We start from the raw sequence: 144,179 nt of genomic DNA on the forward strand, positions 1-144,179 counted from the left end.
TAGCAGGCACAGAGACTGTGGGTGTGGGACGCGTGCCTGTGACACTGGCACTGGGCGGTTGAGGTAGTAGAATGGGGAGTGTGAGACCAGCTTGGGCGACAGAGATTCTCCTGTGTGCTTGCGCATGTTCGTGTGTGTGTGTGTGTGTGTGTGTGTGTGTGTGTGTGTGTGTGTGTATGTGTGTGTGTGTTTGCATGTGGAAGTCAGAGGGCAACCTCAAGTGTCCATTCTTAGATGTTTTCTTTCTTTCTTTCTTTCTTTCTTTCTTTATTTCTTTCTTTCTTCCATCCTTTCTTTCTTTCTTTCTTTCTTTCTTTCTTTCTTTCTTTCTTTCTTTCTTTCTTTCTTTCTTTCTTTCTTTCTTTCTTTCTTTCTTTCTTTCTTTCTTTCTTTCTTTCTTTCTTCTTCTTCTTCTTCTTCTTCTTCTTCTTCTTCTTCTTCTTCTTCTTCTTCTTCTTTTAAATAATACAAGGTCTCTCATTGGCCTGGAACCACACCAAGTAGGCGACCTCACATTGTGGATTTCACACTTCATGTAAAGTCCCTAAAACAGTGGTTCTCAACATGGGGGGTCACAACCCCTACAGGGGTCACGTACCAGACATCCTGCATATCAGATATTTACATGATGATTCATAATGGTATCAAAATTACAGTCATGCTGTAGCAATGGAATAATTTTGTGGTTGGAGAGATGGCCCAGTGGCTAGTATGCCTGGTAACTCATGACTGCCTGTTATCTTCATCATCAGTGGTACCTGATACCTTCTTCTGACCACTGGGCACTGGGCACTGAACACATGTGCCCATAACACTCCCTCTCAAATCCCATACACTTAAAATAATAGAAAAACCTATTTATTTATTTATTTATTTATTTATTTATTTATTTATTTATTCACTCTTATTTATTCATTCATTCACCTGGTTGATACCCTCCCTCTTGGTCTTCCCCTCACTCAATCTCTCCCCCCTGTCACCCATCTCCTTCTCCTCTTAGAGGACCTCCCTCAGGTATCCCCTACCCTTGTGAATCAAGTCTTTGCAGGGTTACGCATATCCTCTTTCACTGAGACCAGACAAGGTAACCAAGTTAGGGAAACATATTTCACAGCTTTAGGGATGCACGCCACTCCACCTGTTGGAAGACCCACATGAAGACCTAATTACACATTTGCTACATATGCATGGGGAGGCCTAGGTCCAGCCCATTCAAACATCTTTGGTTGGTGATTGAGTCTCTGAGAGCCCACAGGGGTCCAGGTTAGTTTACCCTGTTGGTTTTCCTGTGAGTTCCTATCCCCTTCCAAGCCCTCAATACTTCCCCCAACTCTTCCATAAGATTCTCGTAATGGCTGTTCCTGGTTGTCGGCTTGACTCATGTGGAATTAACTAGAATTCAGAATTGTGGGGCATACTTGTGATCCAGATCTTGAGGCTGGAAGATACAAGTTTCTGATTTGGATCTTGGCATAGAGATCTTGAAGCATAGTGGCCATGAACAGCTTAGGCCCAGGAAAGGTGGTACATGCCTTTAATCCCAGGGGACTGAGGCAAGGAGATCTCTGAGTTCCAGGTCAGCCTAGGACAAAGCAAGTTCCAGATTCAGGTGTGGTGGCATACTCCTTGAATCTGGGCCACATCTTCTGCTGGAGACCTACATAAGGACATTGAAGGAGGACTATTCGCTCTTCTTTGCCCACTTGCACTTACTTGCCAGCACATCTGTTGGAAAGTACTTCTACAGAAAATCAACTGAAACAAAAAGCCTCGTGGGGACTGAGCAACTATTAGATTCTTGGACTTCCCATCCACAGCTGACCATTGTTGGGTTAGTTGGAATACAGACTGTAAGTCATCACAATAAATTCCCTCAATATAGAGAGACATTCCATAAGTTCTGTGACTCTAGAGAACCCTGACTAATACAAGTCCTCCAGTTCCATCCCATGTTTGGATGGTTCAATCAGCTTCTGAGTGGACTCTTTCAGAGGACAGTTATGCTTGGCTCCCGTTTGGAATCATAACAGAGTATCATCGTAGTGTCATGGACTGGTGCTTGCCCATGGGATGTGTCTCAAGTTGGGCTAGTTATTGGTTGGCCAATCACTTAATCTCTGCTCCATCTTTTACCCCTCAATTTCTTGTAGACAGGATAAATTTTGGGTCAGAAGTTTTGTGGGTGGGTTGGTGTCCCTATCACTTCACTGGGGTTCCTGTATGGCTACTGGAGGTGGCCTTTTCAGGCTTCATATCTCCACTGCTGTGAGTGTCACCTAAGGTCTTCCCCATTGGTTTCCTGGGGCCTCCCCCATCCCAGGTTTTTGGCATGTCCTTCTGATGCCTCAGCCCCCAACCCTGCGAGGTGTAGATTTCCGTTGATTCTCCTGGCCTTCTGGGCCTTTCTGTCTCCCCACCTGATCCTGAACCCTCTATCACCTCATTCACCTCCCTATCCAATCTCTCACCCAGTTCCCTCCCTCTGTCTATCTCCTATGCCTGTTTTATTCCATCTTCTAAGTGCAATTCAAGCATCCTCACTTGAACCTTCTTCTTGGGTTACCTTCCTTGGGTCTGTGGTGTGTAGCATTTGTATCCTTTGTTTTATGGCTAATATACAAAATGAAAACAGCACTTAGAGGAACACCCATAGCTATGAATCATTTCCCTGTCCCCCAAAGAAAGAAAAAAATGGAGAGAGCATACACTATCAGCTTAACAGCATACCTGAAAGCTCTAGAACAAAAAGAAGAAAATACATCCAAGTGGAGTACCCAGAAGGAAATAATCAAACTTAGAACTGAAATTATCCAAGTAGAAACAAAAAGAACTACATGAAAACCAACAAAACCAGGGGTTGGTTCTTTGAGAAAATCAAAAGGGAGACATAAGAGTGGAAACTGAGGAAATGCAAAAATATTATTAGATCTTACTACAGAACCCTATACTCAACAAAACTAGAAAATCTGGATGATATGGACAATTTTATAGACAGATACCAGGTACCAAAATTAAATCCCGATCAGACAAACTATTTAAATATTCCCATAAGCCATTAAAAGTCTCCCAACAAAAAAATAACACAAGACCAGATGGTTTTATACCAATATTCTTCAAAGTATTCCATAAAAGAGAAACAGAAGAAACACTATCCAAGCTGTATTAAGAAGCCATAATTATGCTTATACCTAAACCACACGAAGACACAACATTGAAAGAAAATTTCAGACTAATTTTCCTTATGAATATTGATGCAAAATACTCAATAAAATTCTCACAAAAAATTAAAGAACACATCAAAACAATCATTCACCATGATCAAGTAGGCTTCATCCAGGAATGCAGGGATGGGTCAATATATAAAATGTTCACCAACACAATAACTCATTATAGGAACAAATCAAAGAGAAAAACCACACAATCATTTATTTCATTAGATGCTGAAAAGTCATTTGACAAAATCTAGCACCCCTTCATTGTAAACATCTTGGAAAAGTCAGGAATTCAAGGCCCATACATAAATATAGTTAAAGCAATGCAGAGCAAATCAGTATCCAACCTCAAACTAAATAAAGAGAAACTTGAAGCAATCCCACTAAAATCAGGGACTAGACAAGGCTGTCTACTCTCCTTACCTATTCAATATAGTACTCGAAATCCTAGGCAGAGCAATTAGACAACAAAAGGAGGTCAAAGAGATACAAATTGGAAAGGAAGAAGTCAAAATATCACTATTTGCAGATGATATGACAGTATATATAATTGACACCAAAAGTTCCAACAGAGAGCTCCTACAGTTGAAATACGACTTCAGCAAGTGGCTGAATATAAAATTAAGTCAAACAAATCAGTAGCATTTCTCTACTCAAAGGATAAACAGTCTGAGAAAAAATTAGGAAAACAACATGTTTCACAATAGTCACAAATAATATAAAAACCTTGTGATTCTAACCAAGCAAGTGAAAGATCTCTATTACAAGAACTTCAAGTTCCTGAAGAAAGAAATTGAAGATGATTTCAGAAGATGGAAAGATCTCCCATCCTCATTGATTGACAGGATTGATATAGTAAAAATGGCCATCTTGCCAAAACCAATCTACAGATTAAATGCAACCCCTATCAAAATTGCAACTCAGTTCTTCATAGAGTTCGAAAGGGCAATAAGCAAATTTATTTAGAATAACCAAAGCTTCAGGATATCCAAAACTGTTCTCAACAATAAAAGAAATTCTCTGGGAATTATAACCATCCCTGACCCCAGGCTGTGTTACAGAGCAATAGTCATAAAAAACACATGGTAGGGGAACAAAGACAGGCAGGTAGATCACTGGAATAGAACTGAAGACACAGAAATGAACCCACACACCTATGGTCACTTGATCTGTGACAGAGGAGCTTAAACCACCCAGTGGAAAAGAACATTTTCAACAAGTGGTGCTAGTTCAATTGGAGGTCAGCATGTAGAAGAATGCAAATGGATCCACTCTTATCTTCTCGTACAAAGCTCAAGTCCAAGTTGATCAAGGACCTCCACATAATACCAGATACACTGAAACCAATAGAAGAGAAAGTGGGGGAGAGCCTCGAGCACATGGGCACAGTGGAAAATTTCCTGAACAGAACACCAATGACTTGTGCTCTAAAATCAGTAATTGACAAATGGGACCTCATATAATTGCAAAGCTTCTGTAAGGCAAAGGACATTGTCAAGAGGGCAAAACTGCCATCAACAGATTGGGAAAAGATCTTTACCAACCCTCCATACAACAGAGGGCTAATACCCAATAAATACAAACAGCTCAAAAGGTTAGACTCCAGAGAAACATGTAGCCCTAGGAAAAGCAGTGTACAGAGGTAAACAAATAAATCTCAACTGAGAAATATCAAATGACCGAGAAGCACCTAAAGAAATGTTCACCATCATATGATCAGTGGAGCAGCTGGGACAGGAGCCCTCCTGTCACCATTTGCACCAGGGAGCCCAGCAGCTCCACTTCTCTCTGTGCACTGCCCACCAGGAGAGTGGGATCTCCCAGCAGAGCCTTCACTTCTGGGCGTGGAGGTGAGATCCACACTTTGTCTCCAATAACTGTCTGGAGGGGAAAGGTTAGGAATGCACAGGGCATCCAGTGGAGCAGCTGGGACAGGAGCAGTCCAATCACCTTCTGCACCATGGAGCTGAGAGGCTCCACAGCCATCTGCACACAGATCCTGTCAGAAGAGAGTTGGTCTCTAAAGAGTGCTGACACAGGCTTACAGGCCCACAGGAGGGACAAACTCCACCCAAAAAAAGGAAGAACAATGAACACCAGAGATAACCAGATGGCAAAGGGAAGCACAAGTCCATAAGCAACAGAAACAAATGCTACTTGGCACATCAGAAACCAGTTCTCCCGCTATAGCAATCCTGGATACCCCAACACACGAGAAAAGCAAGAGCTGGATTTAAAATCACATCTCATGATGCTGATAGAGGTCTTGAAGAATAACATTAGTAACTTCCTTAAAGAAATACAGGAGAACACAGGTAAACAGATAGAAGCACTTAAAGAATTACAGAAAAACACACTCAAACAGGTGAAGGAACTGAACAAAACCATCCAGGATCTAAAAATGGAAGTTGAAAATTTAAGAAATCACAAAGAGAGACAACACTGGAGATAGAAAACCTAGGAAAGAAATCAGGAGTAATAGATGCAAGCATCACCAACAGAATACAAGAGAAAGAAGAGAGAATCTCGGGTGCAGAAGATAGAAAACATTGACACAGCAGTGAAAGAAATGCAAAATGCAAAAAGCTCCTGACTGAAAACATCCAGTGTAGAGAGCCTTATTGGGGTGCCATGCCACCTGGCAGGAACTTGACATTGACCAAGATGAAGTTCTTCTCCCAGCCTCTGAGTGGAAATTCCTGTGTTAGCCATAATCCTCTCCACCTAGGGTAGAGCACTCAGACCAAGGTTAAGTTCTTTGTTCCTCCAGATTTACAAATTCCTGAATTAAGCAGGTGACCCACCCAGCTGCCTGAGCAGTGGAGCCAATGCCAAGTGAACAGCCAGACCAGTTCCCCAGAACACACCCTGGAATTTAGGGGGAGAGTCTTGCCTGAAACCTTAAAATTTTGAGTCCTCCATTAAACCTTGAGGCATTGAGCAGGTGCTGTTGTCTTGGTCTCCATCTCTTTCCCCCAACTTTCCATGCATCCCCAGCTTCCATTCTAGGGAACCTATTCCATGTAACTGCGGGCAATTACAGGTTGGCGCCCAACAAGTGTCCAGGCACAGGAAGGTCTCCTGAGGCGACCCTGTCTTGGGGAAGCTTTGCAGAAAATAGAAAAAGACAGTATCCTGCATGGGGAGAAAATACAGGAGCTAAATACTAAATCACTAAACTTCTAACCTGGAAAGATGAAGAAGGCAATTCAGGACAAATTCAGCCTTATGCCAAATTTGCCTACTACCTTTTGGGGGAAGAGATCTCTTGTCACAGGTGGATCTTATAATGTGTCTTCACTATGTCAGACCCAAAGTCCCTAAGTGCTTCTGGTTCTCAAATGCTCTGAGTGCAGCTGATTCTCTAGAATGTATCAGAAAATGGTGTTTTCACTATGGCAGACCTGGGAAGAGTCTGCCCCAGCAGAAATGACATGCAGCAGCGGCGCATATTATCCTTTTATCAGATGTAGGGTTGGTTAAGATCTTTTCCCATTCTGAAGGTTGTTGCTTTGTCCTATTGACAGTGTCCTTTGCCTTACAGATAACAGGAATGTCCTGAAGTAGGAATATCAATCTGCAGATGCTTCACTTCTAATTAGAAAAGAGAACAAAATAATCACAAGAGGTAGAGGGTGGGAGGGACTTTGAAGGAAGAGAGGAGGGAGAGAAAAAAAGATGGAGCAGGATCAGGAGTGGGAGGAGACTGGGGATGTGTACAGAGGGTCAGGAAATTGAACAGAGGTCTGTAGCAATGGCGGATGGGAACTGGGGGTAGCCAACAGGAAGTCCCAGAGCAAGGAAAGAAAGAGTCTCCCAAGACCCAATGGGGTTGTCTTTAGCTGAAATATCTAACAAAACGGGGAGAGAGAAACTACAGAGACCATATCCAGAGGTTAGGCACAGCCCCTGGTTGAGGGATGGGGTCACTCACCCTTCCTAAAATTTTAATGTACATTTACCCCTGTCTAAAGGAAATACAGGGACAAAGAATGGTACAGAGACTGAAGGAGAGGCCATCCATAGACTGCCCCACCAGGGATTCCATCCCATATGCAGCAAACAAACCCATTCACTATTGTTGATGCCAACAAGTACTTGCTGATGGGAGCCTGATATGGCTATCTCCTGAGAGGCTCTGCCAGAACCTTACTGATACAGGCGTGGATGCTTGCAGCCAACCATCAGACTGAACATGGGGATCCCAGTGGAGGAGTTAGGAGAAGGATGAATAAGATGATGAGGTTTGCAATCCCATTGGAAGGACAACAATATCAACAAACCAGACCCCCCAGAGCTCTGAGGAATTAAACCACCAACCAAAGAATACACATGGAGGGACCAAGGCTCCAGCTGCATTGGTATCAGAGGATGGGATTATCTGGCAACAATGGGAAGGGAGGAACTTGGTCCTATTAAGGTTTGATGCCCCAATATAGGAGAATGGTAGGGCATAGAGGCAGGAATGAGTGGGTGAGTAGGGGAGAATCCGCATAGAAGCAGGGGGAGGGAGGGTGGGATAGGGTTTTTTTTAGTTTAAACTGTGAAGGGGGATAGCATATGAGATTTAAATAAATAAAATAACCAATTAAAAATTTTAAAAAAACCAACAAGAAGAAAGAAATACCAAAGTAGACAGGGAAAGACAAGGGTACATCCACCCATCAAAATGAAATGTTTACTTTTTGAAACTTTTTTGTCTCCAAACTCAACTAAAAAATAATCCACCCACTAGAAATGCCATACCAATTTTTTGGCTAATAAAAAAGATTGAGCCATGAAATGCACATGCAAACAATGTGAATACATTACTTAGACTAAACTGTTTCTATTTGCAATATATTTTATATACCTATATGCATACGAGTGTAACAAAAATTCATGAAAAGTAGCCTGTAAAAGTAAAAGAAAGCAAGGATTGTATATTAGAAATTTCGGAAGAAAGTAAGAAAAAGAGAATGCAGAAAAATATATTTATTGCATAATAATCACACACTATAAAAGTACAATTTAAATGGAAAAAGCAATTTTCAATAAATGTAAGTTTTACAAACACTGTAGAGTCAGCCATATTATCTCTCCTCACACAGAAACTAAAGCATTTCATTCAATGTATTAGCCATGGTTTTGGTTACTATATATGTTATTGAATTGTATTCACACCTGTGTCCACCAAAATGATGTTATCCTAATTTGACTACATGAACATAAAACAAATTTCTAGATAGAAACTAACAGATATCAATTCCCAAATACTTCATTAGCCACTGAGAAGAAACAAGTCAAAGAATTCATGTAATTTATCTCTATGTAGTTCATGGGCTTTGTGTACCAGTTGATAAGGATGCTAGTATGTACGAGTTTTATTCCTGAGACTTGGTGTTAGATAATGTGTAGAGGCTTCCTCCTTAGTGAATACAGATTCATCTTTTTAGCAGTCCTTGCATGCCTGTATCTATTTACCTTGGGCTGGATCTTGTGAGGTTAACTCTTACAATTTGTGATATCAACCAGTGTTGTCATTATAAAGATTTTGTTTAGGCACCACTCTGGAAATAAGTTTGGCAGTTCTTCAGAAAATTGTACATAGTACTGAGGACCCAGCTATACTACTTCTGTGCACATACACAGAAGATGCTCCGACATGTATTAAGGTCACATGCTCCACTATGTTCATAGAAGCCTTATTTGTAATAGCCAAAAGCTGGAAAGAACCCAGATGTCCCTCAACAGAGAAATGGATGCAGAAATTGTGGTATATATATACAATGGAGTACTACTCAGCTATTAAAAACAAAGAGTTCATGAAATTCTAGGGCAAATGGATGGAACTAGAAAGTATCATCCTGTGTGAGGTAATCCAATCACAATAGAACACAGATGTGCACTTGCTAATAAGTGGATATTAGCCCAAAAGGTTGGAATACCCAAGATACCATTCACAGACCACATGAAGCTCAAGAAGAATGAAAACCAAAGTGTGGATACTTTGGCCCTTATTAGAAGGGCATCAAAATACTCCTAGCTCACAGTCAACTAATGGACTAGGGTTCCTAATGGAGGAAATGGAGAAAGGACACAGGGAGCTGAAGAGGTTTGCAGCCCCATAGGAGGAACAATAATATGTACCAACCAGTAACCCCAGAGCTCCCAGGGACTAAACTACCAACCAAACGTTATACGTGGAGGGACCCTTGGCTCCAGCTACATATGTAGCAGATGATGATATTTTAAGACAGCAATGAGAGGAGAGGCCATTGGCCCTTTGAAGGATTAATGCCCCAGTGTAGGAGAATGCCAGGTCAGGAATGTGTGGGGTTGGTAAGCACGTAGAAGGGTGATGGAATAGGGTGTTTTCAGATGGGTATGAGGAAAGGGGCTAACATTAGAAATGTAAATAAACCAATCGAATAAAAAAAAATCCTACCTTAAAAAATAAAACATTTTAGAAGGGCAAAACAAATTTTCAATAAATAGAAGTTTTAATAACAATGTATTGTTATCCATATTAGCCATCCTCACACTGCATCTGCAGCAGGCCATTCAATGTCTCAGCCACGTTTTGGATTACTATATATATTACAGAGATCTATTAATATTTTTCAGCCAAAATGACATTATCATAGCTTGATTGCATCAACAACAAAAGATTCCCAGAAAAAATATACCAGATATCAATGCCTAAAGAATTCATAAACAATTTAGAAGACGTGCTTCTTTAATTTTGCCCAATGAAGTTCTATGTACCAGTTCATAAATTTACTGGTATGTATCTGTTTTTTCCTGACCTCTATGGGTTAGATAATAAATATGGCTTCATCTCCATGAATTGTGATTTGCTTTCTTTACAGAAGTTCTTGCTTATCTGTATCATTCACCTACACGTGGGGATTTAGCCACTATACATTGTTTTTATTGTTAAGGAATTATTTAATATATTTACACTCCAAATTTTGACCCTATCCCAAGTTCCCCTCCCAGAGTCTTCAAGCCACATCCCCTCCAGTTTTATTCTAAGAGATTATTCCCCACACACCCTACCCACAACCAACACCTCACCCTGGTCATCACCCTTCCTTGAGGTCAAGTCACTGCAGATCTTGGCACATCACTCCCACTGACCGCAGACAAGGCCTCTGACATTTAAGCACTAAGCAAGATGGACCAGTTGATGTTCTCCTTGGTTGGTGGCTTAGTCACTGGAAGCTCCCAGGGATTTTTGACACTGTTGGCCTTCATATTGGGATGCAATCAATCCCCTGCAGCTTCTTCAATCCTTCCCCTAACTCTTCCATAGGAGGCCCTGATCTCAGTTCATTGGTAGTCTCTAAGTATCTGCATCTGCCTCAGTCAGCTGCTGGTAGAGTCTCTCAGAGGACAGCCATGCTAGGTTTCAATCTGCAAGTACAACATAGAATCAGTAATAGTGTCAAGGTTGGATACGTGTGCATGGGTCTGATCCCAGATTCGGCTGGTTCCTGAATGGCCTTTCCCTTAGTCTTTGCTCCAGCTTTGTCCCTGCATTTCTTTAAGACAGGAACGATTCTGTGTCAATTTTTTGAATGCTGATTGGTGACCCATTTCCTCCTCTGAAGGCCCTGTCTAACTACAGGAAGTGGTCTCCTCAGGTTTGATTGCCCCACTGTTGGTCCTTGTTAGCTAAGATCACCCATATTGACACCTATGAGCCTTTCACCTCCCAGGTCTATAGGATTTTCTAGAGAAACACCTTGATCCCTGAAACCCCCAGCAACTGCACATCTCTATTCCTTCTTCTGACCCTCTGGGCTTCTCTTTTGTCTCTCCCTATACCTGATCCTGCCCCATTTTCCACACCCCACTCCTATTAAACAAATAAAAATAAAACCTTGGGTCTAGCACTGGGGTTATTTGAGCATTTAAGTGTTCATGCTGCTGTTGTAGAGAACCTGATGAAGAGCCTCTAGAATATATTTAAGTAAACTCAAAGACATCTTAAACTATAGATCAGAGGATCATGATCCTCTGTCCATAAGACATTCCTGAAGTTATGCATGCATGAGCACACATGCACACATACATACTTACAAATAAAGTATTATTTACAATTAGCCATAGATGCTTATCATGGAACAAATAAAAATGTATGATTTATGTAGTAACCATGTGTATTCCTGGAAAATGAGACAAATAACTAATAGTTTCTGCTTAGCACATTGCCTCTTTAGAACAGATACATTGTAACTATTCACTACACACATGGTATTGGTGCACTCATGATGGCAATGGAGTTGACTCTAAAATTCAACAGGTATGTTCTTATGTCACAGTCAGAATTAAAGAAAATGTGGAGAGAAAACACAGTAATATGCTCATATTAACAAAACTTCCATTACTATATTACCTGTGTTCCTTTCTTGTATTACAGGTGCAGGAGACAACATAATTTATCAAAATTCATTGAAGAAAGTCATTGCCTATACATTCTTTTAGTTATTATGTTGTACATCCTTCATGGCAATCAAAGTAACAGGAAAATGCAAGCATGTCTACCCTACAGAACAATGTGTTTATTCTGCCTTAAAATTGTTTTATTGATTGAAATTAGTCCCTGCTTATGATACATTTGTTGAGTAACTCCATGAAAGAAACATAGAGACCCCCTCAGCATATGATATGTTCTTTGGAGAAATGGGGGGAATTTCTCTAATACCCTCATGTCCAAAAAAAGGGGGGAATGAGTGGTTAAGAGTGGAATGAAATATATATATATTCAGTGTTCTAGAATGGATAAAGATCGAATTATTAACCTGATTTCTACCTTGAAATTAAGTTATGCATCTGAAGTAATAACTTCACCTTGGTAGTAGGTTACACAAGAATGTGACACAAATGTGACACAAAGGGCATGCAGGAGAAAACTTGCCAAGTATTGGTATGTAGACATGCATGTATGAAAGATAGAATTGTCTCAGAACCCTAGGAACCATAGGGGAGTAAAAAGTGAACTTAAGTCCAATACTATTAAGTTTTGTGGAGCATGGTGCACCTTTAATTAAGTTCATCAGTTCTTGGTATGAGTCTGTAATGTGTATTTATATTTTTCCAACGATGATTTCCTTTGATGTGATATGTGGGCATTATCTTGAAGGGCTCTCGAATAAATTCTTTCTTGGTAAACATTTTAGGCCATAAACACAGAGGCAGAAAGCAACACTGGGGTGTTTCAGTCTTGGAATAATTATTGTTATTCCTAGTGGAAATGAAAGTATATCCTTGATGCTGTAACCTGTTTGTCACTGAGTGAGGTGACTCATATGAATATCCTGAAGGATAAAGTGCCATAGAACTCTCACAGGGTGAATGGAAGGATCCTTGCACATATCTCTGGCTGATTAGAGTGAAATATTCTGTCATCATGTCAACAAAAACAGTGCAAACACACTCACACACTCACAGGCACGGACATGCAAACACATATGAGCACTGAATATATATATGTAAGACCCCATAGGTTGTACCATCCCACGACTTAGATCTTGGCAGAAACATCTCTTAATATGCTCCTCCCTTGGCTTTTTATCTTCTGGTTTTTACAGATGCGAACACCCATCTGGATCATTGCAGCCCCTTCCGGCCTAACAGAATCAGAACATGTACTGCACCACGATGGGTCTGTGGTCATTGGTGGATTTTTTCCTCTCTTAAGTGACTCTGCTTCAAGTTTAAAAATAGATTGGAAAACATTACCTTTGGGCACATCTAATGATTTATGGTAAGTGATTTGTATCAACTCATTTTTAAATATTCATTTGTCCTACTTTAAGTGTGGATTTGAACCTTATTCCAAAAATTTCATCTCATGAGGTTTCCTTCATATATTCCCTTCCAAGATCCTCTGTTTAATTTTCTTTCCTTGGTGACTCCTTATGTCCTCTCAAGTGAGAAGAGAAATATGTCATTACAGAGTTTTGTGTTTCATATTTGGTCATTGCAGTTTGATCACCTTTCACCATGCTGTCTGTAATTCCTCAGACTGTGAAGACATATCATGCCAGTCATGTCCTACAAGGGATATTGGCAGTAGCCTGACACAACAATTCAGAGAATTGGGGAGTTTCATTTGTGATTGTATTAGAGCAGGTAATACCATTGAAATCTGTGACATTGTAATACCTCCTCAGGTTCTAGAGTGATCAGTGTTGCTTGTGTCAGCTGACACAGATTTGAATGCAGTGATGGCAGAATTAGAAATTTATCTCTTTACTTTTATTTTCTATCCTTAACATTTTGCAGAGTATTGAAAGCTAATATTTTTTAATTCATATGATTTCAGATTTTTATCCATTACAACCTATTTAATTTATAAATTTCCACTATGCAATACTTGATTTCATGAATTTATTCATACAGTAATATTCTGAGATTTTGTCACCGAAGGCCCTTTCCTAGACAGTTTAAAATCTGCAGGAACAGCAGATCTAGACAAAGTTTGCTTCAACTTCCTTGGTAATCTCAGACATAAATAGCAATGTACAATAATTTTTCAAGGAAATAAAGTGTATATAGTAGCATGCTTAAATTTCTATCAGGGTATATATAAACTAAAGAGCTGAAATAGAGAAACAAAGTACACACTCAACTCTGAATTCAACCTGGGGAAGGAAAACTGTGCAATGAATGTCCTGCTTCTGGTTAGTTGCTGGAAAATTGCTGAATGTCTAAGTGGATTTAGTCTAAGTAGAAACATTGCTAAAACTTTGCTAGCAAATTGGTATGGTGATAAATTGTTAGGTCAAGGCAGTGTAGAAGGGAAATGATTCAGAAATAAAACATCATTAGGTGAAGAAGACATCTTTTCATATTTTGAAATAAATTTTAATATTAAAGATGATCAGAGTAATCCAAAAGTTCACAACTAGCTGAAATATTTCATGTGGCTCTCTAAATGACCCAGGTATATATCTTTTTTAACTTTGCAAGAACCATGGATGCACTTGATAAATCTTTTACACTGTTGTGCAGTTACACCACGTCAGAAAACACTTTGCACTATGCCCCATGTCTATCCAGAGAGTGTAGTTGGAGCAATCTCACTGCAAAAGCACATTTGCTAGAACAGCTCATCAAATACTAACAAGTGGAAAATGACTTGTCAGATGATTTAACAATATATGAAATAAGACAACAGAATTTAGGAAGTGATTTCTTTTTTCATGTATGATAAATATATTTATATATAAAAGTATAAATATATTAAATATATTTATATTCGCCTTATTTAATTTAATTTAAAAATATCTACTTTTCTACAAGAAAGGGTATCTGAATATAAAGTATTCATATAAAGTAAATATAGAGTAAGATCTTTTAAATTTCATTCATGCTTCTGATTAAATCTTTTATAATAGATTGATGCGGTGCACAGTCATTTTGAAAAAAGGATCTTTCTGATATTCTTCCTTTTCCGTTTCTATGTGCACAAGTGCAAGTGTCATGGTCACAATGAACACAATGATCATGTGCTTTAGAGTGGCTAGAATTATGAACCTTAACACTGGAGTTTCAATTTACGCGTGTGTAATTGAACTCATTTTCTGATTTTTTATTATTAATCCATTTTGCAATAGTTTAATGGAAGGTATTTTTTTAATCAAAAAATATTTTGGAATCATAAACAGCAGGCAAGCATGAAAACCCCAAGCTGAAGTGTTTCCCAATAAAATGAAGTCTGCATGTTTGATCCATTTTACATACTGGTGTTTATAAAACTATAACTTTTTTCAGCAAAAATATTGCTAGTGATGCCTTCAGTTACAAGGATATTTGGTGGATATCAAACCACCCAGAACATCCTAATCATTTAACCGTAGAATTTTTGATGTAAGGTGATTTAAATTAACAAAATAACATGACAGTAGTACTATGGAAGTGAAAGTATATGGTAATAAACAAAAGAACAAGTTATTTTTTTTCATTTTTTATTTTATTTTATTTTATTTTACTTGGATTTTTGGAGACAGGATTTCTCTGTATAACCCTGGCTGTCCTGCACCTCACTCAGTAGACCAGGCTGGTGTCGAACTCAGAAATCCGCCTGCGTCTGCCTCCCAGAGTGCTGGGATTACATGTGTGTGCAACCACCGCCTGGCAAAGAACAAGTGCTTTATACACACATGACACTAATATTTGTTACATTGTGAATATTCTTGCATTGTCCCTTAAGCCCTATTTCTTACTTGCTCTCTCCAAACCTGTACCTCAGAGCTAATCCACTTGTCAGTGAGAACATGCCATGTTCATCTTCCTGGGTCTAGGTAAGCTTGCTCCGGAGAAATTTTTCTAGTTCCAAATTCCATGATGCCCTATTAAAGAGTTGTGTACTATGGCAGTATGTAAACTTAACACATTTTTGTCTATTCTTTGACTGAGGGATATCTAGATTGCTTCTGGTTTCTGGCTGTTATGCAGTAAGTTGCAAAGAACATGGTTGAGCAAATGTCCTTGGGCACAACTGTAGAATATTTTGATGTAAACTCAGCAGTGGTATGGCTGGCTATTGAGTTGCTGATGGACAAGGTCACTGTAGAAGTTTGCCATGAATGTAGGAGCAAGCAGACCCTTTCCTTGAGGTCCTCACCAGCGTCAACTGTCACTTTTGTTTCTGATCTTAGCCAAGCAGACATGTGTAAGATGAAATCACGGAATCATTTTGATTTACATTTTTCTGTTGAATTTTGAACATTTATTTAAATGTTTCCCAGACACTTAAGATTTTTCTGTTGAAAATTCTGTTTAGATAAGTACTGCATTTTAATTGAAATATTTGATTTGTTGTTTTCTAGTCTCTTGAGTACTCTAAATATTTTGGATAAAAGCTATCTGCAAGAAGTGGAATTGGTGAAAATCTTTCTGCATTCTGAAGACTGCTGTTTTGAACAACTGGTCTTTCCATGGCCTTACCAAATCTTTTTTATTATCATTTTATTAGCTGTGATAATGTACAGTAACTGCATGATTGTTGTTCTGTTCAGAAAGTCTTTCCTCTTCAATGCGTGCAACGGTTTGCCCTAATTTCTCTAGGATTAGATTCAGTATTTCTGGTCTAATGTTAATATCTTTGATCTATTTGGAATTTAGGTTTGTGCAAAAAGCTAGATGTGCATCTAATTGCATTCTATAATCATTGGCATCTAGTGAGACCACAACAATTCATGGAAAATACTTTCTTATTTACAATTGTATAATTTTTGGATTTTTATCTGAGATCAAGTGTCCATAGGTGTATGGATTCCAATAAGGGTTTTTTGTTTAATTCTATTAATACACCTGTTTGTTTTAAGCTAAAACAATGATGGTTTTATTACTATTGCTCTGTAGCACAGTTTGAAATCAGGGAAAGTAATACCTTGGGATTTTCTTTATTGTACATAATTGTTTTATCTACAGTGGGATTTTATTTCTACGTATGAAGTTACATATTCTTTTAAGTTTTGAAAAGTATTCTGTTGTAATTTTGATAATGATTAAGTTGAAACAGGAGATTTCTTTTTATTGGAAGGCCATTTTCATTATGTTGATCCTACTATTACATCAGCTCTTGAGATCTTTCTGTCTTCTGACATCTTCAATTTATTTTCAATGACTGAACATTTTTATTATACATGTTTTTTAACTTGCTTGGTGTTTGCTACCACAAGATTTTTTTATATAATTTGGGGCTGTTGTAAAGGGTGGTTCAGTAGCAATTTCGTCCTTGGTCTTTTTATTGATTCCATATAGGATGGTTATTGATAATTTTTAGTTAGTTTAGTATATGCGACTTTGGACTCACTTATTTATATTATCATATCATCTGTGAATAGTGGTATTTTGATAGCTTCCTTTTCAATTTGAATTCCCATAAACTGCTTTTCTGTTTTATTGTTCAATCTACAACTTCAAGTACTATATTAAATAGTTCTGGAGATAGTGGACAGCTTTGTCTTGTTCCTGATGTTTGAAGAATTGCTTTCTTGGATTTAGGCTTGGTATAAACTGGCTTTCTTAAGTGTATGTCCCTTATACCACAGATCAGTAGAAAACTATTTATCTTTAAAGGTTTCTCCAGATTTTCAAATGCTGTTTCAGCATTTAATGACATGATCATGCACTTTTTTTCAGGTTTTTCATACTGTGGATTACATTGAAAGATTTGTATATATTTAACCATTGCCTCATCTCAGAGATGAAACCCGGTTGATCATAGTAGATGATGTTGTCAATGCCCTTTCAGTTCTTTGCAAGTCCTTTATTCAGTAGTTTCACCTACTTTCAGTAGAAATTTTTCTACAACAGGCTTTCTTATACTCTGTGGTGTTTGGTCATTAGGGTGTCAGTGGCATCATAAAAGGAATTGGGCAATGTTCCTTTTGAATATATTTCTAGGAAGATTAGCATTAGTCTTTCTTTGAGACTCTTGTTGAATTCTCCTCTAAAACCATCTGACCTTCAGTTTTTGTTTTTGTTGTTGCTTTGCTTTAATTGAATGATTTTACTGACTTCTTCTATATCCTTTGGGGCTACAGGTCAATTTATACTGCTTATCTGATTTTCATTTAACTGTGGTAAGTAGTATTTATGAAGAAAACTGTCCCTTTCTTTTACCAATTGTTTGGAAGAAGGGTCTTTAAAGGAGGAACTAATGATTATTTGAATTTCTTTGTTATCTTTGGTTGTTTGCCTCTTTTTCTTTCTGAATTTGTTAATTTGGGTACAGCTTTCGTGTCTTTTAGGCAGTTTGGATAAACAATTTTTCATCTTGTTTTGTTTTAGAGAATCAACTCTTGTTTAACTGATTGTTTTGTTCTTTCTGTTTCAGTTTTAATAATTTCAGCCATGTGTTTGACTATTTCCTACCATGCACTTATCTTGCATGTGTTTGCTTCTTTTTATTGTAGAATATTCTGGTGTGCTATTAAGTTGAATGTAGAAGATCTCTCCAATTACTTTATGAAAGTACATACTGCTTTAACATTTCCTCTTAGCACAACTTCATTGAGTCCCACAACTTTGAGTATGATCTGTATTCATTTTCATTGAATGGCAACGAAGTTTTGAATTTCTTCCTTTATTTATACCTTGATCCAGTAGTCATTCTGAAGAGATACCTTCAGTTTCCATGAGTTACTATGCTATTTGTTGTTCTGTCATTCATGATAGCTTACAAATGATGTCATTGTTGATAGCCTGTTAATTAGTATTTGCCTGATCAAATATAAAGGTTTATTTCAATGTTTTTTATGAGTTTAAACATACTTTGTGAATAAATATGTGGTCATTTTCTAAGAGTATTAGAGGAGGTGCTCAGAAGAAAGTATTTTCTTTTGTGTTTGGGTGAAATACTTTTTAGTTATCTGCTATGTCCATTTGGTTCATATTGTCTATTACATCTAAAATTTCTATGTTTAGTTTTTGTCTGGTATGTCCAGACTATTGGTGAGAGTGGAATATTGAAATCTTGCACTACAAGGGTTTGAAGGATGATGGGATTTGAGCTTTAGTAATGTTTCTTTTCAAATATTGGTGCCCTTGAATTTGAGGCATAGTTGTTGAGAATTGAAGTATAATATTGATAGATGTTTCCTTGGTAGGTATGAAGTCCACTTCCCCATCTCCTTTTGGCAATTTTAGCTGGAAGTCTATCTTGTTAAATGGTACCTTACTGATCTTCGTGGATATTGGTTGGGAAACTCCTTCCAGGCTTTTATTCTGAGATAATTTTTTTTTATCTTTGATGTTGAGGAGTTTTGTATTATAAAAATAACATAGTAACATCTTGATTTTGTAGTCATTTTATTTGGTTGTGTTGTTTTTCAGAGAATTATTTCCATTGTTAATGAGAGACAATGATTAATGATTATTAACCCTTGTTAGTTTATTTTAGGTATTGATGTTGGTGGTAGTGGTGGAGTGTATGTTTGCTTTGCTTCTTTTGTAATGTTGGTATGAGATTATTTATTGTCTAAATTTTCAGGGCTACATTTGACTTCCTTTAGTTTGAATTTTTCTACAAGTCCATTGTGTACTTTGTCTTTCTCATGGACTATCTCGTTTTCTTCATCTATTGTTAGTGAAGGTTTCACTGGGTAAAATACTATCCATGGATATCTGTGGTCTCTTGGAGTCTATATGAAATCTGCCTTGTCCCACATGGATTTTAGAGTCTCTCTTAAGAATTCTGATTTAGCCTGCACGGAAGCCACTTCAGAACTCTGCCTCCCACCAGTCAGGAGATGTTCATCCATCTTGGTTTCGGACTCCAGAGATCGGACAGACTGAGGTACACAAACATAATCTGAGGCCAACACTGCGGTGGTCTGAGCCCGACTGGCGTTGGCCTGCACCCAGGCCCTGGGCTGGTCGGGGGGCCATCGGGGTGCCAACCCAGCCTGGAGGTTTTTGCCCAGGCCTGCGCGCGCACCGCCATTTTGCCTGTAGGACGACAGAGAGCTCTGGCGGGCAGACCTGTAACAGGCATAGCCTGAGGCTAACAAAGCGGGGGTCTAGGCCCCAAAAGGCACAAGACTGACCCCAAGAACTGGGCGGCTTGGTGGGCCATCTGTGAGTCAACCCACCCAGGAGGTTGTTAGCACAGCAGACTCTCCTGGCGCTTTCAGGGAGCGCGGGCGCACACGCCCGCCATCCTAGTCACCTGGCGGACCCAATTAACAGTCATAGACCTAGGGGACCTTTGCTCGGACCTTGGCCTCCCAGGCTTTTGCCTGGACTCAGGGACTGGGCAGCCAGGCTAACCTTGTGTGCGCCAGCCCAGTTGGGGGATCGGCTGCCCAGTGGAGTGAGCGGAACACAGGGGAGGTCACAGCAGCATACACCGTCGGCACTCCCTGGGGGTGCACACGGGCTCCATCTGGTCCACAGACACAATCTGGGGAAAGGACTCAGGCGGAAGCCCTCAGCTCAACTCTCTCTGATTCCAGAGCCAGATCAGCCTGGGCGGCCGCACGACATCTCCAGGTCCTGCAAGAGGCTAGCTGGGCTTCCGGGCGGCCAGCTGGGAGAGGTCAGTGTGCTCCAGTGAATCCAGCCGGCCCCAGCGGGAGCCTTCGGGTGCCTGCTTTGGGATCTGAACAGCCTGGGCAGCAGCACCCTGTCTACAGGCAGTGCAGGGGGTAAGCTGTGCACCAGAGGCCAACGGGGAAGGGGCAGCTTGCACTGGTGAGTCCAGCACTGACACGACAAACTAACACTAGTGAGAACTAGATGGCAAAAGGCAAACGCAGGAACGTCACTAACAGAAATCAAGGCAATATGGTGGCATCTAAACCCAATTCTCCTCTACAAGCATGTCCTGGATACCCCATCACACCAGTAAAACAAGATTTGGATTTAAAATCACTGGTCATGATGCTGGTACAGGAACACAGGAAGGACATACTTAAAGAAATTCAGGAGAAAATGGATCAAAAGTTAGAAGCCCTTGCAAGGGATACACAAAAATCATTGAAAGAAATCCAGGAGAATACAAAAGCCAACAAGGAGGAAATGCAAAAAACACTTAAAGAAATACAGGAGAACTTTGGTCAACAGGCTGAGGTCATGAAAGAGGAAACACAAAAATCTCTTAAAGAAATACAGGAGAACTTTGGTCAACAGGCTGAGGTCATGAAAGAGGAAACACAAAAATCTCTTAAAGAATTACAGGAAAGCACAAACAAGCAAGTGAAGGAGCTAAGCAAAACCATCCAGGATCTAAAATCAGAAGTAGAAACAACTAAGAAAACTCAAAGGGAGACAACTTTGGAGATAGAAAACCTTGGGAAGAAATCAGGGGACAGAGATGCAAATATCAACAACAGAATACAAGAGATAGAAGAAATAATCTCAGATGCTGAAGATTCCATAGAAACCACGGACTCAACAGTTAAAGAAAATGCAAAATGCAAAAAGCTTGTAACCCAAAATATCCAGGAAATCCAGGACACAATGAGAAGACCAAACGTAAGGATTATAGGCATAGATGAGAGTGAAGATTTACAACTTAAAGGGCCAGCAAATATCTTCAATAAAATTATGGAAGAAAACTTCCCTAACCTAAAGAGAGAGATGCCCATGAATATACAAGAAGCCTACAGAACTCCAAACAGACTGGACCATAACAGAAATACTTCCTGTCACATAATAATCAAAACACCAAATGTTCTAAACAAAGAAAGAATACTAAAGGCAGTAGGAGATAAAGGCCAAGTAACATATAAAGGAAGACCTATCAGAATCACAGCAGACTTTTCACCTGAGACTATGAAGGCTAGAAGGTCCTGGGCAGATCTCATGCAGACTCTAAGAGAACACAAATGCCAACCAAAACTACTATATCCAGCAAAACTCTCAATAACCATAGATGGAGAAACTAAGATATTTCATGACAAAACCAAGTTTACACAATATCTAGCCACAAACCCAGCCCTAAAAAGGATAATAGGAGGACAACACCAATACAAGGAGGGAAACTTCACCCTGGAAAAAGCAAGATAGTAACCTTTCATCAAACCCAAAAAAGTTAAGCATTCAAATTTAAAACATAACGTCAAAAATGATAGGAAGTAACAATCACTATTCCTTAATATCTCTTAACATCAATGGACTTAATGCCCCAATAAAAAGACACAGACTAACTGACTGGATACGTAAACAGGACCCTACATTTTGCTGCTTACAGGAAACACACCTCAGGGTCGAAGACAATCACTATCTTAGAGAAAAAGGTTGGAAGACAATTTTACAAGCAAATGGTCTCAGGAAACAAGCTGGAGTGGCCATTTTAATATCAGATAAAATTGACTTTCAAACCAAAGTCATCAAAAGAGACCCTGAGGGACACTTCTTGCTGGTCAAAGGAAAAATACATAAAGAAGAACTGTCAATCCTGAACATCTATGCCCCAAATGCAAGGGCACCCTCTTTCGTAAAAGAAACTTTATTAAAACTAAAAGCACACATTGCACCTAACACAATAATTGTGGGTGACTTCAACAGTGCACTTTCCTCAATGGACAGATCAGGAAAACAGAAACTAAACAGGGACACAATGAAACTAATTGAAGCTTTGGACCAATTAGATTTAACAGATATATATAGAACATTCTATCCTAAAACAAAAGAATATACCTTTTTCTCAGCACCTCATGGTACCTTCTCCAAAATCGACCATATAATTGGTCACAAGACAGACCTCAACAAATATAAGAAGATCGAACTAATCCCATGCCTCCTATCTGATCACTATGGAGTAAAAGTGGTCTTCAATAGCAACAGAAACAACAGAAAACCCACATACACGTGGAAACTGAACAATACTCTACTCAATGATACCTTGGTCAAGGAAGAAATAAAGAAAGAAATTAAAGACTTTTTAGAACACAATGAAAATGAAAACACAACATACCCAAATCTATGGGACACAATGAAAGCAGTGCTAAGAGGAAAACTCATAGCCCTGAGTGCCTCCAAAGAGAAAATGGAGAGAGCATACATTACCAGCTTAATGACACCCCTGAAAGCCCTAGAACAAAAAGAAGCTATTTCGACCAGGAGGAGTAGAAGGCAGGAAATCATCAAACTCAGGGCCGAAATCAATCAAGTAGAAACAATGAGAAGCATACAAAAAATCAACAAAACCAGGAGCTGGTTCTTTGAGAAAATCAACAAGATAGATAAACCCTTAGCCAGACTGACCAAATGGCACCTTTATCATGAAGGGGTGTTTTATTTTCTCAAAAGTTTTTCAGGATCGAATGAGAAGATCATGTAGGGTTTTTTTTTTTTGTTTGACATTGTTTATATAATGGATTAAGTTGATGGATTTCCATGTATTGAAACATCTCTGCAACCCTGAGATGAAACACAATTGATGATGGTGACTAATCATTTTGATGTGTTTTGGATTCATTTTGCTAGAATTCTATTGAATATTTTTACAGCAATATTCATAAGGGAAATTGCTAACTGTTCTGAAGTTCTCTTTCTTTGTTGGGTCTTTGTGTGGTTTAGCATAAATGAGGCTTTACAAAGCATAAATGAGGCTTTGTAAAATGTATTGGGTAGTGTTCCTTCTGTTTTTGTTTTGTGAAAGAGTTTGAGATTATTGGTATTAGGACATCTTTTTTTAAATTTTTTTATTCGATATAATTTATTTACATTTCAAGTGATTTCCCCTTTCCTATCCCCCCCACTCCCCGAAAGTCTCGTAAGCCCCCTTCTCTTCACCTGTCCTCCCACCCACCCCTTCCCACTTCCCCGTTCTGGTTTTGGCAAATACTATTTCACTGACTCTTTCCAGAACAAGGGGCCACTCCTCCTTTCTTCTTGTACCTCATTTGATGTGTGGATTATGTTTTGGGTATTCCAGTTTTCTAGATTAATAACCACTTATTAGTGATTGCATACCATGATTCACCTTTTGAGTCACCTTTTATATAATGGATTAAGTTGATGGATTTCCATGTATTGAAACATCTCTGCAACCCTGAGATGAAACACAATTGATCATGGTGACTAATCATTTTGATGTGTTTTGGATTCATTTTGCTAGAATTCTATTGAATATTTTTACAGCACTTAGTATGATGTTCTCTAGCTCCATCCATTTGCCTAAGAATTTCATGAATTCATTGTTTCTAATGGCTGAATAGTACTCCATTGTGTAGATATACCACATTTTTTGCATCCACTCTTCTGTTGAGGGATACCTGGGTTCTTTCCAGCATGTGGCAATTATAAATAGGGCTGCTATGAACATAGTAGAGCATGTATCCTTATTACATGGTGGGGAATTCTCTGGGGATATGCCCAGGAGTGGTATAGCAGGATCTTCTGGAAGTGAGGTGCCCAGTTTTCAGAGGAACCGCCAGACTGCTTTCCAGAGTGGTTGTACCAATTTGCAACCCCACCAGCAGTGGAGGAGTGTTCCTCTTTCTCCACACCCTCTCCAACACCTGCTGTCTCCTGAATTTTTAATCTTAGCCATTCTGACTGGTGTAAGATGAAATCTTAAGGTTGTTTTGATTTACATTTCCGTAATGACTAATGAAGTTGAGCATTTTTAAGATGCTTCTCCGCCATCCGAAGTTCTTCAGGTGAGAATTCTTTGTTTAACTCTGTACCCCATTTTTTAATAAGGTTGTTCGGTTTTCTGGAGTCTAACTTCTTGAGTTCTTTATATATATTGGATATTAGCCCTCTATCTGATGTAGGATTGGTGAAGATCTTTTCCCAATTTGTTGGTTGCCGATTTGTCCATTTGATGGTGTCCTTTGCCTTACAGAAACTTTGGTATTAGGAAATCTTTAATTCTGATAGAAATCTACCCTCAAATCTTCTGGCCCTGTGATTTTTTTTAATTTTTTTTTTATTTTTCTCTCTTTTTTTTTATTGAGTATCTTCTTCATTTACATTGCCAATGGTAAACCTTTCCCAATTTACCCCCTCCCGAAGGCCCCCTTCCAAAAGATTCCCTACACCTCCTCCCACCCCCTGCCTCCATGTATATGCCCCTCTACCGGACACAGTCCCAACTTCCCCCCAACATTTCCCCTGTTCGTTTCCCTTTGTTGCGGCCTCTATTGAGCCTTTACATGACCAAAGACAACTCCTGTCACTGATGCCTAACAAGGCCTTCCTCTGACACATTTTTGGCTAGAACCATGTGTACCCCTTTGTTGAGAGTTCAGTCCCTGGGAGTCTTGGGGTGTCTGCGTGTCCGAAGTCATTGTTCTTTCCAGGGGACTATATACTCCTTCAGTCCTCCGGACCACCCTCCATATCCTCCGTGGGGACCACAAGCTCAGTCCAATAGTTGGTTGCTAGTTTCTGCCTCTATTTATAAGGCTCTGGCAGGGCCCCTCTGGAGACAGCCATGGCATGCTCCTTTTGGTACATGCTTCTTGTCATATTATCAGGGTTTGGTGACTGTTTATAGGATGAATCTCCACGTAGGGCAGTCACTGTGTGGCCTTTACTTCAGACTCTGCTCCACACATTACCTCCCTTATTGCTCCTGAGAGTATTATGGATACAGAAACTGTGGTATATATACACAATGGAATACTATTCAGCTATTAAAAACAATGACTTCATGAAATTTTTAGGCAAATGGATGGAACTGGAAAGTGTCATCCAGAGTGAGGTAACCGAGTCACAAATGAATGCACATGGTATGCACTCACTAATAAGCAGATGCTAGTCCAAAAGCTCAAAATAAACAATTTACAATTCACCCATAACAGGAAGCTCAAGAAGAAGGAGGACTTAAGTGAGGGTGCTATGGTTCCTCTGAGAAAGGGGCTTCCAGTTTTGTTGAGTACAGGCTATGGTATTAGGACCTGATAATTTCTTTAAATTTCCTCCATCTCTGTTGCTATGTCTCCCTTTTCATCTATGACATTGTTAATTTGGATACTGTCTCTGTGTTGTCTAAATAGTTTGGCTAAGTCTTTCCACTATCCTGTTGATAAAGAAACATCAACTGCTTTTGCTGATTCTTTATATAGTTCTTTTTGTTTCTACTTGGTTGATTTCATCCTCGAGTTTGATTATTTCCAGCTGTCTACTCCTCTTTGGTGTATTTACTTATTTCTGTAAGCGAGCTTTCAGGTGTGCTGTTAAACTGCTAGTGTATGCTCCCTCCAGCTACTTTTTGGAGGCACTCAGAGCTATGAGTTTTCCTCTTAGCACTGCTTTCACTGTGCCCCATAAGTTTGGGTATGTTGTGTCTTTCATTTTCATTGAATTCTAAAAGTCTTTCATTTGCTTCTTTATTTCTTCCCTGACCAAGTTACCATTGAGGAGATAGATGTTCACCTTCCATGTGTACATGGTCTTCCCATTTTTGTAGTTATCGAAGATCAGCCTCATTCTGTGGTGGCCTGGTAGAATACATGGGATTAACTCAAAATTCTTGGATCTGTTGATGTTTATTTTGTGTCCAAATTATATGGTAGATTTTTGAGAAGGTACCATGGTGAGAAGAAGGTTTATTATTTTGCTTTAGGGTTAAATCATCTCTAGTTATCAGTTAAATCCATTTGTTTCATAACTTCTGTTAGTTTCACTGTGTCTCTCTCTTTAGTTTCTGTATCCATGATCTGACCATTGATTAGATTGAAGTATTAAAGTGCCCCACTATTATTGTGAGATTCACTGTGTGCTTTGAGCTTTAATAAAATTTCTATTATGAATGTGGGTGCCCTTGCATTTGTAGCACAGATGTTCAGAATTGAGAGCTTTCCTTGGCAGATTTTTCATCTGATGAGTATGAAGTGTCCTTCCTTATCTTTTTTGAAATCTTTTGGTTGTAAGTAGATTTTATACAGTATTGGAATCGCTACTCCAGCTTCTTTCCTGAGACCATTTGCTTTGAAAATTGTTTTCCAGCCCTTTACCCTGAAGTAGTTTCTGTTTATGTCTGTGAGGTACGCTTCCTGTATGCAGCAAAATGCTGTATCCTGTTCACATATCCATTCTGTTAGTCTATATCTTTTTATTGGGGAATTGAGTCTATTGATATTAAGAGATGTTAGGAAATAGTGATTGTTGTTTCCTGTTATTTTTGTTGATAGAGATGAAATTATGTTCTTTTCTTTTGGGTATCTTCTTTGGGGTTCCTTGAAAGAAGATTACTTTCTTCTGTTTCTAGGGTGTAGTTTCCCTCCTCCTCTTGGAATTTTCCATCTGTTACCTTTTGCAGGGCTGAATTTGTAGAAAGATAGTAGCCTGGGCTGGCATTTGTCTTCTCTTAGGGTTTGTATGATATCTGCTGAGGATCTTCTAGCTCTCATAGTTTCTGTTGAGAAGTCTTGTGTAATCCTGATAGGTCTGCCTTTATATGTTACCTAACCTTTTAAACTTACTGCTTTTAATATTCTTTATTTGTTTTGTGCATTTTGTGATTTGTCTATTATGTAATGGGAGGAATTTGTGTTCTGGTTCAGTCTGTTTGGAGTTCTGTAGGCTTATGGGCATCTCTTTCTTGAGGTTATGGAAGTTTTCTTCTATAATTTTATTGAAGATATTTAATCGCTCTCTCTGTCGGGAATCTTTGTTCTATTCTATACCTATTATCCTTAGGTTTAGTCTTCTCATTATGTCTTGGATTCACAGGATGTTTTGAGTTAGGAACTTTTCTTCATTTTGTGGTTTCTTTGATTGTTGTGTCAATATTTTCTATGGTGTCTTCTTCATCTTAGATTCTCTGTTCTATTTTTTGTATTCTCTTAGTGACGCTTGCATCTATGAGTCCTGATCTCTTTCCTAGTTTTTCTATCTTCAGTGTTGTCTCCCTTTGTTTCCTTTGTTGTTTCTATTTCCATTTTTAATCATGGATGGTTTTGTTCAGTTCCTTAACCTATTTGGTTGTGTTTTCCTGTAATTCTTTAAGGCATTTTCATGTTTCCTCTTTAACACATTCTACCTGTTTTCCTGTATTCTCCTGTATTTCTTTAAGGGGGTTATTTATGTCCTTACAGTCCTCTATCATTATCATGAGATTTGATTTTAAATGAGAGCCTTGATTTTCTGGCATATAGAAAGTAGATGTTTGGCATATCCAGGGCTTGCTGTGGTGGGAGATCTGGGTTCTGCTGATGACAAGTAGCCTTGGTTTCTGTTGTTTGTGTTCTTGCCCTTGGCTCTTGCCATCTAGTTATCTCTGGTGTTAGTTGGTATTCCTGTCCCTGATTGTGGCTTGTCCCTTCTGCAAGTCTGGGTATCAGCACTCCTTCGATATCAGTTCTTTCTGGAAGGAGTTCTCTCTGTGGCCCAGGGTCAACTCTGGGCACAGACAGAAACCCAAGGGATCCTATCTCACACTTCTCATTGGTTCCTGTGATCTGAGGGCTCTAGTCAGGTCACTCAGAGCAGATTGTTAGTCTTATCTGTGCTCAGAGGTTTGTCATCACTACTTGGAGACTAACTCTCTATTGGCAGTATTTTGGAATAGAGAGCTGGTGCACAGGTTCAGCTCTGGGATGGAAACCAGAAGTGAAACTAGATGTTGTTTTTGGGCAGGGAAAATATCCTGTCAATGTTGCAGCTTCAGAGCTTACGTGGGCTTCCATGAGTGCTCATCAGTGGGGAAAAGCAGAAATCTCCGAATCACTTGAGGCTAGACGTTCATATGTTATTCTGACCTTCAGACCTGACTGTCCTCTTTAGCAGTGAAGTTCTACTATGTTGACTCCTTTCTTTCTCCTGTATTTTAGAATCATTTAGTGGAGAGCATCTAACTTAGCCAAAACGTCAAGAAACGATAACTTAGATACTTTTTAACAATATTTGTGACTTCACAGTGAAATTTTTCTACTTTTTCATTTTATTTGAGATAGGATTAATGTATATCCAGGGTTGTCTGGAAGCAAGATATAGACAGACTCATTTGGAATTTACAGATAGGCCTGCTTCTGCATGTTTAATAAGGTTGTATGTAGTAGACTCATGCACCCACCAGTGGTATAGATAATGACAGATGCTTTTCAATATTTTAAGGCATAGGAGTTTTAGGTGGGCAGATTACCAGAAAGCTTTGAAACTCTCCACTGAAATACCTGCTACTATGTCCTGGATGTGGTCAACTCTACTTCTTTGCTCAACTTCAGGTCCATCCAGAAACCACAGTGTCCTGCTAGCAAGACTCCCACCTTTGATTTCTGCTTTGAAATATCCCTATATCTCCTGGAAGTTTTGCTATTCACTTTCTTTCCAGCTATTGGTAGTCAGATATATCTTACATCCAAAAGGAAAGTGAGGAAGGATGTATGGTCACAAAATATCAGGCCAGTGATGGTCTGCAGAAATAGCAAAACCAAGAAGTGACAACTAAGCTAGCACTTTACTCCCTGAAGGATTAGAATTCAGCAATCCAATAATAGTGACAAAACATCACACAATGAGCCCCAGCATAGAAACTTACCACCAATCTTGATCCTCTTCCTGGTTTTCTTTCTTTCTTTCTTTCTTTCTTTCTTTCTTTCTTTCTTTCTTTCTTTCTTTCTTTCTTTCTTTCTTTCTTTCTTTTTTTTTTTTTTGTTTTTTTGGATTTGTTTTTTTTTTTTTTTTTTTTTTTTTTTTTTTTTTTTTTTTTGAGACAGGGTTTCTCTGTTCCCTGAGACAGAGTTCCCTGGCTTTCCTGGAACTCACCCTGTAGACCAGGCTGGCCTTGAACTCAGAAATCCGCCTGCCTCTGCCTCCCAGAGTGATGGGATTACTGGCGTGTGCCACCACCACCCAGTTTTCTTAAGGAAATGAATCTGGGATAGTATAGAAAGTAGACAAAACCAGAAACCTAGTAAGCTTGAATATATCTGAGACCCTGGCACCCTGGTACCCAGGCACCCACCAGATATTGTAGGCAGCTGCTAACAACCTACTACATTCCTGAATTGGATATTTGCCATATTTTCCACATAAGGACATAAGACATGTGATCACATACCACAAAACATAGTTTTCCATGCAAATGAGGTACCTAGTGGCTCTGAGGGTTTACACACTATGATTCGCTTTCTAGCTATTCCATCTTGCAAAAGGTATTTCATCTCTGGCCCACACAGAGAACGTTGCATCCATCTATTTTCCAGGGTAAACCAAAAATGAACAGTTTGTTCAAAAGCCAAATCTTGCCACAGATAGACTGGAAGCACAAAGCTAGCCCTATCATAACAGTAAATCACACGAATCTGGTGACTTCATGAAAAATAAACTATTTTACATAGTTTGGCATACTGGAAGATAAGAAGAGTGGATAATTTGTGAAGAAATATATTTTATTCTACGATGGAATTATGTTATATTTCCACATCTGGAAGTCAGAGAAAGCAAACTCCCTTGGATATATAATTAACAAGTTTTGCTCTTCAGTATATCATTTGAAATGAAGAATTTGTTGAAGGACTGTGTGTTCTAAGCAAACACAAGCTTTCAGAATATAAAAGCCATTGTTCTAAAGTTATAGGTATAATAGTTATAAGTTCCCAATATGAATGCTGTGATACTTCTAAGCAGGATGAATATACAAAACTACCAACTTGTTTTGGCAATGTTATTTGCCATCAATGAAATCAACTTGAACCCTCATGTTTTACCAAACACGTCTCTGGGACTTGAGATATATAATCTCCCAGATGCTGAAAGGAACATTCTGAAGAGTGTATTCTATTGGCTCACAGGTTTGAGCATATTTATCCCTAATTACAATTGTAGAAAAAAGTGGAAATCGGCTGCTACACTTACTGGAATATCATCGAAATCATCTGAAATCATTGGGACATTGTTGGGTCTTTACAAATTTCCTCAGGTAAGTGCACATGATGTGAGTGGTGGGAAGCCAGCTATTTTTTCCCTCAGAATTAGCTGTTTGCAAAATGAAAAGGAGAGATTTTGATTAATTGGCATTAAAGAGCAAATACAAAGAGAAGTACGGACACAGTCTGTTATTTTTTACTTTGATGTAGAGTAAGGAGGGGGGAACAGTACACAAGGCAATTTAAAACTTTAATACTTTTCAATAATTTTTCTGGAAACACTCAGGAGATGAGATGTGACATTAAGAACTATTGAGCAGAGTATCAACTTTATAACTTAAACCGGGTTTTTAAGACTAAGACTATTTACATGGCATTTATTGTTCTACTTTTTAAAATACTGATTTCCTTTCAGCTTACTGTTGGGCCTTTTGATCATGCAAAGATTGACACAAATCAGTTTACATCTCTGTACCAGGTAGCCCCCAAAGACACAGCTCTGTTCTGTGGTATTGCCTCTTTGATGCTTCATTTCAGCTGGACCTGGGTGGGACTGCTCATCACAGATGACGACAAAGGTTCTCAGTTTGCATCAGATTTTAGAATGGAGATGGAAAAGAACAAAGCCTGCATAGCTTTTGTGGAAACAGTATCGTTTGTGGGAGAATCAATATATCATTCGCTAACCTATGATCAGATGCGTACTCTAGAGTCATCAGCAGATGTGATTGTAATTTATGGACCCATTAATTTACTATTAACTGTAATAGTAAATATCCATAGAAAGTACACAATGAATAAAATCTGGGTTATGAATAAAAACTGGATTAGCCCAAGTATTCATCCATATACAGTGTTACATTTATCCCATGGGGCTCTCACTTTTTCACTCCATCATGGGGAGATTGTTGGTTTCACAAAATTTATGTGGGAAGCCAATCCTGTTAAGTACCCAGAAGATACTTTTCTTCTTATCTTGTGGATGATTTTTTTCAATTGCTCAAGATTGCCTTCTGTACCTAAAATCATCGAAAAATGTCTGTCCAATGCATCTTTGGGATTGTTGCCAAGGAGTCTTTTTGAAATGGTCATGACTGAAGAGAGGTACAATGTGTACAATGCTGTGTATGCAGTGGCCCACAGTCTCCATGAGAAGAATCTTGATCAAATACAAGTTCAACCACAGGCAAAAAATGATAGAACTCTGTTATCCCCCTGGCAGGTAATGTGCCTTTCTTTGTATTTTAAATTCACCAACATGACACAGTTGCTTTAAAAGCTCTCAAACTAGTAAAGCTATATTATTTTTCCATTCAATAACCTATAAGACATAGTGCATATTTCAGTGCTTAGATATCAATATAGTTCAATGTCTATGTAAATGATGAATGGCCTGTAGAAGATTCTGTTCAACACACTAATTTTTCTTTTTGTAGAAATAGCCAAGATAGCTGGGCATGGTGGCACATGCCTGTAATCCCAGCACTTGGGAGGCAGAAGTAGGCAGATTTCTGAGTTCGAGGCCAGCCTTGTGTACAGAGTGAGTTCCAGGACAGCTAGGACTACACAGAGAAACCCTGTCTTGAAAAAGAACCCAAAACCCCCAAGCAAACAAAATAAGAAGTAGCAGAGATATTTGTCTTGATAATTTCTCAGTAAAAAAACCAAGATTTTCATTAATGTGCCGATCCCTGAAGAATCTTCATGTCTTAGAGTTGGGAATACCCAGGGGATGCTCCACCATCTCAGAGAAGTTGATGGGGGTTGGGTGGTGAGATGGATTAGTCTAAAAAGAGGAACTGCAATCAGGATGGAACTGAATAATTACATTGAAAAGCATACAAAAACTATAAAAAAGGAAATGTAGATCCAAATTCTAGAGTAGATTTAGAAAGTAGAATGGGAATTGCCAAGAAAAGGTGATTAGAGGGTAAAGGCAATGAAAATGTTGTTTAGAGGATACCACACTTTAGATAAGTAAGAATAATTTGTTGTTTCACAGCATGACATATAGTTAGTTGTGATGGGTAGTCATAGTTGTCAATGTGACTGCATCTGCAATCCAAATCCAAGTGCCAAGCTGCTGGGTCTCCTGGAGTTACCCTGGTTAAGCTGTCTTGAGAGGCATGTGTCAGGCGACTTTGGGGCTTTAGGCCATTGGATCTAGGGAAATTTTGTGTGTCTTTGTATTCATAGGAACAATAAGCACTCTCTAAGTCAGTGAAGCATACAGGACAACTGTGTACCTCTGGGTTTCAGAGAAGTCAACATACATATAAATCATGGCTACCAATTCATGTTAGGCTATGCTTTCTAGTTTGAAAACTGCCATTGTATTCTATGTTGCTAAGTTTATAAAACATTTGATTGTTTGAAATGCATGTTCCCATTCTAGCAAATAAACCAGAACAAAAAGAAAAAAGGAAAAAAAATCCAGGTTTTCAAGTTCATTTTACACAAAATATATACAAACTCCTGTATGCCATTAGAATAAGTATGTACTCTAAATCAGCCAACTCCTGATTATCCACCAAACTCAAATAACCTCATCTTAAGCATTGAGGCTGTGAAAATGTCAGGAAATATAAGGATATACCTAGTTTTTCAAAGAAGTTGAGATCTGTTCACTCCATAGTCCTTGAACATTTGGTAGTACTTGGAAGAGTAATAAGATCATTTCTTTAAACCATGGCAAAGTAATAGGCTCTTTTGTAGCATTTTATAGATTCTTGGAATTATATTGTATTCTATTAGATAATAGTGATAGAAATGAAGTAGTTTCAATCTTTTGAAAAGGGATAAAAAGTTGTGACTTGTTTGCTGTATTATCTTTGATCATTTGGCTCTTCTTGGCCTGGCATATTCTATGCAAACTGATATTTAAGAAAAAAATTATATTTATTTTCTCCTAAGCTTTCTTTTGTTGTGTTCAATCCCATAGATAATTAATTAAAACAGTGTTAACATCATACATTATTGTCAGGAAATAACTCCTTATTCATAATTAAATTATAAATCCATAACTTCAACTTCATCATAAGATTTCTCATATCTTTTAGCTTCACCCTTTTCTGAAGAATATTCAATTCAAAAACTCTGTTGGTGACCCTGTGGTTCTGGACTGGAAAAGGAAGGCTGATCCAGAGTATGATATTAACAACGTTTGGAACTTTCCATCAGGTCTTTCACTATTGGTGAAAGTGGGTGCATTTGTTCCTAGTGCTTCCAAGGGGGAACAGCTGATGATATCTGAATACATGATTAACTGGCCCATAGGATTTATAGAGGTATGATTCTAAGTAAATCTTATATGCTTCTTGATGTAGTAAATCTTGGTTGTTAATAATTACCCCATCAATACACTCATAACTATTATTATTAAGAGTTTTACTGATCACTCATTCTTGTGGAAGTGTTTTAAATATTTTTAAATTATCTAATCATTTTGACCTTTAAAGAAAGGTTATCAATTACTACTTTCTGACATTATTGTAACAAAAGAGAAATCAGGCGTTTTTCATTAACTTCTAGAGTCCAAGGTAAATTTTTTTCAAAATAACATAAATTGAACTTCCCTGAGAAGAGGAATCTTAGTATAGATAGTATTTCTGAACTTCTTTCATCAAGGAAAACCTGTCAAGTATTATCATAAAACATGGTGTATGTATGGGGGATCATTAATATGGGAGATATTTCCCTAATTTATTAAAAAATGGGATTAGAAAGAAATTAGTGAAAAAACACCCTTACCAATAATAATCACAAATAATGTAAACTATTTTGGTGTAACTCTGAACAAGGAAATCAACGACATGTATGAAAACAAATTCAAGTCCTTGGAGAAATAAATTGAAGAAGATGTGAGAAGATGGAAACCTCTTTCATCCTCATGGATGAATTTGATTAACCTAGTGAACATTGGAAATTTAGAGTGTTCCATAAATTTTACAAATTTCATAAAGGAATTTACAGATACAGTGTAATTCCTATGAAAATGCTCACACAATTATTTACAGACCTTCAAAGAGCAATTCTCAACTTCATATGGAAAAACAAAAACCAAGGATAGATAAATGAACCTGAACAGTAAAAGAACTTCTGGAGAAATCACCATCCTTGCCCTCAAAATGTAATACTGAGCAATGGTATAAAACCTTTATGGTTTCCTATAAAATGAAAGTAGTTGATTGCTGGAATGAAATCAGTTCCCTGAAGTACATTTATGGACACTTGATTTTTGACAGAAGCCGAACCTTACAATGGAAAAAAGAAAGCATCTTCAACAAATGATGTCTCTCCTACTGAATATATGCTTGTAGAAGAATGCAAATAGATCAATATTTATCACTCTGAAGACACCCAAGACCAAGTGCATCAAAAACATTAACATAATACCAAGATACACAGAGTCTAATAGAAGAGAAAGTGGGAAATAGATTTGAAACCATTGGCAGAGAAGACAATTTCCTGGATGGATCATGAAACCATTGATAACTGAACCTGAAATGCTTCCATAAGGCAAAGGACATTATCAATAGGACAAAGTGGCAGCTGATAGACTGTGAAAAGATCTTCATTAATATTACATTCAGTGGAAGTCTAATATTCTAAATAATAAGTAATTCAAGAAATTAGATTCCTTAATTTGAAAAGCTAATAACAAAATTTTTAAAATGTGGTAAAGAACTAAATAGAGAATTCCCAAAGGAGGAGCCTTGAATGTCTTAGAAGCAGTTAAAGAAATGTTCAACAACCATAGTCATCAGGGAAATGCAAGTGAAAATGACCCTGAGAAATCATCTTACACCAATCAAAATGGCTAAGAGAAAAAGAAATGCTCAAGAGATAGCATATGGTAGTAAGGATATAGAGAAAGGGCAGCACTCCTCCGTTTCTGGTGGGATTGCACACTTGTACAATCACACAGGAAATCAATCGGGCATTTTCTCAGAAAACTGGAAATAGTACTACTCATAGACGTGTATATATACTGCTCCTGGGCATATAACCAAAACTTCTCTACCATATCAGAAAGACACTTGCTCTCCTATCTTTATAGCATCCTTATCCATAATAGCCAGAAACTGGAAAAAACCCAGATAGGCCTCAATGGAAAAATAGATTCAGAAAATGTGGTTCATTCACATAGTGGTCCACTATTCAGCTATTAAAACACTCGGTCATTATAAATTTTCAAGGAAAATGGATGGAACTAGAAAACATCCTCCCCAATGAGGTAACCCAGACCCAAAATGCATGCACAGTGTTTGCACACACTTGAGAGGACATTAGTCATAAAGTACATGATAACCCTGATTCAATCCACAGACCCAATGAAGCTAAACAAAGCAGGATACTGAAGCGAGGATACTTGAATCTCTCTTAGAAGTGGTTTGAAACTGTCATAATGGGTAGAGTGAGGGAGGAACTGGATGTGAGAGGGAAGGTAGTAGGGAATGGTGGTCTCAGTATCAGGTGTTGGGAGAGTTAGAAGAATGAAAGGCAATCTGTAGCTGCCAGCAGTGGAGGGTTTGGGGGAATCACAAGAAGTGTCAGAAACATGGCTTTAGGAAGGGTACCAGTAGAAAATTCAGGTGACCATAGCTGAGAAAAATAGCAGTGGAGATATGGAACATGAAGAGGACAAACAACTCCTATAGCCATGCTGGTCCTGCCTTGGGGGGATAAGGACAACAACACAGACACAAAAAATTTGACCCCAAATCTGTCCTATTTAAAAGAAATGCAAGGATGGAAGAGAGATTGATAGAATGGCCAACCAATAATTGGCCCAATTTAAGATCCATCCTGGGGCAATACTCAATCCCTGAAACAGTTAATGATATTTTGTTATGCTTGCAGAAATAGACCTAGCACAAGTGTCCTCCAAGATGCTTCACCCAACATTAGACAGACACAGATGAAGAGATCCACAGCCTAACACTGGACAGAGCTAAGGGTCTCTTATGGAAGGATTGAGGCCCAGAATAGTTTAGGAACTGCACAGGAAGACCAAGAGTCTAGGAACCTCAAACCTTGGGGGCTCTGACAAAATAATCCACCAATCAAAGGCCATACATGAGATAGACATAGTCTCAACACCCTCAAAATATGTAGAGGATGTGCAGCTCAAACTCCATGTTTGTTCCAAATAGCTGAAGTGGGGGCTGTCCTTAAGCTATCTGTGGGACTCACTCCACTACTTAGCTGCCTTCCTTGGCCAGAGTGGGAGAGTATGAAGCTAATCCTGGAGAGACATGATGTGGCAGAGTGGCAGTAAATCCAGGGGGCCCACACCCTCTCAGCAGAGCAGGGCAGGGGGAGGACTGTTAGGGTGTGGACCAGGAGAGGAAGCATCCTGTATGTAAACTGAATACAACAATTAGTGAAAAAATTACCTCACAATGACACATAAAATGGAGTGGTGACAGGTGGTCCTTAGTTGTTTAAGAATCATAGGTGAGAAACCCATGATTAGCAGGACAGTAAACAGAAATACTGCACGTTCTCCATTTCTATTAATTTTCCAGTTTCCTGCTTTAACTCCTGTCCTTATTTCCATTGATGAGAAACATGTCTGTCCTCAGTTTGCTTTTGGTATGCTGTTTGAGAACAATAGAAACCACAACTAAGACAACTAGATAGGCAGTCACAATCAGGTTTCAGGGGGCCTTTGCTTTTAAGCCTTTTGCAGACACACAACAAACTGAGAGGATGTCCTTTAACTTTTAAGTCCCATCTTGGAAAAATGGCAACAAAACCAATGCGAGGAAAGTAGGATGGTCTTCAGAACATCACAGTTGGAGGGTGAAGTTCATCATGGCAGGGAATCAGGACAGCAGTGATGTGAGGAAACTGGGCAGATTCTGTCCACATTCAGGAGGAGGAAAGCGATGGCTGTTGCTGGCCAAACTTCATTTCCACTTTTCATTCAATAGCCAAGTGGGGTAAAACAGCATGTTTGTACAATTTTAAATATAAATTTTAATTAATACACCTTTTATTATAAAATATATACTTGGGCATTGATTAAGAGCTAAGCATTTTGTATCTTGTATTAAATATTTTTCAGACTCCTCGGTCTGTCTGCAGTCAGAGCTGCAGCCCTGGATTCAGGAAAGTTGTCCTGGAGGGAAGGCCTACCTGTTGCTTTGACTGCAGTCCTTGCCCAGACAATGAGATTTCCAATGAGACAGGTGAAGGACAAGTCTCTCAGAGGGTTTTACATCCTCCCTACAGTGCACTGACAAAACTAAGTCATGAAAAAAATTAGAGAAGAGAACTATATGGCAATTACATTACTTCAGAGTCGCAACTAAATCTTTAAGTCTATGCTCTTTCTTTAAATTTTTTATTGTTTATTTGTTTACATTTCAAATATTATCTCCCTTCCTGTTTTGCCCTCGGCAAACACCCAATCCTATCCCTCTTGCTTCTATGATGATGCCACCCCGACCCACACAACACCTTCCTACTTCAGAGCCCTAGCATTCTCCACCACTGCGTCATCCACCCTCCACAGGACTAAAGGGCTCCCCTCCCACTGATGCCAGATAAGCTAATCTTCTGGTGCATATGCAGCTGTACCCATGGGTCCCTCCATGTGTTCTGGTTGGTTGATACTGTTCTTCCTATGGAGTTGCAACCCCTTCAGCTCCTGCAGGCCTTCGTCTAACTCCTCCATTGGGATTCTTGTGCTCAGTCCAATGATTGGCTGTGAGCATCCCCATCTGTATTTCTCAGACTCTGTCAGTAGACATCTGTATCTGGCTCCTCTGAGCAAGCACTTTTATTGTTATTAGTTATATTCTTTATTTACATTTCAAATGTCGTCCTCATTCCTGATTTCCCCCCGAAAATCCCCTAACTCATCCCCCTCCCCCTGCTCACCATTCCACGGACTCTCACTTCCCTGTCTTGGGGTTCCCCTATACTGGGGCATCTAGCTTTCTCAGGACCAAGGGCCTCTCCTCCCTTTGATGTCCAACAAGGCCATCCTCTGCTTCATATGTATCTGGAGCCATGGGTCCCTCCATGTGTACTCTATGGTTGATGGTTTAGTCCCTGGGAGCTCTGGGGGAGCTGGGTGGTTCATATTGTTGTTCTTCCTATGGCGCTGCAACCCCTTCAGCTCCTTGGGTCTCTTCTCTAGTTCGTCCATTGTGCTCAGTTCAATGGTTGGCTGAGAGCATCCACCTCTGTATTTGTCAATCACTGGAAGAGCCTCCCAGGTGACAGCTATATCAAGCTCCTATCAGCAAGCACTTGTTGGCATCCACAATAGTCTCCAGGTTTTGTAACTGTATATGAGATGGATCCCTAGGTGGAGCAGTCTCTGGTTTATCTCTCCCTCAGTCTCTGATCTACACTTTGTCTCTGTATCTCCTCCTGTGGGTATTTAGTTCCCCCTACTAAGAAGGACTAGAGTATCCATAATTTGTTCTTCTATCCTCTTGAGCTTCATTTAGTCTGTGAATTGTATGCTGACACTCTTTTCTCCTCATCCTCTGCTTTGTCAACCAATTTTCTCCCTCTAGCTCCCATTATTATTTTCTTCCATCTTCTAAGTAGGACTGAAGGATCCACAATTTGGTCTTCTTTCAGCTTGATCTTCATTGTTTGTCCATTGTATGGTGGGTATTACAAGCCTTTTGCCTAATAGCCACATCACTATGAGAGAGTAGTACATATGTTTCATGTTCTTTTGCTGCTCAACATTTTCAGTGAGGATGGTATTTTCTACTTCCATCCATTTGAATGCAAAACTCAAAGTTGCCATTTCTAATAGTTAAATAGCACTCCATTGCTTATTTGCATGATAATATTGTATCCATTCTTTCATTGATGGGCATCTGGGTTGTTTCAAGTTCTGGCTATTATAAAAAAGGCTGATATGATCATATTGGAGAGTCTTTTGGATATATGCCCAGGAGTGGTGGAACTGGATCCTCAGGTAGTACTATTTACAATTTTCTGAGAAACTATCACACTGATTTCAAGAGTGGTTTTACCAGCTTCCATTCCCACCAGCAATAGTAGAGTTTGCCTCTTTCTCCACATCCTTACCAGCATTTGCTGTCACCTGAGAGTTTGATTTTAGTTATTCTAAAGGGTGTGTGGTGGAATCTGAGGGTCATTTTGATTTACATTTCCCTGATGACTAAGAATGTTGAACAATTCACTAGGAGCTTCTAAGCCACTTGAAATTCCTTGTTTGGAAAGTCTTTTATTAGCTCTGTATTCCATTTTTAATAGCATTACCTGGTTCTCTGGAGTCTTTATGCTAATGTCTTTGATCCACTTCACTTGCAGTTTTGTTCAGGGTGATAGATATACATCTATTTTCATTTTTCTACATCAGACATCCCATTAGCTCACCACTATTATTTAGATGCTTTCTTTTTTCCCTATTATATGATTTTGGGTTTTTGTCAGAAATTTAAGTGTCTGTAGGCATGTGGCTTTGAGGATTGATTCCATTGATCAATATGTTTGTTCCTAGACTAGTATCATGCAGATTTTATTATTATTACTTAAGGTCAAGGATGGGGTTGCCTCCAAAAGTTCTGTTATAGTTCAGGATTCCCTTAGTGATGCTGGGATTTTGTTTTTCCATATAAAGTTAAGATTAATATTTCAAGGTCTGTAAAGAATTGTAATTTTGATGGGAATTGGATTGAATACGTAGATTACTTTTGGTTTGGTAATCATTTACATTATGTTAATTTCAATTTCAAGGGCATGAGTGATCTTTGGATATTCTGATATCTTTTTCAATGTTTTCTTCAGTGATTTCAAGATAATTTCTTATAGGTTTTCAGTTGCATGGCTAGAATTATATGAAGATATTTATATTATTTGTAAATATTGTAAAGTAATCTGTTTCCCTAATTTCTTTCTCAGCTCATTTATCATTTGTGTAAAGAAAGAGTATGGCATTTTTAATGTTAATTTTGTATTCAGCCACTTTTTTCTGATTTTTAATATTTCTTTAATTAATATTTCTTTTTTCTTTTTTATTAATTTTATTAATTTTATTCGATACATTTTTTATTTACATTTCAAATGATTTCCCCTTTTCTGGTCCCCTACTCCCCGAGTGTTCATCAGTTGTATGTGTTCTCTGGTAGAAATTTTTGGAATTATTTATGTTTATTATCATATCATCTGTCAAAAGCAATACTTTGACTTCTTTCTTTCCAATTTGTAGCCACTTGATCTGTTTTAGTTCTCTGACTGTTCCAGCTAGAACTTCAACCTCTGTATTGAATAGATTAGTGAGAGTGGGCAACATTGTCTTGTCCCTGATCTTAGTGGAATTACCTAAGTTTCTGTCCATTTAATTTGATATTAGCTACTGGCTTTCTGTATGTTGTTTGTGTAAAATTTGGATCTTTGACATATATCCCTGATTTTTCAAATACTTTAAAAATGAATTGATGTCACATTTTCTTTCTTTTAATTAATTTTTTACACTCCATATTTTATTCACCCCCATCTACTCACCAACTGTTCAACATCTCATACTTCCTTCACACCCCCTGTCTCCACATGGAGGTCCAGACCCCCAACCTGCCTGACCTCTAAACTCCCTGAGGTCTCCAGTCTCTTGATGGTTAGGTGCATCATCTCATAACACTGACCCATCAGTCCTCTACTGTATGTGTGCTGGGAGCTGGTATATGCTGCCTGTTTGGTGGTCCAGTGATCGAAAGATCACATAAGTCCAGATTAATTGAGACTGCTGGTCCTCCTACACGATCGCTCTTCTCCTCAGCTTCTTTCAACCTTCACTATTTCAACAACAGGGGTCAGCTGCTTCTGTCTATTGGTTGGGTACAAATATCTGCATCTGACACTTTCTGCTGCTTTTTGGGATTTCCAGTGCTCTGTCAAACTAGGAGGTTCCTTTCTGTGAATGAATTGGTATCACATTTTCATAATGTTTCCTTCAGCATTTAATGAGATGATCAATATGTTTTTTTTTTCTTCAGTTTTTTTATATGGTGAATCGGGCAGAAGGATTTTCATGTATTGAACCATCTTTGGATCTCAGGGATGAATCCTACTGAGTTATGGTTTATGACATTTTTGATGTGTTCTTGGAATTGGTTTGTGAGTTTTGATTTTTATAGATTGTTTTTAGTATTTCTGCATCAATATGCATAAGTGAAATAGGTCTGAAATTATTTTTGTTTGTTGAGTCTGTGAAATTTGTGTATCAGTTTGACCGTGGACTCATAGAATGAGTTTGGCAGTGCTCCTGTTTCTATTTGGTGGAGTAATCCGTGAAGCATTGGTTTTAGCTCTCCTTTAAAAGTCTGGGAGAATTCTGAAATAAAACAACCTGGACCTGGGTATTTTTTTTATTTGATATATTTTTTATTTACATTTCAAATGATTTCCCCTTTTCTGTTCCCCCACTAACCAAAAGTCCCATAAGCCCTCTTCCCTCCCCCTGTTCTCCCATACACCCCTTCCCACTTCCCTGTTCTGGTTTTGCCCTATACTTCTACACTGAGTCTTTCCAGAACTAGGGGCCTCTTCTTCATTCTTCTTGCACATCATTTGATGTGTGGATTATGTTTTGGGTATTCCAATTTTCTAGGGTATTTTTAATCAAGAGACATTTCATGACTGCTTCTCTTTTTTTTTTAGGGTTTTAGAGATATTTATATAGGATACCTGATCTTGATTTAACTTTAGTAAGTGTGGAATTTGTTTAGAAATTCAGCCAGTTCATTAAGCTTTTCCAGTTTTGTGGAGTATAAGCTTTGAAGTAAGCTAACACTTTTTTTTTCTTGTCTGTGTTTTTGCCTCCCTTTTCATTTCTGATTTTATTTATTTATATATAGTTATTTATGTTTCTTCAGATATTTTCTTTACTTACATTTCAAATGTTATCCCCTTTCCTCGTTTCCCCTCTGAAAACGCCCTATTCCATCGCCCCTCCCCCAGCTCACCAACCTACACACTCATGCTTCCTTGTCCTGGCATTCCCCTATACTGAGGCATCGAATCTTCTCAGGACCAAGGGACTCTCCTCCCTTTGATGTCCAACAAGGCCATCCTCTGCTACATATGAAGTGGGAACCATGGGTTCCTCCATGTGTACTCTTTGGTTGGTGGTTTAGTCCCTGGGAGCTCTGGGGGGGGGTTCTGGTTGGTTCATATTGTTGTTGCTTCTATGGGACTACAAGTTCCTTCAGCTCCTTGGGTCCTTTCTCTAGGTCCTCCATTGGGGACCTTATGATCAGTTCAGTGGTTTTCTGAGATCATCCACCTCTGCACTTGTCTGCTACTGGCAGAGCCTCTCAAGAGACAGCTATTTTGGGCTACTGTCAGCAAGTGCTTGTTGGCATCCACAGTAGTGATTGGGTTTGGTGACTATATATGGGATTGATCTCTCTGTGGGGCAGTCTCTGGATGGTCTTTCATTCAGGCTCTGCTCACACTTGGTCTCTTTATCTCCTCCCATGGGCATTTTGTGCCCCCTTCTAAGAAGGACCAAAGTATTCATACTTTGGTGTTCCTTCTTCTTGAGCTTTGTTTGGTCTGGGAATTGTATCTTAGGTATTCTGAGCTTCTAGGCTAATATCCACTTATCAGTGAGCACATACCATGTGTGTTCTTTTGTGATTGGGTTATCTCACTTTGGATGATATCTTCTGCTTCCATTCATTTCCCTAAGAATTTCAAAATTAATAAATTCATTGTTTTTAATAGCTGAATAGTGTATTCTATTGTGTAAATGTACCACATTTTCTGTATCCATCCCAGTGTTGAGGAACATGTAGGTTCTTCCCAGCTTCTGGCTGCTATGAACATAGTGTAGCATGTGTCCTTATTACATGTGGGAGAATTATCTGGGTATATGCCCAGCAGTGGTAGAGCTGGGTCATCAAGTAATACTATGTCCAAATTTCTGAGGAAACACCAAATTGACTTCAGAGTGGTTGTACCAGCTTGCATTCCCACCAGCAGTAGAGGGGAGGGGTGTTCCTCTTTCTCCACATCCTTGCCAGCACCTGCTGTCACTTGAGTTTTTGATCTTAGCCATTATGACTGGGGTGAGGCGGAAATTCAATGTTGTTTTGATTTGCATTTCCATGATGACTAAGGATGTTGAACATTTCTTTAGGTGTTTCTCAGTAAGAGAAAGAAATTACAAAAATAACATACTTCACAGTAATCACCAACAATATAAAGTATCTTGGTGTGACTCTAACGAAACAAGTCAAAGACTGTATGACAAGCTCTTCAAGTCACTGAAGAAAGAAATTGAAGAAGACCTCAGAAGATGGAAAGATCTCCCATGCTTGTGGATTGGCAGGATTAATATAGTAAAAATGACCATCTTGCCAAAAGCAATATACAGATTAAATGCCGTCCACATCCAAATTCAACTCAATTTTTCAGAGTTAGAAAGAGCAATTCTCAAATTTATCTGGCATAACAAAAAACCTAGGATAGTAAAAACAATTCTCAAAAATAAAAGAACTTCTGTGGGAATCCAGCATCCTGGACCTCAAACTATACTACAGAGCAACAGTGTTTAAAAAGTGAATGGTAAACTGGTACAGTGACAGGCTGGTAGATCAGTGCAATGGAATTGAAGACCCAGAAATGAAACAACACACCTATGGTCACTTGATGTTTGACAAAGTAGCTAAAACCATCCAGTGAGAAAAAGATAGCCTTTTCATCAAATGGTTATGGTTTAACTGGTGGTCAGCATGCAGAAGAATGCAAATTGATCCATTATTATGTCCTTGTACAAAGCTCAAGTTCAATTGGATCAAGGACCTCCACATAAAACCAGATCCACTGAAACTAATAGAAGAGTAAGTGGGGAAGAACCTCGAGCACATGGACACAGGGAAACATTTCCTGAACAGAGCACCAATGACTTATGCTCTAAGATAAAGAATTGACAAATGGGACCTCACAAAACTACAAAGTTTCTGTAAGACAACGGACACTGTCAATAGAACAAACACAATGGCAACCAACAAATTGAGAAAAAATCTTTACCAACCGGATATCCGGTAGAGGGCTAATAGCCAATATACACAAAGAATTTAAGAAGTTAGATTCCAGAGAACAAAAGAAACCTATTAACAATGGGGTACAGAGCTAAACAAGGAATTCTCAAGTGTGGGTTTTATTTATTTTGATACGATTGCTATGTAGTTAATATGATGATGTTTTCTCTATCTTATTGATTTTCTCGATGAACTAGTTCTTGTCTTCATTGATTAATTTTATTCCTTTTGCTCTAACTGATTGATTTCAGCCCTGATTTGATTATTTCCTCTTCTTGCCTCCTCTTCCTTGTGTTTCCTTTTTCTAGAGCTCTCACATTTATGTTTAAATTACTCTTTTGAGAATTTTCAAATTAAATTCTTTATAAAGACACTCACTGCAATGATCCTTCCTCTTAGCACTATTTTTACTGTTTCCCAAAAATTTTGGTTTGCTGTGCTTTGTTTTTATTGAAATCTAAAAATTTCTTTATTTCTCCCCTAATCCAGAGATCACTGAGTAATGAGTTCTTCAGTTTTCATGAGTGTTTAAGTTTCATGGTATTTCTGTTGTTGAAGTCCAAATTTCCTCCAAGGTTCTCTCATAACAGAAAAGATGATGTTTCAATTTTCTTGTATCCATGAAGGATGCTTTGTGACTGATTATCTGGTAAATATTGGGGGGACGAATCCATTAGGTGCTGAGAAGACTGTATATTCTTTTGTGTTTGTGTGAAATATTCTCTAGATGCCTTTTAAGTTCATTTGATTCATAATGTCTGTAAGTTTTGTTATTTCTCTGTTTAGTTTCTGACTAAATAACATGTCAATTGGTGAAAACACGGTGTTGAAATTAACCACTAGTAATGTTCAGAGTTTGACATGTGGTTCAAGCTTTATCAATGTTTCGTTTACAAATGTTCATGCCTTTGAACTGGAGGCATGCATGTTGAGAATTGAAATATCGTCTTAGTAGATTTTTCCTTTGCTGAGTATGAATTATCCATTCCCATCTCCTTTTATTAATTTTAGTTGGAAGTTTATTTTAATAAGTATAAGTCTGGAAAGACTCAGTGAAACAGTATAACGGGGAAGTGGGAAGGTGTGGGTGGGAGGATAGGGGAAGAGAAGGGGGCTTACGGGACTTTCGGGGAGTGGGGGGGCAAGAAAAGGGGAAATCATTTGAAATGTAAATAAATTATATCCAATAAAAAAAATTAGAATTAAAAAAAAAAGAAAGGGACCAGCAGCAGTTGGCAATCTATAAGGGGGAAAAACTCAATTAAGAGCCAGAGAAAAACCTCCACGGTGTTTCTTTACAATTAGAATCCACAGCTGTTGGAAATGGGCAAATGTGGAGCTCTGATTCAGACAGAAGCAAATTCTCAACTGCAATAGAAGGCTTCATTTAGCAGGCTGAAGAGCACAGACCAGCTTAATTGAACAAGAGAGAGTGATCGCCTCCCCAGCAGCTAGGCATAATCAAACAACACCAAGTAACATAATTCCTGGGATGGTGAGAAATTAGCCCTGAGCTGCAAAGACTGACCGGCAGATACAAACACCTCAGAACCAGAAGAGACAGGAGGTCACTTGGTCCCAGCCACAGCCCCTGTGGGAATCTGCTTTGAATCAGTGCTTTCATAATCATGGACTGCAATGAAGCTAGTGACAGCTTTTTAACATCAATGGCATACACACCATTTATATATAAGTGCACACAGCTAAAACGTTAATTTTAAGACTTGATAATGGGCTCTGACCCACACTACTGTAGAGTATCCAGATCAAATAACCAACCAGGTTCTTGTTCTAACAGACTCAGGAGACAAGGCTTGGGTGGGGATACGTGACATTCCAGACACAGGAGGGTAAGAAACAGGAAAAGTCCTTCAAGACAAGACGTGCCTGGGGTGAATCAATGCCCCTCTTGATATGCAGCCGACAGTTCTATAGAGGACAGCTACACAGAGGGTAGCTATAATATTAGTGCTGGGAGAATCAACATGGGAACAGTGCCCCTACCCAAACTGGCTTACATCACCTTTCAGACTCCAGACCGAGTGCTTCACATTCTAGCACCACTAAAGCTCATGGGGTTTGAAGCCCTGGTCTGAATCCCAGCACCACCTCTTATGAGTTGTGTTATGTGGGGCAGGTTAGTTCAAATTTCTTATCCATAGAAAAGGGATCATTCAAAGTACCTGCTTCATTGAGTTGTGCTAGGATTAAATGTGAGTGAAGGAAACTGGAGCGAGTAAAACATAAATTTAAATTAATAGCCAAAGAAAGGCCAATATCGTCAACATGCCTCATGAAAATAAATCTCCTATCCAAGGCTGCCTGGGCAGAAGCCACCTGTGAACCCTGGTTTAGCTGACTTTCAAACTCACTTGCTCTGTTATTTCACTGTGGTACTCTAACCATAGCAGGACGAAGATATCTGAATCTTCCACTCTGCAAAAGGAGGAAACCAGGAGGGTGACAGACAAGTGTCCCCTCTCTGACCCTAGCTGCCCTCTCAGCATGTACTCACACACATCCTGATAAGTTTTCCAGTTCAGGTCAAGGGTACAAGGAGCTTCCTTGGGCAGTGCTAACTATGGGGTTACATGATATGGGTGCAGGAGCCCTTGGCTAGGCACTGCGGGTAGCCTCATGAGATTGAGAAGTCTTCCAGCTTTCAAGAGGAATTCAAGGGGAATCTTTGTCAACAGACCCAACGCCAAGGTTCAAGTCTCATTGAGAATTAATAGCGAACTACTGTGTTGAGCTGAAAGTCATCTCCAATACGACATTTTAATCAAATGGTTCTCTAAAGATGAACTTGATCGACTCTGGGAAGGCCTCTACCATGAACCCGACAGAATCAGAGACAGAAAATTAATTACATGCTCAGTTTACCTCTCCAGGTTAGTAGAGACGAGTCCATCTGCTGCTAAGACATGCTGAAGGTAAGCAGGGATCGCCACCACACATATCTTCTCAAATGGCCCTCTCAATATCTCTGTAAGGTGAACAAGATCATCAGCCCCATTGTATGGATTAGAAAACTGAGGCCTAGGGGATGATGGTAACCAGAATCGAGAAACTGCCTGGATGGAATGAAGACGCAGGAGGGATGGCGCTGAAGGGCACGGCTCTCAGCCTTGGTCTTAGAAGCTTCTTATTGCAGAGGGTCCAGACTATTGCGGAGGCCCCCAGCTGCTTAGTGCTGAGAGTAAGGGAGTCTGTGTGCTCAGTCACAGACAGGACATCCACATCAGCCTCCCCTCTTCCTCTCCTGATGCCCGGGGAGCATGGCAGACGAGTAACTCTCAAGAAAGACGGTAAGAAGCAGAGACAGGAGGAATGCTGGGAGATGCTGTTTTCCGGACAGGACGCACTGCTGCACATGAACCCACAGCAGCTGTGACCATCTATACAAGACCCACGTTAAGATCCCGCCCATCGAAAATTCTAACATGGGTGGGAAATAGGTTGCTAAGGCCCCACTGAGGCACTGCTGGAAGTTGTGGCTTCTAGAGGAGGGAGACTCTCCCCTCTCTGGAGGTGTGGCCTCTAGTGGACTGCCAATGGATAACCTTATACCCATGCACATATGACGAACACCAACTGGACACGGAAATGAAGGACACAACGTTGGAAGGGGAGAATGTTGGGAGGGATGATGGTGGGGGAGAGAGGGTGTATCCATATGATCAAGATTCACTGAATCATGTATAAAAGTTTCAAATGGATCCTGGAGAGGATGTGGAGAAAGAGGAACATTCCTCTACTGCTGGTGGGATTACAAACTGTTACAACCAATCTGGAAATCAGTCTGGAGGATCCTCAGAAAATTGGACATAGTACTACCTGAGGACCCAGCTATACCACTCCTGGGCATATGCCCAGAAGATGCTCCAACATGTGATAAGGACACATGCTCCACTATGTTCATAGCAGCCTTATTTATAATAGCCAGAAGCTGGAAAGAACCCAGATGTCCCTCAACCAAGGAATGGATACAGAAAATGTGTACATTTACACAATGGAATACTACTCAGCTTTAAAAACAATGACTTCATGAAATTCTTAGGCAAATGGATGGAATTAGAAACTATCATCCTGAGTGAGGTAGCCCAGTCACAAAAGAACACACATGGAATGCAGTCACTGATAAGTGGATTTTAGCCCAAAAGCTCAGAATAGCTAAGATACAATTTACAGACCATATGAAGCTCAAGAAGAAGAAAGACCAAAGTGTGGATATTTCAGTCCTGCATAGAAGGGGGAACAAAATACTCACAGGAGGGAATATAGAAACAAAGTGTGGAGCAGCGACTGAAGGAAAGGCCATCCGTAGACTGCTCCACCTGAGGATCCATCTCTTATGCAGTCGCCAAAACTGCATGCTATTGTGGATGCAGGGAAATGCTTGCTGACGGGAGCCTGATATAGTTGTCCCCTGAGAGGCTCTGCCAAAGCCTGACAAGTGCAGAGGAGGATGCTTGCAGCCAACCATTGGACTGAACATGGGATCACAGATGGAAAATTTGGAGAAGGGACTGAAAGAGATGAGGGGGTTTGCAGCCCCATCGATGGAGCAACAGGGTCAACAGCCAGACGCCTTGGAGTTCCTGGGGACTGCACCACCAACCAAAGAATACATACGGAGGGACCCAGGGCTCTGGCAGCATATGTGGCAGAGGATGGCCTTGTTGGACATCAGTGGGAGGAGCGGCCCTTGGGCTTGAGGTGGTTGGATGCTCCAGTGTGTAGGGAATGAAAGGACAGGAAGGTGGAATGGGTGGGTGGGGGAGCGTTATTATAGAGGGAGGAGTATGAGGGATGAGACAGGGAGTTTCCAAAGAGAAAACTGGAAAGGGGAAAACATTTGAAATGTAAATAGAGAAAATATCCAATAAAAAATTCTAATAATAAAAAGTTTCAAATGGTAAAAAAAAAAAAAATGATTATTTCAGCTTACTTCTAGGGTTTTTGTCCTGGAAATTTTTTTCAGAACTTACTCTAAGGTAATGTCTATTGGTATTGCTGAGATGTCTGTTTTATACAGCAAAATGAAAGCATCTTAGTCAGGGTTTCTATTCCTGCACAAACATCATGACCACGAAGGAAGTTGGGGAGGAAAGGGTTTATTCAGCTTACACATCCACACTGCTGTTCATCACTAAAGGAAGTAAGGACTGGAACTCAAGCAGGTCAGGAAGCAGGAGCTGATGCAGAGGCCATGGAGGGATGTTACTTTTGGGCTAGCACCCCTGGCTTTCTCGGCCTGCTTTCTTATGGAAAGCAAGACTACCAGCCCAGGGATGGCAGCACTGACAAGGGGCCCTTCCCTGTAATCACTAATTGAGAAAATGCCCCTCAGCTAGATCTCATGGAGCCATTTTCTCAAATGAAGCACCTGTCTCTGTGGTAAGTCCAACATGTTTCAGGTTGACACACAAAACCAGACAGTACAGATAGTTCCTGTTTTTGTACTTGTTCTGTTAGTCTGTGTCATTTATTGAGAAATTGAATCCATAGATGGTGAGAAATATCAATGGTCAGTGTTTGTTTATCCCTATTATTTGATGTTGGTGTTGTGTGTATATGGGTTTGTGTATGTTTAAATTGATTTTCCTTATATGGAATTACCTATATCTTGTGTTTCCTTCAAATTAGCTATCATCTTTCTGTTGGAGTTTTCCTTCTAGCACTTTGTTGTAGGAATGGATTTTTGGATAGATATTGTTTAAATCCAGACTTGTCTTGAATTATGGTTGTTTACTCCATCTATTGTGATTGACAGTTTTGCTGGCTATAGGACTCCAGGTTGGCATGCGTGATTTTTTCATATGTTTTAAGATATCTGTCCAGGCCCTTCAGTTTTTAGAGAATGTATTGAAAAGGCACAATTCTAACAGGTCTGCCATGGAATGATACCTGGTCTTTTCCCTCAGTGCTTAGTCTTTCTTAGTCCTCTACATTCTGCATTTTAATTATTTTGTTGAGAGAGGACTTTTCTGGCCCACTCTATTTTGTGTTTCACAAGCATCTTTTATGTTTATAGGTATTTCTCTCTTTACATTGTGATTTTTTCTAATATAATTTTGTTGAAAATACTTTCTCACCCTGGGATCTAGGACTCTTTACCTTCTACTATTCTGATCATTCTAAGGTTCCTTGTTTTCTTTGTATTCCAGATTTCTTGGCTGTTTTGTTTCTGGGATATTTTAGCGTTAACATTTTCTTTTACTGATGTGCCAGTTTCTATTTTTGTATGCCTGAGATTCTCTCCTACATCCTTTTATCTTATAGGTGATACTTGCATTTGTTGTTCTGTAAGCTTCTTTAGGGTTTCCATCTGCTGTTTACCCTCAGTTTGGATTTTCATTCTGGCTTCTATTTCCACTTTCATTTCCTGAACAACTTTACTTACTTCCCTGGTTAACTGTAGTTTCTGCTATTACTTTAAGAGATTTATTTGTTTCCTCTGTAAAGTCCTATATTTGTCTGATTGTGTTTTCCTTTTCTTTTTTAAGCATTTTATTCTTTCCTCTTTAATGGCCTCTATCATCTTCATAAGACTGGATTTAAGGGCACCGTGGTTCAGTTGTGTTAAAATTTGCAGGGCTTGCTGTTGTAGAGTAAGTTTGCCCTGTTGGTGTCATAATATTATTGGATTTTGTGTTTGAGTTCGTTTCATGCCTTTAGCCATCTAGATGTTTTTTTTTTTAAATAATAAAACAATAAATAAAACAATAAATAATTCGACAACATAAGGAGGTCAAAGGGATTCAAATTGGAAAGGAAGAAGTTAAACTATCATTATTTGCAGATGACATGATAGTCTACCTAAGTGACCCAAAACTCCACTAAAGAACTCCTACAGCCATCTAGATGTTTTAGTCACTGCATGTTCCTGTTGTGATATGTATTGGGATGATGGCTAACCACCGTGATCTTGGTGTGACAAGCCCCTGGTGTATATTTTTGGGCTATATGGTTCTGGAATAGCAGGTCTTAAAAAGATGGCAAGAGACTTGGCAGAAAATTTTATATCTGGCAGGGACTATCTCCTCAGAGCCATGCCTGACAAAGTTCTTTGGGCAGGGACAATTAGAGAAGGAAAGAAATCTAAATGTTTTGGTTCTGGATCAACAGGCTTGATGAAGCTGGGTAGAGAGGTAGTGGGAGAATAGAAGTCTGGTGCAGATTTCCGGATAATTATATTTCCTCATCTATTAATTTCCATTATTTGACTGTAAAATATTTTATATAAGGTATTTCTCTGCTACATATAGACTACCTAATTGCCTGTTAATTCGGTTATAGTTCCTGTATGCAGATTGAAAACATATAAATTCCACTTAAGAATTTAATGTGGTTGTAGAAGGACCACTTCAACTGTCTCCCCAAAATGCTTCCTTTATTACAGACTGAAGTTCAGACACTTTAGAGATATGTACATTTGGAGGGATAGAATAGAATAAAGGTTTAGACCTACATCACAGTATCAGATTGTATTGATTAAAAATACAGCTACATATATGTTGAACACTCAAAAGTTAAAGAAATTCCTGATCAAAGGAATTTGAATACAGGGAAATATAATAAACATATATTTCAAGACAAACCATAAGCCTTATACAAAATAAATTGTGTCTTATAGATCAGTTGCCATAAATTAATGAATATTGTTTATAAGATACAATATTAAAAGCTAGCATAACACAGCAGCAAAAATAATCTAGCAACAGAGCAGAATGTAAAAGAATGTAAAAGTGTTACATTAGCATGAATAGTCACATTGAGAAAATGTTAACTATTTGACAGGAGAGTTTAAGAAAGCATAAGGAAGATACACAAATGCAGAACTGAGTGTAAAAAGAAGTAAGTGTAGTCTTTCTGCATCTTTTAAGGAAAAGTGAAACTAAAATAGTTTTTGAAATGAAGCCTTTACAAAAATACTGAAAGTTATTTGTGACAAGAAATATGTGATTAAATAATATTAGGAGCATTTATTTTTCTCCTCTGAGTTTTATTCACAAAGATTTAGTTCTTAAAATCTATTCTGGAGGAACAAAGAAAACATAAATTTAACTATTAAGTAGTTGTTTTCCTGAAAGTCTTTCAAAAAGTTTTTCAAGACAGTAAACTAATAGCCACGAAAATATCTCAATATGAAAAGGAACTTACATCCCCTACTCTACCCTTAATTTCATCACAGAACCCAGTAGTAGTTAAAAGAGAAAAGGCCTACTAACTTTTATCAAACATCCATATATTCACTATAATACCTGTCAGAACTTCCTTCCATCAAAAATGAAAGGGGCTGGGGAAAGATAAGGAATGCTTTGAACACATATTTAGTAGTTTCCAACCAAGATCACATGAGAAGAAAACATTTTCAAACTCAAAGAAATTTATAAATAAAAATGAATTCGTGTCATACATCCCAGACTAAAAAATCATTTTACATAAGAAATTCAATGAAAAATTTCTATTTCAAAATTGAATTCGCATCTTCTATTGGAAATTTAGAAATATTTTTGAGAACTGGCATAAAAATGGAATTAGTTATTGCCATGTAATTTGGTATTTTCTAGTTTGAAAATATATGCTTCAACTGTATTACAAAATATAAATAAAAGAGAGGTAAATCATGGTATGCACTCACTAATAAGTGGTTATTGACCTGGAAAACTGGAATACCCAAAACATAATCCACACATCAAATGAGGTACAAGAAGAAAGGAGGAGTGGCCCCTGGTTCTGGAAAGACTCAGTGAAACAGTATTCGGCAAAACCAGAACGAGGAAGTGGGAAGGGGTTCGTGGGAGGACAGGGGAAGAGAAGGGGGCTTACGGGACTTTCGGTGAGTGGGGGGCTAGAAAAGGGGAAATCACTTGAAATGTAAATAAATTATATCGAATAAAAAATTAAAAAAAAATGAATTTGTGTCATATATTCCAGACTAAAAAATCATTTTACATAAGAAATTCAATGAAAAATGTCTATTTCAAAATTGAATTTGCATCTTCTATTGGAAATTTAGAAATATTTTTTGAGAACTGGCATAAAAATTGAATTAGTTATTGCAATGTAATTTGGTATTTTCTAGTTTGAAAATATATGCTTCAACTGTATTACAAAATATAAATAAAAGAGAGGTAAAAAGCAAAAAATAAGAATACTTCAATATACAACTAAAATAAATAGGCTCTAGGTATGAGATTTTATGGGTGTTTTCATTGTCAATTTGACACAATCAAGATTTATGTAATAAAAGAAAAACCACAATTGAAAATCCTTTGAAGGTCTGGACTGTAGCAAAGAGTTTTGTACATACTCATGTTTAGTGGTTGCTGTGGGCTGCACTGCCTCACTGGGTTGGTGCAGCTCTGAGGAGATGATCACAAGCTACATAACAAAGCAAGTCAGGGAAAATAGTAGAGGCAGGGCAGGCAGCACCACATCCCAGTGGACTCACCTTCAGTTCTTACCTCCTTATCCTCCCTTCAGTTCCTGCATGTTTTCCTCAGTGATATATTTATAATGTATAATGTGAAAAATAACCTTTTCTCCAGAAAAGGATACTCTTTATGGGGTTTTTGGAAAGAAGTATAAACCTTAACTTGTGTGATTATTCACTTTAGAATACTCATATCTCTATACTAAAAGTGACAAGGGAACATGGTTGTAATAACAATCCAATGAGTTTGAAGCATAAAATGTAGTAGGATAAAGGGAAACTTGACCATGCATTCATGATCAACTTCATTTCCACCAGGTATGGATCAGTGTGTGCAGTGTCCAGAAACTCATTATGCAAATGCAGAGAAGACACACTGCCTGGAGAAAACTGTCACCTTTCTGGCCTATGATGATCCCTTGGGGAAGGGACTCACACTTGTGTCCCTTGGATTTTCTACTCTCACAGCTCTTACTATTGGAGTCTTTGTAAACCACAGAGACACTCCAATAGTCAAGGCCAATAACAGGTCTCTCAGTTACATCCTGCTCATCACTCTGACCCTCTGTTTCCTCTGTCCATTGCTCTTCCTTGGTCTTCCAAACACAGCCACATGTATCCTGCAACAGAACGTGTTTGGACTTCTGTTCTCTGTGACTCTATCTACTGTGTTGGCCAAAACCATCACTGTAGTTATGGCCTTCAAGATTACAGCTCCAGGAAGAAAGATCAGATGGTTGCAGATATCACAGGTCTCTAAATGAGTCATTCCAGCTTGCACTCTGATACAAGTACTTCTCTCTGGCATATGGCTGGGTACATCCCCTCCATTTATTGACATGGATGCTCACTCTGAACAGGGACACGTCATCATTCTTTGCAACAAGGGCTCAGCTGTTGCCTTCCACTGTGCTCTGGCCTACCTGGGAGTCATGGCCTTGGGTAGTTACCTCATGGCTTTCTTGTCCAGGAACCTTCCTGACACATTTAATGAATCCAAGTCCATGGCTTTCAGCATGCTTGTGTTCTGCAGTGTATGGGTCATGTTCCTCCTTGTCTACCACAGCACCACTGGGAAGGTCAGGGTAGCTATGGAAAGGTTCTCTATCCTGGCTTCCAGTGCAAGCATTCTAATTGTAATCTTTGTCCCTAAGTGCTACATTGTTTTGTTTAGGCCAGAATTAAACACACTTCCTCATAACAGGGATGAAAGACACCACAGGGGCAAATATTTACTTAAAACATAGTTCACTTGATTCTTCATATAAACTGAATTTTACTTGATCTCTACCGTTCTGACCATCACATATTAGGTCACACGTTTTTCCTGTGATGGCTTTGTGGGTATGGCTTCTTCTCACCAGATATTATATTCTGAGCTTAATTCCCTGGAACCTCATGATGAAGTAAGGAATTGATTTTCGGAAGCTGGACTAGTGCATTTCCAGTCCCCAAAATAAGTAAACATTTGTAATATAAATTTAGAAAACCCTTTTGAAAACAATCATAATATTGAGATATGATTGCATGAGCTCTTATTGTTTCCACTGACTTAAATTATTAATTTTTCCTATTGAAATCTCTCACATTTTGCAGTAAGGACACTCTATTCACCAAATCATTTGATGGTCCTGGGGCTTTTTCTCTAAATTCTTATTTCTAAATCATATTAATTACTTCAACCAGTGGTGTTTTTTCCTTTAAGGACCTTTTCATTTCTCCCAATGCTGACTATGCAATGTCTTTCTGGTGGCATTGATTTCTAACAGTTTCACATGTCATGAATTTCACACAGTTTGACTGACACATAAAACTTCATACCAAAACATTCCTCATAAATTTTCATATTTTGAAATCTTTCAGTACTGTTCTTATTTCAACTGAAGTCCTGAAACAGCAATCAGCAGAAACCATGGCATAGCTAAATGTGACCCATCTTGATGTCTGTCCTGCTAAATAACCAATTAGTTCTCTGAGTCTGAGGTCAGCATCATGTGGGCGAATCCTTGACACTGCTTCACATTATGTACAATGTGTAACATGATTATATTGACCAATAAAATTCTTGTTCCTCTAGAACCATAAGTTAATTGTGACATCACTCTAACCATTATTCTCTACCTTCTTATCCAAAATTATGAACTCTTCCCACCACATTTTGAAAATTTTGTGTATCTCAAAATCTAAAATTATTTCTTGACACCATATAAGGATAACAGTGGATTAAATCCTGAGTCTTTGCAAACAAACAATGTGCTCTAAAAATTATGCATAATTTTTAGCACCTAGAATTCTTTACTTTTAAAATCTATTCAAAATGTGGGCATGTAACCCACATTTTTCATACTAAGTTAGCAGACCACTTACCCAAAACTCACAAAGGTAATGGTTTGCTCCTAACATGAATTAAAATTTGCTTGACCATCTTAAACTTGTGGTTCACAAGCTCTATAACTCTGTGAACCTTTAATATATTCCCAAATATTCTGGTTACTCCAATAATAAAATTATTTTCATGGATAATTCATCACAATAATTCTGCTACCATTATGAATCATTAAATAATTATCTCCTGATTCAAAGGTATTTGGTGACTCTTGCGAAGAGTCCTGTGAACACAGAGGGGACATGACTCAAAGGTTGAGAATCACTGCTCTCACTGAATTTATAGTAATTTCAGAACTTCAAAGGCATTTTTCTTTACCTTCAAAGGAAAATAAACTAAGTCCAGTATTCTCTCGTTTTCTTCCCTCCTTCTTCCTTCTTTCCTTCCTTCACTCCTTCCTCTCTGCTTCCTCTCCTATGTTTTTCCTTTTCTACTGATAAAATCTTCCTTGAAGCCAAAATTATCTGTCTTCAACTAAAAGCTATTTGTCTAGATAACCATCAGGAGCTTTGACAGTCTAAATCTTTTAGGGGAATATTTTTTATTCTCTCTGAACCAAAGACTGCTATTAATAGCTATAATGGACTCATTTATTACTGTACTTTAATTCAGTTTAAACATTTATTACCAACTCACATATTCACCAACCATTGGCAACTTATCCCTTGTGTTAAAAATCGATTCTTTTCTTAAACAAAATATCCTGATTACAGTTTTATCCCACTCTAATCTTCCCAGTTTCTCTCTACTCTCATCCCTTCTGAATCTAGTCCATTTCTTTTTCTCATTAGAAAAGAATAGGATTCTACAAGATAAATACAAAACATAGTAGCAAATCATATTAAGAAAAAAAGTCCATCTCATTGGACTAGGACAAGGCAAATCAACCTAAGGAAAGGAGACTAAAAGAATTCTTTTTTATATTAATTATTTTAATTGTAAACACAGATATTTACAGTTAAGGGTTTTTATGGAATGTAGAGTTTCATGATATTTAACAGATGTCCTAGAAAGGTTGAAACTCAGTCTCATATCTGTTTTATGATATAATTAGAAATTGTACTTAGCAAGTCTCTTTGTGATTATTTTTTCTAGTGGTAAAGCTACCAATGGTACTTCATATTTTTTATTTATTATTATCAGTATTATTACTAATCCCCAATTTATTTTTACAGTTCAGTCTCTATCTCTTTCCCACTCTGCCCTCTGACATGTCCTCACCCCATTCCTCCACCACATTCTCCAAGGGAATGGCCCAACCTCCAACACCCCCACCCCTACCACACACCATCAGGCCTACACATTTCCTGGGACCTCAAGTCTCTCAAGTGATAGGTGCGTCTACTCTCAGTGAGGCCATTTCAGTGAGTCCTCATGTGTGTGTGTGTGTGTGTGTGTGTGTGTTTGTCTGTGTCTGTGTGTCTGTGTGTGTGTGTGAGGGGCCTTGGGCCAGCTAGTGTATGCTGCCTGCTTGGCAGTTCATTTTCTGAGAGATCTTGAGGATCCAGGTTTATTGAGACAACTGGTCTTCCTATGGGTCACACTCCTCTTCAATTATTCCAGCCTTTCCCTAATTCAGCTACATCTTAGGATCACTAATAGTGTCAGGCTTGGAGCCTCCCCTTCAGATGGGGTCCAATTTGGACTTGTCACGGGACCTTCTTTCTCTCAATCTCTTCTCCATTGTTGTGCCTGCAGTTCTTTCAGACAGGAACAATCCTGGGTCAGCATTTTTCACTGTGGGACAGCAACCCTATGCTTCCACTTGATCCCTGTATTTCTACCAGAGGTAGAGTCTTTTTTTAAAAGATTTATTTATTTATTATATGTAAGTACACTATAGTTGTCTTCAGACACGCCAGAAGAGGACGCTGGATCTCATTTTGAATGGTTGTGAGCCACCAGGTGGTTGCTGGGATTTGAACTCAGGACTGTCAGAAGAACAGTCAGTGCTCTTAACCACTGAGCCATCTCTCCAGCCCCCCAGAGGTAGAATCTACAACTTCCCTCTCCCCACTTTTGGACATTTCATCTAAGGTCCTTTCCGTTGTGTCTTGAGATTCGCTCATACCACGTCTCTGGTATGTTCTAGAGGGTCTCCCAACCTCCTAACTCCTGAGATTGCATATTTCCATTTATTATGATGGCCCTCTGGGCTTCACTACCACTCCTCTCACCCCCACAATATCTGATCATGTTTCCATTTTCCCTGACCAACCCTCCATCTCTTCCACCCAGTTTACTTTGTCCCTCTGTCCTCTGTTTCTTCTCCCTCCTGAGTGAAAATGAAGCATCTTAAGTCAGGCGGTGGTGGCGCACGCCTGTATTCCCAGCACTTGGGAGGCAGAGACAGAGGCAAAGGCAGGCAGATTTCTTAGTTCGAGGCCAGCCTGGTCTACAGAGTGAGTTCCAGGACAGCCATGGCTACACAGAGAAACCCTGTCTCAAAAAAAAAAAGAAAAGAAAAAAAAGAAAATGAAAATGAAGCATCTTCACTTGGGCCCTTTGGCTTCTTAAACTTGAGTTCTCTGGATTGTATCATGGGAATTCTGTATATTTTTGGCTAATATCTGCTTATTAGTGAGTACATGCCATTCATGTCCTTTGGGGTATGAGATACCTCACTCAACTTGTAGTTGAGCTTTGTGCAATGTGACAAATATGTATGTACGTTCATCTTTCTACATACCAACTGCCAGTTAGACCAGCACAATTTATTAAAGATGCTTTCCTTTATCCATTGTATATTTTTTACTTCTTTGTCAAAGATGAAGTGTGCATGAGCGGGTAGTTAAATTTCTTAGTTTTCCATTCTATTTCATTGATCAACCTGTCTGTGATGTACCATTACCATGCAGTTTTTATCACTATTGATCTGTAGTATAGTTTTAGATCACGGGTAGTGATTGCCCCACACATTCTTTTATTGTTAAGAATTGTTTTTGCTATCCTGGCAGGTTTGTTTTTCCATGTTTACTTATGTAAAAACATTCTTCTGCAAATTTGACTCTCTTCTTCTGGTTCAATAGAAGTTTATTGCTCCAAATCTCTCCCTAGACAAACAAGCAAGAGGCATCTGGACATGAGGGGAAGGGTTCTAGCAAGCAATCCCTTACTTAATCCACCGCTGTTTTAAAATGAGGTGCTAAGTGCCAGTCTGATTTGAAGATGCTATAATTTTGGTTGTATGGTTTTGGCTTCTTTATCAAAAGACAAGTGTCCACAGGCGTGTGAGTTTAATTCTGGGTCTTTGATTCTATTCGGTTGATTAACCTGACTGTCCGTGTCCACTATCACACAATTTATATCACTATTGCTCTGTAGTACAGCTTGAGGTCAGGGATGGTGATTCTTTCAGAAGTCTTTACTTGTTCAGAATTGTTTCGTTCATGTGAAACTAAGAATTGCTCTTTCCATGTCAGTAAATTATTGTGTTGCTATTTTTATGGGGATTGTATTGAATAAGTAGATTTCTTTTAGTAAGATGCCCATTTTTACTGTATTAAACCTATCAATCCATGAGAATGGGAGACCTTTCCATCCTCTGATTCCCCAGCATGGTAATTCTAAAACTTCCTTCTTTCATGATCTACTGTCTGAGAAATTGAAAGTCCCACCTCTGTCTCCCTGTCCAGTCATTTGCTACCAGCAAATTTATTTAGCATTTAGCACAACCTGGGAGGAAGGACAGTGTCTCACACTTAGACATGCAAATTCTCCTATAATTTGGGAACCCCATTAAGATAATATTAGCAATAAACCAAATCTACAACTGTATATAATTACTTGTAAGTGGATATTAGACAAAGAGTAAAGAAGAAGATTGAGGCTTGACTCGGCTGGCATCAGGGGTGAGAGCCTGGGCAGGGCCATGCTGCACCACTTCTGATGGGGTGGAACCCTTCAGGTTCCGGGATGCACTGCCTCATCAGGCATCCTAGGATCCCGCTGGATGGAGGACACCGGGCTCAGGGAGGCCAAACTCAACTGGTCTGTCCACAGCGTCTGGGGCGGAGGCCCTGGAGTCTGAGCTGGAGGCACACACTGAGGAGTGGCGTGGCTCGCAGGAGGCGCTGCTGTGGCTGCTGCTGCTGGTCACTGCCATGGGATCGCTGGGCGGTGGCTTCCTCCTCTGGCTCCTGGACATGAGTGGCAGTGAGCTCCCAGCGCTGGGACCTGAGCTGCTGACACTGAGCGGCCAGGGCATGCTGCTGGCCAGAACAACCGTCTGGGCGGCCCAGGCTCACCGTCCAAGGGCCTGCCTGGCCCAGTTGCTGCTCTGCTGCAGCCTCCAGATGCTCATCCTCAGTGGCAACTGCTTCCAGGAGCTTCCTGCCTCGCTGCTGGAGTTGCAAGTGCTCAGACCTTCAGCCTGGGCTGGGAGGCAATTAGCTGCAGAGCATCCCGGCAGAGATGGAGAATTTGCAGAGTTTAGAATATTTATACCTTGGAGTAAAAGTCATTGAAGAAATCCCACCAGAAGAATTAGCAAATCTGCCTTCTGAGTTACTAGGTGCTGTGTGACAAGATCCAAAGTGTGCCTACTCAGCAATCACAGTTGCATTCACTTCGATCCTCAGTTTTCATACCTTGGTGACATACCTGCCTCGAGAGATCCGTAATCTTATTCCCTGGAAACGTTGAGTTTATGAGGAAACCCATTGGTTGGTTGTTTTGTTAGAGATTTTACATGACCATACAGCTCTTCTGGAATTAGCCTCAAGGACCATTAAGAATCGAAGTAGTTTTTACACACACTATGTACTTCCTGGGAATCTTCATAGATACTTGGGTTCAGCCAACAATTGTCCAAAACCCAAAGTGTGGTGGAGTCTATTTTGACTGTGGTGGCAGACAAATTAAGTTTGTGGGTTTCTGTGGGAAGTACCGTCTTCCCTCATGCACTGCGTGCTCCAGAATGCTCCTCCCACTGCACTCTGCCTCACACAACTCCACATCCCAGAGTGAGTCGTATTCAGAAGATGAGGCCAGTGCACACAGAATGCAGAAAGTTCTTCATGGTTGGGGAGCAGTGGGTATTGATAAATCACGGAGCAGAAGTGACTTAAAAAGAAACCGGGTCTTGAAGTTGATTGGAGACCTGAGCGTTTTTCGTCTTGAATGTCCATGTAAGACTTTGCCATGGTGTGAAAGAAAGGTTTTGCATTTTATCTTCACATTTGGCAGGAGTGAGTCCGGTCCCAAGTTTAGATTCTTTGAGTGTAATTTATTATCAATGGCAGTTCAAAATTCAGCCAATTGACGACAATTTTCATGTAAGTCTTTGAAGAAACACTAACAGCATGGTTCATTCTGAAGAGCAGCCATGTTTGCAATCAGCCAGATCAACCTCAGACAGCTGAGTTGATTAAAGAATTCATCACAGTCCTCTTACCAGGGTTGGTTTATGCTGAACACTATACACAAAAAAAATGAACCTTCTCCTTGTGTTACCCCTGGACTGTTGAAAGCCTTTCTAAACAACTAACTGGACAGTAAGGCCTATAACTTTTAATATATTTAAACCAGCTCTTGTCTTGTGTGATTGTTACTAACTTTATATAAACTAGCAGTTCCTTAATCCTAGCAAGATTATGGAAGCTTAATATAGAAATTATTTCAGAGCAACCTACAACCTGACACTGTGCAAAACACTTGGAAATATACTTTAACTACCTGAATAATTGTATACATAATACCTGAGTTCTGAGGGCCTGGAACTCTGTAGAATGGACTGGCCTGGAACTAAGAGATCTCCCTGGAAGAACTCCCAGAGGGGACATCTTCCAGGTGGCAATTCTAGGGGTCCTCTGCCTCCCTAGTTGCTGATATTATAGGTGTACACCACCATCTGCTTCCATGGCCATCTTAACTTTGTGTTAACTGCAATGATCTCTTCTAAGTAAATGTCTTTTACACTTAATGAGAGGATAAAGTCTTGATCTGTGTATTCACCAAGAGGCAGAATAATAGTTTTGGACTCCCCCCAAAAATCTAGATGACAAGTAATCTAAGAACTTCTAAGTAGTCTAAGAACCTTCTTTACAACATTGGACTAAATGAGGAAAAGTTGGGCATAGTTGTGCACACCTTCAGACTTGCACTTGGGAGGTAGAGGCAGAAGAACAGGACTTCAGAGTTGACCTAGGCTCCATAGTACATTTGAGGCCAGCCTGGGCTACATACATGAAAACTTGTCTCAAGGTGGAAGGGGGCAGATTTTAACCACCACGTGTGTCTCCATTGTTTCTCTTGTTTACTAAGCCAAGTCTTCCTCTACATTTAAAAGAAAAACTACAACTACATAAGTCAGAGTGAAGCAGAACCTATTATGTTGGTCCTCAGTAGAGGAGTTCACAGAGCCAGCAATCACTGACAACCGAAGAAAGCATTGAGAGAACATTAAATACATTGTATCCCTAAGGTGGGGAAGAAAAATAGTAACACAAAGTGTTGTCCTAGGAAATTAATAAATTTTACTAACTAGTTGATTAGGAATAAAATACTAAAAATATAAGCCAACATTAAAAAGCATGTATCTGTCACTGCTGATCATTAACGAACCTGTAACAGGAAGTCTAGTTGGTAAGTGCCGAAAGTAGTTTCAGATTGCAGTGGGGCATCAGGTGATCTCTTGAAGAGTGCTTTATTAGAAGCCAACTGTATACAGAATCCTTGCATATTACATTTCTTTTTTTATTTTTATTTTTTATTTTTATTTTATTCGATATATTTTTAAATTTCAAATGATTTCCTCTTTTCTGGTCCCCCACTCCCCGAAAGTCACATAAGCTCCCTTCCCTCCCCTGTTCTCCCACCCAACCCTTCCTACATCCCTGTTCTGGTTTTGCCTTATACTGCTACACTGAGTCTTTCCAGAACCAGGGGCCACTCCTTTCTTCTTGTACCTCATTTGATGTGTGGATTATGTTTTGGGTATTCCAGTTTTCCAGGCTAATAACTGTTTATTAGTGAGTGCGTACCAGGACTGATCTTTTGAGACTGGGTTACCTCACTTAGTATGATATTCTCCAGCTCCATCTATTTGCCTAAGAATTTCATGAATTCATTGTTTCTAATGGCTGAATGTATATATACCACATTTTTTTGGATCCATTCTTCTGTTGAGGGATACCTGGGTTCTTTCCAGCTTCTGGCTGTTATAAATAGGGCTGCTATGAACATAGTGGAGCATATATATCCTTATTACATGCTGGGGAATCCTCTGGGTATATGCCCAGGAGTGGTATAGCAGAATCTTTCGGAGGTGAGGTGCCCAGTTTTCTGAGGAACCTCCAGACTGATTTCCAGAGTGGTTGTACCAATTTGCAACCCCACCAGCAGTGGAGGAGTGTTCCTCTTTCTCCACATCCTTGCCAACTCCTGCTGTCTCCAGAGATTTTAATCTTAGCCATTCTGACTGGTGTAAGGTGAAATCTCAGGGTTGCTTTGATTTGCACTTCCCTGATGACTAATGAAGTTGAGCATTTTTTAAGATGTTTCTCTGCCATCCTAAGTTCTTCAGGTGAGAATTCTTTGTTTAACTCTGTACCCCATTTTTAAATAGGGTTATTTGGTTTTCTGGGGTCTAACTTCATGAGTTCTTTGTATATATTGGATATTAGCCCTCTATCTGATGTAGGTTTGCTGAAGATCTTTTCCCTATTTGTTGGTTGCCGATTTGTCCTTTTGATGGTGTCCTTTGCTTTACAGAAACTTTGTAATTTTATGAGGTCACATTTGTCAATTCTTGATCTTAGAGCATATGCTATTGTTGTTCTGTTCAGAAACTTTCTCCCTGTACCGATGTCCTCAAGGGTCTTCCCCAGCTTCTTTTCTATTAGCGTCAGAGTGTCTGGCTTTATGTGGAGGTCCTTGATCCATTTGGAGTTGAGCTTAGTACAAGGAGACAAGGATGGATCAATTCGCATTCTTCTGCATGCTGATCTCCAGTTGAACCAGCACCATTTGTTGAAAAGGCTATCTTTTACCCATTGGATGTTTTCAGCCCCGTTGTCGAGGATCAAGTGGCCATAGGTGTGTGGGTTCATTTCTGGATCTTCAATCCTGTTCCATTGATCTGCCTTCCTGTCACGGTACCAATACCATGCAGTTTTTAAGACTATTGCTCTGAAGTATTGCTTGAGGTCAGGGATATTGATTCCCGCAGAATTTCTTTTGTTGTTGAGAATAGTTTTAGCTATCCTGGGTTTTTTGTTATTCCAGATGAATTTGAGAATTGCTCTTGCTAACTCTATGAAGAATTGAATTGGGATTTTGATGGGTATTGCGTTGAATTTGTATATTGCTTTTGGCAAAATGGCCATTTTAACTATATTAATCCTGCCGATGATCATGGGAGGTTTTTCCATGTTTTGAGGTCTTCTTCCATTTCCTTCTTCAGAGTCTTGATGCTCTTGTCATACAAATCTTTCACATGTTTGGTAAGAGTCACCCCAAGGTACTTTATACTGTTTGTGGCGATTGTGAAGGGTGTCAGTTCCCTAATTTCTTTCTCAGCCTGCTTATCCTTTGAGCATAGGAAGGCTACTGATTTGCTTGAGTTGATTTTATAACCGGGGCATATAACCAAAAGATTCCCCTGCATGCAATAAATACACATGCTCCATTATGTTCATAGCAGCCTTATTTATAATAGCCAGAAGCTGGAAAGAACACAGATGTCCCTCAGAGGAGAAATGGATACAGAAAATGTTGTACATTTATACAATGGAATTCTACTCAGCAATTAGAAACAATGAATTCACAAAATTTTTAGGCAAATGGTTTGATCTGGAAAATATCCTAAGTGAGGTAACCCAATCACAAAAGAATACACATGGAATTCAATCTCTGATAAGTGGATATTAATTAGCCCAGAAGCTCTGAATACCGAAGGCACAAATCACATAACAAATAACTCCTATGAAGAAGTATGGAGATGGTCCTGATCCTGGAAAGGATTGATCTAGCGTTGGAGGGGAATATAAGGACAGAGAAAAAGGAGGGAGGTGATTGGAGAATGGGTGGAGAGAAAAGGTTTATTGGACATATGGGGAGGGGGGATCTAGGAAAGGGGAAATCATTTGGAATGTAAACAAAGAATATAGAAAATAAAAATATTAAAATGAAAAAGAAAAAAAAGTAAATAAAGACTATATTCAGTAAAAAAAAAATAAATTAAATATTCAGACATTAAAAAAAGATATGGCAATATCTTTCAGGAAATAACATCTATAAAACATAGGTAACCTACTTCAAAGAGATCCAAAGTATTTCTAGTAAAAAGTAGGAGGGCAAAGCTGTGGCTAATTGAAGATGCAATAAGGCACAGGGGACAGCATTGACTTCTCCTGGTTAACAAGAAAACACCCTTTTGCAGTTGGAGGCAGGAGAAACAAAGTAACCTTATCTAACTGTAATGTGTACATGTGGGAAATTACTGAAGACAGGTTTTTTTTTTTTTTTTAATCAATGTGACAAACGCCTGAAGTTCTGGTACATACAAAACTGAAAGACCCAGACAATGAGTACTTGTATTAAGGATGCAGTTAAATATTTTTAATCCTTATATTTAATCCCTTCTTACCTTTGGCAAAAAGCCCACAGAGACGAACTGCTGAGATCCTCCCAGAGATCTCTACGACCAAGAAACAGAAACACCTACCAACTGTTTTACCCAGAGGCCTTTGCTCCTTTGTGCTACACCCAGTTAACTGGTCCACCCAGAGGCCTTTGTGTCCTGTCCTCATGCTATGCCCTGCTAAATACTTCACCAGAGACCTTGCACCCTGGTTGCAGGACAGAATAGCTCATGGTACACATTTCTGCCCATAGCCACTGTACAGGAGGCAGTTGCAAAGACTTCTGCCATCACTGCTGACAGAAACGCACCCTAGCTGGAGGTGGCAGAAGGGCAAAGGGAGCCTTCGTTTTCTAAGCAGAAGATGGGGATTATGAAGGTGAATTTCTGAAGACACAAAGTGAGTTGGAATGAATTTCATGTCCTATTAGAACAGTGTGGGTTTTAAGGTTCTGCAGTGAACAAGGTGTGAATGGAGACCTGTTGGAATGAATTTCATGTCCTATTAGAACGGTGTGGGTTTTAAGGTTCTGCAGTGAACAAGGTGTGAATGGAGACCTGGCTTCTGCTCCGTCAGGAAGAGCTCTGTGTTTCAAGGTCCTGCAGAAGTCTGAGTGTATCAGTTGCAGAGCTGGTTGGGTTCTAGGGAAGAGGGAATTTGTTTCTGTGTGACAGAAGGTGAAATACTGGCAATCACGCAGAGAAAACAAATTGTAAGCCTCCCACAGTGCTGCTTAGTGAGTGCTGAGGTACAGTTAAGCAGCTAAACACATGAATGATGGATGCATGGTCTGCACTTTCTTCTGGCGTTACCTTGTTGGAATCTTTATACTCAGGAAGTTTTGAAACATCAGGGCATGCTTGTTATGGATTATCCCATAAACTGACTGGTTTGGAATCCTATGCTAATGTTGACACACAAGCCCTTGGAGATAAAGACTGTTGTCACAGCATATCTCCAACAGCTGCAGAGCCAGAATCCTGGGCTGGCATTCAGGGCTGTACAGAGAGGATTATATGGACAAGGACAAGGGAACTTGTCATGCCTGGTTCTTCATTAGAATACCTAAATGTAACCTCCCTCCAATGAGTTTACCACAGGCACAGTGCTTTGAGTCATGACTTACACCTCCATAGCAGGTCCTGGGAGAGCTTGTTTTTGTTTCGGTCTCTTTTGTGACCACCTGGACACCAAAGCATCTCCTTTACAAGGTCTGTGCCATCTTATAAGGACTCAAGTCATAATTTCCATTTAGAGTTTTGTGCCAAGAGGAGCTAATTCTTATGGAATTGGCAAAAGGAAAAAGAACTTGCTGTTTCTCTCTGCATGGCGTAACACAAGTAACTATTTTCTTTTGCTTCAAAGGACAGCAAAGTTGGTATAAATTGTCATGATATTATGGGTGGGACTAACTTTGTCTTTTCATATTAATCTTTTCATTCATGGCTGAATGTCTTTATAGGAAAAAGAATCTTTTATACAGTCAACAATCCTTATGATTAGGGGGAGCACTGACAAACGCATGGCTTTATACAAAGGTCAGTTGAGTTGCATGTATTCTTAAGGTTTTCATTGTTTCCTGTATTGGAAAGTTTTTATTTTGCTGTCCTAAAAAGGTACACCACCACAACTTATGAACCATAAGAGTTAAAATATGAACTCTTGTGATAAATCATATACATTGGAAAATTGATACTGATGTATTTTTAGAAAAAAATGACAGGGCCCTACTACGGATGTGGACAGGGTCGGAAGAAAGAAGTACAAGGGTTGCTATAGTTAAATTTCAGTAGATACACACATGGATTTCTCATAAGTAACACTCTCCAATTTGTGTAAATAACATGTGCAAGCAATATATATATATATATATATATATATATATATATATATATATATATATATAAATTTGAAGCTCTACCACCCTCAGTAAGACAATAGTGATAGACAGATGGCACAGTGCTTCCTGGTATTAAGAAAGTCCTGGTTTGGGTCTAAGCAACACATGTTGACTCACAACTACCTGTGACATCAGTTTGAGAGATCAGATGTGCTCTTCAGGACTCCTGTCAACACTCATTGGACATAAACCTCATATAAGCATGCACACACGTACACATGTACACGCGCGCACACACACACACAACTAAATGTAAAAAATGTAAATAGTATGTACTTTTACTAATACAGTAATGATGAGTGTTTGTAAAAATAACATGTGAAGGATTGGGTATCTTTTCACATGTAGAGACATTTACTTGACAGAGTTTGATAATAAATGATGACAATAGGTCAAGGATTGTTTTTTATATAAATGAAGGACATGGAAACAAGGCTTACTTAGGCTAACGCTTTAATGGTGTTACTAGCAATATCAGAGTTTCTTTTTTCTTGAGGTTTTAGTTAAATGAATAAAATAATATTGTAAAACTCTTGAATGAAGCTCTTGAACTTTTTTTCAAGTATTGAGAGAAAACCATGACAGGCTAGCAGTAAACGTTAGGAGCCAACACAAGGGAATGAAGAGGACAAAGGAAGCCACTCCTGTCACAGTGGAGGTCACCAGGCAGTCGTGTAGGCAGTCTATGTAAGGCTAAAGATAACGTGTGGAAAAGGCCGGAGTACACAAAAATGCATTCATAATCTTTGGTTGGTAGCAGAAAGATAGAAAGAGGAAGAGAAGGAAAAGGAGGATGAGGACGAAGAGGAGGAAGGAGACAAAAATTACTTTTCTAAAATAGGATTGTGGTGGTTTGAATGAAAACGCCCCCCATACACTCACAGAGATTGGCACTATTAAGTGGTGTGACTTTGCTGGAGCTCATAGGACATGTTGGAGGATGTATGTGACTGAGGGTGGGCCTCGAGGTTTCAAATGCTCAACCCAGGCTCAGGGTCCCTCTCTTCCTTCTCCCTTCCAATCCAGATGTAGATTTCTCAGTTAGCTCTGCAGTACCATGTCTGCCTGTATGCCACCATGTCTCCTGTCATAATAATAATGGTTGTATTTCACCTCTGAAATACAACCCAGTCCCATTGCAATGGTTATGGTTCCTCTTCACAGCAATCAAACACTAAGATGGAAACTGGTGCCATTGCCTGTGGTGTTGCCAAGATCGGACGGAACATGCTTTCATCTGGAGGAATACAGAAGACTTTCAGACTTCGAACTTAAGTGCAGATGGACAATTCAAGCAGGGTTTATTGGGTTATAGTAGTAGGATCATGGAAGACAGTGATGCTCGGGGTTATTTAAACTGTGAGGGCTCAGCTAGAGAAGATTCAGGGGAGAATATTATTAGTATGGTGCCTAGAAAAATATTCTTGTGATATTTTGGCTAAGAGCATTGCTGCTTTCTACAATTATGTTAAGATCAATCTGAGGCTAGATTGAACATAATATGCATTAAAAGTTTTGACAGAGGACACTTAAAGCAGCCTAGCATTGCCTCTGTCATGTGGTTTTTTTTGGTCTGACTTATGCAGTTTTATAATGAAAAGGAACAATCTGAACTAGGAAAAATACAAAATGTACAGTCTGAAAAAGAGAGCACCAGGACATTTAAAGCAACTAAATCCTGTACTCAAGGACATTTAAAAAAATGTAAAGAAGTGTCTGATGCTAGATGAAATACAAGGAATGGTTGACATCAAGGTAGGACAAGACCCAGCCAAGCTTCCAACTCATGAAAAGGCCTGATTCATACCTTAATACTAGCAGTAGGGAGGCAGAGACAAGTAGACTTCAGAGTTCAAGGCCACCATGTTTATTCACAGCAATTTCTAAGCCATTCAACCTTAGGCACTGAAGAAAACCATTGAAAACAGAAAGCTGGTGAAAAATGTATTTGAAAAATAAGAATGTTTTAATAAGGGTGTTATTTTCCAGCACAACAAGTAACAAAACTTGGCAGCCTTGGCCTTGTGGTCATGTCAGAGTCAAGGTTACAAGAAAGAGGTTGTGACATCTCCCTCCATGTTGAAGAGAATTCTCAGAGGTCAGACATGTTAGGGGTGTCCCTGCATAGAGGTCAAGAGAGGCCATTGCATGAATCTGTGAAGGTGAAGCCTGGATTGCCTTGGAGACCCCAAGATGTTAGAGATGCCAGAGCCCTGGGATATCTGCTGAGGAAAGCTGCTAACACAGGTCCAAACACCCCAAGAATAATAGTGTGTTGCACTCTACATGTATGAAAGGAGTTGGAGATCTGAAGAGTGTTTTGACATCATACATGAAGATGCAGAGTTTGGAGTCTGTTCAGCTGGTTTTTAGTCTCCCTTGGCTCAGTATTTCCTCATTACATCCTCTTTATGCCCTTTGGGAATGGTAATGTATATATCCCCTGCCATTATTTTTTGAAAGTATGTGACTTGCTTCTTCATTGTGATTTTACAGGGGATTACAGTGAGATTGCATGAGACTCAGACAAGACTTTGCTTTCAAACAAAGCTGTTCCTGTGATAGACAATGGGGACATTCTAAGTAAGACTAAATGATTTTTGCATGATGATGATGGACTATTGATGCAATGGAGTAGAATGTAGTAGTTTGAATGAAAATGGCCCTAAAGTTGCACAGGGAGTGACACTTTTAGGAGGTGTGGCCTTGTTGGAGTAAGTGTGGCCCTGTCGGAGGAATTGTGTCACTGGAAATGGGCCTTGAATTTCCAAATGCTCAAGCCAGGTCCAAAGTCTCTTCCTCAGGAGCTTGCCAACTCAGTTGTAGAACTCTTAGCTATCTCTTCAACATTATGTCTACCTGTATTCCACCATGCTTCCCAATATGATGATAATAGACTATAACACTGAACTATAAGCAAGCCCCAATTAAATGTTTTTCTTCAGAAGACTTGTTGAGTTCTGGTTGCCTTCCCAGAGGCCATTTAAGTACCAGGGACCATATGTAAGACCACACCTAATGCCCACAATTTCCCTTTAAAGTAGGCCTAACATCACCAAAAGGCACCCAATGCTCTGGGTTCTATATTCTGTTTCATGACTCTGGAAGATTTCGTGGGCACTTGGGACACAAGGTAAGACATGGTCCCCTGCATACTAGCTCCCCTTAAAGTGTACCCAAAAGCTATAAACTACACCCCATCTTCTGGGCAACCATAGTAGACACTACAATGTTGCTAGAAGATCTTTACATTCCCAGAGGTCATGCCAGTTCTAGGGATCAAGAGGTTATGCTGGTTCCCCAAATCCAATTCCAAGAGGTTGTCCAGGCCAAAAAGTCTTAGAAAAGAGATCACACTGGACCTGAAGTCTGACTGATCACCAGAACTGCAGGCAACCCAGGACAGAAGATCAGAAAGGTTACAGAAGGCAGAGTCACTCAAACTATGAAATTACCTTGTTTGTAACATGGGCTCTCTCCACTTCAAGGAAACAGCGTTAGTACTGACTGTGCCTCTTTGTGTGTCTGCGTGTGTGTGTGTGTTGTGTGGGTGTGTTGTGTGTCCAACCAGATGTAAAGAATACTCATTAAATGGCTCAAATTTGAGTGCAACATACACAATCAGAGACTAGAGCTGGTAGTTTTGTGAGGGCTTCAGGATCTCTCTCAGTGTGACTATGCAGTAATCAGGATGCTCTGCTCTGCATCAGAGCTGTGGGTCTGAACCATCTCCGCCAACTCTATATTCACTTCTAGACTCCAATGGACACTCATGGCTTCGCAGTTCTGTTACCTCCTCTTACAATATCAGACATATCTGTTGGATACATGCAACAGGTCAGGTCTTCTGGGTTCCTTCCTCTGCCTCCAGGATCACTCTCTCCTCAGCTCACAAGTACACCTGGAGACAGGCTGCTGAGCTGACATTCTCACTGTGCATGAAGGTTCTCTGAAGTCTGGTGTTTCTTCTCAGTATCCTTTGTAACCACTAGCACTCCATGGATGTTTCTTCCAGGGGCTTCTGAGTGCTGTGAAGATTAACTCACTGGGCCACAGCTATCCTGGGACTGTTGCCCAGTGTGGAACACCATACAGGGGACAGGAGGAAAATCATTCAGAATTTCTCAGAATCTTCCTTCAGACTTCAGGCGAAAATAACATTTTGCCTCTAATTTAAGCCTGCACTATAGACAGATCTTTTCTCTGCCATGCAGCCACCTGAAATTCCTGTCTGGCTCTGTCCTCCCTGCTCCTGTCTGCATCCTCTGCAGACTCCTCTCCAGTCTCTGGTATCATCCTCCAGGAACCACAGGGCCTCTGATAGCCCTTGAAACAGACAGAAGAAATCTTAGAAATCTGCATATTTCTTAGACTTATGCTATGCTGTGCTGGCCCTGTGATGGCATGGGACCTCAGGCTGATTCCGCCCAAGTGCTCCATTGATACCTTCACAAATTTCCAGCATCCTTGCCTATCATTAGGCCACTATCCTCTGCTGTCTACATGTTGCTCAAGTTTTAAGGAAGGGTGTAGTCTTAGGAGGAGGAAGAACAGGATGGGACTTTTCTCTCTGGCATGATAGACGCAATGTCACCAACACCCTTAGTGTGCATGCTGGAATATGTTAAGGGAAGGAGAAACTAGAGAGTGCATCCTTTCCAATCACACCCCACCTACTTGTTTCAGCCTGTGTCTCTGAAGCACTCTTCATTGGCTGCCATGACCTTGTTATTTTTCACTGGGAGGCAGCAACACAAGTTCCTTAAGGCTTTGGAAATCCTCTTCTCCAGGCCCCTCCAGGCCCGCTTTCTCAGTGGGACTCTGGGCATACCCTGGGACCTCCTTCGGAGCTGCTCCTGATGGACTGTTTCCTTTGAGGATGAGCTAGTGTCTTGTAAGGATTCAATGCCTATATTCTCTTCCTGGTTCTCCTCACTGGGGGAAGGGCTGCTGGTTCTGGACTCCCAGGAGGACATGCTGCTACTTGTGTCTGTAGCACTGGAGCTCTCTTGGGCCATATCTTGCGTGTTTTCAAAGGTTGAGGATTGTGTGGATATGAAAAGTGACCATGGGGCTCCTGATGATGAGGTTAGCGTTGTTGTTGTTGCCTTTCTTTCTCTTGATGATGATTTTGTGGAATTGATGCTTCTCTCCTTCTCTCTGAATGTACTCTTTCCAACATAAGGCATAAGCCCCTGGAGTGGGGAGGTGTTCTCCAGAAAGCTACTCTCAAGGGAAGAAAGGCTGGGAGGTACACTATGCCTCCTCCTACAGCCTTTCCTTCCACATCCGGGCAGCTCAGAGAGAGTGGGCAAAGTGAAGGTGGAAAGAGTACGGGCACTGGTTCGCTTCCTTACAGGCCAGGGAGGGTTGGGGGCTTTTGTAGGGCCCAGAGTACTGCCCTGCCCTCCATCGTGATAAAATTGGGGCTGCCTGGTATACTTCTTTTTTATAATCAAATAAGTCACCATATCATGATTGTACTTCCGTTCCCTCAAAGCCTCCCTGAGCTCTTTAATGTTCTACCCCATAAGAAACATGTCAAAAGCAAGGTTGGATTCTGGTTCTCTAGGGATTTCCTCTGAAGATCTCAATGGGTCTTGATCATGGCACAGCCACGGGTGTACCAATATTTCTTTAATGGATGGCCTCATTATGGGGTCTATAGTCAATAATCTCTTTAAAAGATCTCGAAGCTCTGGAGACAGGTGATACAGGATCCAACAGCTCCGGGCTAGGATCAGATGCTTTATCTTGGAGTGCACTGTCTCGGAAGGGAAGGTGGCCAATAACTAAATAGTATAATACTACACCGAGACTCCAGATGTCAGTTGGGAGGCCATCATATTGTTTGTGATCAAACACTTCAGAAGCACAATATCGTGGTGTGCCACAAAATCCTTTGAACTTTTCCCCAGAGGCCAGTCTTTTGCCTAAACCAAAGTCAGTAAGTTTCACATGCCCCTCCCAATCCAATAGGATGTTCTTGGCCTTGATGTCTCGGTGGACAATATTCTGACTGTGGATATAGTTGACGGCCAAAGAGAGTTCTGTAAATATCCTACGTGCCTCTTCCTCGTCCAGATGCCCACACTTGTTGATGTGTTTCAGCAGGGATCCCCGGGCTGCATATTCCATCACCAGGTACGTTTTGTGCCTTGTCTCAAATATCTGGAACAACTGTATTATGTGACTATGGTTCAGGGATTTCACAAGATCTATCTCAGAGATGACCAGGAAGTCTATATTTGTGCCCCTTTTCAATATCTTGATGGCTACCATGGTCTGGGTCATAAGGTGGAGAGCCACTTTGACTTCTGCAAAAGACCCTTTACCTAGGGTGCCCAGGATATAGTAATGCGGTGCCAGGGGGTTCCCTTCATGGCAACTGGCCTCGAGGTCCCCCGATATCACACTTCCCTTCTCTTGGTCACCAGGAGCTACAGCAAGCAAAGATGGCAGGGAAAACAGATCAGAATTCCTTCTAAGATAGGTTACTACTAGAGATTCTGAGAGTAAGAGACACAGACACTTCCATAGGCGAGTCTGGCTCTGCCTAAGGACATAGGGAAACCAGAACAAAGCAACGACAAACACAGAGGATGGAAAGAAGGAAGAAGGCTCAGAGCAGAAAGAGAACAAGGGTGATGGAAGATAAAATTTTAGCCAGGAGAACAAGGATCCCCATTTCAAAGGAGCAGAACATTGACAAGCTTACCCAAGACGTCCATCATGAAGGACTGAGCTAAAGGCCACACTTGAACATCAAGATAGCTTTACCCAGAAATGCGTGGGATGCAATTTGCCCCAGTAGATACATTATCTACACGGGATGGGGGCAAAGTCACACAGCACCCATGAATAAGTATGAAAATTTGTCAGTATTTTTCTGGAATGGATGTTGAGGTCACTCTGATATACAGAACATCTTAGTCCAACAGAGATATATACCACAATTTTTTCCTTATATGCAGGATACTGGTGGTTTGAGGTTGAATTAAAGGAAAGGGGAACTCTGAGGGGACTGGAGGATAAGAGGCAGGATGAGCTAGAGAGTAACAGACAGTGACAAAGTCAAAAGAGAAGTTAGGAAAACAAATATGGATGTTGGCCAGAGAGGGACGCTACTCAGGTTTCTTCCCACATTTCATCCCAGCACTCCGGAGGCAGGCAAATCTTTGAGTTTGAGGCTACCCTGGTCTACACAGAAAGTTATAGATTGGCCAAGGCCATACAAAGAAACCCAGTCTCCCAGGAACAATAAAACAAACTGAAGAAGGAAAGAGAAAGGAAGAAAGGAAGGAGAAAGGAGGGGGAAGGAAGGAAAACACATGGATGTTAATCCAGAAAGCAAAATAAAAATAATTAAATGAACAAGCAAACAACAAGAAGGCAAAGCTGTAAACAAAGCTCCCAAATGAATGAAATCACATAAACAGAAACCCAAACCTCTGAGTTTACGGAAACAGCAGGAAAGAACTCAGTCTGTGGACATGTAGCTGATGTTCAATGTCGAAATCCAAACAATCACCGATGTCCAAATCTGATCCAACTACCGAGTCCTGCAGTTTACTACCAAACAGCTCTCTGCACAGAAGGACACAAAACAGCCCGGACAGTGCACTATATAATCAGCTCTTGGTCATTCCTCACAATGGCTCTCTGTGTCATCAGAGCATTAGTGACCAATCAGAGCTGGCACAACCCACAGTGATTTTTCTCACTCCTTACAAGGTGCTCTGTCTGTTACTGTTCATTTCACTGAGAGCAAGCACTGGACAAGAGACACCTTAAGGGAGGGAGAGCTCTATTTAGATTCATGGCATGAGGGGTTTGGAGGGAATGTTGGGGTTCCCCCACTAGGGTTTTAGTCTCATGTCAAAAGGAATGTTTTAGATGGGGTGGGGACAAGAGAATCTCTCTCTCTCTCTCTCTCTCTCTCTCTCTCTCTCTCTCTCTCTCTCTCTCTCTCTCTCGTGTGTGTGTGTGTGTGTGTGTGTATGTGCACACATTTGAGTGTGTGTTTCCAACCAGATGTATAAAAGTACAACAAACTTCATTTTGGAGATTTGGGGGTGAGGAAGCATCCAGGAGAGGGGCTCTCTGCTCCAAGACCAAGCAATCAAAGCTTGTCCTGGATTCTTAGCAGGCACAGATTTCTAAGGGTAGATATTTCCCTTAGAATTAGGTGAAGATTGCTGGAATGTCATGTCCTGATATTCTGGAGCTCAGAGTTTGGTGGGTTTTTTTTTTTCCCTCAGGAACTAGTGGGTTTTTTGCTTAGTGATTACTCAGTTTTGTTTTTTGGTGTTTGTATTTATTTGTTTCACCCTGTTTCTTCCACATATGCTCCATTGGCCAGGCTGGGAAGTCCTTTCAGGCCACAGGTTGCTTTGGCTTAGGTTCTAGGGCTCAGTCATGGAGCTCTTCAGGATGGGTGGAAAGGACACTGCCCCATGGCAGCCCCTGTTGTGGCACCTCATGTTGATGGCAGGAAGAGGGTGGAGAGTAAGCGCACCGCAGTGGTGGCTCCTGCTGATGTACCTCACGGTGGTCACAGGCTGAGGCACCTCGCGGTTGTCACAGGCTGATGTACCTCAAGGTGGTCACAGGCTGAGGCAGAGAAGGATGTGCAGTGGCCTTGGCGGCTTCTCAGCTGTAACCTCACAGGAATGGGGACAGGGAACGATAACAACTCAGGCACTACAATCTGAGCAGAATGTAATAAAGCTTACAACTAACAACAAATAAATCCCTAAGAAATTTACAAACTCCTGGAAATAAAAAAAGCATTACTGAATAATTATGTTAATGAAGAAAAAGATTTTCAAAATGTGAAAGCGTAAAATTCCAACATTACATTATCAGTGTCACATACTTAAAGTAGTCCTATGAGGTAAATAGATACCTATAAGTGCTAACATTAATAAAAGAAATCAGTAAAACAAATATTTTAATTTAATGAAACCTGAAAATTTGAGGAAAAAAAAATTCAAACTTAGTTGTTCTGTAAGTCTCTGGTGAGCCTTAGCTTACCAGGATCTCCTGAATGAGCAGCTCAGAGTCCGGAATCTATGTAAAAAACAAGAGGAATTTGTCATTGTAACATGATGGGTCACCCTGCACATGGAGAGAGAACGACCAAGTGCAACCCACCCAGCAGGCCTTTATACAGTCCTCAGGGCAGCCGCCATTAGGCACAATGTGATTGGAGGAGGGGGGAAGAGGAGGAAGAAGAGGAGGAAGAGGAGGAGGAGGAAGGGGAGGAGGAGTAAGGGGGGGAGGAGGAAGGGAAGGAGGAAAGGGAGGAGGAAGGGGAGGAGGAAGGGAAGGAGGAAGGGGAGGAGGAGGAGGAAGAGGAGGAGGAAGAGGAAGGGGGAGGAGGAGGAGGAAAGAAAAAAATGAAAAGGAGGAAATTAAGAAAGAAGATACAATACTAAAAAATATTCGACAACACCCTTGCAAACAGTGCAGCGGCAGCAGCGGGGGAAGATGGCTGAGGCTGTTCCGCAGCGTGCATGGACCGTGGAGCAGGGAGCAGCTGCCCAAGAAGGAAGGACATCATCAAGTTTCTGCAGGATCCCAGTTCAGATTTGTTTCTCACAGAGCATAAATTACTCGGAAACATAAAAAAAATGTAACTAAGACTGCTAATGAGGACCATTTGGTTAGTGCTATAACCATCTTTTTGAAAGTGTCTCAAAATTGCTGAAACCGGAAGTAAAGCGTCTGACCAGGTGAGAAACGTGAAGCTTGGGGACGATAAACCCAAAGAATCCAAGTCTGAGGAGACTCTCGAGGGTCCACCAAAATATAGAAAATCTTTTCTAAAAAAAAAAAAAAATGGAGATAAAAACCAACATTCCTAAAAAGTGAGATGTTGTTCACTGCTGGTAAATGGGGACACTCCCAGATGGAACTGTTTTTGATCCTAATATTCAAACAAGGTCGAAGAAGAACAATGCCAAGCTTTTAAGTTTTAAGGTTGGAGTAGGCAAGGTTAACAGAAGATGGGATGGGGCACTCTTGACTATGAATAAAGAAGAAAAGGCTCGACTGGAGATTGAACCAGAATGGGCCTACAGAAAGAAAGGACAGCCCGATGCCAGAATTCCACCAAACTCCAAGCTCACTTCTGAAGTGGAACTAGTAGATATTGACTGAAACTGGTACTTCAGATCGGACGTCAGCAAGGATAAAAACCTAATGTGGCCAATTGGAGCTTGTTACTATCATGAGGGAAGAGTCAACAGGAAAATTTAAAGAGTTTACTTGATCTCAACTTTTGAGAAATTTAATTCCCTGTAACTCCCCTTAAGTCTCAGACATATTCCTACAGTCGTGTAAAGTATTCAAGAGAGCTAGATGCAGAAAATTTATTTGATAAATACATTATGCCCTCATGATAAAAGCCTTAGGAGAATGTAGAACCACGGGGACAATACTTCAGCCTAGTGAAAAGATATATGTGAGTAACCCTCAGCCAACATTATCTGATATGGATTAAAGATTAAATCAATCAACCCCTCTGAATTCAGTAATGGGACAGCGACATCTGGGGCTCCAAACATTGTAAATAGCACTTGCTATCTTCACTGTTCTCAAAGTGCAGCTGAGGTAATAAGCAAGGGAAGGAAATTAGAGGCACACAATCAGGAAGGAAGATATCCAGCAATCCCAGTGTACAGTGGACCAGATACTAGATATTAGAGATCCCAGGAATCTGAACAAAAACCTTCTAGAAATGACAAATTCAGCAATGTGGCAGCTTAGAGATTAAATATGCATAAATCAATAAATTTTCTATACATCAAACATTAAAAAATGAGAAAGATCATGAGCATACTCCACTCCACCAGACTCAAAGAAAATAAAGTGCCTGGAAATAAACAACAAAGAGGTGATGGGAATCTACAATGGAAGTTTTCAACCTCTGAAGAAAGAGATAAAGACAATGTATTACTCCTGGATTGGTAAAATGAATATTACATCAAATGAATGAGTATTATACCAAAACCTTTTATAGGTTTGATTCAACCCCCCCCCCCCTGAAAATCCTCATCTCATTCTTCATTTCAATAGAAAAAAGTGAACCTTACCTTCATATGGGACCACAAAAGACCCTGAGGTGCCAATAGCATCAGAAGCAAAGAGGAAAATATTGTGGGGAATACCATTCCATATCTTAAAATGTATTACAGAGCCATAATAAGAAGATCAATTTGGTCCTGACCCATAAAAGATCAAATAAACAAAATCAAGGATGCACACATGACTTCATGTTGTGAGGTAATTGCACCAGCAAAAAAAAAATGTTTTTTAATAATTTTTTATTTAATATTTCTTTTTACTTATTCCCTTTACATACCATTTACTGCTCTTTTCCTGGCCCCTCCCTCATGTCACCCATCCCTCTTTCCTTTCTGAGCCAGTGGGGGCCAACTCTGATTACACCTCCACCCTGGCACATCAAGTCTTTGTTATGCTAAGTGCATCCTCTCCTACTGAAGCCAGAAAAGGCAGCCCAGAGAGAACATATCCCATATCTAAGCAACAGCTCTTAGGATAGATAGTTCCTGCTCTAGTTGTTCGGGACCTGCATGAAGAGCAAGCTGCATATTCGTTATATATGTATGGGGAGGGCTAGGTCTACCCCTGTGTGTTCTTTAGTTGGTGGTTCAGTCCCTGAGAATCCCAAAGTTACAGGTTAGTAGATTCTGTCTGTCTTCCTGTGGAGTTTCCATTCCCTTAGGGCCCACAATCCTTTCTATTCTTCCATAAGAATCCCCAAGCTCCATTCAGTTTGGCTGTGGCTGTCTAAAACTGTCAGAGTCATCTGCTTGGTGGAGCCTCTCAGAGGACAGAAGAGAGTCATGCTAGCCTCCCTTCTGAAAGCATAACAGAGTATTATCAATAGTGTCAGGGATTGTTGCTTGCCCCTGGGATGAGTTTCAAGTGGGGGCAGGTATTAGTTGGCTGTTCCCTCAGTCTCTGCTCCATTCCTCATGGCTGCATTTTTTTGTAGACAGGATAAAATTTTGGTTGGAATTTTTAAGGTGGGTTGGTGTACTGGCTGGTTTTGAGTGTCAACTTGACACAGGCTGGAGTTATCACAGAGAAAGGAGCTTCAGTTGGGGAAGTGCCTCCATGAGATCGAACTGTGAGGCATTTTCTCAATTAATGATCAGGGGGGAGGGCCCCTTGTGGGTGGTGCCATCTCTGGGCTGTATTCTTGAGTTCTATAAGAGACCAGGCTGAGCAAGCCAGGGGAAGCAAGCCAGTAAGAAACATCCCTCCATGGCCACTGCACCAGTTCCAGTCCTGACTCTTTTAGTAATGAACTGCAACTTGGAAGTGTAAGCTCAATAAGCCCTTTCCTCCCCAACTTGCTTCTTGGTCATGATGTTTGTGCAGGAATAGAAACCCTGACTAAGACAGTTGGTGTCCCTATGACTCCCCTGGTCTTCCTGCTTCCTTGTTTCAGGAGGTGGCCTCTTCAGTTTCTGTATCTCCAATCCTTGAGTCACAGCTATAGACATCTCCATTGATTCTTGAGGGTCTTCCTTATCCCAGGTCTCTGGCTTCTCTTGAAGATGTCACCTATACACTCTCCTATGAGAAGCAGAATTCCATTTATTCTAATGGCCATCTAGACATCACTTCTGTCCTTCCCCACACCTGATCCTTCCCCATTCCCCTTTCTATCTCCTCTCCCATCCAGTTCCCAGTTTCCTCCCTCTATCTGCCTCTTATCACTATTTTATTCCTCCGTCTACGTGAAGTTCAAGCATCCTTGCTTGTACCATCCTTCATGTGTAGCTTCTTTAGGTTTGTGGAATGTAGCAGGAGTATCCTATTGCTTATGTCTAATCTCCACTTACAAGTGAGTACATACCATGCAAACATGTAAAACATTTTCTTTATCCATTCGTAATTGGAGAGACATCTAGGTTGTTTCCAATTTCTGTCTCCTACATGTACAACTGCTATGAAGAGGATTATCAAGTGTCACGTGGGATGGCGAGCATCTCTTGTGTATATCCCCAGGAGTGGCATAGCTGGGTCTTGAGGTAGAACTATTCTCAGTTTTCAGAAAAACTGCCAACTTGATTTCCACAGTGCTTGTACAAATCTGCAATCCCAGCAGTAATGGAGGAGAGTTCCCCTTGCTCTACATCCTCACCAGCATGTGCTGCCACTTGAGTTTTTTTATCTAAGCCATTCTTACCCATGTAAGATGGAATCTCAGTTATGCTGAGATTTCCCTGGTGAGTAAGGACTTTGAACATTTCCTTATGAGCTGCTCAGCCATTTGAGATTTCTATGTTGAGAAATCTCTGTTTAGCTTTGTGGCACATTTATTAACTGGGTTAATTTGGGTTGTTGCTATTTAACTTCTTGTGCAAGACATCTCTGTCAAGGTTGGTGAAGGTCCTTTGCCAATCTGTAGGCTACTGTTTTGTCTTGCTGACAGTGTCCTTTGCCTTACAAAAGCTTTGCAGTTTCATGAAGTTCCCTTAATCAATCATTGATCTCAGAACCTGAGCCATTGGTGTTCTGCTTAGGAAGATTTCTTCTGTCAGAATGAGTCTATAGCTGTTTTCCAGCCTTTTACACTGAGGTAGTGTTTGTCTTTGACACTGAGTCTGTTAGGCTATATCTTTTTTATTGGGGAATTGAGTCCATTGATCTTAAGAGATATTAAGGAATAGTGAATGTTGCTTCCGGCTATTTTTGATGTAATTTTTATACTTGTATGATTATCTTCTTTTGGGTTTGTTAAAGGAAGATTAATTTCTTGCTTTTTCTAGTGTGTATTTTCCCTCCTTTTGTTGGTGTTTTCCATTCATTATCCTTTGAAAGGCTGGATTTGTGGAAAGATATTGTGTAAATTTGTTTTCGTCATGAAATACCTTGGTTTCTCCTTCTATGGTAATTGAGATATTTGCTGGATATAGCAGTCTGGGTTGGCATTTGTGTTCCCTGAGGGTTTCTATGACACCTACCCAGGCTCTTCTGACTTTCATAGAGTCTGGTGAGAAATTCAGTGTAATTCTGATAGGTCAACCTTTATATGTTACTTGACCTTTTCCCGTTACTGCTTTCAATATTCTTTCTTTGTTTAGTACATTTGGTGTTTTAATTTTTATGTGAGGGGAGGAATTTCTTTTCTGGTAAAAATCTATTTAGAGTTCTGTAGGCTTCTTGTATGTTCATGGGCATCTCTTTCTTTAGGTTAGGGATTTTCTTCTATAATTTTATTGAAGAGAGCAGTGGCTGGTCCAGCTGAAGGGCCATCAGCAGTGGAACCAAGGCGACACAGGGTCCAGTTAGGCCCTGCGCCCATGACCACTGACCTTCGCTGACCAGCCTGGCAGCAAGCAGCTGTGGTTGTGCGGCGCCTTTCCTGCACGGAAGCCACTTCAGAACTCGGCCTTCCACCAGTCAGGAGAGGCTCATCCATCTTGGTTTCGGACTCCAGGGATCGGACAGACTGAGGTATACAAACATAATCCGAGGCCAACACCGCGGTGGTCTGAGCCCGATGGGCGTTGACCTGCAACCAGGCCCTGGGCTGATCGGGGGGCTATCGGGGTGCCAACCCAGCCAGGAGTTTTTTTTTTTTTTTTTGCCAGGTCCTGCGTGCTCGCCGCCATTTTGCCTGGAGGACGACAGAGAGCTCTGGCAGGCAGAGCCATAACGGGCATAGCCTGAGGCTAAAAAAGTGGGGGTCTAGGCCCCAAAAGGCACAGGACTGACCCCAAGAACTGGGCGGCTTGGTGGGCCATCTGTGAGTCAACCCGCCCAGGAGGTTGTTAGCACAGCAGACTCTCCCGGTGCTTTCAGGGAGCACTGGCATGCACGCCCGCCATCCTGGTCACCTGGCGGACCCAATTAACAGTCATAGCCCTAGGGGAACTTTTCTCGGACCTTGGCCTCCCAGATTTTTGCCTGGACTCAGGACCTGGGCGGCCAGGCTAACCTTGTGTGTGCCAGCCCAGTTGGGGCTTCGGCTGCCCAGAGGAGTGAGCGGAACACAGGGGAGGTCACAGCAGCATACACCTTCAGCACTCCCTGAGGGTGCACATGGGCTCCATCTGGTCCACAGACACAATCTGGGGCAAGGCCTCAGGCGGAAGCTATCAGCTCAACTCTCTCTGCTTCCGGATCCAGAGCAGCCTGGGCGGCCGCACCACATCTCCACGTCCTGCCAGAGGCTAGCTGGGCTTCCGGGCGGCCAGCTGGGAGAAGTCAGTGTGCTCCAGTGAATCCAGCGGGCCCCAGCAGGAGCCTTTCGGGTGCCTGCTTCGGGATCTGATCAGCCTGGGCAGCAGCACCCTGTCTACAGGCAGTGCAGGGGGTATGCTGTGCACCAGAGGCCAACGGGGAAGGGGCAGCTTGCATTGGTGAGTCCAGCACTGACAAGACATACTAACACCAGTGAGAACTAGATGGCAAAAGGCAAATGCAGGAACGTCACTAACAGAAATCAAGGCAATATGGCAACATCTGAACCCAATTCTCCTCTACCAGCATGTCCTGGATACGCCATCACACCAGTAAAACAAGATTTGGATTTAAAATCACTGGTCATGATGCTGGTACAGGAACACATGAAGGACATACTTAAAGAAATTCAGGAGAAAATGGATCAAAAGTTAGAAGCCCTTGCAAGGGAAACACAAAAATCATTGAAAGAAATCCAGGAGAATACAAAAGCCAACAAGGAGGAAATGCAAAAAACACTTAAAGAAATACAGGAGAACTTTGGTCAACAGGCTGAGGTTATGAAAGAGGAAACACAAAAATCTCTTAAAGAATTACAGGAAAGCACAAACAAGCAACTGAAGGAGCTAAGCAAAACCATCCAGGATCTAAAATCAGAAGTAGAAACAACTAAGAAAGCTCAAAGGGAGACACCTTTGGAGATAGAAATCCTTGGGAAGAAATCAGGCGACAGAGATGCAAATATCAACAACAGAATACAAGAGATAGAAGAAAGAATCTCAGATGCTGAAGATTCCATAGAAACCATGGACTCAACAGTTAAAGAAAATGCAAAATGCAAAAAGCTTGTAACCCAAAATATCCAGGAAATCCAGGACACAATGAGAAGACCAAACCTAAGGATTATAGGCATAGATGAGAGTGAAGATTTACAACTTAAAGGGCCAGCAAATATCTTCAATAAAATTATGGAAGAAAACTTCCCTAACCTAAAGAGAGAGATGCCCATGAATATACAAGAAGCCTACAGAACTCCAAACAGACTGGACCAGAACAGAAATACTTCCCGTCACATAATAATCAAAACACCAAATGTTCTAAACAAAGAAAGAATACTAAAGTCAGTAAGAGAAAAAGGCCAAGTAACATATAAAGGAAGACCTATCAGAATCACAGCAGACTTTTCACCTGAGACTATGAAGGCTAGAAGGTCCTGGGCAGATCTCATGCAGACTCTAAGAGAACACAAATGCCAACCAAAACTACTATACCCAGCAAAACTCTCAATCACCATAGATGGAGAAACTAAGATATTTCATGACAAAACCAAGTTTACCCAATATCTATCCACAAACCCAGCCCTAAAAAGGATAATAGGAGGACAACACCAATACAAGGAGGGAAACTTCACCCTGGAAAAAGCAAGATAGTAACCTTTCATCAAACCCAAAAGAAGTTAAGCAATCAAATTTAAAAAATAACGTCAAAAATGATAGGAAGTAACAATCACTATTCCTTAATATCTCTTAACATCATGGACTTAATGGCCCAATAAAAAGACACAGACTAACTGATTGGATACGTAAACAGGACCCTACATTTTGCTGCTTACAGGACACACACCTCAGGGTCAAAGACAAACACTACCTTAGAGTAAAAGGCTGGAAGACAATTTTACAAGCAAATGGTCTCAGGAAACAAGCTGGAGTAGCCATTTTAATATCAGATAAAATTGACTTTCAACCCAAAGTCATCAAAAGAGACTCTGAGGGACACTTCTTGCTGGTCAAAGGAAAAATACAAAAAGAAGAACTGTCAATCCTGAACATCTATGCCCCAAATGCAAGGGCACCCTCTTTCATAAAAGAAACTTTATTAAAACTAAAAGCACACATTGCACCTAACACAATAATTGTGGGTGACTTCAACACTGCACTTTCCTCAATGGACCGATCAGGAAAACAGAAACTAAACAGGGAGACAATGAAACTAATTGAAGCTTTGGACCAATTAGATTTAACAGATATATATAGAACATTCTATCCTAAAACAAAAGAATATTCCTTTTTCTCAGGACCTCATGGTACGTTCTCCATAATCGACCATATAATTGGTCACAAGACAGACCTCAACATATATAAGAAGATAGAACTAATCCCATGCCTCCTATCTGATCACCATGGAGTAAAAGTGGTCTTCAATAGCAACAGAAACAACAGAAAACCCACATACACGTGGAAACTGAACAATATTCTAATCAATGATACCTTGGTCAAGGAAGAAATAAAGAAAGAAATTAAAGACTTTTTAGAACACAATGAAAATGAAAACACAACATACCCAAATCTATGGGACACAATGAAAGCAGTGCTAAGAGGAAAACTCATAGCCCCGAGTGCCTCCAAAAAGAAAATGGAGAGAGCATACACTGCCAGCTTAATGACACACCTGAAAGCCCTGGAACAAAAAGAAGCTATTTCACCCAGGAGGAGTAGAAGGCAGGAAATCATCAAACTCAGGGCCGAAATCAATCAAGTAGAAACAAAGAGAACCATAAAAAAAATTAACAATACCAGGAGCTGGTTCTTTGAGAAAATCAACAAGATAGATAAACCCTTAGCCAGACTGACCAAAGGGCACAGAGAAAGTATCCAAATTAACAAACTTAGAAATGAAAAAGGAGATATAACAACAGAAACTGAGGAAATCCAAAAAATCATCAGATCCTACTACAAGAGCCTGCACTCAACACAACTGGAGAATCTGGAGGAAATGGACAATTTCCTTGACAGATACCAAATACCAAAATTAAATCAGGACCAACTAGACCATCTAAACAGTCCCATAATGCCTAAAGAAATAGAAGGAGTCATAGAAAGTTTTCCAACCAAAAAAAGCACAGGACCAGATGGCTTCAGTGCAGAATTCTACCAGACCTTCAAAGAAGAGTTTACACCAATACTCTTCAAACTATTCCACAAAATAGAAAAAGAAGGAACACTACCCAATTCCTTCTACGAAGCCACAATTACACTGATACCAAAGCCACACAAAGATCCAACAAAGAAAGAGAACTTCAGACCAATTTCCCTTATGAACATCGATGCAAAAATACTCAATAAAATTCTTGCCAACCGAATCCAAGAACACATCAAAACGATCATCCACCATGATCAAGTAGGCTTTATCCCGGGAATGCAGGGTTGGTTCAATATACGGAAATCCATCAATACAATCCACTACATAAACAAACTCAAAGAACAAAACCACATGGTCATTTTATTGGATGCTGAAAAAGCATTTGACAAAATTCAGCATCCTTTCATGCTGAAAGTCTTGGAGAGAACTGGAATTCAAGGCCCATACCTAAACATAGTAAAAGCAATATATAGCAAATCGGTAGCCAGCAACAAACTAAATGGAGAGAAACTTGAAGCAAACCCACTGAAATCAGGGACCAGACAAGGCTGCCCCCTTTCTCCTTATCTTTTCAATATTGTACTTGAGGTACTAGCTTGGGCATTTCGACAACATAAGGAGGTCAAAGGGATACAAATTGGAAAGGAAGAAGTCAAACTATCATTATTTGCAGACAACATGGTCGTCTACCTAAGTGACCCAAAAAACTCCACTAGTGAGCTCTTACAGCTGATAAACAACTTCAGCAAAGTGGCAGGTTATAAAATCAACTCAAGCAAATCAGTGGCCTTCCTATACTCAAAGGATAAGCAGGCTGAGAAAGAAATTAGGGAAATGACCCCCTTCACAATAGCCACAAACTGTATAAAGTATCTTGGGGTGACTCTTACTAAACATGTGAAAGATCTGTATGACAAGAACTTCAAGACTCTGAAGAAGGAAATGTAAGAAGACCTCAAAAAATGGGAAAACCTCCCATGCTCAAGGATCAGTAGAATCAATATAGTTAAAATGGCCATTTTGCCAAAAGCAATATACAGTTTCAATGCAATACCCATCAAAATCCCAACTCAATTCTTCACAGAGTTAGAAAGAGCAATTTTTAAATTCATCTGGAACAACAAAAAACCCAGGATCGCTAAAACTATTCTCAGCAACAAAAGAAAATCTGGGGGAATCAGTATCCCTGACCTCAAGCAATACTACAGAGCAATAGTGTTAAAAACTGCACGGTATTGGTACAGTGATAGGCAGGAGGATCAATGGAACAGGATTGAAGATCCAGAAATGAACCCACACACCTATGGCCACTTGATTCTCGACAAAGAGGCTGAAAACATCCAATGGAAAAAAGATAGCCTTTTCAACAAATGGTGCTGGTTCAACTGGAGGTCAGCATGTAGAAGAATGCGAATTGATCCATCCTTGTCTCCTTGTACTAAGCTCAAATCCAAATGGATCAAGGACCTCCACATAAAGCCAGACACTCTGAAGCTAATAGAAAAGAAACTGGGGAAGACCCTTGAGGACATCAGTACAGGGAGAAAGTTTCTGAACAGAACACCAATAGCGTATGCTCTAAGACCAAGAATTGACAAATGGGACCTCATAAAATTACAAAGTTTCTGTAAGGCAAAGGACACCATCAAGAGGACAAATCGGCAACCAACAAATTGGGAAAAGATCTTCACCAATCCTACATCAAATAGAGGGCTAATATCCAATATATATAAAGAACTCAAGAAGTTAGACTCCAGAAATCCGAACAAACCTATTAAAAAATGGGGTACAGAGTTAAACAAAGAATTCTCACCTGAAGAACTTCGGATGGCGGAGAAGCATCTTAAAAAATGCTCAACTTCATTAGTCATTAGAGAAATGCAAATCAAAACAACCCTAAGATTTCATCTTACACCAGTCAGAATGGCTAAGATTAAAAATTCAGGAGACAGCAAGTGTTGGAGAGGGTGTGGAGAAAGAGGAACACTCCTCCACCGCTGGTGGGTTTGCAAATTGGTACAACCACTCTGGCAAGCAGTCTGGCGGTTCCTCCGAAAACTGGGCACCTCACTTCCAGAAGATCCTGCTATACCACTCCTGGGCATATACCCAGAAGACTCCCCACCATGTAATAAGGATACATGTTCTACTATGTTCATAGCAGCCCTATTTGTAATTGCCAGATGCTGGAAAGAACCCAGGTATCCCTCAACAGAACAGTGGATGTAAAAAATTTGGTATATCTACACAATGGAGTACTATTCAGCCATTAGAAACAATGAATTCATGAAATTCTTAGGCAAATGGATGGAGCTAGAGAATATCATACTAAGTGAGGTAACCCAGACTCAAAAGGTGAATCACGGTATGCACTCACTAATAAGTGGATATTAACCTAGAAAACTGGAATACCCAAAACATAATCCACACATCAAACGAGGTACAAGAAGAAAGGAGGAGTGGCCCCTGGTTCTGGAAAGACTCAGTGAAAGAGTATTCAGCAAAACCAGAACGGGGAAGTGGGAAGGGGTGGGTGGGAGGACAGGGGAAGAGAAGGGGGCTTGCGGGACTTTCGGGGAGTGGGGGGGCTAGAAAAGGGGAAATCATTTGAAATGTAAATAAATTATATCGAATAATAATAAAAAAAAACAATGAATTCATGAAATTCTTAGGCAAATGGATGGAGCTAGAGAACATCATACTAAGTGAGGTAACCCAGACTCAAAAGGTGAATCATGGTATGCACTCACTAATAAGTGGATATTAACCTATTAAACTGAAATACCCAAAACATAATCCACACATCAAATGAGGTACAAGAAGAAAGGAGGAGTGGCCCCTGGTTCTGGAAAGACTCAGTGAAACAGTATTCAGGAAAACCAGAACGGGGAAGTGGGAAGGGGTGGATGGGAGGACAGGGGAAGAGAAGGGGGCTTGCGGGACTTTCGGGGAGTGGGGGGGCTAGAAAAGGGGAAATCATTTGAAATGTAAATAAATTATATCGAATAAAAAAAAGAATAACATTAGTATCTTACTTAAAGAAATACAGGAGAACACAGGTAAACAGATAGAAGCCCTTAAAGAATTACAGAAAAACACACTCAAACAGGTGAAGGAACTGAATAAAACAATCCAGGATCTAAAAATGGAAGTTGAAAATTTAAGAAATCCCAAAGAGAGACAACACTGGAGATAGGAAACCTAGGAAAGAAATCACGAGTAATAGATGCAAGCATCACCAACAGAATACAAGAGAAAGAAGAGAGAATCTCGGGTGCAGAAGATAGAAAACATTGACACAGCAGTCAAAGAAACGCAAAATGCAAAAAGCTCCTGACTGAAAACATGCAGTGTAGAGAGCCATATTGGGGTGCCATGCCACCTGGCAGGAACTTGACATCGACAAAGATGAAGTTCTTCTCCCAGCCTCTGGGCAGAAATTCCTGTGTTAGCCATAATCCTCTCCACCTAGGGTGGAGCACTCGGACCAAGGTGAAGTTCTTTGTTCCTCCAGATTTACAAATTCTTGAATTAAGCAGGTGACCCACCCAGCTGTCTGAGCAGTGGAGCCAATGCCAAGTGAACAGCCAGACCAGTTCCCAGAACACACCCTGGAATTTGGGGGAAGAGTCTTGCCTGAAACCTTAAATTTCTGAGTCCTCCATTAAACCTTGAGGCTTTGAGCAGGTGCTGTTGTCTTGGTCTCCATCTCTTTTTGCCACCTTCCCATGCATCCCCAGCTTCCCTTCCAGGGAACCTGTTCGACATAACTGCGGGCAATTAAAGATTGGCACCCGAGCTTTGCAGAAAATAGAAAAAGACAGTATCATGCATGGTGAGTAAATACAGGAGCTAAATACTAACACTAGTCTAAAATTTCATCTTTTTGAAGCTGATGTTGTCAGTGCAGAAGGATAGGGGCTAAGTGGGACAGCGTAGACCCAACACTGAGCTTGTTTAGGAGGTGACAGTGGGAAATGGGATAGGAACTTCAAAACAGGTGTTTGTTCACAGCCTTCAAGAGCTGCTTCAGGAGAGAAGAGTAGGGTTTGAAAAACAATGCTTAGAAGGTTTTTTTTTAGATCAGGTAGATTCTTGTTGCCCATGGTTCCGAGAAAAAAAGAACTTTATATAAGAGAACCTGGGAAAAAATTGGAAAAGCACAAAGAGATACCGAGGCAGATAATACTACCCTCTGCCTCTGGATGCTTATAAAAGATGCTACTGATGAGGAGATCTCGCAGGCACCAGATATCACACAGGGAGAAATTGAGGAATCTCAAGAAGGAAGCCTGCCAGAGAGGACTTCCTCAGAAAAGAGTCTTCTCAACCCTAACTTAGAAAGATATAGAGACACTATTGATGAGCTAACATTAGAGGAAGAAGCTCATTCAGATGAAGGAGCTGCCTAATATTATGGTGAGGATTGGGCTCCTAGTGCACCTTCTGCTCTGCCTGTGGCCTCTACTGTACGAGATGATACCAAGATGGAGATGCAATTACATGAATTGGAGTTTGAAATTAAGTTGCAGAAAGGGTATCAAGTGCAGAAAGGAGCAGTGATCCTGAGACACACCAATCGCCCATAGAAAGAGCTGTAAGTCAGGCTCACATGGAAAGGCAGGACACATCTAACTTTGTCGTTGAAATCATAGGCCAGCAGAATATAGTTAGACAATATCAAACCTTGGAGTTCAAAGTGATAAAGGAATTAAAGACAGCTGTGGCACAGCATAGCCCTCGGTCCTTTTCCACAAGCTTTATTGGATACTGTGATACAGTCAAACTTAACCCCACAAGATTGGAAGATTCTATGTAAGCCTACTTTGTCAGGAGGAGATTTCTTGCTTTGGAATTCTGAATGGCGTGAAGCTAGTAAGAGAACTGCTGGGATGAATCAGGTAATTCAGATTGGGACACTAACATGCTACTAGGAGAGGGTCAATGTGGAGGCAATGCTAATCAGATTGGGTTCCCTGTTGGAGTGTATGCACAGGTTGCAATGGCTGCCCACCACTCACCATTCGTGGAATCAATTATCAACTAAAGGGGATCTCCGTGGAAGTTTAGCAAGCATTAGACAGGCACCTGATGAACTTTTTTCAGGATTTTGTGGATAGGCTACTGAAATCAGGTAGAATTTTTGGAAATTCTCAAGCAGAATCTTTGTCACACAGTTGGCTTATGAGAATGCTAATGCAGCTTGTCACACCACCATTAGACCTTACAAGGCACTGATAGACTTAGCTGGGTATATTTGCCTTTGTGCAGAGATTGGGCCTTCATACAATCAAAGTCTAGCTATGGCTATAGCTTTGCAAGGAACCACCAGGCAAGCAATACTCTCACAGAGACAGAGAATAAAATGTGTTTTAAATGTGGAGGTTTGGGCCATTTTAGAAGTGATTGCCCTAGGAACAGAGGCTCTGTAAGTGGGCAATCAAATTATCTCGAGGAGTTTGTCCTAGATGCATGAAAGGTAATCACTGGGCCAGGGACTGTAAATCTAAGATATATTCAGGGCTTTCCCATGTCGGGAACCAGGCAGAGGGGCTAGCCTCAGGCAGAGGGCCCAGCCTCAGGCAGAGGGGCCAGCCTCCTCCCAGATGCCCACAGCAAGCATTTTGTGGGGCCATGAAGCCTCTGCCAGGCCAGGGACATCTGTTTTTGAATTTTCAGGGCAACACAAGGCAGCTCAGGATTGGACATCTATTCCACCTCCCATGTTGTATTAACCCAAGAAATGGGAGTTCAGACACTGCCTACAGGAGTTTTTGGATCTTTGCCTGCAGAAACTTGTGGATTGCTTCTAGGACGAAGCAGTACTATTGTAAAAGAACTGCAGTGTTATCCAGGTGTCATAGACAATGATTATGAGGGAGAAATTAAAATTGTAGCTGCTTCCCTTCATGGTATTATAACTATATCTGCTAACCAAAGAATTGCTCAACTTAGTTCCCTTTTATCAACTACGTTCCAGATTCCAGTAAGAGAGGACAGAGTGGCTTTGGTCCCTCTGTTGTGTACTGGGTTCAATCTATTACTAGTAAGAGATCTAACCTTAAATTAACAATTGAGGGAAAAAACTTTGAAGGATTAATAGATGCTGGAGCTGAAGTGACAATTATTAGAGGACAAGACTGGGCTTCAACTTGGCCCTTGTCAGATACGCTCACTCACCTCTGAGGGATTGGTTATGTCAATAACCCAAAGCAAAGCGCTAAACTTCTAACCTGGAAAGATGAACAAGGCAATTCAGGACAAATTCAGCCTTATGCCAAATTTGCCTACTACAGTTTGGGGGTAGAGAGCTCTTGTCACAGGTGGATTTATAATGTGTAGTCCTAATAAGGTAGTGGCTACCGCTTTACAGTAAATTGCTTTCACTAAATTTGGGTATGGGCCTTGAATTCCTGATCTCTCCAAGTTTTTTATCATGAAGGGATGCTGAATTTTGGCAAAAGTGATTTCAGCATCTAATAAAATGACCATGTGGGTGTTTTTAATTTTGTTTTTGTAGTGGCTTACATTGACGGATTTCCATATATTGTACCATCCCTGCATCCCTGAGATAAAGCCTACTTGATGATGGTGAATTATTGTCTTGATGCATTCTTTGATTCGGCTGGCCAGAGTTTTGTTGAGTATTTTTGCATCAATGTTCATAAAGGAAATTGGTCTTAACTTTTCTTTCCTTGTTTGGTCTTTGTTTGGTTTAGGTATAAGTATTATTGTGGCTTCATAGAATGAATTGGCTGGTGTTCCTTGTGTTTCTATTTTGTGGAATAGTTTGAAGAGTATTGGTATTAACTCTTCTTTGACGATCTGATAGAATTCCCCACTAAACCAATCTGGTCCTGGGCTCTTTTTTTTTTTTTTTTTTTTTTTTTTTTTTTTTTTTTGCTTGGGAGACTCTTAACAACTGCTTCTATTTCAACAGGATTAATGTAACTATTTAGATGCTATTTAGATGGTTTATCTGATCCCGTTTTAATGCTGTCACCTGGTATGTGTCTAGAAAATTGTCCATTTTGTACAGATTTTCCAATTTTGTTGAGTATTAGCTCTTGTAGTAGTATCTGGTGATTTCTTAATTTCCACAGTTTCTATTTTTTTTCCATGAGACAGGATTTCTCTGTATATCCCTGGCTGTCCTGGAACTCACTCTGTAGACTAGGCTGGCTTTGAACTCTGGAATCTTCCTGCCTCTGCCTCCCAAGTGCTGGGAATTAAAGGCATGTGACACTACCGCCTGGCTAGTTTCTATTGTTATATCTCCCTTTACATTTCTGATTTTATTAATTTGGGGAGAGCCTCTGTGCCCTCTGGTTAGTCTGGCTAAGGGTTTATCTCTCTGGTTGATTTTCTCAAAGAACCACCTCCTGGTTTCGTTGATTCTTTGTATAGTTCTTTTTGTTTCTATTTGGTTGATTTCAGTCCTGAGTTTGGTTATTTCCTGAAGTTTACTCCTCTTGGGTGTATTTCCTTTCTTTTGTTCTATAACTTTAAGGTGTGTTGTCAAGCTGCTAGAGTAAGCTCCATTTTTTTTGGAGACACTTAGAGCTCTGAGTTTTCCTCTTAGCACTACTTTCATTGTATCCCATAAGTTTTGGCATGATGATGTGTCCTCATGTTCATTAATTTCTATAAAGTCTTTAATTTCTTTCTTTATTTCTCCCTTGAGCAAGCTATCATTGAGTAGAACATAGTTCAGCGTCCCTGATTATGTATATTTTCTGCTGTTTTTGTTTGAACTAAAGTCCAGCCTTAGGCCGTAGTGATCTGATAGGGTGCATGGAATTATTTCAATATTCCTGTATCTGTTGAGACCTCTTTTGAGATCAATTAATTATACGGTCAATTTTGGAGAAGGTACCATGAGGTGCTGAGAAGAAAGTATATTCTTTTTGTTTAGGATTGAATGTTCTATTAATATCTGTTAGATCCAATTAGTCCATAACTTCAGTTAGTTTTACTGTTTCTCTGTTTAGCTTGTGTTTCCATGATTTGTCCATTGCTGAGTGTGGGGTGTTGAAGTCTCCCACTGTTATTGTGTGGGGTGCAATGTATGCTTTGAGCTTTAATAAAGTTTCTTTTATAAATGTGGGTATCCCTGCATTTGGAGCATAGATGTTCACAACTGAGAGTTCATCTTGGTAGATTTTTCTTTGACCACTATGAAGTGTCCCTCCTTATCTTTTTTTGACAACTTTTGGTTGAAAGTTGATTTTATTTGATATAAGAATTGGCACTCCAGCTTGTTTCTTGGGACCATTTGCTTGGAAAATTGTTTTCCAACTTTTGACTGTGCGGAAGTGACTGTCTTTGTTACTGAGGTGGGTTTCTCGTATGAAGAAAATTGTTGGGTCCTCTTAACATATCCAGTCTGTTAGTCTATGGCTTTTTATTGGGGAATTGAGACCATTGATGTTAAGAGATATTAAGGAAAAGTGATTGCTACTTTCTGTTATTTACATTGTTAAAAGTGGAATACTGATGGTGTGGCTATCTTCTTTTGGGTTTGTTGAAAGAAGATTACTTTCTTGCTTTTTTTTTTCTAGGGTGTAGTTTCCCTCCTTTGTTGGTATTTTCTACTCATTATCCTTTGTAGAGCTGGGTTCATGGAAAGATATTGTGTAAATTTGGTTTTGTCATGGAATGTCTTGTTTTCTTTGACTATGGTAATTGAGAGTTTTGGTGGGTATAGTAGCCTGGAGTGACATTCATGTTCTCTTAGGATTTGTGACATCTACCCAGGATCTTCTAGCTTTCACAGTTTCTGGTGAGAAGTCTGGTGTAATTCTGATAGGTCTGCTTTTATATGTTTCTTGACCTTTTTCCCTTACTGCTTTTAATATTTTTTCTTTGTTTTGTGCATTTGGTGTTTAAATTATGTGATGGGAGGGGTTTCTGTTTTGGTCCAGTCTATTTGGAGTTCTGTAGGCTTCTTGTATGTTCATGGACATCTCTCTCTTTAGGTTAGGGAAGTTTTCTTCTATAATTTTTGTTGAAGATATTTACTGTCACTTTAAGTTGTAAATTTTTCTATCTTCTATACCTATAATGCTTAGGTATATAATCTTCTCATTCTGTCCTGGATTTCCTGCATGATTTGAGTTACAAACTTTTTGTATTTTGCATTTTCTCTGATTGTTGAGTCCATGCTTTCTCTGGTATCTTCAGCCCCTGAGATTCTTCTTTCTCCTGTATTCTGTTGCTGATGTTTGCATCTATGACTCCTGATTTCTTTACAAGGTTTTCTATCTCCAGAGTTGTCTCCCTTTGTGATTTCTTTGTTGTTTCTACTTCCATATTTAGACTCTGGATGGTTTTGTTCAGTTCCTTCGCTTGTTTGTGTTTTCCTATAATTCTTTAAGGAGTTTTTGTGATTCCTCTTTAAGGGCTTCTACCTGTTGACCCATGCTTGCTTGTATTTCTTTAAAGGATTTTTGTGTTTCGTTTTTTAAGGGCTTCTTGTTGACTCATGATCTCCTGTATTTCTTTAAGGGAATTATTTATGTCCTTCTTGAAGTCCTCTATCAGCATCATGAGATGTGATTTTCAATCTAGATCTTGCCTTTGTGTTGTGTTAGGTGTATCCAGGATTGGCTGTTATGGGAGTTCTAGATTTGGATGGTGCCATGTTGCCTTGGTTTCTGTTGGTAATGTTCTCGTGTTTGCCTTTTGCCATCTGGTTATCTCTGGTGTTAGCTGGTCTTGCTGTCTCTGACTGTGGCTTCTCTGTCCTGCAAGCCTGTGTATCTGTACTCCTGGGATTCCTGTTCTCTCTGTGCACACTGGTATGTAGGCACTCTTGGGAGACGAGCTCTCCTGTAGTGGTGTTTGTGTATGTAGCTCTGTGGTCCAGGATCATCACCATGTTCCCAGGCCACTCCACACTCCTGCAGAGGGACCAAGTACCCTGAGTGCAGTGGGCTCTTTATGATGCATCAGGAGACGTTGTCTTCACTATAGCAGACCCAAAGTCCCTGAGTGCTTCTGGTTCTCAAATGCTCTGAGTGCAGCTGATTCTCTAGAATGTATCAGAAAATGGTGTTTTCACTATGGCAGACCTGGAAAGAGTCTCCCCCAGTAGAAAGGACAGGCAGCAGTGGCACATATTATCCTTTTATCAGATGTAGGGTTGGTAAAGATCTTGTCCCATTCTGAAGGTTGTTGCTTTGTCCTATTGACTGTGTCCTTTGCCTTACAGATAACAGGAAGGTCATGAAGAAGAAATATCAATCTGCGGATGCTTCACTTCTATTTAGAAAAGAGAACAAAATAATCACAAGAGGTAGAGGGTGGGAGGGACTTTGAAGGAAGAGAGGAGGGAGAGAAAAAAAGATGGAGCAGAATCAGGTGTGGGAGGAGACTGGGGATGTGTAAAGAGGGTCAGGAAATTGAACGGAGGTCTGTACCAATGGCAGATGGGAACTGGGGGTAGCCAATAGGAAGTCCCAGAGCAAGGAAAGCAAGAGGCTCCCAGGACCTAATGGGGATGACTTTAGCTGAACTATCTAAGAAAATATGGAGAGAGAAACTATAGAGACCATATCCAGAGGTTAGGCACAGCCCCTGGTTGAGGGATGGGGTCACTCACCCTTCTTAAAATTTTAATGTACAATTACTCCTGTCTAAAGGAAATACAGGGACAAAGAATGGTACAGAGACTGAAGGAGAGGCCATCCATAGACTGCCCCACCAGGGAATCCATCCCATATGCAGCCACCAAACTCATTCTCTATTGTTGATGCCAACAAGTACTTGCTGATGGCAGCCTGATAAGGCTCTCTCCTGAGAAGCTCTGCCAGACCCTTACTGATACAGGCAAGGATGCTTGCAGCCAACCATCAGACTGAACATGGGGACCCCAGTGGATGAGTTAGCGGAAGGATGAATAAGATGATGAGGTTTGCAACCCCATCGGAAGTACAACAAATCCACAAACCAGACCCCCCCCCCATAGCTCTGAGGAATTAAACCACCAACCAAAGAATACACATGGAGGGACCATGGCTCCAGCTGTACTGGTAGCAGAGGATGGGATTATCTGGCAACAGTGGGAAGGGAGGAACTTGGTCCTATGAAGGTTTGATGCCCCAGTATAGGAGAATGGTAGGGAATAGAGGCAGGAATGAGTGGTGAGTGGGGGAGAATCCTCATAGATGCAGGGGGAGGGAGGGTGGGATAGTTTTTTTTTTTTAATTTACAGAAGTTTTTTCTTACCTGTATCATTCACCTACACGTGCCTATACATTCTATTAGTTATTATGTTGTACAACCTTCATGGCAATCAAACTAACAGGAAAATGCAAGCACGTCTACACTACAGAACAATGTATTTATTCTGCCTTAAATTGTTTTATTGATTGAAAATAGTCCCTGCTTATGATACATTTGTTGAGTGACTCCATGAAAGAAACATAGAGACCCCCACAGCATATGATATGTTCTTTGGAGAAATGGGGGGAATTTCTCTAATACCCTCATGTCAAAAAAAAAGAAAAAAAGAAATGAGTTGTTAAGAGGGCAATGAATATGAATTATATACATATACATATACATACACATACACATACACATACACATTCACATACACATACACATACACATACACATTCACATACACATACACATACACATATATATATATATATATGTATATATATATATATATATATATATATATATATATATATATATATGTATATATATACATATATATATATATATATATATATATATATATATATATTCATTGTTCCGGGATGGATAAAGAACAAATCATTAACCTGATTTCTACCTTGAAATTAAGTTATGCATCTGAAGTAATAACTTCACCTTGGTAGTAGGTTACACAACAATGTGACACAAATGTGACACAAGGGTATGCAGGAGTAAACTGGCCAAGTATTGGTATGTAGACATGCATGTATGAAAGATAGAATTGTCTCAGAACCCTAAGAACCATACGAGAGTAAAAAGTGAACTTAAGACCAATACTATTAAGTTTTTTGGAGCATGGTGCACCTTTAATTAAGTTCATCAGTTCTTGGTATGGGTCTTTAATGTGTATTTATATTTTTCCAACAATGATTTCCTTTGATGTGATATGTGGGCATTATCTTGAAAGGCTCTCGAATAAATTCTTTCTTGGTAAACATTTTAGGCCATAAACACAGAGGCAGAAAGCAACACTGGGGTATTTCAGTCTTGGAGTAATTATTGTGATTCCTAGTGGAAATGAAAGCATGTCCTTTGATGCTGTAACCTGTTTGTCACTGAGTGAGGTGACTCATATGGATATCCTGAAGGATAAAGTGCCATAGAATTCTCACAGGGTGAATGGAAGTATCCTTGCACATATATCTGGCTGATTAGAGTGTAATATTCGGTCATCATGTCAACAACAACAGTGTAAACACACACACACTCACACACACACAAGCACACACATGCAAACACATATGAGCACTGAATATATATATATATGTAACAAACCATAGGTTGTACCATTCCACGACTTAGATCTTGGCAGAAAGATCTCTTAATATGCTCTTCTCTTGGCTTTTTATCTTCTTGGTTTTTACAGATGCGAACACCCATCTGGATCATTGCAGCCCCTTTTGGCCTAACAGAATCAGAACATGTACTGCAACATGATGGGTCTGTGGTCATTGGTGCATTTTTTCCTCTCATAGGTGACACTGCTTCAAGTTTAAAAATAGATTGGAAAACATTACCTTTGGGCACATCTAATGATTTATGGTAAGTGATTTGTATCAACTCATTTTTAAATATTCATTTGTCCTACTTTAAGTGTGGATTTGAAGCTTATTCCAAAAATTTCTCCTCATGAGGTTTCCTTCATATATTCCCTTCCAAGATCCTCTGTTTAATTTTCCTTTCTTGGTGACTCCTTATGTCCTCTCAAGTGAGAAGAGAAATATGTCATTACAGAGTTTTGTGTTTCATATTTGGTCATTGCAGTTTGATCACCTTTCACCATGCTGTCTGTAATTCCTCAGTCTGTGAGCACATTTCATGCCAGTCCTGTACTACAAGGGATGTTGGCAGTAGCCTAACACAACACTTCAGAGAATCGCGGAGTTTCATTTGTGATTGTATTAGAGCAGGTAATACCTTTGAAATCTGTGACATTGTAATACCTCCTCAGGTTCTAGAGTGATCAGTGTTGCTTGTGTCAGCTGACACAGATTTGAATGCAGTGATGGCAGAATTAGAAATTTATCTCTCTTCACTTTTAATTTCTATCCTTACCATTTTGCAGAGTATTGAAAGCTAATATTTTTAATTCATATGATTTCAGATTTTTATCCATTACAACCTATTTAATTTATAAATTTCCACTATGCAATACTTGATTTCATGAATTTATTCATACAGGAATATTCTGAGATTATGTCGCTGAAGGCTCTTTCCTAGACAGTCTAATATCTGCAGGAACTGCAGATCTAGACAAAGTCTGCTTCAGCTTCCTTGGTAATCTCAGACATATATAGCAATGTACAATAATTTTTCAAGGAAATAAAGTGTATATTGTAGCATGCTGAAATTTCTATCAGGGTATATATAAACTAAAGAACTGAAATAGAGAAACAAAGTACACACTCAACTCTGAATTCAACCTGGGGAAGGAAAACTGTGCAATGAATGTCCTGCTTCTGGTCAGTTGCTGGAAAATTGCTGAATGTCTAAGTGGATTTAGTCTAAGTAGAAACATTGCTAACACTTTGCTAGCAAATTGGTAAGTTGATAAATTGTTAGGTCAAAACAGTGTAGAAGGGAAATGATTCAGAAATAAAACATCATTAGGTGAAGAAGACATCTTTTCATATTTTGAAATAAATTTTAATATTAAAGATGATCAGAGTAATCCAAAAGTTCACAACCAGCTGGAATATTTCATGTGGCTCTCTAAATGCCCCAGGTATGTATCTTTTTTAACTTTGCAAGAACCATGGATGCATTTGATAAATCTTTTACACTGTTGTGCAGTTGCACCACGTCAGGAACCACTTTGCACTATACCCCATGTCTGTCCAGACTGTGTAGTGGGAGCAATCTCACTGCAAAAGCACATTTGCAGTAGAACAGCTCATCAAATGCTAACAAGTGGAAAATGACTTGTCAGATGATTTAACAGGATATGAAATAAGACAACAGAATTTGGGAAGTGATTTCTTTTTTCATGTATGATAAATATATGTATAAAGTATAAATATATTAAATATATTTATATTCGCCTTATTTAATGTAATTTAAAATTATCTAGTTTTCTACAAGAAAGGGTATCTGAATATAAAGTATTCATATAAAGTAAATATAGAGTAAGATCTATTAAATTTCATTCATGCTTCTGATTAAATCTTTTATAATAGAGTGATGCTGTGCACAGTCATTTTGAAAAAGGATCTTTCTGATATTCTTCCTTTTCCGTTTCTATGTGCACAAGTGCAAGCGTCAGGGTCACAATGAACACAATGATCATGTGCTTTAGAGTGGCTATAATTATGAGCCTTAACACTGGAGTTTCAATATACGTGTGTGTAATTGAACTCATTTTCTGATTTTTTATTATTAATCCAATTTGCAATAGTTAGTGGAAGGTATTTTTTTAATCAAAAAAAAATATTTTGGAATCATAAACAGCAGGCAAGCATGAAAACCCCAAGCTGAAGTGTTTCCCAATAAAATGAAGTCTACATGTTTGATCCATTTTATATACTGGTGTTTAAATAACTAACTTTTTTCAGCAAAGATATTGCTAGTGATGCCTTCAGTTACAAGGATATTTGGTGGATTTCAAATTACCCAAAACATCCTAATCATTAAACTGTAGTATTTTTGGTGTAAGGTGATTTAAATTAACAAAATAACATGACAATAGTACTGTGGAAGTGAAAGTACATAGTAATAAACAAAAGAACAAGTTCTTTTGGTTTTTTTTTGTTTTGTTTTTGTTTTTTGTTTGTTGTTTTTGTTTTTTGGAGACAGGGCTTCTCTGTATAGCCCTGGCTGTCCTGGAACTCACTCAGTAGACCAGGCTGGCGTCGAACTCAGATATCTGCCTGCCTCTGTCTCCCAGAGTGCTGGGATTACATGTGTGTGCAACCACCGCCTGGCAAAGAACAAGTTCTTTATACACACATGACACTAATATTTGTTACATTGGGGCTATTCTTGCATTGTCCCTTAAGCCCTATTTCTTACTTGCTCTCTCCAAATCTGTACCTCAGAACTAATCCGCTTGTCAGTGAGAACATGCCATGTTCATCTTCCTGGGTCTGGATAAGCTTGCTCTGGATAAATCTACTTCCAAATTCCATGATGCTCTATTAAAGAGTTGTGTACTATGGCAGTATGTAAACTTAACACATTTTTGTCTATTCTTTGACTGAGGGATATCTAGATTGCTTCTGGTTTCTGGCTGTTATGCAGTAAGTTGCAAAGAACATGGTTGAGCAAATGTCCTTGGGCACAACTGTAGAATATTTTGATGTATGCTCAGAAGAGGTATGGCTGGCTATTGAGTTGCTGATGGACAAGGTCACTGTAGAAGTTTGCCATGAATGGAGGAGCAAGCATATCCTTTCCTTGAGGTCATCACCAGCGTCAACTGTCACTTTTGTTTCTGATCTTAGCCAAGCAGACATGTGTAAGATGAAATCACGGAATCATTTTGGTTTACATTTTTCTGTTGAATTTTGAACATTTATTTAAATGTTTCCCAGACACTTAAGATTTTTCTGTTGAAAATTCTGTTTAGATCTGTACTGCATTTTAATTGAAATATTTGATTTGTTGTTTTCTAGTCTCTTGAGTACTCTAAATATTTTGGATAATAGCTATCTGCAAGAAGTGGAATTGGTGAAAATCTTTCTGCATTCTGAAGACTGCTGTTTTGAACAACTGGTCTTTCCTTGGCCTTACCAAACCTTTTTTATTATCATTTTATTAGCTGTGATAATGTACAGCAACTGCATGATTGGTGTTCTGTTCAGAAATCTTTCCTCTTCAATGCATGCAACGGTTTGCCCTAATTTCTCTAGGATTAGATTCAGTATTTCTGGTCTAATGTTAATATCTTTGATCTATTTGGAATTTAGGTTTGTGCAAAACCTGGATGTGCAACTAATTGCATTCTATAATCATTGACATCTAGTGAGACCACAACAATTCATGGAAAATACTTTCTTATTTACAATTGTATAATTTTTGGATTTTTATCTGAGATCAATTGTCCATAGGTGTATGGATTCCAATAAGGGTTTTTTCATTTAATTCTATTAATAAACCCGTTTGATGGTTTTATTACGATTGCTGTGTAGTACAGTTTGATATCAGGGAAAGTAATACCTTGGGATTTTCTTTATTGTACATAATTGTTTTATCTACAGTGGAATTTTATTTCTACGTATGAAGTTACATATTCTTTTAAGTTTTGAAAAGTATTCTGTTGTAATTTTGATAATGATTAAGTTGAAACAGGAGATTTCTTTTGATTAGAAGGCCATTTTCATTATGTTGATCCTACTATTACATCAGCTCTTGAGATCTTTCTGTCTTCTGACATCTTCAATTTATTTTCAATGACTGAACATTTTTATTATACATGTTTTTAACTTGCTTGGTGTTTGTTACCACAAGATTTTTTATAATTTGTGGCTGTTGTATAGAGTGGTTCCCTAGCAATTTCTTCCTTGGTCTCCTTATTGATTCCATATAAGATGGTTATTGATAATATTTGGTTAGTTTAGTATATGTGACTTTGGACTCACTTATTTATATTATCATATCATCTGTGAATAGTGATATTTTGATAGCTTCCTTTTCAATTTGAATTCCCATAAACTCCTTTTCTGTTTTATTGTTCAATCTACAACTTCAAGTACTATATTAAATAGTTCTGGAGATAGTGGACAGCTTTGTCTTCTTCCTGATGTTTGAAGAATTGCTTTCTTGGATTTAGGCTTGGTGTAAACTGGCTTTCTTAAGTGTATGTCCCTTATACCACAGATCAGTAGAAAATTATTTATCTTTAAAGGTTTCTCCATGTTTTCAAATGCTGTTTCAGCATTTAATGACATGATTATGCACTTTTTTCAGGTTTTTCATACTGTGGATTACATTGAAAGATTTGTATATATTTAACCATTTCTTCATCTCAGAGATGAGACCCGGTTGATCATAGTAGATGATGTTGTCAATGCCCTTTCAGTTCTTTGCAAGTCTTTTATTGAGTAGTTTCACCTACTTTCAGTAGAAATTTTTCTACAACAGGCTTTCTTATACTCTGTGGTGTTTGGTCATTAGGGTGTCAGTGACATCATAAAATGAATTGGGCAATGTTCCTTTTGAATATATTTCTAGGAAGATTAGCATTAGTCTTTCTTTGAGAATCTTGTTGAATTCTCCTCTAAAACCATCTGACCTTCAGTTCTTGTTGTTGTTGTTGTTGCTTTGCTTTAATTGAATGATTTTAATGACTTCTTCTATATCCTTTGGGGCTACAGGTCAATTTGCACTGCTTATCTGATTTTCATTTAACTGTGGTAAGTTGTATTTATGAAGAAAACTGTCCCTTTCTTTTACCTCTTTTACCAATTATGTGGAAGAAGGGTCTTTAAAGGAGGAACTAATGATTATTTGAATTTCTTTGTTATCTTTGGTTGTTTGCCTCTTTTTCTTTCTGAATTTGTTAATTTGGGTACAGCTTTCGTATCTTTTAGGCAGTTTGGATAAACATTTTTTTCATCCTGTTTGTTTTAGAGAATCAACTCTTGTTTAACTGATTGTTTTGTTCTTTCTGTTTCAGTTGTAATAATTTCAGACATGTGTTTGACTATTTCCTACCATGCAATTATCTTGCATGTGTTTGCTTCTTTTTATTGTAGAATATTCTGGTGTGCTGTTAAGTTGAATGTAGAAGATCTCTCCAATTTCTTTATGAAAGTACATACTGCTTTAACATTTCCTCTTAGCACAACGTCATTGAGTCCACAACTTTGATTATGATCTGTATTCATTTTCATTGAATAGCAACAAAGTTTTTAATTTCTTCCTTTATTTATACCTTGATCCAGTAGTTATTCTAAAGAGATATCTTCAGTGTCCATGAGTTACTATGCTATTTGTTGTTCTGTCATTGATGATAGCTTACACGTGATGTCATTGTTGATAGCCTGTTAATTAGTATTTTCCTGATCAAATATAAAGGTTTATTTCAAAGTTTTTATGAGTTTAAATATACTTTGTGAATAATTATGTGGTAATTTTCTAAGAGTGTTAGAGGAGGTGCTCAGAAGAAAGTATTTTCTTTTGTGTTTGGGCGAAATACTTTTTAGTTATCTGCTATGTCCATTTGGTTCATATTGTCTATTACATCTAAAATTTCTATGTTTAGTTTTTGTCTGGTATGTCCAGACTATTGGTGAGCGTGGAATATTGAAATCTTGCACTACAAGGGTGTGAAGGATGATGGGATTTGAGCTTTAGTAATGTTTCTTTTCAAATATTGGTGCCCTTGAATTTGAGGCATAGTTGTTGAGAATTGAAGTATACTATTGGTAGATGTTTACTTGGTAAGTATGAAGTCCACTTCCCCATCTCCTTTTGGCAATTTTAGCTGGAAGTCTATCTTGTTAGACATGACCTTACTGATCTTCTTGGCTATTGGTTTGGAAACCCCTTCCAGGCCTTAATTCTGAGATAATTTTTTTTTTATCTTTGATGTTGAGTAGTGTTCGTATTATGCAGCAAAGTAACATCTTGATTTTGTAGTCATTTTATTTGGTTGTGTTGTTTTTCAGGGAATTATGTCCATTGGTAATGAGAGACAATGATTAATGATTATTAACTCTTGTTATTTTATTTTAGGTATTGATGTTGGTGGTAGGGTGGAGTGTATGTTTGCTTTGCTGCTTTTGTTATGCTGGTATGAGATTATTTATTGCCTGAATTTTCAGGGCTACATTTGACATCCTTTAGTTTGAATTTTTCTACAAGTACATTCTGTACTTTGTCTTTCTCATGGTCTATCTCGTTTTCTTCATCTATTGTTAGTGAAGTTTTCACTCGGTAAAATACTATCCATGGATATCTGTGGTCTCTTGGAGTCTATATGAAATCTTCCTGGGCCCACATGGCTTTTAGAGTGTCTCTTAAGAATTCTGATGTAATTCTATTTGGTATGCCTTTATATATTACTTTCCATTTTCTCTTTTAGTTTTAATCTTTTTTTGTATTTCTTCTTTTCGTTTGTGTACTTAGTGTTTTGATTATTATGTAGCAGGAAAGTTTACTTAGCTTGTCTTTTTGGTATTTTGTAAGCTTCTTGCATGATTATAGGCAACTCTTTCTATAGGATATGACATTTTTATTCTAAGGCTTTGTTAAAATATCCTGGATTTCTGACATGGGGATTCTCTACTTCTCCTATTTCTATGTGTGTAAACTTTGTTTTTTATATTGTCCAAGATTTTTCTGGATGTTTTGCGTCTGGAATTTTTTAAAATTTAACATTTTATTTGAATGATATATCTATTTTATCTATGCTGTCTTCTTTTTTCTTATACAAATACATTATTTATCATTTTTTGTTTATATTTATAATGAGAATTCCCTTCCCAGTTCCACTTCCACAAAGCTCCCAATCACATTGCCCCTCACCCCCCTACTCTTTACCTCTAAGAGGGTGCTCCTCCACCCACTCACCCCGTACTGCCTCACCAGTCTAGCATCCCTTTACACAGAGAATCATGCCTCCTTCCCCTCCCTTGATCTCAGAGAAGGCCATCCTCTTCTCCATATGTATCTGGAATCATGTCTTGGTTCATGTACAATCTTTGGTTGCTTGTTTAGTCCCTGGGAGGCCTGGATGGTCCAGTTACTTGATGTTGCTCTTCATTTGGGGTTGCAATCCCCTTCAGCTCCTACAGTTCTTCCCCTTCTCTTCTATTGGGGTCCCTGCGTTCAGTCCAGTAGTTGCCTGTTAGTTTCTCCATTAGTAATAATCAGTTACTGGCATAACGTGTCAGAGAACAGTCATATCAGGCTCCTTCCAGCAAGCCCTTGACATCAACAATATTGTGGGTGTTTGCTTCTACAGGTAGGATGAATTCCTCTCCTGGTGGCCTCTAGATGGCTTTTACTTCAGTCTCTCTTCCATTTTTGTCTCTCTCTTTCCTTTGGACAGGAATATTTCTGGGTTTAAAGTTTTGAATTACATGGGTGGCATCATGATTCAACTGGGGGTCATGACTATCCACTGGAGGTTGTGTGTAGAGGTTTTGTATCTCTTTCTTGGATATTACTACTAAAGCCATCCCCATTGCATCCTGGGAGCCTCTCACTTTTCTGGAGTCTGGGACTGTCTTCTGGTTGCCCCAAATTCGACATCTCCACTGCTACTTGTTTCTGTTTTATTTTCTCTCTTCTCCCCTGCCTCTTCTATTACCTGTTCATGCCCCTCCTTTTTGCCCTCCTGCTCCTCTATCCCTCTTTGGTTACTCCTGTTCTCTGACTCTGTTGGTTTGCTTTATAGTTCTTTAATTATGTTTAGGTATGGAATTGAATTCCGGATCTCTCCTATACTTTTAGCATGAGGGGTGTTTTATTTTGTCAAAAGTTTTCAGGATCCAATGAGAAGATCATGTGGGTTTTTGTTTGACATTGTTTATATAATGGATTAAGTTGATGGATTTCCATATATTGAACCATCTCTGCAACCCTGAGATGAAGCACAATTGATCATGGTGAATAATCATTTTGATGTGTTCTTGGATTCATTTTGCTAGAATTCTATTGAATATTTTTACAGCAATATTCATAAGGGAAATTGTTAACTGTTCTGAAATTCTCTTTCTTTGTTGGGTCTTTGTGTGGTTTAGCATAAATGAGGCTTTACAAAGCATAAATGAGGCTTTGTAAAATGTATTGGGTAGTGTTCCTTCTGTTTTTATTTTGTGAAAGAGTTTGGGTTTATTGGTATTAAGACGTCTTTAATTCTGATAGAAATCTACCCTCAAATCTTCTGGCCCTGTGCATTTATTTATTAATATATTTTTACTATTTTTTTATTGAGTATCTTCTTCATTTAGATTGCCAGTGGTAAAACCTTTCCCAATTTACCAACTCCCAAAAGCCCCCCTCCCCAAAGACTCCCTACACCTCCTCCCACCCCCTGCCTCCACATATATGCCCCTCTACCCGACACAGTCCCACCTTCCACCCCCCCACATTCCCCCTGTTCGTTTCCCTTTGTTGGGGCCTTTATTGAGCCTTTACATGACCAAAGACCACTCCTCTCACTGATGCCTAACAAGGTCTTCCTCTGACACATTTTTGGCTGGAACCATGTGTACCCCTTTGATGATAGTTCAGTCCCTGGGAGTGTTGGGGTGTCTGGGTGTCCGAAGTCATTGTTCTTCCCAGGGGTCTATATACTCCTTCAGTCCTCCGGACCACCCTCCATATCCTCCGTTGGGGACCACAAGCCCAGTCTAATAATTGGTTGCTAGTTTCTGCCTCTGTATTTGTAAGGCTCTGGCAGGGCCCCTCTGGAGACAGCCATGGCATGCTCCTTTTGGTACATGCTTCTTGTCGTAGTATCAGGGTTTGCTGACTGTTTATAGGATGAATCTCCACGTAGGGCAGTCACTGGGTGGCCTTTACTTCAGACTCTGCTCCACACATTGCCTCCCTTATTGCTCCTGTGAGTATTATGGATACAGAAACTGTGGTATATATACACAATGGAATACTATTCAGCTATTAAAAACAGTGAATTCATGAAATTCTTAGGCAAATGGATGGAACTGGAAAGTGTCACCCTGAGTGAGGTAACCCAGTCACAAATGAATGCACATGGTATACACTCACTAATAAGCGGATGCTAGTCCAAAAGCTCAAAATAAACAATTTACAATTCACCCAGAACAGGAAGCTCAAGAAGAAGGAGGACTTAAGTGAGGGTGCTATGGTTCCTCTGAGAACGGGACTTCCAGTTTTGTTGAGTATAGTCTATGGTATTAGGACCTGATAATTTCTTTAAATTTCCTACATCTCTGTTGCTATGTCTCCCTTTTCATTTATGACATTGTTAATTTGGATACTCTCTCTGTGTTGTCTAATTAGTTTGGCTAAGTATTTCCACTATCTTGTTGATAAAGAAACAACAACTGATTTTGCTGATTCTTTATATAGTTCTTTTTGTTTCTACTTGGTTGATTTCATCCTCGAGTTTGATTATTTCCAGCTGTCTACTCCTCTTTGGTGTATTTGCTTATTTCTGTAAGAGAGCTTTCAGGTGTGCTGTTAAACTGCTAGTGTATGCTCCCTCCAGTTACTTTTTGGAGGCACTCAGAGCTATGAGCTTTCCTCTTAGCATTGCTTTCACTGTGCCACATAAGTTTGGGTATGTTGTGTCTTTCATTTTCATTGAATTCTAAAAGTCTTTCATTTCCTTCTTTATTTCTTTCCTGACCAAGTTAACATTGAGGAGATAGATGTTCAACTTCCATGTGTACACGGGCTTCCTGTTTTTGTAGTTATCGAAGATCAGCCTCATTCGGTGGTGGTCTGATAGAATACATGGGATTAACTAAAAATTCTTGGATCTGTTGATGTTTATTTTGTGTCCAAATTATATGGTAGATAATTTGAGAAGGTACCATGGTGAGAAGAAGGTTTATTATTTTGCTTTAGGGTTAAATCATCTGTAATTAGCAGTTAAATCCATCTGTTTCATAAATTCTGTTAGTTTCACTGTGTCTCTCTCTTTAGTTTCTGTATCCATGATCTGACCATTGGTTAGATTGAAATATTAAAGTGACCCACTGTTATTGTGAGGTTCACTGTGTGCTTTGAACTTTAATAAAATTTCTATTATGAATGTGGGTGCCCTTGCAATTGTAGCACAGATGTTCAGAATTGAGAGCTCTCCTTGGAATATTTTTCATATGTTGAGTATGAAGTGTCCTTCCTTATCTTTTTTGAAAACTTTTGGTTGTAAGTAGATTTTATTCAATATTGGAATCGCTACTCCAGCTTCTTTCCTGAGATCATTTGCTTTGAAAATTGTTTTCCAGCCCTTTACCCTGAGGTAGTTTCTGTTTTTGACTGTGAGCTATGCTTCCTGTATGCAGCAAAATGCTGTATCCTGTTCACATATCCAGTCTGTTAGTCTATATCTTTTTATTGGGAAATTGAGTCTATTGATATTAAGTGATGTTAGGAAATAGTGATTGTTGTTTCCTGTTATTTTTGTTGTTAAAGATGAAATTATGTTCTTTTCTTTTGGGTATCTTCTTTGGGGTTCCTTGAAAGAAGATTACTTTCTTCTGTTTCTAGGGTGTAGTTTCCCTCCTCCTGTTGGAATTTTCCATTTGTTCCCCTTTGCAGGGCTGAATTTGTAGAAAGATAGTAGCCTGGGCTGGCATTTGTCTTCTCTTAGGGTTTGTATGATATCTGCTGAGGATCTTCTAGCTCTCATAGTTTCTGTTTAGAAGTCTGGTGTAATCCTGATAGGTCTGCCTTTATATGTTACCTGACCTTTTAAACTTACCGCTTTTAATATTCTTTATTTGTTTTGTGCATTTTGTGTTTTGACTATTATGTAATGGGAGGAATTTCTGTTCTGGTTCAGTCTGTTTGGAGTTCTGTAGGCTTCTTATATATTCATGGGCATCTCTTTCTTTAGGTTATGGAAGTTTTCTTCTATAATTTTATTGAAGATATTTACTTGCCCTCTCTGTCGGGAATCTTTGTTCTATTCTATACCTATTATCCTTAGGTTTTGTCTTTTCATTGTGTCTTGGATTCCCAGGATGTTTTGAGTTAGGAACTTTTTTCATTTTGTAGTTTCTTTGATTGTTGTGTCAATATTTTCTATGGTGTCTTCTGCACCTTAGCTTCTCTCTTCTATCTTTTGTATTCTGTTGGAGGTGCTTGCATCTATGAGTCCTGATCTCTCTCCTAGTTTTTCTATCTTCAGTGTTGTCTCCTTTTGTTTCCTTTGTTGTTTCTAATTCCATTTTTAATCATGGATGGTTTTGTTCAGTTCCTTAACCTATTTGGTTGTGTTTTCCTATAATTCTTTAAGGTATTTTTGTGTTTCCTCTTTAACACTTTCTACCTGTTTTCCTGCATTTTCCTGTATTTCTTTAAGGGAGTTATTTATGTACTTACAGTCCTCTATCATTATCATGAGATTTGATTTTAAATGAGAGCCTTGATTTCTGGTTTGTTGGTGTATCCAAGGCTTGCTGTGGTGGGAGATGTGGGTTATCCTGATGACAAGTAGCCTTGGTTTCTGTTGTTTATGTTCTTCCCCTTGGCTCTTGCCATCTAGTTATCTCTGGTGTTAGTTGGTATTCTTGTCCCTGATTGTGGCTTGTCCCTTCTGCAAGTCTGCGTGTCAGCACTCCTTTGATATCAGTTCTCTCTGGGAGGAATTCTCTCTGTGGCCCATGGTTAACTCTGGGCAGTGACTGAAACCCAAGCGATTCTATCTCACACTTCTCCTTGATTCCTGCGATCTGAGGACTCTGGTCAGGTCCCTCAGAGCAGATTGGTAGTCTTATCACTGCTCATAGGTTTGTCATCACTACTTGGAGACTAACTCTCTATTGGCAGTATTTTGGTATAGAGAGCTGGTGCACAGGTTCAGCTCTGGGATAGAAACCAGAAGTGAAACTAGATGTTGTTTGTGGGCAGGGAAAATATCCTGTCAATGTTGCAGCTTCAGAGCTTATGTGGGCTTCTATGAGTGCTCATCAGTGAGGAAAAGCAGAAATCACCAAATCACTTGAGGCTAGGCGTTCATGTTATTCTGACCTCCAGACCTGACTGTCCTCTTTAGCAGTGAAGTCCTACTATGTTGACTCCTTTCTTTCTCCTGTATTTTAGAATCATTTAGTGGAGAGCATCTAACTTAGCCAAAAGGTCAAGAAGCGACAACTTAGGTACTTTTAACAATATTTGTGACTTCACAGTGAAATTTTTCTACTTTTTCATTTTCTTTGAGATAGGGTTAATGTATATCCAGGGTTGTCTGGAAGCAAGATATAAACAGACTCATATGGAATTTACAGATAGGCCTGCTTCTGCATGTTTAATAAGGTTGTATGTAGTAGACTCACGCACCCAACAGTGGTATAGATAATGACAGATGCTTTTCAATATTTTAAGGCATAGGAGTTTTAGGTGGGCAGATTACCAGAAAACTTTGAAACTCTCCACTGTAATACCTGCCACTATGTCCTGGATGTGGTCCACTTTACTTCTCTGCTCATCTTCAGGTCCATCCAGAAACCACAGTGTCCTGCTAGCAAGACTCCCCCCTTTGATTTCTGCTTTGAAGTATCCCTATATCTCCTGGAAGTTTTGCTATTCACTTTCTTCCCAGCTATTGGTAGTCAGATATATCTTACGTCCTAAAGGCAAGTGAGGAAGGATGAATGTTCACAAAATATCAGACCAGTGATGGTCTGTTGAAATAGCAAAACCAAGAACTGACAACTAAGCCAGTGCTCTACTCCCTGAAAGATTAGAATTCAGCAATCCAATAATAGTGACAAAACATCACACAATGTGCGCCAACATAGAAACTTGCCACCCATCTTGATCCTTTTCCTAGTTTTCTTTCTTTCTTTTCTTTCTTTCTTTCTTTCTTTCTTTCTTTCTTTCTTTCTTTCTTTCTTTCTTTTTTTTTTTTTTTGGATTTGGTTTTTTTTTTTTTTTTTTGAGACCGGGTTTCTCTGTTCCCTGAGACAGAGTTCCTTGGCTGTCCTGGAACTCACCCTGTAGACCAGGCTGGCCACGAACTCAGAAATCTGCCTGCCTCTGCCTCCTAGAGTGCTGGGATTACAGGCGTGTGCCACTGCCACCTAGCTCCTAGTTTTCTTAAGGAGATGAGTCTGGGATAGAAGAAAAAGCCAGAAACCTAGTAAGCTTGAGTATGTCTGAGACCCTGGCATCCTGGTACCCAGGCACCCACCAGAGATTGTAGGCATCTCCTAACTCCCTACTACATTCCTGAATTGGATATTTACCATATTTTCCACATAAGGACATAAGACATGTGATCACATACCACAAAACATAGTTTTCCATGCAAATGAGGTACCTAGTGGCTCTGAGGGTTTACACAATATGTTTCCCTTTCTAGCCATTCCATCTTGCAATAGTTATTTAATCTCTGGCCCACAGAGAGAAGGTTTCATCCATCTATTTTCCAGGGTAAACCAAAAATGAACAGGTTTTTCAAAAGCCAAATCTTGCCACAGATAGACTGAATTCACAAAGTGAGCTCTTTCATAATAGTATATCACATGAATCTGGTGGCTTCATGAAAAATAAACTATTTTTCATGGTTTGGCATACTGGAAGATAAGTACAGTGGATAATTTGTGAAGAAATATATTTCATTCTACGACGGAATTATGTTATATTTCGACATCTGGAAATCAGAGAAAGCAAACTCTCTTGGATATATAATTAATAAGTTTTGCTCTTCAGCATATCATTTGAAATGAAGAATTTGTTGAAGGACTGTGTGTTCTAAGCAAACACAAGCTTTCAGAATATAAAAGTCATTGCTTTAAAGTTATAGGTATAATAGTTATGAGTTCCCAATATGAATGCTGTGATACTTCTATGTAGGATGGATATACGAAACTACCAACTTGTTTTGGCCATGTTATTTGCCATCAATGAAATCAACTTGAACCCTCATGTTTTACCAAACACGTCTCTGGGACTTGAGATATATAGTCTCTCAGATACTGAAAGGAACATTCTGAAGAGTGTATTCTATTGGCTCACAGGTTTGAGCATATTTATCCCTAATTACAATTGTAGAAAAAAGTGGAAATCAGCTGCTACACTTACTGGAATATCATGGAAATCATCTGAAATCTTTGGGACATTGTTGGGTCTTTACAAATTTCCTCAGGTGAGTGCACATGATGTGAGTGGTGGGAAGCCAGCTTTCTTTTCTCAGAATTAGCTGTTTGCAAAATGAAAAGGAGAGATTTTCATTAATTGGCATTAATGAGCAAATAGAAAGACAAGTACGGACACAGTCTGCTTTTTTTTTTTTTACTTTGATGTAGAGTAAGGAGGGTGAACAGTACACAAGGCAATTTAAAACTTTGATACTTTTAATAATTTTTCTGGAAACACTCAGGAGATGAGATGTGACATTAAGAACTATTGAGCAGAGTATCAACTTTATAACTTAAATCGGGTTTTTAAGACTAAGACTATTTAAATGACATTTATTGTTCTCCTTTTTAAAATACTGATTTCCTTTCAGCTTACTGTTGGGCCTTTTGATCATGCAGAGATTGACACAAATCAGTTTACATCTGTGTACCAGGTAGCCCCCAAAGACACGGCTCTGTTCTGTGGTATTGCCTCTTTGATGCTTCATTTCAGCTGGACCTGGGTGGGACTGCTCATCACAGATGACCACAAAGGTTCTCAGTTTGCATCAGATTTTAGAATGGAGATGGAAAAGAACAAAGCCTGCATAGCTTTTGTGGAAACAGTATCGTTTGTGGGAGAACCAATATATTATTTGCTAAGATATGATCAGATACGTACTATAGAGTCATCTGCAGATGTGATTGTAATTTATGAACACAATAATTTCCTATTAACTATAATAGTAAATATCCATAGAAAGTACACAATGAATAAAATCTGGATTATGAATAAAAAATGGATTAGCCCAAGTATTCATCCATATACACTGTCACATTTATCCCATGGGGCTCTCACTTTTTCACCCCATCATGGGGAGATTGTTGGTTTCATAAAATTTATGCAGGAAGCCAATCCTGTTAAGTACCCAGAAGATACTTTTCTTCTTATCTTGTGGATGATTTTTTTCAATTGCTCAAGATTGCATTCTGCACGTAAAATCATTGAAAACTGTCTGCCCAATGCCTCTTTGGGATTGTTGCCAAGGAGTCTTTTTGAAATGGTCATGACTGAAGAGAGTTACAATGTGTACAATGCTGTGTATGCAGTGGCCCACAGTCTCCATGAGAAGAATCTCAATCAAATACAAGTTCAACCACAGGGAAATATTGATAGGACTCTGTTATCCCCCTGGCAGGTAATGTGCCTTTCTTTGTATTTTAAATTCACCAATAGATGCCTGAAAAGCTCTCAAACTAGTAATACTATATTATTTTTCCATTCAATAACCCATAAGACATAGTGCATATTTCAGTGCTTAGATATCAATATAGTTCAATGTCTATGTATATGATAAGTGGCCTGTAGAAGATTCTGTTCAACAGACTAATTCTTCTTTTTTGTAGAAATAGCAGAGATAGCTGGGCATGGTGGCACATGCCTGTAATCCCAGCACTTGGGAGGCAGAAGTAGGCAGATTTCTGAGTTCGAGACCAGCTTGGTCTACAGAGTGAGTTCCAGGACAGCTAGGACTACACAGAGAAACCCTGTCTTGAAAAAGAACCAAAACCCCCAAGCAAACAAAAAAATAGCAGAGATATTTGTCTTGATACTTTCTCAGTAGAAAAACCAAGACTTTCATTAATGTGCCGATCCCTGAGGAATCTTCATGTCTTAGAGTTGGGAATACCCAGGGGATGCTCCACCATCTCAGAGAAGTTGATGGGGGTTGGGTGGTGAGATGGATTAGTCTAAAAAGAGGAACTGCAATCAGGATGGAACTGAATAATTACATTGAAAAGCATACAAAACCTATAAAAAAGGAAATGAAGATCCAAATTCTAGAGTAGATTTAGAAAGTAGAATGGGAATTGCCAAGAAAATGTGATTATAGGGTAAAGGCAATGAAAATGTTGTTTAGAGGATACCCCACTTTAGATAAATAAGAATAATTTGGTGTTTCACAGCATGATATACAGTTAGTTGTGATGGGTAGTCATAGTTGTCAATGTGACTGCATCTGCAATCCAAATCAAAGTGCCAAGCTGCTGGGTCTTGTGGGGTTACCCTGTTAAGCTGTCTTGAGAGGCATGTGTCAGGCGACTTTTGGGTGTTAGGTCATTGGATCTAGGAAAATGTTGTGTGACTTTTTATTCATAGGAACTATAAGCACTCTTTAAGTCAGTGAAGCATACAGGACAACTGTGTATCTCTGGGTTTCATAGAAGTCAACATACATGTAAATCATGGCTACCAATTCATGTTAAGCTATGCTTTCTAGTTTGAAAACTGCCATTGTATTCTATGTTGCTAAGTTTATAAAACATTTGATTGTTTGAAATACATGTTCTCATTCTTGCAAATAAACCAGAACAAAAAGAAAAAAGAAAGAAGAAAAAAAATCCAGGTTTTCAAGTTCATTTTACACAAAATATATACAAAATTCCTGTATGCCATTAGCATAAGTATGTGCTCTAAATCAGCCCACTCCTACTCTCCACCAAACACAAATAACCTCATCTTAAACATTGAGGCTGTGAAAATGTCCGGAAATATAAGGATATACCTAGTTTTTCAAAGAAGTTGAGATCTGTTCACTCCATAGTCCTTGAACATTTAGTAGTACTTGGAAGAGTAATAAGATAGTTTTTTTTCAACAATGGCAAAGTAATACGCTCTTTTGTAGCATTTTATAGATTCTTGGAATTATATTTTATTCTATTAGATAATAGTGATAGAAATGAAGTAGTTTCAATCTTTTGAAAAGGGATAAAAAGTTGTGACTTGTTTGCTGTATTATCTTTGATCATTTGGTACTTCTTGGCCTGGCATTTTCTATGCAAACTGACATTTAAGAAATAAATTATATTTATTTTCTCCTAAGGTTTCTTTTGTTGTGTTCAATCCCATAGATAATTAATTAAAACAGTGTTAACATCATACCTTATTGTCAGGAAATAACTCCTTATTCATAATTAAATTATAAATCCATAACTTCAACTTCATCATACGATTTCTCATATCTTTCAGCTTCACCCTTTTCTGAAGACTATTCAATTCAAAAACTCTGTTGGTGACCCTGTGGTTCTGGACTGGAAAAGGATGGCTGATCCAGAGCATGATATTCACAACGTTTGGAACTTTCCATCAGGTCTTTCACTATTGGTGAAAGTGGGTACATTTGTTCCTAGTACTTCCAAGGGGGAACAGCTGATGATATCTGAATACATGATTAACTGGCCCATAGGATTTACAGAGGTGTGATTCTAAGTAAATCTTATATGCTTCTTGATGTAGTAAATCTTGGTTGTTAATAATTACCCCATCAATACACTCATAACTATTATTATTAAGAGTTTTACTGATCGCTCATTCTTGTGGAAGTGTTTTAAATATTTTTAAATTATCTAATTATTTTGACCTTTAAAGAAAGGTTATCAGTTAGTACTTTCTGATATCATTGTAACATAAGAGATATCACGCTGTTTACATTAACTTCTAGAGTCCAAGGTAAATTTTTTTTCAAAATAACACAAATTGAACTTCCCTGAGAAGAGGAATCTTAGTATAGGTAGTATTTCTGATCTTCTTTCATCAAGGAAAACCTGTCGAGTATTGTCATAAAACATGGTAGTATGAGGGACCATTACTATGGGAGACATTTCCCTAATTTATTAAAAAAATGGGATTAGAAAGAAATTAGTGAAAAAAACACCCTTACCAATAATAACCACAAATAATGTAAACTATTTTGATGTATCTCTAACCAAGGAAATCAAAGACGTGTATGAAAACAAATTCAAGTCCTTGAAGAAATAAATAGAAGAAGATGTGAGAAGATGGAAACCTCTTTCATCCTCATGGATGAATTTGATTAATCTAGTGAAAATTGGAAATTTAGAGTGTTACCTAAATTTTACAAATTTAATATAGGAATCTACAGATACAGTGTAATTCCTATGAAAATTCTCACGCAATTATTTACAGACCTTCAAAGAGCAATTCTCAACTTCATATGGAAAAAACAAGAACCAAGGATAGCTAAATGAACCTGAACAATAAAAGAACTTTGGGAGAAATCACCATCCTTGCCCTCAAAATGTAATACTGAGCAATGGTATAAAACCTTTATAGTTTCCTATAAAATGAAAGTAGTTGATCAGTGGAATGAAATCAGCTCCCTGTAGTACATTTACGGACACTTGATTTTTGACAGAAGCCAAACCTTACAATGGAAAAAGAAAGAAAGCATCTTCAACAAATGATATCTCTCCTACTGAATATATGCTTATAGAAGAAGGCAAATAGACCAATATTTATCACTCTGAAGACACCCAAGACCAAGTGCATCAAAAACCTTAACATATTGAAAAGATATGGAGAGAGGGGGCAGCCTTGTCTAGTCCCTGATTTTAGTGGGATTGCCTCAAGTTTCTCTCCATTTAGTTTGATGTTGACTACCGGTTTGCTGTATATTGCTTTTACTATGTTTAGATATGGGCCTGGTATTCCTGTCTTTTCCAAGATTTTTAGCATGAAAGGATGCTGAATTTTGTCAAATGCTTTTTCAGCATCTAATGAAATGATCATGTGGTTTTTTTCTTTGAGTTTGTTTATGTAGTGGATAGCATTTATAGATTTCCGTATATTGAACCATCCCTGCATCCCTGGGATGAAGCCTACTTGATCATGGTGGATGATCATTTTGATGTGTTCTTGGATTCAGTGGGCAAGAATTTTATTTAGTATTTTTGCATCGATGTTCATAAGGGAGATTGGCCTGAAATTCTCTTTCTTAGTTGGGTCTTTGTGTGGTTTTGGTATCAGCGTAATAGTGGCTTCGAAGAAGGAGTTTGGTAGTGTTCTTTCTGTTTCTATTTGGTGGAAGAGTTTGAAGAGTATTGGTGTTAAGTCTTCTTTGAAGGTCTGATAGAATTCTGCACTGAAACCATCTGGTCCTGTGCTTTTATTGGTTGGAAGCCTATCTATGACCCCTTCTATTTCTTTAGGGGTTATGGGTCTGTTTAGATGGTCTATTTGATCCTGGTTTAATTTTGGTAACTGGTATCTGTCTAAGAAAATGTCGATTTCCTCCAGATTCTCCAGTTGTGTTGAGTACAGGTTTTTGTAGTAGGATCTGATGATTTTTTGAATTTCCTCGGTTTCTGTTGTGATATCTCCGTTTTCATTTCTAATTTTGTTAATTTAGATACTTTCTCTGTGCCCTTTGGCTAGTCTGGCTAAGGGTTTATCTATCTTGTTGATTTTTTTTCAAAGAACCAGCTTTTGGTCTTGTTGATTCTTTGTATGGTTCTTGTGGTTTCTACTTGATTGATTTCGGCCCTGAGTTTGATGATTTCCTGTCTTCTCCTCCTCCTGGGTGAATTAGCTTCTTCTTGTTCCAGGGTTTTCAGTTGTTCCGTTAATCTTCACCTCACACCAGTCAGAATGACTAAGGTCAAAAACTCAGGAGACAGCAGGTGTTGGCGAGGATGTGGAGAAAGAGGAACACTCCTCCACTGCTGGTGGGATTGCAAGATGGTGCAACCACTTTAGAAATCAGTCTGGCGGTTCCTCAGAAAACTGGGCATGTCACTTCCTGAGGACTCTGTTATACCACTACTGGGCATATATCCAGAGGATTCTTCAGCATGCAATAAGGACACATGCTCGACTATGTTGATAGCAGCCCTATTTGTAGTAGCCAGAAGCTGGAAAGAGCCTAGATGTCCTTCAACGGAGGAATGGATACTAAAAATGTGGTATATTTACACAATGGAGTACTATTCAGCCATTAGAAACAATGAATTCATGAAATTTTTAGACAAATGGATGTAGATGGAGAACATCATACTAAGTGAGGTAACCCAGTCTCAAAAGATCAATCATGGTATGCACTCACAGATAAGTGGATGTTAGCCTAGAAACTTTGAATACTCAGGACATAATCCACAAATTAAATGATGTCCAAAAAGAATGGAGGAGTGGGCCCTGGTTCTGGAAAGACTCAGTGCAAGAGTATAGGAGAATTCCAGAACAGGGAAGTGGGAAGGGGTAGATGGAAGAATAGGGGGACAGAAGAGGGATTATGGGACTTGCGGGGAGTGGGGACCCAGAAAAGGGGAAATCATTTGCAATGTAAATAAAATAAATAAATAAATAAATAAAAACAAACCTTAACATAATACCAAGATACACAGAGTCTAATAGAAGAGAAAGTGTGAAATAGCTTTGAACCCATTGGCAGAGAAGACAATTTCCTGGACGGATCATGAAACCATTGATAACTGAACCTGAAATGCTTCCATAAGGCAAAGGACAATATCAATAGGACAAAAGTGGCAGCTGATAGACTGTGAAAAGATCTTCATTAACATTACATTCAGTAGAAGTCTAATATTCTAAATAATGAGTAATTCAAGAAATTAGATTCCTTATTTTGAAAAGCTAATAACAAAATTTTTAAAATGTGGTAAAGAACTAAATAGAGAATTCTCAAAAGAGGAGCCTTGAATGTCTTAGAAGAAGTTAAAGAAATGTTCAACAACCATAGTCATCAGGGAAATGCAAGTGAAAATGACCCTGAGAAATCATCTTACACCAATCAAAATGGCTAAAATAAAAAGAAATACTCAAGAGATAGCATATGGTAGTAAGGATATAGATAAAGGGCAGCACTCCTCTCTTTCTGGTGTGATTGCAAACTTGTACAATCACACAGGAAAACAATCTGGCATTTTCTCAGAAAACTTGAAATAGTACTACGTGAAGAAGTGTATATATACTGCTTCTGGGCATATAACCAAAACTGCTCTACCATATCAGAAAGACACTTGCTCTACTATCTTTATAGCATCCTTATCCATAATAGCCAGAAACTGGAAACAACGCAGATAGGCCTCAATAGAAAAACAGATTCAGAAAATGTGGTTCATTCACATAGTGGTCTACTATTCAGCTATTAAAACACTTGGCCATTATAAATATTCAAGGAAAATGGATGGAACTAGAAAATATCCTCCTCAATGAGGTAACCCAGACCGAAAAGGCATGCACTGTATTTGCTCACTCTTGAGAGGACATTAGTCATAAAGTACATGATAGCTCTGATTCAGTCCACAGATCCAGTGAAGCTAAATAAAGCAGGATACTGAAGGAAGCATACTAGAATCTCACTTAGAAGTGGTTTTTAAATAGTCATAATTGGTAGATGGAGGAAGGACTTGGGTGTGAGAGGGAAGGTGGTAGGGAATGGTGGTCTCAGTATCAGGTGTTGGGAGAATTAGAAGAATGAAAGGCAATCTGTAGCTGCCAGCAGTGGAGGGTTTGGGGGAATCACAAGAAGTGTCAGAAACATGGCTTTAGGAAGGGTACCAGTAGAAAATTCAGGTGATCATAGCTGAGAAAAATAGCCGTGGAGATATAGTACATGAAGAGGATAAACAACTCCTATAGCCATGCTGGTCCTGCCTTGGGGGGATAAGGACAACAACACAGACACAAAAATTTTGACCCCAAATCTGTCCTATTTAAAAGAAATGCAAGGATGGAAGAGAGATTGATAGAATGGCCAACCAATAATTGGCCCAATTTGAGATCCATCCTGGGGCAATACTCAATCCCTGAAACAGTTAATGATATTTTGTTATGCTTGCAGAAAAAGACCTAGCACAAGTGTCGTCCAAGATACTTCACCCAACAGTAGACAGACGCAGATGAAGAGATCCACAGCCTAACACTGGACAGAGCTAAGGTTCTCTTATGGAAGGATTGAGGATAGTTTAGGAACTGCACAGGAAGACCAAGAGTCTAGTAACCTCAACCCTTGGGGGCTCTGACAAAATAATCCACCAATCAAAGGTCATACATGAGATAGACATAGTCTCAACACCCTCAAAATATATAGTAGATGTGCAGCTCAAACTCCATGTTTGTTCCAAAAAGCTGAAGTGGGGGCTGTCCTTAAGCTATCTGTGGGACTCACTCCACAACTTAGCTGCCTTCCTTGGCCAGAGTGGGAGAGTATGAAGCTAATCCTGTAGAGACATGATGTGGCAGAGTGGCAGTAAATCCAGGGGGCCCACACACTCTCAGCACAGCAGGCCAGGGGGAGGAGTGTTAGGGTGTGGACTAGGAGAGGTAGCATCCTGTATGTGAAATTAATAAAACAATTAGTGAAAAAATAATCGCAATGACACATAAAATGGAGTGGTGTCAGGTGGTCCTAAGTTGTTTAAGAATCATGGGTGAGAAACCCATGATTAGCAGGATAGTAAACAGAAATACTGCATGTTCTCCATTTCTATTAATTTTCCAGTTTCCTGCTTTAACTCCTGTCCTTATTTCCATTGATGAGAAACATGTCTGTCCTCAGTTTACTATTGGCACGGTGTTTGATCACAATAGAAACTACAACTAAGACAACTAGAAAGGCAGTCACAGTCAGTTTTCTGGCGGCCTTTGCTTTTAAGCCTTTGGCAGACACACAACAAACTGAGAGGATGTCCCTTTATTCTTAAGTCTCATCTTGGAAAAATGGCAACAAAACCAATGTGAGGAAAGTAGGATTTTCTTCAGAACATCGCAGTTGGAGGGTGAAGTTCATCATGGCAGGGAATCAGGACAGCAGTGATGTGAGGAAATTGGGCAGATTCTGTCCACATTCAGCAGGAGGAAAGCGATCTCTGTTGCTGGCCAAACTTCATTTCCACTTTTCATTCAATAGCACGTTTGTACGTTTTTAAATATAAATTTTAATTAATACACCTTCCATTATAAAATATGTACTTGGGCAGTGATTAGGAGCTAAGCATTTTGTATCTTGTATTAAATATTTTTCAGATTCCTCGGTCTGTCTGCAGTGAGAGCTGCAGTCCTGGATTCAGGAAAGTTGTTCTGGAGGGAAGGCCTACCTGTTGCTTTGACTGCAGTCCTTGCCCAGACAATGAGATTTCCAATGAGACAGGTGAAGGACAAGTCTCTCAGAGGGTTTTACATCTTCTCTATGGCGCACTGACAAAACTAAGTAATGGAAAAAAATTAGAGAAGAGAACTACGTGGCAATTACACTACTTCAGATTCGCAACTAGATCTTTAAGTCTATGCTCTTTCTTTAAATTTTTTGTTGTTTGTTTTATTTGTTTACATTTCAAATATTATCTCCCTTCCTGTTTTGCCCTCAGCAAACACCCAATCCTATCCCTCCTGCTTCTATGATGATGCCACCCCCACCCACACAACACCTTCCTACTTCAGAGCCCTAGCATTCTCCACCACTGCGTCATCCACCCTCCACAGGACTAAAGGGGTCCCCTCCCACTGTTGTCAGATAAGATAATCTTCTGGTGCATATGTAGCTGTACCCATGGGTCCCTCCATTTGTTCTGGTTGGTTGATACTGTTCTTCCTATGGAGTTGAAACCCCTTCAGCTCCTGCAGGCCTTTGTCTAACTCCTCCATTGGGATTCTTGTGATCAGTCCAATGATTGGCTGTGAGCATCCCCATCTGTATTTCTCAGGCTCTGTCAGCAGACACCTGTATCTGGCTCCTCTGAGCAAGCACTTTTATTATTATTAGTTATATTCTTTATTTACATTTCAAATGTCGTCCCCATTCCTGATTTCCTCCTGAAAATCCCCTAACTCATCGCCCCTCCCCCTGCTCACCATTCCACGGACTCTCACTTCCCTGTCTTGGGGTTCCCCTATACTGGGGCATCTAGCTTTCTCAGGACCAAGGGCCTCTCCTCCCTTTGATGTCCAACTAGGCCATCCTCTGCTTCATATGTATCTGGAGCCATGGGTCCGTCCATGTGTACTCTATGGTTGATGGTTTAGTCCCTGGGAGCTCTGGGGGAGCTGGGTGGTTCATATTGTTGTTCTTCCTATGGCGCTGCAACCCCTTCAGCTCCTTGGGTCTCTTCTCTAGTTCGTCCATTGTGCTCAGTTCAATGGTTGGCTGAGAGCATCCACCTCTGTATTTGTCAATCACTGGAAGAGCCTCCCAGGTGTCAGCTATATCAGGTTCCTATCAGCAAGCACTTGTTGGCATCCACAATAGTCTCCAGGTTTTGTAACTGTATATGAGATGGATCCCTAGGTGGAGCAGTCTCTGGTTTATCTCTCCCTCAGTCTCTGATCTACACTTTGTCTCTGTATCTCCTCCTATGGGTATTTAGTTCCCCCTACTAAGAAGGACTAGAGTATCCACAATTTGTTCTTCTATCCTCTTGAGCTTCATTAGTCTGTGAATTGTATCCTGACACTCTTTTCTCCTCATCCTCTGCTCTGTCAACCAATTTTCTCCCTCTAGCTCCCATTATTATTTTCTTCCATCTTCTAAGTAGGACTGAAGGATCCACAATTTGGTCTTCTTTCAGCTTGATCTTCATTGTTTGTCCATTGTATGGTGGGTATTACAAGCCTTTTGCCTAATAGCCACATCACTATGAGAGAGTAGTACATATGTTTCATGTTCTTTTGCTGCTCAACATTTTCAGTGAGGATGGTATTTTCTACTTCCATCCATTTGAATGCAAAACTCAAAGTTGCCATTTCTAATAGCTAAATAGCACTCCATTGCGTATTTGCATGATAAGTATTGTATCCATTCTTTCATTGATGGGCATCTGGGTTGTTTCAAGTTCTGGCTATTATAAAAAAGGCTGATATGATCATATTGGAGAGTCTTTTGGATATATGCCCAGGAGTGGTGTAACTGGATCCTCAGGTAGTACTATTTACAATTTTCTGAGAAACTATCACACTGATTTCAAGAGTGGTTTTACCAGCTTCCATTCCCACCAGCAATAGTAGAGTTTGCCTCTTTCTCCACATCCTTACCAGCATTTGCTGTCACCTGAGAGTTTGATTTTAGTTATTCTAAAGGGTGTGTGGTAGAATCTGAGGGTCATTTTGATTTACATTTCCCTGATGACTAAGAATGTTGAACAATTCACTAGGAGCTTCTAAGCCACTTGAGATTCCTTATTTGGAAAGTCTTTTATTAGCTCTGTATTCCATTTTTAATAGCATTACCTGGTTCTCTGGAGTCTTTATGCTAACGTCTTTGATCCACTTCACTTGCAGTTTTGTTCAGGGTGATAGATATACATCTATTTTCATTTTTCTACATCAGACATCCCATTAGCTCACCACTATTATTTAGATACTTTCTTTTTTCCCTATTGTATGATTTTGGGTTTTTGTCAGAAATTTAAGTGTCTGTAGGCATGTGGCTTTGAGGATTGATTCCATTGATCAATATGTTTGTTCCTAGACTAGTATCATGCAGATTTTATTACTATTACTTAAGGTCAAGGATGGGGTTGCCTCCAAAAGTTCTGTTATAGTTCAGGATTCCCTTAGTGATGCTGGGATTTTGTTTTTCCATATAAAGTTAAGATTACTATTTCAAGGTCTGTAAAGAATTGTAATTTTGATGGGAATTGGATTGAATACGTAGATTACTTTTGGTTTGGTAATCATTTACATTATGTTAATTTCAATTTCAAGGGCATGAGAGATCTTTGGATATTCTGATATCTTTCTCAATGTTTTCTTCAGTGATTTCAAGATAATTTCTTATAGGTTTTCAGTTGCATGGCTAGAATTACATGAAGATATTTATATTATTTGTAAATATTGTAAAGTAATCTGTTTCCCTAATTTCTTTCTCAGCTCATTTACCATTTGTGTAAAGAAGGAGTATGGCATTTTTAATGTTAATTTTGTATTCAGCCACTTTTTTCTGATTTTTAATATTTCTTTAATTATTATTTCTTTTTTCTTTTTTATTAATTTTATTAATTTTATTCGATACATTTTTTATTTACATTTCAAATGATTTCCCCTTTTCTGGTCCCCTACTCCCCGAGTGTTCATCAGTTGTACGTGTTCTCTGGTAGAAATTTTTGGAATTATTTATGTTTATTATCATATCATCTGTCAAAAGCAATACTTTGACTTCTTTCTTTCCAATTTGTAGCCACTTGATCTGTTTTAGTTCTCTGACTGTTCCAGCTAGAACTTCAACCTCTGTATTGAATAGATTAGTGAGAGTGGGCAACATTGTCTTGTCCCTGATCTTAGTGGAATTACCTAAGTTTCTGTCCATTTAATTTGATATTAGCTACTGGCTTTCTGTATGTTGTTTGTGTAAAATTTAGATCTTTGACATATATCCCTGATTTTTCAAATACTTTAAAAATGAATTGATGTCACATTTTCTTTCTTTTAATTAATTTTTTACACTCCATATTTTATTCACCCCCATCTACTCACCAACTGTTCAACATCTCATACTTCCTTCACACCCCCTGTCTCCACATGGAGGTCCAGACCCCCAACCTGCCTGACCTCTAAACTCCCTGAGGTCTCCAGTCTCTTGATGGTTAGGTGCATCATCTCATAACACTGACCCATCAGTCCTCTACTGTATGTGTGCTGGGAGCTGGTATATGCTGCCTGTTTGGTGGTCCAGTGATCGAAAGATCACATAAGTCCAGATTAATTGAGACTGCTGGTCCTCCTACAGGATCGCTCTTCTCCTCTGCTTCTTTCAACCTTCACTATTTCAACAACAGGGGTCAGCTGCTTCTGTCTATTGGTTGGGTACAAATATCTGCATCTGACACTTTCTGCTGCTTTTTGGGATTTCCAGTGCTCTGTCAAGCTAGGAGGTTCCTTTCTGTGAATGAATTGGTATCACATTTTCATAATGTTTCCTTCATCATTTAATGAGATGATCAATATGTTTTTTTTTCTTCAGTTTTTTTCTATGGTGAATCAGGCAGAAGGATTTTCATGTATTGAACCATCTTTGGATCTCAGGGATGAATCCTACTGAGTTATGGTTTATGACATTTTTGATGTGTTCTTGGAATTGGTTTGTGAGTTTTGATTTTTATAGATTGTTTTTAGTATTTCTGCATCAATATGCATAAGTGAAATAGGTCCGAAATTATTTTTGTTTGTTGAGTCTGTGAAATTTGTGTATCAGTTTGACCGTGGACTCATAAAATGAGTTTGGCAGTGCTCCTGCTTCTATTTGGTGGAGTAATCCGTGAAGCATTGGTTTTAGCTCTCCTTTAAAAGTCTGGGAGAATTCTGAAATAAAACCACCTGGCCCTGGGTATTTTTTTTTATTTGATATATTTTTTTTTTACATTTCAAATGATTTCCCCTTTTCTGTTCCCCCACTAACCAAAAGTCCCATAAGCCCTCTTCCCTCCCCCTGTTCTCCCATACACCCCTTCCCACTTCCCTGTTCTGGTTTTGCCCTATACTTCTACACTGAGTCTTTCCAGAACTAGGGGCCTCTTCTACATTCTTCTTGCACATCATTTGATGTGTGGATTATGTTTTGGGTATTCCAATTTTCCAGGGTATTTTTAATCAAGAGACATTTCATGACTGCTTCTCTCTTTTTTTTTAGGGTTTTAGAGATATTTATATAGGATACCTGATCTTGATTTAACTTTAGTAAGTGTGGAATTTGTTTAGAAATTCAGCCAGTTCATTAAGCTTTTTCAGTTTTGTGGAGTATAAGCTTTGAAGTAAGCTAACACTTTTTTTTTCTTGTCTGTGTTTTTGCCTCCCTTTTCATTTCTGATTTTATTTATTTATATATATATTTATTTATGTTTGATTAGATGTTTTCTTTACTTGCATTTCAAATGTTATCCCCTTTCCTCGTTTCCCCTCTGAAAACGCCCTATTCCATCGCCCCTCCCCCTGCTCACCAACCTACACACTCATGCTTCCTTGTCCTGGCATTCCCCTATACTGAGGCATCGAATCTTCTCAGGACCAATGGATTCTCCTCTCTTTGATGTCCAACAAGGCCATCCTCTGCTACATACGAAGCGGGAACCATGGGTTCCTCCATGTGTACTCTTTGGTTGGTGGTTTAGTCCCTGGGAGCTCTGGGGTGTTCTTGTTGGTTCATATTGTTGTTGCTTCTATGGGACTACAAGTTCCTTCAGCTCCTTGGGTCCTTTCTCTAGGTCCTCCATTGGGGACCTTATGATCAGTTCAGTGGTTTTCGGAGATCATCAACCTCTGGATTTGTCAGGTACTGGCAGAGCCTCTCAAGAGACAGCTATTTCGGGCTACTGTCAGCAAGTGCTTGTTGGCATCCACAGTAGTGATTGGGTTTGGTGACTATATATGGGATTGGTCTCTCTGTGGGGCATCTCTCTCTGGAAGGTCTTTCATTCAGGCTCTGCTCACACTTGGTCTCTTTATCTCCTCCCATGGGCATTTTGTGCCCCCTTCTAAGAAGGAACAAGTATTCATACTTTGGTGTTCCTTCTTCTTGAGCTATGTTTGGTCTCTGAATTGTATCTTAGGTATTCTGAGCTTCTAGGCTTATATCCACTTATCAGTGAGCACATACCACGTGGGATGACATCTTCTACTTCCATTCATTTCCCTAAGAATTTCAAAATTAATAAATTCATTGTTTTTAATAGCTGAATAGTGTATTCTATTGTGTAAATGTACCACATTTTCTGTATCCATTCCAGTGTTGAGGAACATGTAGGTTCTTCCCAGCTTCTGGCTGCTATGAACATAATGTAGCATGTGTCCTTATTACATGTTGGAGAATCATCTGGGTATATGCCCAGCAGTGGTAAAGCTGGGTCATCAGGTAATACTATGTCCAATTTTCTGAGGAAACAGCAAACTGACTTCAGAGTGGTTGTACCAGCTTGCAGTCCCACCAGCAGTGGAGGGGAGGGGTGTTCCTCTTTCTCCACATCCTTGCCAGCACCTGCTGTCACTTGAGTTTTTGATCTTAGCCATTCTTATTGGGATGAGGCAGAAATTCAGGGTTGTTTTGATTTGCATTTCCCTGATGACTAAGGATCTTGAACATTTCTTTAGGTGTTTCTCAGTAAGAGAAAGAAATTACAAAAATAACATCCTACACAGTAATCACCAACAATACAAAGTATCTTGATGTGACTCTAACCAAACAAGTCAAAGATCTGTATGACAAGAACTTCAAGTCACTGAAGAAAGAAATTGAAGAAGACCTCAGAAGATGGAAAGATCTCCTATGCTTGTGGATTGGCAGGATTAATATAGTAAAAATGACCATCTTGTCAAAAGCAATATACAGATTAAATGCTGTCCCCATCCAAATTCCAACTCAATTTTTCAGAGTTAGAAAGAGCAATTCTCAAATTCATCTGGCATAACAAAAAACCCAGGATAGTAAAAATGATTCTCAAAAATAAAAGAACTTCTGTGGGAATCCAGCATCCTGGACCTCAAACTGTACTACAGAGCAACAGTGTTTAAAAAGTGAATGATAAACTGGTACAGTGACAGACTGGTAGATCAGTGCAATGGAATTGAAGACCCAGAAATGAAACAACACACCTATGGTCACTTGATGTTTGTCAAAGTAGGTAAAACCATCCAGTGAGAAAAAGATTATCATTTCATCAAATGGTTATGGTTTAACTGGTGATCAGCTTGCAGAAGAATGCAAATTGATCCATTATTATCTCCTTGTACAAAGCTCAAGTTCAATTGGATCAAGGACCTCCACATATTCACAAAGATTTAGTTCTTAAAATCTATTCTTTAAATCTATTCTGGAGGAAAAAAGAAAACATAAATTTAACTATTAAGTAGTTCTTTTCCTGGAAATGTTTCAAAAAGTTTTCCAAAACAGTAAACTAATAGCCACGAAATTATCTCAATATGAAAAGGAACTTACATCCCCTACTCTACCCAAAATTTCATCACAGAACCCAGTAGTAGTTAAAAGAGAAAAGGCCTACTAACTTTTCTCAAACATCCATATATTCACTATAATACCTGTGAGAACTTCCTTCCATCAAAAATGAAAGGGGCTGGGGAAAGATAAGGAATGGTTTGAAGACATATTTAGTAGTTTCCAACCAACATCACATGAGAAGAAAATATTTTCAAACTGAAAAAAAATTATAAATAAAAATGAATTTGTGTCATATATCCCAGACTAAAAAATCATTTTACATAAGAAATTCAATGAAAAATGTTTATTTCAAAATTGAATTCGCATCTTCTATTGGAAATTTAGAAATATTTTTGAGAACTGCTATAAAAATTGAATTAGTTATTGCAATGTAATTTGGTATTTTCTAGTTTGAAAATATGTGCTTCAACTGTACTACAAAATATAAATAAAAGAGAGGTAAAAAGCTAAAAATAAGAATACTTCAATATACAACTAAAATAAATAGGCTCTCGGTATGAGATTTTATGGGTTTTTTTCATTGTCAATTTGACACAATCAAGATTTATGTAATAAAAGAAAAACCACAATTGAAAATCCTTTGAAGGGCTGGACTGTAGCAAAGAGTTTTGTACATCCTCATGTTTAGTGGTTGCTGTGGGCTGCGCTGCCTCACTGGGTTGGTGCACCTCTGAGGAGGTGATCACAAGCTACATAACAAAGCAGGTCAGAGGTAGCACCACACCACAGTGGACTCACCTTCAGTTCGTACCTCCTTATCCTCCCTCCAGTTCCTGCATAGTTTCCTCAGTGATATACTTATAATGTATAATGTGAAAAATACCATATTCACCAGAAAAGGATACTCTTCATGGGGTTTTTGGAAAGAAGTATAAACCTTAACTTGTGTAATTATTTACTTTAGAATACTCATATCTCCATGCCAAAAGTGGCAAGGGAACATGGTTGCAATAACAATCCAATGAGTTTGAAGCATAAAATGTAGTAGGGTAAAGGGAAACTTGACCATGCATTCATGATCAACTTCATTTCCACCAGGTATGGATCAGTGTGTGCACTGTCCAGAAACTCATTATGCAAATGCAGAGAAGACACACTGCCTGGAGAAAACTGTCACCTTTCTGGCCTATGATGATCCCTTGGGGAAGGGACTCACATTCGTGTCCTTTGGATTTTCTACTCTCACAGCTCTTGTTATTGGGGTCTTTGTAAACCACAGAGACACTTCAGTAGTGAAGGCCAATAACAGTTCTCTCAGTTACATCCTGCTCATCACTCTGACCCTCTGTTTCCTCTGTCCATTGCTCTTCCTTGGTCTTCCACACACAGCCACATGTATCCTTCAACAGAACGTGTTTGGACTTCTGTTCACCGTGACTCTATCCACTGTGTTGGCCAAAACCATCACTGTAGTTATGGCCTTCAAGATTACAGCTCCAGGAAGAAAGAATAGATGGTTGCAGATATCACAGGTCCCTAAGTGTGTCATTCCAGCTTGCACTCTGATACAAGTACTTCTCTCTGGCATATGGCTGGGAACATGCCCTCCATTTATTGACATGGATGCTCACTCTGAACAGGGACACATCATCATACTTTGCAACAAGGGCTCAGATGTTGCCTTCCACTGTGCTCTGGCCTACCTGGGAGTCATGGCCTTGGGTAGTTACCTCCTGGCTTTCTTGTCCAGGAACCTTCCTGACACATTTAATGAATCCAAGTCCATGGCTTTCAGCATGCTTGTGTTCTGCAGTGTTTGGGTCACGTTCCTCCCTGTCTACCACAGCACCACTGGGAAGGTCAGGGTAGCTATGGAAATGTTCTCTATCCTGGCTTCCAGTGCAAGCATTCTAATTGTAATCTTTGTCCCTAAGTGCTACATTGTTTTGTTTAGGCCAGAATTAAACACACTTCCTCATACCAGGGATGAAAGACACCACAGGGGCAAATATTTACTTAAAACATAGTTCACATGATTCTTCATCTAAACTGAATTTTACTGGATCTCTACCGTTCTGACCATCACATATTAGGTCACATGTTTTTCCTGTGATGGCTTTGTGCGTATGGCTTCTTCTCAGCAGGTATTATATTCTGAGCTTAATTCCCTGGAACCCCATGATGAAGTAAGGAATTGATTTTCTGAAGTTGGACTAGTGCATTTCCAGTCCCCAAAATAAGTAAACATTTGTAATATAACTTTAGAAAACCCTTTTGAAAACAATCATTACATTTAGATATGATTGCATGAACTCTTATTGTTTCCACTGACTTAAATTATTAATTTTTCCTATTGAAATCTCTCACATTTTGCAATAAGGACACTCTATTCACTAAATCATGTGATGGTCCTGGGGCTTTTTCTCTAAATTCTTATTTCTAAATCATATTAATTACTTCAACCAGTGGTGTTTTTTCCTTAAAGGACCTTTTCATTTCTCCCAGTGCTGACTATGCAATGTCTTTCTGGTGGCATTGATTTCTAACAGTTTCACATGTCATGAATTTCACACAGTTTGACTGCCACATAAAGCTTCATACCACAACATTCCTCATAAATTTTCACATTTTCAAATCTTTCAGTACTGTTCTTATTTCAACTGAAGTCCTGAAACAGCAATCAGCAGAAACCATGGCATAGCTAAATGTGACCCATCTTGATGTCTGTCCTGCTAAATAACCAATTAGTTCTCTGAGTCTAAGGTCAGCATCATGTGGGCGAATCCCTGACACTGCTTCACATTATGTGCAATGTGTAACATGATTATATTGACCAATAAAATTCTTGTTCCTCTAGAACCATAAGTTAATTGTGACATCACTCTAACCATTATTCTCTACCTTCTTATCCAAAATTATGAAAAGTGTCCTTTAAACTCTTCCCACCACATTTTGAAAATTTTGTGTATCTCAAAATCTAAAATTATTTCTTGACACCATATAAGGATAACAGTGGATTAAATCCTGAGTCTTTGCAAACAAACAATGTGCTCTAAAAATTATGCATAATTTTTAGCACCTAGAATTCTTTACTTTTAAAATCTATTCAAAATGTGGGCATGTTACCCACATATTTCAGACTAAGTTAGCAGACCACTTGCCCAAAACTCACAAAGGTAATGGTTTGCTCCTAACATGAATTAAAATTTGCTTGACCATCTTAAATCTGTGGTTCACAAGCTCTATAACTCTGTGACCCTTTAATAGTGTGCATAAGCGTGAAGTTATATTTCTTAGATTTCCATTCAGTTTCATTGATCAACCTGTCTGTGATGTAGCAATACCATGCAGTTTTTATCACTATTGATCTGTAGTATAGTTTTAGCTCATGGGTAGTGATTGCCCCACACATTCTTTTATTGTTAAGAATTGTTTTTGCGGCAGCAGCAGCTGGTCCAGAGGAAGGGCCATCAGCAGTAGAACCAAGCGGACAGGGTCCAGGCAGACCCTGCGCCCACGACGACTGGCCATCGCTGGTCAGCCAGGCTGCGAGCAGCGGAGGATTTACGGCGCCTTTCACCACACAGAAGCCACATCAGAACTCTGCCTCCTGCCAGTCAGATACGAGGCCACCATATTGATTCTCGGTCGCCAGAGAAATCAGACTGAGGTACTCAAATATAACCCGAGACCAACATCGCGGGGGTCTAAGCCCGACGGGCGTTGGCCTGCACCCAGGCCCTGGGCTGATCGGGGGGCCACCAGGGTGCAAACCCGGCCAGGAGGTTCCCCCCCTCCCCCCGCCGGCGCACGCACACCACTGCCATTTTGCCTAAGGGAAGCCAGAGAGACCTAGCAGGCAAAACCAAACAGGCTAACAGGCATAGCCCGAGGCGGACATAGCAGGGGTCTCAGAGGCTGAAACCCCAGCCAGAGACAAGACAAATTAGCTCCAGAGAACATGATGGCAAAGGGCAATCGCAGGAACGCTACTAACAGAAATCTAGGCAATATGGCAGCATCTGAACCAAACTCTCCAACATCAGCAAGTCCTGGTTATGCCAACACACCAGAGAAACAAGATTTGGATTTAAAATCACTGTTCATGATGCTGCTAGAAGAACACAAAAAGGACATGAATGAATCTCTTAAAGAAATACAGAGGAACATGAATAAGCTAGAAACCCGTATAATGGAAACACAAAAAACACTTAAAGAAATGCAGGAGAATAAGGCCCAAGAGATAGAAGCCAATAAAGAAGAAAGGCAAAAAAACTTAAAGAAATGCAGGAGAACTTGAGTCAACAGGCAGAAGTCATGAAAGAGGAAACACAAAAATCTCTTAAAGAATTACAGGAAAACACAGACAAAAACATGATGGAACTGAGCAAAACCATCCTGGACCTAAAAACAGAAGTAGAAACAACTAAGAAATCACAAAGGGAGGCAACTTTGGAGATAGAAAACCTTGAGAAGAAATCAGGGGCCATAGATGCAAATATAAACAACAGAATACAAGAGATGGAAGAAAGAATCTCAGATGCCTAAGATACCATAGAAACCATTGACTCGACTGTCAAAGAAAATACAAAATGCAAAAAGCTAGTATCCCAGAACATCCAGGAAATCCAGGATACAATGAGAAGACCAAGCCTAAGGATTATAGGTATAGATGAGAGTGAAGATTTACAACAGAAAGGGCCAGCAAATATCTTCAACAAAATTATGGAAGAAAACTTTCCTAACTTAAAGAGAGAGATGCCTATGAATATACAAGAAGCCTACAGAACTCCAAACAGACTGGACCTGAGCAGAAATACCTCCCATCACATAATAATCAAAACCCCAAATGCACTAAACAAAGAAAGAATATTAAAGGCAGTAAGAGAGAAAGGCCAAGTAACATATAAAGGAAGACCTATCAGAATCACACCAGACTTCTCACCAGAGACCATGAAAGCTAGAAGATCCTGGGCAGATCTCATGCAGACTCTAAGAGAACACAAATGTCAGCCAAGACTACTATACCCAGCAAAACTCTCATTCACCATAGATGGAGAAACCAAGATATTCCATGACAAAACCAAATTTACACAATATCTTTCCACAAACCCAGCTCTGCAAAGAATAATAGGAGGAAAACTCCAATACAAGGAGGGAAACTACACCATGGAAAAATCAAGATAGTTACCTTCCTTCATCAAACCCAAAAGAAGATAACCACTCAAATATAAAAAGAACATCAAAAATGACAGGAAGAAATAATCACTATTCCCTAATATCTCTTAACATCAATGGTCTCAATTCCCCAATAAAAAGACATAGACTAACAGACTGGATAAGGAAACAGGCCAGGCCCCTACAATTTGCTGTATATAGGAGACTCACCTCAGTGTCAAAGATAAAAGCTACCTTAGAGTAAAAGGCTGGAAGACAATCTTACATGCCAATGGTCACAGGAAACGAGCAGGAGTAGCCATTCTAATATCAGATAAAATTGACTTTCAACCTAAAGTCATCAAAAGAGACACAGAAAAACACTTCTTGCTGGTCAAAGGAAAAATCCACCAAGAAGAACTTTCAATTCTGAACATCTATGCACCAAATGCAAAGGCACCCTCATTCGTAAAAGAAACTTTACAAAAGCTCAAAGCACACATTGCACCTAACACAATAATTGTGGGGGACTTCAACACTCCACTTTCCTCAATGGACCGATCGGGAAAACAGAAACTAAACAGAGACACAGTAAAACTAATTGAAGCTTTGGACCAATTGGATTTGACTGATATTTATAGAACATTTCACCCTAAAGCAAAAGAATATACCTTTTTCTCAGCACCTCATGGTACCTTCTCCAAAATCAACCATATAATTGGACACAAGGCAGACCTCAACAAATATAAGATGATCGAACTAATCCCATGCCTCCTATCAGATCACTATGGTGTGAGAGTGATTTTCAATAGCAACAAAAACAACAGAAAGCCCACATACACATGGACGCTGAATAATACTCTACTCAAAGACACCTTGACCAAAGAAGAAATAAAGAAAGAAATCAGAGACTTTTTAGAATTTAATGAAAATCAAGGCACAACATACCCAAATCTTTGGGACACAATGAAAGCGGTACTAAGAGGTAAACTCATAGCCCTGAGTGCCTCCAAAAAGAAAATGGAGAGAGCATACACTAGCAGCTTAATGACACACCTGAAAGTTCTGGAACAAAAAGAAGCCAATTCACCCAGGAGGAGTAGAAGGCAGGAAATCATCAAACTCAGAGCTGAAATCAACCAATTGGAAACAAAGCAAACCGTACAAAGAATTAACGAATCCAGGAGCTGGTTCTTTGAGAAAATCAACAAGATAGATAAACCCTTAGCCAGACTGACCAAAGGGCACAGAGAAAGTATCCAAATTAACAAACTTAGAAATGAAAATGGAGATATAACAACGGAAACTGAGGAAATCCAAAAAATCATCAGATCCTACTACAAGAGCCTGTACTCAACACAACTGGAGAATCTGGAGGAAATGGACAATTTCCTTGACAGATACCAAATACCAAAATTAAATCAGGACCAAATAGATCATCTAAACAATCCCATAACGCCTAAAAAAATAGAAGGAGTCATAGAAAGTCTTCCAACCAAAAAAAGCACAGGACCAGATGGTTTCAGTGCAGAATTCTATCAGACCTTCAAAGAAGAGTTAACACCAATACTCTTCAAACTATACCACAAAATAGAAACAGAAGGAACACTACCCAATTCCTTCTACGAAGCCACAATTATGCTGATACCAAAACCACACAAAGATCCAACAAAGAAAGAGAACTTCAGACCAATTTCCCTTATGAACATCGATGCAAAAATACTCAATAAAATTCTTGCCAACCGAATCCAAGAACACATCAAAACGATCATCCACCATGATCAAGTAGGCTTTATCCCGGGAATGCAGGGTTGGTTTAATATACGGAAATCCATAAATACAATCCACTACATAAACAAACTCAAAGAACAAAACCACATGGTCATTTCATTGGATGCTGAAAAAGCATTTGACAAAATTCAGCATCCTTTCATGCTTAAAGTCTTGGAAAGAACAGGAATTCAAGGCCCATACCTAAACATAGTAAAAGCAATATACAGCAACCCGGTAGCCAGCATCAAACTAAATGGAGAGAAACTTGAAGCAATCCCACTAAAATCAGGGACTAGACAGGGCTGCACCCTCTCTCCTTCTCTTTTCAATATTGTACTTGAGGTACTAGCTCGGGCAATTCGACAACATAAGGAGGTCAAAGGGATACAAATTGGAAAGGAAGAAGTCAAACTATCATTATTTGCAGATGACATGATAGTCTACCTAAGGGACCCAAAAAACTCCACTAGAGAACTCCTACAGCTGATAAACAACTTAAGCAAAGTGGCAGGTTATAAAATCAACACAAGTAAATCAGGTCACAGCAGCATACACTGTCCGCACTCCCTTGGGGTGCACACGGGCTCCATCTGGTCCACAGACACAATCTGGGGCAAGGCCTCAGGCAGAAGCCCTCAGCTCAACTCTCTCCGATTCCGGAGCCAGATCAGCCTGGGCGGCCGCACCACATCTCCAGGTCCTGCAAGAGGCTAGCTGGGCTTCCGGGCGGCCAGCTGGGAGAAGTCAGTGTGCTCCAGTGAATCCAGCGGGCCCCAGCGGGAGCCTTCAGGTGCCTGCTTTGGGATCTGAACAGCCTGGGCAGCAGCACCCTGTCTACAAGCAGTGCAGGAGGTAAGCTGTGCACCAGAGGCCAACTGGGAAGGGGCAGCTTGCACTGGTGAGTTCAGCACTGACAAGACAAACTAACACCAGTGAGAACTAAATGGCAAAAGGCAAACGCAGGAACTTCACTAACAAAAATCAAGGCAATATGGCAACATCTGAACCCAATTCTCCTTTACCAGCATGTCCTGGATACCCCATCACACCAGTAAAACAAGATTGGGATTTAAAATCACTGGTCATGATGCTGGTACAGGAACACATGAAGGACATACTTAAAGAAATTCAGGAGAAAATGGATCAAAAGTTAGAAGTCCTTGCAAGGGAAACACAAAAATCATTGAAAGAAATCCAGGAGAATACAAAAGCCAATAATGAGGAAACACAAAAAAAAAACCACTTAAAGAAATACAGGAGAACTTTGGTCAACAGGCTGAGGTCATGAAAGAGGAAACACAAAAATCACTTAAGGAATTACAGGAAAGCACAAACAAGCAACTGAAGGAGCTAAGCAAAACCATCCAGAGGGCAACGGCGGCGGCGGCGGCGGCAGCGGCAGTGCAGCAGTGGCTGGTCCAGCTGAAGGGCCATCAGCAGTGGAACCAAGGCGACACAGGGTCCAGTTAGGCCCTGCGCCCACGGCCACTGACCTTTGCTGACCAGCCGGTCGGCAAGCAGCTGCAGTCGTGCGGCGCCTTTCCTGCACGGAAGCCACTTCAGACCTCGGCCTCCCACCAGTCAGGAGAGGTGCATCCATATTGGTTCCGGACTCCAGAGATCAGACAGACTGAGGTACACAAACATAATCCGAGGCCAACACCGCGGTGGTCTGAGCCCGACGGGCGTTGGCCTGCACCCAGGCCCTGGGCTGGTCGGGGGGCCATCGGGGTGCCAACCCAGCCAGGAGGTTTTTTGCCCAGGCCTGCGCGCGCACCACCATTTTGCCTGCAGGACGACAGAGAGCTCTGGCGGGCAGACCTGTAAGAGGCATAGCCTGAGGCTAACAAAGCGGGGGACTAGGCCCCAAAAGGCACAGGACTGACCCCAAGAACTGGGCGGCTTGGTGGGCCATCTGTGAGTCAACCCGCCCAGGAGGTTGTTAGCACAGCAGACTCTCCCGGCGCTTTCAGGGAGCGTGGGCGCGCTCACCCACCATCCTAGTCACCTGGCGGACCCAATTAACAGTCATAGCCTTAGGGAACTTTGCTTGGATCTTGGCCTCCCAGGCTTTTGCCTGGATTCAGGGACTGGGCGGCCAGGCTAACCTTGTGTGTGCCAGCCCGGTTGGCGGATCAGCTGCCCAGCGGAGTGAGCAGAACACAGGGGAGGTCACAGCAGCATACACTGTCGGCACTCCCTGGGGGTGCACACGGGCTCCATCTGGTCCACAGACACAATCTGGGGCAAGGCCTCAGGCGGAAGCCCTCAACTCTACACTCTCTGCTTCCGGATCCAGATCAGCCTGGGCGGCAGGTTATAAAATCAACTCAAGCAAATCAGTGGCCTTCCTATACTCAAAGGATAAGCAGGCTGAGAAAGAAATTAGGAAAATGAACCCCTTCACAATAGCCACAAACAGTATAAAGTATCTTGGGGTGACTCTTACCAAACATATGAAAGATCTGTATGACAAGAACTTCAAGACTCTGAAGAAGGAAATGGAAGAAGACCTCAAAAAATGGGAAAACCTCCCATGCTCATGGATCGGTAGAATCAATATAGTTAAAATGGCCATTTTGCCTAAAGCACTATACAGATTCAATGCAATACCCATCAAAATCCCAACTCAATTCTTCACAGAGTTAGAAAGAGCAATTATCAAATTCATCTGGAACAACAAAAAACCCACGATAGCTAAAACTATTCTCAGCAACAAAAGAAAATCTGGGGGAATCAGTATCCCTGACCTCAAGCAATACTACAGAGCAATAGTGTTAAAAACTGCATGGTATTGGTACAGTGACAGGCAGGAGGATCAATGGAACAGGATTGAAGATCCAGAAATGAACCCACACACCTATGGCCACTTGATCCTCGACAAAGAGGCTGAAAACATCCAATGGAAAAAAGATAGCCTTTTCAACAAATGGTGCTGGTTCAACTGGAGGTCAGCATGCAGAAGAATGCGAATTGATCCATCCTTGTCTCCTTGTACTAAGCTCAAATCCAAATGGATCAAGGACCTCCACATAAAGCCAGACACTCTGAAGCTAATAGAAAAGAAACTGGGGAAGACCCTTAAGGACATCGGTACAGGGAGAAAGTTTCTGAACAGAACACCAATAGCGTATGCTCTAAGAGCAAGAATTGACAAATGGGACCTCATAAGGTTACAGAGTTTCTGTAAGGCAAAGGACACCATCAAGAGGACAGATCGGCAACCAACAAATTGGGAAAAGATCTTCACCAATCCTACATCAGATAGAGGGCTAATATCCAATATATATAAAGAACTCAAGAAGTTAGACGACACAAAACTGAACAACCCTATTAAAAAATGGGGTACAGAGTTAAACAAAGAATTCTCACCTGAAGAACTTCGGATGGCAGAGAAGCATCTTAAAAAATGTTCAACTTCATTAGTCATTAGGAAAATGTAAATCAAAACAACCCTAAGATTTCATCTTACACCAGTCAGAATGGCTAAGATTAAAAATTCAGGAGACAGCAGGTGTTGGAGAGGATGTGGAGAAAGAGGAACACTCCTCCACTGCTGGTGGGGTTGCAAATTGGTGCAAGCACTCTGGAAATCAGTCTGGCGGTTCCTCCGAAAACTGGGCACCTCACTTCCAGAAGATCCTGCTATACCACTCCTGGGCATATATCCAGAGGATTCCCCACCATGTAATAAGGATACATGCTCTACTGTGTTCATAGCAGCCCTATTTATAATTGCCAAATGCTGGAAAGAACCCAGGTATCCCTCAACAGAAGAGTGGATGCAAAAAATGTGGTATATCTACACAATGGAGTACTATTCAGCCGTTAGAAAAAATGAATTCATGAAATTCTTAGGCAAATGGATGGAGCTAGAGAACGTCGTACTAAGTGAGGTAACCCAGACTCAAAAGGTGAATCATGGTATTGTGGCTTCATAGAGTGAATTGACTGGTGTTCCTTGTGTTTATATTTTGTGGAATAGTTTGAAGAGTATTGGTATTAACTCTTCTTTGAAGATCTGATAGAATTCCCCACTAAACCCATCTGGTCCTGGGCTTTTTTTTTTTTTTTTTTTTTTTGCTTGGGAGACTATTAACAACTGCTTCTATTTCAACAGGATTGATGTAACTATTTAGATGGTTTATCTGATCCCGTTTTAATGTTGGCACCTGGTATGTGTCTAGAAAATTGTCCATTTTGTTCAGATTTTCCAATTTTGTTGAGTATTTGCTCTTGTAGCAGAATCTGGTGATTTCTTAATTTCCAGTTTCTATTTTTTTTTTTCCGAGACAGGGTTTCTCTGTATAGCCTTGGCTGTCCTGGAACTCACTCTGTAGACCAGGCTGGCTTTGGACTCAGAAATCCGCCTGCCTCTGACTCCCAAGTGCTGGGAATTAAAGGAGTGTGACACTACTGCCCGGCTAGTTTCTATTGTTATATCTCCCTTTTCATTTCTGATTTTATTAATTTGGGGAGTACCTCTGTGCCCTCTGGTTAGTCTGGCTAAGGGCATATCTCTCTGGTTGATTTTCTCAAAGAACCACCTCCTGGTTTCATTGATTTTTTTGTATAGTTCTTTTTGTTTCAATTTGGTTGATTACATTTCTGAGTTTGATAATTTCCTGCAGTTTACTCCTCTTGGGTATATTTGCTTTTTTTTGTTCTAGAACTTTCAGGTGTGTTGTCAAGCTGCTAGCGTAAGCTCTGTCCATTTTTTTTTTTTTTGGAGGCACTTAGAGCTATGAGTTTTCCTCTTAGCACTGCTTTCATTGTGTCCCATAAGTTTTGGCATGATGATGTGTCCTCATGTTCATTAATTTCTATAAAGTCTTTAATTTCTTTCTTTATTTCTCCCTTGAGCAAGCTGTCATTGAGTAGAACATTGTTCAGCGTCCCTGATTATGTATAATTTCTGCTGTTTTTGTTTGAACTAAAGTCCAGCCTTAGGCCGTAGTGATCTGATAGGGTGCATGGAATTATTTCAATATTCCTGTATCTGTTGAGACCTCTTTTGTGACCAATTAATAATACAGTCAATTTTGGAGAAGGTACCATGAGGTGCTGAGAAGAAGGTATATTCTTTTTCTTTAGGATGGAATGTTCTTTTAATATCTGTTAGATCCATTTAGTCCATAACTTTAGTTAGTTTTGCTGTTTCTCTGTTTAGCTTGTGTTTCCATGATTTGTCCATTGCTGAGTGTGGGGTGTTGAAGTCTCCCACTGTTATTGTGTGGGGTGCAATGTATGCTTTGAGCTTTAATAAAGTTTCTTTTATTAATGTGGGTATCCCTGTATTTGGAGCATAGAAGTTCACAACTGAGAGGATTTGTGACATCTACCCACGATCTTCTAGCTTTCACAGTTTCTGGTGAGAAGTCTGGTGTAATTCTGATAGGTCTGCTTTTATATGTTTCTTGACCTATTTCCCTTACTGCTTTTAATATTTTTTCTTTGTTTTGTGCATTTGGTGTTTAAATTATGTGATGGGAGGGGTTTCTGTTTTGGTCCAGTCTATTTGGAGTTCTGTAGGCTTCTTGTATGTTCATGGGCATCTCTCTCTTTAGGTTAGGGAAGTTTTCTTCTATAATTTTTGTTGAAGATATTTACTGTCACTTTAAGTTGTAAATTTTTCTATCTTCTATACCTATAATGCTTAGGTATATAATCTTCTCATTCTGTCCTGGATTTCCTGCATGATTTGAGTTACAAACTTTTTGTATTTTGCATTTTCTCTGATTGTTGAGTCCATGCTTTCTCTGGTATCTTCAGCCCCTGAGATTCTTCTTTCTCCTGTATTCTGTTGCTGATGTTTGCATCTATGACTCCTGATTTCTTTACAAGGTTTTCTATCTCCAGAGTTGTCTCCCTTTGTGATTTCTTTGTTGTTTCTACTTCGATTTTTAGACTCTGGATGGTTTTGTTCAGTTCCTTTGCTTGTTTGTGTTTTTCTATAATTCTTTAAGGGGTTTTTGTGATTCCTCTTTAAGGGCTTCTACCTGTTGACTGATGTTTACCTGTATTTCTTTAAGGGATTTGTGTGTTTCCTTTTTTAAGGGCTTCTTGTTGACTCATGTTCTCCTGTATTTCTTTAAGGGAATTATTTATGTCCTTCTTGAAGTCCTCTGTCAGCTTCATGAAATGTGATTTTAAATCTAGATCTTGCTTTTGTGTTGTGTTAGGGGTATCCAGGATTTGCTGTTGTGGGAGAACTAGATTTGGATGGTGCCATGTTGCCTTGGTTTCTGTTGGTAATGTTCTCCTGTTTGCCTTTTGCCATCTGGTTATCTCTGGTGTTAGCTGGTCTTGCTGTATCTGACTGTGGCTTCTCTGTCCTGCAAGCCTGTGTATCTGTACTCATGGGATTCCCGTTCTCTCTGTGCACACTGGTATGTAGGCTCTCCTGGGAGACCAGCTCTCCTGTGGTGGTGTTTATGGATGTAGCTCTGTGGTCCAGGATCATCACCATGCTCCCAGGCCACTCCACACTCATGCAGAGGGACCAAATGCCCTGAGTGCAGTGGGCTCTTTATGATGTATCAGCAGCCATTGTCTTCACTATAGCATACCCAAAGTCCCTGAGTGCTTCTGGTTCTCAAATGCTCTGAGTGCAGCTGATTCTCTAGAATGTATCAGAAAATGGTGTTTCACTATGCAGACCTGGGAAGAGTCTGCCCCAGCAGAAATGTCAGGCAGCAGCGGCACATATTATCCTTTTATCAGATGTAGGGTTGGTAAAGATCTTTTCCCATTCTGAAGGTTGTTGCTTTGTCCTATTGACAGTGTCCTTTGCCTTACAGATAACAGGAAGGTCATGAAGAAGGAATATCAATCTGCGGATGCTTCACTTCTATTTAGAAAAGAGAGCAAAATAATCAAAGAGGTAGACGGTGGGAGGAACTTTGAAGGAAGAGAGGAGGGAGAGAAAAAAAGATGGAGCAGGATCAGGAGTGGGAGGAGACTGGGGATGAGTACAGAGGGTCAGGAAATTGAACAGAGGTCTGTAGCAATGGCAGATGGGAAGTGGGGGTAGCCAACAGGAAGTCCCAGAGCAAGGAAAGCAAGAGGCTCCCAGGACCCAATGGGGATGACTTTAGCTGAAATATCTAACAAAATGGGGAGAGAGAAACTATAGAGACCATATCCAGAGGTTAGGCATAGCCCCTAGTTGAGGGATGGTGTCACTCACCCTACTTAAAATTTTAATGTACTATTACTCCTGTCTAAAGGAAATACAGGGACAAAGAATGGTACAGTGACTGAAGGAGAGGCCATCCATAGACTGCACCACCAGGGAATCCATCCCATATGCAGCCACCAAACTCATTCACTATTGTTGATGCCAACAAGTACTTGCTGATGGGAGCCTGATATGGCTCTCTCCTGAGAGGCTCTGCCAGACCCTTACTGATACAGGCATGGATGCTTACAGCCAACCATCAGACTGAACATGGGGACCCCAGTGGAGGAGTTAGGGGAAGGATGAATAAGATGATGAGGTGTGCAAGCCCATTGGAAGTACAACAATATAAGCAAACCAGACCCCCCCACTCCCAGAGCTCTGAGCAATTAACCCACCAACCAAAGAATACACATGGAGGGACCATGGCTCCAGCTGTATTGGTAGCAGAGGATGGGATTATCTGGCAATAATGGGAAGGGAGGAACTTGGTCCTATGAAGGTTTGATGCCCCAGTATAGGAGAATGGTAGGGCATAGAGGCAGGAATGTGTGGGGGAGTCGTAGAGAATCCTCATAGAAGCAGGGGGAGGGAGGGTGGGATAGGGTTTTTATTAGTTTAAATTGTGAAGGGGGATAGCATATGAGATTTAAATAAATAAAATAACCAATAAAAAATTAAAAAAAAACCAACAAGAAGAAAGAAATACCAAAGCAGATTGGGAGAGACAAGGGTACATCAACCCAGCAAAATGAAATGTTTCCTTTTTGAAACTTTTTTGTCTCCAAATTCAACTAAGAAATAATCCAACCACTAGAAATGCCACACCAATTATTTGTCTAATAAAAAAGATTGAGCCATGAAATGCACATGCAAACAATGTGAATACATTACTTAGACTAAACTCTTTCTATTTGCAATATATTTTATATACCTATATGCATACGAGTGTAACAAAAATTCATGAAAAGTAGCCTGTAAAAGTATAAGAAAGCAAGGATTGTATATTAGAAATTTGGGAAGAAAGCAAGGGAAGGAGAAGGCAGAAAAATATATTTACTGCATAATAATCACAAACTATAAAAGTACTATTTAAATGGAAAAAGCAATTTTCAAAAAAGGTAAGTTTTAAAAACACTGTAGAGCCAGCCATATTATCCCTCCTCACACAGCAACTAAAGCATTTCACTCAATGTATTAGCCATGGTTTTGGTTACTATATATGTTATTGAATTGTATTCATACCTGTGTCCACCAAAATGACATTATCCTAATTTGACTACACGAACATAAAACAAATTTCCAGTTAGAAACTAACAGATATCAATTCCCAAATACTTCATTAGCCATTGAGAAGAAACAAGTCAAAGAATTCATGTAATTTATCTCTATGTAGTTCATGGGCTTTGTGTACCAGTTGATAAGGTTGCTAGTA

At 39.6% G+C, this 144,179-nt stretch overlaps 1 protein-coding gene and 3 pseudogenes across 1 annotated transcript; all 4 read left to right on the forward strand.

Annotated features, from left to right (window-relative positions):
- The first annotated feature begins 12,751 nt into the window (after positions 1-12,751).
- Positions 12,752-55,218, forward strand: LOC127671116 (vomeronasal type-2 receptor 116-like; annotated as a pseudogene).
- A 5,091-nt stretch (positions 55,219-60,309) lies between these two features.
- Positions 60,310-61,620, forward strand: LOC127670639 (leucine-rich repeat-containing protein 58-like; annotated as a pseudogene).
- Positions 61,621-77,333: 15,713 nt separating this feature from the next.
- Positions 77,334-78,005, forward strand: LOC127671253 (peptidyl-prolyl cis-trans isomerase FKBP3-like; annotated as a pseudogene).
- Positions 78,006-112,677: 34,672 nt separating this feature from the next.
- LOC127671247 (vomeronasal type-2 receptor 116-like) lies at positions 112,678-130,661 on the forward strand. The gene is made up of 5 exons (XM_052165983.1): positions 112,678-112,968; positions 113,332-114,138; positions 115,971-116,198; positions 121,782-121,905; positions 129,733-130,661. Exons 1-5 carry the CDS (start codon positions 112,678-112,680, stop codon positions 130,659-130,661), a joined length of 2,379 nt encoding a protein of 792 aa, XP_052021943.1.
- The last annotated feature ends 13,518 nt before the right edge of the window (positions 130,662-144,179 follow it).

The sequence above is a fragment of the Apodemus sylvaticus genome, chromosome 20 (assembly GCF_947179515.1).
Source record: "Apodemus sylvaticus chromosome 20, mApoSyl1.1, whole genome shotgun sequence".
Taxonomy (NCBI): domain Eukaryota; kingdom Metazoa; phylum Chordata; class Mammalia; order Rodentia; family Muridae; genus Apodemus; species Apodemus sylvaticus.

What these genes read in the sequence shown, in the direction of transcription:
- LOC127671247 (XM_052165983.1), top strand. Translation starts at nt 112,678, where the DNA reads ATGGATATACGAAACTACCAACTTGTTTTGGCCATGTTATTTGCCATC. An exon ending in GTCTTTACAAATTTCCTCAG is followed by an intron (nt 112,969 to 113,331) that starts GTGAGTGCACAT and finishes ATTTCCTTTCAG; the next exon opens with CTTACTGTTGGGCCTTTTGA. An exon ending in TGAGATTTCCAATGAGACAG is followed by an intron (nt 121,906 to 129,732) that starts GTGAAGGACAAG and finishes CATTTCCACCAG; the next exon opens with GTATGGATCAGTGTGTGCAC.